Here is a 121896-nt window from a genome sequence, read left to right as displayed (position 1 = left end):
CGCCAAGACCTGTGTTTAACTCATAGAATCATCTATTGCAATGTCCTTCCTGTTGAAGACTATTTCAGCTTCAATCATAACAATACAAGAGCAAACAATAGATTTAAACTCAATGTTAACCATTTCAATCTTGACTGCAGAAAATATGACTTCGGTAACAGAGTGATTAGTGCTTGGAACACACTACCTGACTCTGTGGTCTCTTCTCAAAATCCCCAAAACTTTAACCAAAAACTCTCTACTATTGACCTCACCCCATTCCTAAGAGGTCTATAAGCCTTAAGGGGTGTGCATAAGTGCACAAATGTGCCTACTGTTCCTGTCCTATTGTTTCCTTTCATTATATCGAATTAATATAGTTATTACATACTTATGCTCATATATATGCTTATATATTATATAGTTATTTTCATGCCTATGCTTATATATACTGCTGTGACAAATAAAAATAAATTAAAATAAAGTAAATAAGTAATATTTAAAAGGTGGAATTACATGGCTTATTTACATGATGCACTAATATTTAGTGCAAATATTTATTTGGGGTTGTATTTTACACATTTATCTTTTTAGGTTCTCCTGAAAATTAAAAGCCCTTTTCCATTTTATTTTCCAAGGTGGTAATGAATTATTAAACTACCAGTATGTCATACAACTTTCAACAACTATGGGTGGCTAACAATCAAATTATTATAAAACCCATAAAACATAGAGATAAAAGCTGGCAAGCATGAAAAAGCAACGGATCTCACTCTCTTCTTTAGATCTGTTTCCAGAGAGCTGGATCTTGGCATAATGTATCCCAAGAAAGATAATTGGAGCCTGGTCATTTGTGCCTCCAGACTGGCTGAACTGTTCAACAAGTTTGTTAGGTTTGTTTTCTTGGCTGTACTTTGTAGGAAGTATATGAAGTTAGCACCCACCCGTCTGTGATTCTGTCCACCATTAAACCATCTTTCCAAGCATGTTTCCAGTGTCTTTCTCCCCACTTGGAACTGAACTCAGATGGACATTTCTTCCAACAGTACAAAATGCTACTCAGAAGTATTTCTGAGGCTTTATTCCTAGGCAAGTGTAAAATAAACATCTCCGCCTTATTATCCTTTATGTGTCTGAGGGACAACTTCCAGACTTTTAAGTAGCCTAAAAACCATTGATTGCAAATTGTAGTTCCAGTACACTTAGAAGGGAATGGATTTAGAGGTCTGATGTTTATGCTTATAACTTTAGCCAGGACACATGACTGGTGAGACATAAACTTTACTGCAATGAGCACTTCTAAACAATGTTGCAGAAAAAGGGGAGTGGGTGGGGAAATCAGGCTCCATAGACAGAGCGAGCTGGAAGGGACCTTTGAGGTCTTCTAGTCCAGCCCCCGGCTCAAGCAGGAGATCCTATACTATTTCAGATAAATGACTGTCTACTCTAGACTCTTCTTAAAAACATCCAGTGATGGAGCGTTCACAATTTCTGGAGGCAAGCTGTGCCACCGGTTAATTGTCCTCACTGTTAGGAAGTTTCTCCTTAATTCCAGGTTGCTTCTCTTTTTAATAAGTTTAACTCAGGGGTCTCCAACCTTGGCAAATTTAAGACTTGTGGACTTCAACTCCCAGAATTGAAGTCCACAAGTCTTAAAGTTGTCAAGGTTGGAGACCCCTGGTTTAACTGACACTAACTCTAAAACTATAAAGCATTTTGTTAATTTGCGGCTTCTGCCTTCGCCTTTGCCCTAAAAAAAAAAAAAGATTTGGCGTCGCCTTTAAGGGCGAAACGGAGAGAATCTAATTCTTAAGCACACACAGACTGTAGTTGCCACGATCTCGCTTAACTGCTTCGTCTCCTTTTGGCTCGGTCTCCCCTCGGTTGGGTCGAGCAGCCTTGCAATGCAGCCGCGTTTCCGGGGGAAGGAGTTCCTTGTAACGCGTCCCCCCAGGACGTTCGGAACCGCACGCGTGGAGCAATGTTTCTTCAACCGCCCTCCGTTGCCAGAGATGAACGGCTTCTTGTTCAGGCTTTTTCCGGGAAATGAACCTCTTAATCCTTTCCCTTGGTCAGCCAACGTCGGGCTTCAATGGCGGAGGCGGAGGCTGTCCCGGCCGGCTATGACCCAGTCGTCTCTTCTCGCTCCGTTTGCGTCTATACGAGCTGCTATTGGTAAGAAAGGGTTGTCCCTGTGATGAAACCCAGCGATTATAAATTCCAGAAAATCCTAACAGGGCAGCCGATGCCAGTCTATCAAAAGTTCCCCCAGCTCTCAAAATAATCCGGAAGCATTTCTGAAAGAACGTTTTGATTTATTAGGTGCTGATAAATTTGTATTTGTATTTATTTGTCAGGCATGTATTTTATGACAGATACAAGTGTAAACATAATTATAAATACATGAAAAGGATACGAATAAAAGGGGACATTAGGAGAGGGACAGTAGGCACGCTGGTGCGCTTATGCACGCCCCTTACAGACCTCTTAGGAATGGGGTGAGGTCAACAGTACAGTCTAAGGCACGGGTCTCCAACCTTGGCAACTTTCAGACTTCTGGACTCCAACTCCCAGAATTCCTCAGCCAGCTTTGCTTTGCTGGCTGAGGAACTCTGGGAGTTGAAGTCCACAAGTCTTAAAGTTGCCAAGGTTGGAGACCCCTGGTCTAAGGTTAAAGTTTTTGGAGTTTGGGGAAGAAACCACAGTCAGGTAGTGCATTCCAGGCGTTGACCACTCCGTTACTGAAGTCGTATTTTCTGCAGTCTAGTTTGGATCAGTTTACCTTGAGTTTGTATCTATTGTGTGCTCTTGTATTGTATTGGGTGAGGTCAATATTGTATTATTGACCTCATCCCATTCCTAAGAGGTCTGTAAGGGGCGTGCATAAATGCACCCGCGTGCCTACCGTCCTTGTCCTAATATTCCTTTTTTACTTACTCTTTTCATGTATCCAAATTATATTTATACTTTTACGTGTTATCTATGATTGACAAATAAATTAAATAAATAAATAAATAAATAAATAAATTGTTTTGGTTGAAGCTGAAGTATTCATTGGCTGGTAGGACATTGTAGCAGATGATTTTATGTACTATGCTTAGGTCAGACCGAAGAAGGCGAAGTTCGAAATTGTCTAGGCCCAAAATTAGACTCTGATGGCATAAGGTATTTTGTTGCGAGCAGAGGAGTGGAGGACTCTTCTTGTGAAATATCTCTGGACTCATTCGATTGTATTAATGTCCAATATGCAGTGCAGGTTTCAGACAGATGAGCTGTATTCAAGAACTGGTCTGGCAAAAGTTTTGTATGCCCTAGTTTGCAGTTCAATATTACCAGAGAAGAAACTACGGAAGATTAGGTTGACAACTCTTAATGCTTTTTTAGCAATGCTGTTACAGTAACCTCTGACACTTAGATCATTTGAATAGGTAGATGCAGTGCCGGCTTAGAATAACACAACGTATTACAATTAGTCATTGTAGTATAAAACAAGAAACCTATTTAATCAGATTGATGTTATGTCTTCAAAGCTAGCCTTCACTTTTCCTCCAGGTTTGAAGTCCTATTTATTTTTCTTAATGGGAATTTCATTTTTGGTATCTCTTGTAAAAAGGTATAGGTATACATAATGTATACATACCCTGACAGAATTAAAGCCTGATTCCAGGTAATTTATGACCATTTATACAATTATGTAGAAGAGAGAATGAATTGAATAAAATGTGGAAATGCAGGATAACCTTGACAAATTAAGATTCTAGTACCAGAAAAGCACAGAAACTTGAAAATATGTGAGCTCATGTTTTTATTGCTCTATAGTGAAGAAAATATCTGGAAACTTTGTGAACATATCCGAAGCAAGAATCAATACCCTTTAGAAGAATTTTATGCTGTTTTCATTTCCAATGACAGAAAGATGGTAAGTTGGGATGTGGCAGTAGAGCAAAACAAAAGCAACTGCCTTAAAGTGGCGGTGGCGGCGGTGGCGGCCTGGCTGGACCGGCTTGGCCAGGGCCTAGCCTGTTGGTGGTTGACTGGGTCCGGCGAACCGTGGCTTGACCCAGCAAACCCGACGGGTGAGTGGCCTATTCCAGCTGGAGGCCTGGCTTGGCGGCCACGAAGAGGCCCGATGGTCGCCTTCTTTGTCATCTTGAAGGTTGTCCACGGGTCCAGGGGACGCCCTCGCTACCATCTAGAGGACGTCTATGGACCGTCTATGGGGGCTTTTTTGAATCCTTTGCCCCCCCCCCGGATTTGGAGAGAGATGCCTCGTCGGTAGGGGATCTTTTGAAGACCTTTGGTCCCCAACAGGGGGAATTGAGGATTGTCCTGGACAATCCTAGCCTGTCTATTGTAGGACTATATCCTCTCTCCCCAGCCCATAGACCACCCCTCGGGACTGGAGATGAGGGTTGGAGCTCTGACTGAATCATGGCGGTTTGTTCATCTACCGCCCAAGACCTATATCCCGGCTGTCCTCTACTCGGAACTACTGGCGTCAATTTCCATCTTGACAGGTCCAGGATGGGTCTGTTCGCGGACTTTTATCATGCGGACATTTACAGCGGCTGACCTTCTTGCCCTCGAGACTCCCTCTCTCATGGGTCTGGCCCCCACATTATCGAGGGCCCATCTTGAGGACGGGTTTTGGAACCCCGAGAGATGGCATGCCAAAATAGGAGACTCAGGGATTTTAATTAATTATTTTAATAGGGTTTTAAGGGAATTTTAATGGGACTTTTAAGGAGGTGGGAACTGACGGGTCTGGGTTGGAGGGAGGTAGTGTTGGGTGGGGTGGAGGGTTAGGTGGGTGAGGGGTAGCCCGTCGGGAGGAAACCAGTTCCAGCGCATGCTCGTGGCGACTATCAATGGGTTCGGAGGTTATGGGGGGGGAGTGTGTTCCTTTGTGTGAGGGTGAGTCTATTTGCACGGTAAGTGGGAGGGGCAGATATGGCGGAAGGGGGGGATCGTATCGACATAGGGGGTCACGCGTTCGATGTTTGCAGGCGATCGCGTGCCCCGATCCCCCTGACTTCTCCCGTTCCCCGGATGGCCAAGACCCTCAGAGCCTGGGCCTTCGTCTGATGTTATGCAACGCACGGTCCGTGGCCAATAAGGCCCCCCTAATACATGATCTGATTCAGGGGGGTGCCGCGGATATTATAGGCGTTACGGAGACCTGGTTGGGCACTGAAGGGGGTGTGCCCCTGGTCGAGATGTGCCCACCGGGTTTCCGTGCATTCCATCAGCCGAGGGCCCAGGGTAGGGGTGGAGGGGTGGCGGTTGCTATTAAAGAGAGTCTAGAGCCGAGGAGACCACTGTACCTCAGATTGCGGGTGTGAATCCTCTTTGTGAGGTGGGGTCATAGATGTCAGATGGGCTTGCTGGTCGCGTACCTGGCTCCTTGCTGCGTGACAGCTGCCCTGCCCGAGCTCCTGGAGGTGCTTGCCGGGGTGGCAGTGGAGACCCCCAGACTTTTAGTCATGGGGGACTTTAACTTGCCATCTGCCGGCTCGTCATCGACTGTAGCTTGGGAGTTCTGGCCTCCATGACGGCCTTGGACCTGACTCAAGTAGTGGATGGCCCCACTCACATCGGGGGAGGCACACTGGACCTGATTTTTGTCTCTGGTCAGTGGTTGAGAGATCTGGACTTAAAGGAAATAGTCATTGAACCTTTGTCATGGTCAGATCACTCTCTCCTTCGCCTGGACTTTCTGACCGCTACCCAACACCGCAGGGAGACGGAACCATTACGGTGGTACCGTCCCAGGCGCCTGATGGACCCAGAGAGGTTTCGGACGGAGCTTGGGCCACTTCCTGAGGGTCTGGCTCACGGCACGGCAGAGGAACTAGCTGCAGCCTGGGAGCGGGCTGCGGCTGGGGCTTTAGACCGTGTCGTGCCTTTGCGGCCTCTGACCCGGCGCAGATCCCAACCGGCTCCTTGGTTCTCCGAGGAGCTGAGGGGGATGAAACGCCGGAGAAGACGCCTAGAGAGTTCCTGGAGGTCCAGCCGTTCAGAGGCTGATCGGACACTAGTTAGATCCTATACCAGGACCTACCTAGTGGCACTGAGGAAGCGGGCGTTCTCGCCTCCTCCCTCATTGCGCCGGCAGATAACCGCCCAGCTGCCCTGTTTGGTGACCCGCTCCCTCCTTCACCAGGGGAGCGGGATGACCCGTGCAGGGGCGATGCTGAGGAGTTTAACGGTTATCTATACGATAAAATCGTTCAGCTCAGGGACGGTCTGGACCAAAATTATGGCGATTCAGACGAGGTATCTGAGGCGGTCTTGGTGATGTTGTGTGGGATGAGTTTGACCCTGTGACTCCGAGGACATGGACAGGTTGCTGGGTAGATTGAATGCCACCACGTGTTTACTGGACCCGTGCCCCTCCTGGCTGGTGCTGGCCACTCAGGAGGTGACACGAGGCTGGCTCCAGGGATTACGGCGCTTCCTTGTTGGAGGAGTCTTTCCGGCCGCCTTGAAAGAGGCGGTGGTGAGGCCCTCCTCAAGAAGCCTTCCTGGACCCGGCTGTTTTAGGTAATTATCGTCGGTCTCCAACCTTCGCGGCGAAGGTTGTAGAGAGTATGGTGGCATATCAGTTTCCCCTGCACCTGGAGGAAACTGTCTATCTGGACCCGTTCAGTCCGGCTTCCGACCGGTTACAGCACTGAGGCGGCTTTGGTCGCGTTGGTGGATGATCTCTGGAGGGCCAGGGATAGGGGTTATTCCTCTGCCCTGGTCCTATTAGACCTCTCAGCGGATTTTAATTAATTATTTTAATAGGGTTTTAAGGGAATTTTAATGGGACTTTTAAGGAGGTGGGAACTGACGGGTCTGGGTTGGAGGGGGAGGGTAGTGTTGGGTGGGGTGGAGGGTTAGGGTGGGTGAGGGGGGTAGCCCGTCGGGAGGGAAACCAGTTCCAGCGCATGCTCGTGGCGACTATCAAATGGGTTCGGAGGTTATGGGGGGGGAGTGTGTTCCTTTGTGTGAGGGTGAGTCTATTTGCACGGTAAGTGGGAGGGGCAGATATGGCGGAAGGGGGGGATCGTATCGACATAGGGGGTCACGCGTTCGATGTTTGCAGGCGATCGCGTGCCCCGATCCCCCTGACTTCTCCCGTTCCCCGGATGGCCAAGACCCTCAGAGCCTGGGCCTTCGTCTGATGTTATGCAACGCACGGTCCGTGGCCAATAAGGCCCCCCTAATACATGATCTGATTCAGGGGGGTGCCGCGGATATTATAGGCGTTACGGAGACCTGGTTGGGCACTGAAGGGGGTGTGCCCCTGGTCGAGATGTGCCCACCGGGTTTCCGTGCATTCCATCAGCCGAGGGCCCAGGGTAGGGGTGGAGGGGTGGCGGTTGCTATTAAAGAGAGTCTAGAGCCGAGGGAGACCACTGTACCTCAGATTGCCGGGTGTGAATCCCTCTTTGTGAGGTGGGGTCATAGATGTCAGATGGGCTTGCTGGTCGCGTACCTGGCTCCTTGCTGCGTGACAGCTGCCCTGCCCGAGCTCCTGGAGGTGCTTGCCGGGGTGGCAGTGGAGACCCCCAGACTTTTAGTCATGGGGGACTTTAACTTGCCATCTGCCAGCTCGTCATCGACGGTAGCTCGGGAGTTCTTGGCCTCCATGACGGCCTTGGACCTGACTCAAGTAGTGGATGGCCCCACTCACATCGGGGAGGCACACTGACCTGATTTTTGTCTCTGGTCAGTGGTTGAGAGATCTGGACTTAAAGGAAATAGTCATTGAACCTTTGTCATGGTCAGATCACTCTCCTTCGCCTGGACTTTCTGACCGCCACCCAACACCGCAGGGAGACGGAACCATTACGGTGGTACCGCCCCAGGCGCCTGATGGACCCAGAGAGGTTTCGGACGGAGCTTGGGCCACTTCCTGAGGGTCTGGCTCACGGCACGGCAGAGGAACTAGCTGCAGCCTGGGAACGGGCTGCGGCTGGGGCTTTAGACCGTGTCGTGCCTTTGCGGCCTCTGACCCGCGCAGATCCCAACCGCCCTTGGTTCTCCGAGGAGCTGAGGGGATGAAACGCCGGAGAAGACGCCTAGAGAGTTCCTGGAGGTCCAGCCGCTCAGAGGTTGATCGGACACTAGTTAGATCCTATACCAGGACCTACCTAGTGGCACTGAGGGAAGCGAGGCGCCCACGCCTCCTCCCTCATTGCGTCGGCAGATAACCGCCCAGCTGCCCTGTTTCGGGTGACCCGCTCCCTCCTTCACCAGGGGGAGCGGGATGACCCGTTGCGGGGACGGGCTGAGGAGTTTAACGGTTATCTATACGATAAAATCGTTCAGCTTAGGGACGGTCTGGACCAAAATTGTGGCGATTCAGACGAGGTATCTGAGAGCGGTCTTGGTGATGTTGTGTGGGATGAGTTTGACCCTGTGACTCCCGAGGACATGGACAGGTTGCTGGGTAGATTGAATGCCACCACGTGTTTACTGGACCCGTGCCCCTCCTGGCTGGTGCTGGCCACTCAGGAGGTGACACGAGGCTGGCTCCAGGGGATTACGAGCGCTTCCTTGTTGGAGGGAGTCTTTCCGGCCGCCTTGAAAGAGGCGGTGGTGAGGCCCCTCCTCAAGAAGCCTTCCCTGGACCCGGCTGTTTTAGGTAATTATCGTCCGGTCTCCAACCTTCGCTTCGCGGCGAAGGTTGTAGAGAGTATGGTGGCATATCAGTTTCCCCTGCACCTGGAGGAAACTGTCTATCTGGGCCCGTTCCAGTCCGGCTTCCCACCCCGTTACAGCACTGAGACGGCTTTGGTCGCGTTGGTGGATGATCTCTGGAGGGCCAGGGATAGGGGTTATTCCTCTGCCCTGGTCCTATTAGACCTCTCAGCGGCTTTTGATACCATCGACCATGGTATCCTGCTGCGCCGGTTGGGGGGGTTGGGAGTGGGAGGCACCGTTTATCGGTGGTTCTCCTCCTATCTCTCCGACCGGTCGCAGACGGTGTTGACGGGGGGCAGAGGTCGACCCCGCGCCTCACTTGTGGGGTGCCGCGGGGATCTCTCGCCCTTCTGTTCAACATCTATATGAAGCCGCTGGGTGAGATCATCAGTGGCTTTGGTGTGAGGTACCAGCTGTACGCTGATGACACCCAGCTGTACTTTTCACACGGGCCACCCCAATGAAGCTATCAGTGCTGTCCCGGTGTTTGGAAGCCGACGGGTCTGGATGGGGAGAAACAGGCTCAAGCTCAATCCCTCCAAGACGGAGTGGCTGTGGATGCCGGCATCCCGGTACAGTCAGCTGAGTCCGCGGCTGACTGTCGGGAGCGAGTCATTGGCCCCGATGGAGAGGGTGCGTAATTTGGGCGTTCTCCTGGATGCACGGCTGTCTTTTGAAGATCATTTGGCGGCCGTCTCCAGGAGAGCTTTCCACCAGGTTCGCCTGGTGCGCCAGTTGCGCCCCTTTCTAGACCGGGATGCCTTGTGCACAGTCACTCACGCCCTTGTGACGTCTCGTCTGGACTACTGCAATGCTCTCTACATGGGGCTCCCCCTGAAGGGCATCCGGAGGCTGCAGTTGGTCCAGAATGCAGCTGCGCGGGTGATAGAGGGAGCCCCTCGTGGCTCCCGAGTGACACCTATCCTGCGCAGGCTGCACTGGCTACCTGTGGCCTTCCGGGTGCGCTTCAAGGTGTTGGTGAACGTCTTTAAAGCGCTCCATGGCATAGGGCCGGGTTACTTACGGGACCGCCTGCTGCTACCAAATACCTCTCACCGACCCGTGCGCTCTCACAGAGAGGGACTCCTCAGGGTGCCGTCGGCGCGACAATGTCGTCTGGCGACACCCAGGGGACGGGCCTTCTCTGTGGGGGCCCCCGCCCTCTGGAACGAGCTCCCCCCAGGACTTCGTCAACTTCCGGACCTCCGAACCTTTCGCCGCGAGCTCAAAACTTACTTATTTATCTGCGCTGGACTGGGTTAGTTTTTTAAGTTATGGGTTTTTAAATGGGTTTTACTTCCAAATTTTAATTATGGCCAATTTAAATAAGTTTTTTATTAGTATTTTAATTGTATGTATTGTCCATTTTACTTGGCTGTGAACCGCCCTGAGTCCTTCGGGAGAAGGGCGGTATACAAATTTAAATAATAAATAAAATAAATAAATAAATGTCAAGATCAAAAGCTGTTCTAGTTGGTTTGGGGCTTCAGATTCCCCTCATCCCATTGCTGACAATTCTAATAGCATAATAAGAGCCATTTTGGTCTAAATGTTAATGCTAGATAATCAGAGGCTATGAGTTCCAGTTCAGTTTTAGCTGTGAAAACTGAATGACGTTGCACCAGTCACATACCCTCAGCCCATCTCACCTCACAGGGTTGTTGTTGTGGGGAAAATGAGAGGAGGAAGGTGTGCTGAATATGGTCGTCACATTGAGTTATTGTAAAAAATAATAGGATACAGATGAATAAAAGAGAAAACTGCTTTGCTTAACAGCCGAATGCTGCTCCCAATTGTGGTTGTAAGTAGACTGCATATATATATGTGGTCATAAGTAAACTACACATTATATATATCTTCCTATATTTCTATTTTATCAACTGCAATGTGTTCTTAAAATTCCCACAATTTTAAAAGTGGGTTGTGGCTGAAGTACAGGTAAACAACCTACAATCCTGATCCAGAGGTAGTGATACAGTTCAGGTATTCTCTTTAACCAGCATTGTGGCATGTTGCATGAACTCACTAATCTAGTCAGAACTGAGACTGGAGAGTCACAGTTTTAACCCCAAACTGTACCTAAACAATTTGAATCAAATTACGTTTCCTGGTCTGTTGTTCACACTGGGAGACTCATTCACTCAGTCCTCCAAAGAAATGAGGTGGTGGTGTAGAACAGCCAAAAATATAATTTACTTTAATGCAAAACTCGCTACAGAGGCCTGTCAATAACATGACACAGTTCCCAAAAGCACAAGTTTTGTAGGATGCTGCTGACTTTGCCAATAGGGAAGGGTCATTGATGTAACAAAGCTTGGCAGTACTGTTTTGTGACAATAGGTCATATGTTGAGCTATTGGTGTTTCCCCAGGTGAAAGTTATTGACCCATCTAGTGTGCTTGTGTACAGCTAGAACCAATAACTCTACCTAGTTAATCATTCACTTAGCTAACTATGCAAATATAATCCAATGTAACAGAATAAATGGCTGGGGAAGGGCCAAGTCAATATCTTTGAAAGGCAAAAGAGTGCCTTTGTTATTGTTACTGTGTTATTTGAACAATGCGATCTGTTCAAACAATGCATATTTTATAAAATAGAAGCAGGCAGAGAGGAGTTGTAGAAGGAACAGTAGGGAATTGAGTGCTGGACATAAGAAAAGGATAGGCATTTATTTCGCTGTCATGTTTTTGGAGGGAGGAAACTATTGAGCTTATGATGCCAGAAAAATAATTTGTATAGTAGATGTTACAGCCACAAAAAACACCCTTGGATATTTACATGACATTTGTTGAAAATGTATTAGCTATTAGTTGATGGGAGTCTTAGGTGTTAAATTACTTTAGCTATGTTCTTTGTAACCTGCAGGTACCACTTTGGAAGCAGCAGGCAGGATGTGGAGATCAGCCTGTGATCTGGGTGAACAAATCTACATTTTCTTTGCACTATTTCCCACTGCTCCTACCATGCAATTGTTTTTTTAAATGTATCTTTGAAAACCGGATCAGTGAAATGTGCTCAGTCCAGCGTAACCCAATGTGATTTTAAAATGTTTCTTCAGCCAGTATGGTGGTTAAGTTGGTGGACCCAAGGGTAGAGATACCAAGATCTAGTCTATACTCAATCATAGAAGTTCCCTGGATGACTTTGGGCCAGTCTCAGGAGATACATCTGGTGAACTAGAGGTGGGTTTCAGCAGGTTCTGATCAGTTCTGGAAAGCTGGTAGCAGAAATTTTGAGTAGTTTGGAGAACCGGTAAATACCGCCTCTGACTGGCCCCACCCCCATCTATTCTCTGCCTCCCGAATCCCAGCTGATCGGGAGGAAATGGGGATTTTGCAGTAACCTTCCCCTGGAGTGGGGAGGGAATGGAGATTTTACAGTATCCTTCCCCTGCCACGCCCACCAGGCCACACCCACAGAACCGGTAGTAAAAAAATTTGAACAACAATGTTCAAGTTGTGATGAACAACAATGTCCTCTGGATGAGTTGAATTTGAAGTCCCATCCTTTTCAGCTGTTCTATTTGGGTGATCAGACTGTAACTTAATGTGCTGAGTTATGAATGAGTTTTTCAAATAGGAGGTCATTCCATAAACCAGCTGCATATGTTAAACTAGGAAATGTGTTTCTTGGTTTGTTTGCATTAGAAAATCACCAAAACCAAAAGACTTGCAAAACCTTGTTTTGATATTGATATAATCTTGGTTAATTCTAAAATAATTAACTGTAGTTTACCAATTTGAATGAAACAGACATTTTTGGTTTACTTGTTTTCCTGTGCAAATGGTCACATGAAATCTTAAATCTGGGGCCTCTGGTGGCTCAGACTGCTAAGACAGTCTGTTATTAACACAGCTGCTTGCAATTACTGCAGGTTCAAATCCCACCAGGCCCAAGGTTGACTCAGCCTTCCATCCTTTATAAGGTAGGTAAAATGAGGACCCAGATTGTTGGGGGCAATAAGTTGACTTTGTATATAATATACAAACGGATGAAGACTATTGCTTAACATAGTGTAAGCCGCCCTGAGTCTTCGGAGAAGGGCGGGATATAAATGCAAATAAAAAAAAAAAATCTCATACATATTTTAGCTATATTTGACTTTTAGCTTAGATCGAGGGCTGCTTTGCTCCAGGACATTGACAAAATGCTCAAATAATGCACGCTAAACTCTTTAGAATAATCCTTTCTATGATTCAATTGGCTAGAGTTCATGTATAGCAGAGCTAAGATGGAACCCAATAAGTAAAACTGAATAAATTATATAACTTATTGTTGAATTGGTTTTTACATGTAGCCTTTTTCCAGTTTCCTCTGTAATCATCACAGGTTCTCATTTTCCGTCTTCTCTTTTCAGGATTACCATGTTATTTTGTTACACGTGTCGAACGGAGACCAGAACTTTATCTATGATCTTGATACTGTCCTACCTTTTCCTTGCCCTTTTGGCACTTACATTGAAGAGGCTTTCAAATCGGACAGCATTATTAACCCTGAATTTCGAAGGTGAGGATATCAATCACAAACATTCCCAGCATAGCTTTAATAGCAGTAAAACTTGGGTGTGCCAAAGTTAGCCTGACATGTTACATAATGTTAGGTTGTTATTGCACCAGCCTGAAGAAGTGGCAAACTCTCTATGACCATAAAAATAAATTTCGGGTGCAGAGTTCTATTAATCTGTTAATGGAGTACGTGTGACACTAATGCCAAGAATGCATCCGATGAAATGAAGAGCACAATTTAAAAAACCTTCATTTTAAGTCCAGAATATAAAATGATGTAGTTTGTATCCATTTCAAAATAAGTTGTCTTCAATAGCATTTATTTACCCTTGGTTGAAATCTTACAATCTGTAAACTTAGAAGTAAGCTCCACTGTAGATGGACTTATGGATTGTATCAAGACCATTGCTTACTTAATCAGATAGTCCTTGACTTACCCTGGCCACTTAGCTACTGTTTGAAGTTAACCACAGCCTCCCCAAAATCTACTTACGACCTAGTTTCAAAGTTACAGTGGCTGCACCATCCTCGCAGTCATTTGCCATTATGACCGGCCTCAGGGATGCTGTAGTACTCACCTCCAGCAAGCAAGGAGACATCAGGCCAGCTTGCAAGCAGATACAGGATCAGCTTTCTTACAGACCCAGCCTCACAGCAAACTCATTGCCATAGGCATTCCAGGGCTCTCCCATCCCTGAAGCATCCTATGCTCCATTTAACAATCCTCATATTCATTCAACAATTTCTATCAAGGAGAGCAGAGAGTGGGATCATTAAGCAAGATATTTTCAATTCACCATAATACGCAGGCACTCCCTGTAATGTGACTGCATTAGCCACCATAAACTGTGGCTTGTGGATTGACAAAACTACTGGACCAACCAAAGCACTTTATAGCTCGGCATGGTTGGCAAATGTATCCAATGGGTTTCTTTCATATGTATAGAATTCCTTGTACTTCACTTTTGGCTTAAACTTACACTTACCTGTAAAATTTTCCTATTTAATGTAAAATGTCAACCAGTCGCAGTTAACACAAGGTAAGTCTGATACTGAACAACAATTTAATACTTGATTTAGCTGTAGTTGAAAATGCTTGTGGGAGCTCAGCCTCCTGCTTTCTGAGATAGGCAATACTGATCAATTATTGTAAATGTTCGTCTTCCTTAGGAAAGTTAGAGTAGTTCGAGCTGATATGTATCTGAAGACTTTTGCTTCTGATAGATCGCACATGAAAGACGCCAGCGGGAACTGGCTGAAATCTCCTCCCCTATATCCATGTATTGAAACTGCAGGTAAATCATACATTTTAATGTTCCACACCCAAACAACACTAGATCTCCTGTTAATACCGAGTTTAAACTTAGCAGTAAGCTGTGGTTTGTTTCTATTGAATAAGCCTTAATTGGTTGAGTTTGTACAGTGTAAAACAATAAATCTCCAAGTTGAGCTTGATTCGTAGGGACTCATGATTTTCTCCAAGACTTAGTGCAGTAAATGCTTTGTATCCAGAACTGTGTTTCTCAACTATGGCAACTTGAAGATGTGTGGGCTTCAGCTCCCAGAATTCCCCAGCCAGCCCGAGAAACACTAATCAGAATATTCCAAATTCAGAGAGTAGATATTTCATTTTCTTAGTTTAATTAATCTCATTTTTGTAGTTTCAGCAACCCAGTTCTTTACTCAACTCCTTACTTACTCTCTGCTAGAGATAAGATATGGGTCAGTCCTGAGCTATTTTCTTCCAAACTCAAAGCTCATCCCACTTCTGTTATGGTGGCTTAAAAGGCAAGAAGAGTCTAGAACCATGATGGCAAACCTATGGCATGTGTGCCAGAGGTGGCACGCAGAGCCCTCTCTGTGGGCACGTGTCCTGCCCCTGTCGGAGTCTGAATCCGAAGGGGAAGACGAACAGCTGACAGAGAACAAGAGAGTGGCTCCATTGGCTATGGAGGAAACTGGGGAAGGGCAAAGTCAGGCTGGGAAGAGCAGGGGAGAAGTAGAACAAGGGAGAGGGGGTTCAGATGAAAACCAAGGCCCAACCCCTCCTCATCACAGGCAGCTCAGGGAAGAACGGAAAAGAGAGCAATGTGGGTTGCGTGGCTTATGAGGGAGGAAATGGCCCTGATTCCCTTCACAAGGCACACCTAGGGATGGAGTTTAAAGGAGAGGCAAAAGGGAGGGGCAGTTGTCGGGAACAAACACTGAATTCCTGGCATCCTCCCAACTGGTTTGATTTACTGCCGTGCTACTTCACTTCTGGAACTCCTTATCTTGCTTGCCCTGCCGGATTAATTACCTTATCTTGCCTTATTGGATTTATAGTTGGAAGTTTTCTGCTTACAATGTTTGGGACTGAAATATTGTCAGCCAAAGACTATTACAGGTTGGTGGAAGAGCTCTCTCCAGGCCGTTGAAAGGGACATTGAGGGCACAGTTGGTGATAATAAATGGACTCATTCCAGTTCTCTAGCTATGTTGCCTTTGTGTCACGCCCTGGGTCATCACAGGCACGCACGCTGTCACCAGCTGGTCTTCACAGGCGCCGGAGCACCTGAAAACGGCTAAAAAACAGGAATGCTTGCACCAAGCCAGCTGGTCTTCAGGTTTCTGATGCTCCACCACACACAAAGACTAGCTGGCCATCGTGTATGTGCGTGCAGGAGACCCAAAGACCAGCTGGCTGGCACGCCATTACGTGCCGGCCAGCTGGTCTTCAGGTTTCCAGCGCTCCGGCGCATACACATGCACACGCATGCATGCGCATTCTGGTTTGGGCACTCAGTGCCGAAAAGGTTCACCATCACTGATGTAAAACATCTGGAGGACTGCATTCCTTCGTGGAGCAATGTTAGCTTTGTCATCTGGCAATGAGTCTTAGAAGAAGAAAATTGAAACTGAAAATAGTTGCATATCATGAAAACTTAGCATTTTTTCTCTACTCTAAAGCAGAGATCGTTTTCTCTGCTCCAAAGAACTTAAATAACTTTCATTCCTTTTTTCTTTTTCCTTTTCTTTTAAGATTACAAGATGAATCTGGCTGACTTTATTAGCATGAATCCAGATACAGGCTGGGGTTTTGTGCGGAAACTCTCTGATTTTGTGCAAGAATTCGGCAGTCAGAACTATGAAGAAGAATCGTGAAGAATTAAAGTACGTATATAGATTTGCCATGCTGCTTGTAAATTGCCGGGGTTAAAGTTGGAATAATGTTAATTGTGTTGCAGCAAATAAAAATGAACTTAGAAAATAAAACTTTACTTCTGAATATGTATGACACAAAAGAGAGCCAGTTTGGTCTAGGGGCTAGAAACCAGGAGACGATAAGTTTTAGTTCTGCCTTAGACCTGAAAGCTGGTTGGGTGACTTTGGGCCAATCACCAGGAAACAAGAGAAGAAGACGCCTAGAGAGTGCCTGGAGGTCCAGCCGCTCCGAAGCTGATCGGACACTAGTTAGGTCTTTTTCAAAGACCTACCTAGTGGCACTGAGGGTGGCGAGGCGTTCCTACGCCTCCTCCCTCATTGCGTCGGCAGATAACCGCCCGGCCGCCCTGTTTCGGGTGACCCGTTCCCTTCTCCACCAGCGGGGACGGGATGACCCCTTACAGGGACGTGCCGAGGAGTTTAGCGGTTATCTATACGATAAAATCGCTCAGCTTCGGGATAGCTTGGACCAAGATTGCGATGATCCGGATGAGATGACTGAGGCTCGTCTTGTTGATGTGGTTTGGGATGAGTTTGATTCTGTGGCTCCCGAGGACATGGACAGGTTGCTGGGGAGGCTGCATGCCACTACATGTTTACTGGACCCGTGCCCTTCCTGGCTGGTGCTGGCCACTCAGGATGTGACACGAGGCTGGCTCCGGGGTATTATAAATGCTTCTTTGATGGAGGGGGTCTTTCCCGCCGCCTTGAAAGAGGCGGTGGTGAGACCCTCCTCAAAGCCTTCCTGGACCCAGCTATTTTGGGTAATTATCGTCCAGTCTCAACCTTCGCTTTTGGCGAAGGTTGTAGAAAATGTGGTGGCACGGCAGTTCCCTCAGTACCTGGAGGAAGCTGTCTATCTAGACCCGTTCCAGTCCGGCTTCCGGCCGGGTATATACGGAGACAGCTTTGGTCGCGTTGGTGGATGACCTCTGGAGGGCCAGGGATAGGGGTTGTTCCTCTGCCCTGGTCCTGTTGGATCTCTCATCGGCTTTTGATACCATCGACCATGGTATCCTGCTGCGCCGGTTGGAGGGGTTGGGAGTGGGAGGCACCGTTTATCGGTGGTTCTCCTCCTACCTCTCCGACCGGTCGCAGACGGTGTTGACAGGGGGGCAGAGATCGGCCGCAAGGCGCCTCACTTGTGGGGGGCCGCAGGGGTCGATCCTCGCCTCTCCTGTTCAACATCTACATGAAGCCGTTGGGCGAGGTCATCAGTGGCTTTGGGGTGAGTTATCATCTGTACGCTGATGATACTCAGCTGTACTTTTCCACCCCAGGCCACCCCAGCGAAGCTGTCGAAGTGCTGTCCCGTTGTTTGGAGGCCGTACGGGTCTGGATGGGGAGAAACAGACTCAGACTCAATCCATCCAAGACAGAGTGGCTGTGGATGCCGGCATCCCGGTACAGCCAGCTGCAACCGCGGCTGACTGTTGGGGGCGAGTCACTGGCCCCAACGGAAAGGGTGCGCAACTTGGGCGTTGTCCTGGATGAACGGCTGTCGTTTGAAGATCACTTGAGGGCCGTCTCCAGGAGAGCTTTTTACCAGGTCCGCCTGGTCCGCCAGTTGCGCCCCTTTCTTGACCGGGATGCCTTATGCACGGTCACTCATGCTCTCGTCACTTCTCGACTGGATTATTGCAATGCTCTCTACATGGGGCTACCCCTGAAGTGTACCCGGAGACTGCAGTTAGTCCAGAATGCAGCTGCGCGGGTGATTGAGGGAGCACCGCGTTGCTCCTGGGTAACACCACTCCTGCGCAGTCTGCACTGGCTACCTGTGGTCTTCCGGGTGCGCTTCAAGGTTTTGGTTACCATCTTCAAAGCGCTCCATGGCTTAGGGCCCGGGTACTTACGGGACCGCCTGCTGTTTCCACATGCCTCCCACCGACCCGTACGCTCTCACAGAGAGGGTCTTCTCAGGGTGCCGTCCGCCAAGCAGTGTCGGCTGGCGGCCCCCAGGGGAAGGTCCTTCTCTGTGGGAGTACCTACTCTCTGGAACGAACTTCCCCCCGGTTTACGCCAATTGCCTGACCTTCGGACCTTCCGCCGGGAACTGAAAACTTATTTATTTATACAAGCGGGACTGGCCTGATTTTTTTAAATTCTAAATTTAAATTTTTAAACTTTTAATGGTAATTTTATTGGGTATTTTAGATGGTCAATTGACGGTTTTAATTTGGCCTTTTATTGAATAAGCTTTTTAATTGTTATTTTAATATGTATATTAACTGTTTTAAATGAAGGCTGTACACCGCCCTGAGTCCTTCGGGAGAAGGGCGGTATAGAAGTTTGATAAATAAATAAATAAATAAATAAATAAATAAGTTCTAGTCCCGCCTTAGACATAAAAGCTGGTTGGCTGACTTTGGGCCAATCAGTCACTCTCAGCCCAACTCACCTCATAGGGTTGTTGTAGGGAAAAGAGGAGGAAGGAATATTGTGTATGTTCACCACCCTAAAAAGTAATAAAAGCAGGATTAAAAATAAATTCAACCTTACTCTAAGGTTACATTCATTTTATATCATCTGCAATGTTTTCTAATCACAAAACCTATATATTATAATTTCATTTCATTTCTGTCTCACACAAAATGTCTTAAAGGGTTTCCAATCAGCATTAAAACTAATGTCTTTAATCAAAACTGTCAAATTTATCAACATTCCACCATCTTCACCATCCATTCTTCATTATGGCTATTGTCAAATCTTCCCATTATTATGCATATAAACGTTTTACTGCTGTTATACATAAAAAAAAATTCCCAGAGTTTATTTTCCAGCCTTTTCACAATCAGTCTCAAACATCTCTGGTTTCAGTTGCATATCAATATTTTCTAGATTAAGTATTTGAAACCAAAATAGTTTTTTTGAATCCACCAAGCATGATTAAAAAGTCCCCTCTTGTTCATGTTTCCAATTATGATTTTTTAATACATTTTTACATTTTATTTTAGTACAAAGAACTCATCTTCCATTAAAGGGGCCGGTTTAGCTCAGGCTGGTAAGGCCTGTTATTAAGAACACAAAGCCTGCAATTACTGCAGGTTCGAGCCCGGCCCAAGGTTGACTCAGCCTTCCATCCTTTATAAGGTAGGTAAAATGAGGACCCAGATTGTTGGGGGGGCAATAAGTTGACTTTGTAAAAATATACAAATAGAATGAGACTATTGCCTTATACACTGTAAGCCGCCCTGAGTCTTCGGAGAAGGGCGGGGTATAAATGTAAACAAAAAAAAAACAGTGTTTGTGCAAAAAGAGTTAAAATTTACAATCATATTCATAATTTAATCTATTCTTATCTTAATACCAATACATTAAATATCTAATGCTTTACATCCTCTTCTTAATTTGCTTAACTCTATTAACTATTTTTCCTCTAACCATCGATAAAATGTTTCCCATATCGTATAATAACCAGTTTCTCTTTCTCTTTCTCTTTAATTGCCAGTGTTAATCTATTCATTTCTGCAGATTCTAATATTTTCCTTTTCATATTCATGTAGGAATCTCTTCACTTTTCCAGTTTTGTGCAAATACAGTTCTAGCTGCGGTTATTAGATGAATAATCAAATATACATTTTCTTTACTATAAGTAAATTTCTGGTAAGATCCCCAACAGAAATATTTCAGGTTTCAAGTCAGTTTTGATGTTAAGATCCTGGAAACATGAGTTAGGACCAATACAATGACCTATCACTAGATGTCAGTCTTTACTTCTAGTCTGTCAGTAAAACAAAGCTGTAAGAAATTGTTGGTTTCTTTGGAATCTTTTTTCTCTTCCAGTGGATAGTTTAATGATCCACAAACCTCCTTCAGAAGATTTAATGACTTGTTTAGGTATTAGGCACCATCATATGATGTTACACAGAGTGTCGCCACAAAAACCAACATGGCTGACATATCATAAGTCTGAAAACAATTTCGCTCCCAAGAACTCATGATATTTTGAGGTTTTTGCATGACTCAAGTGAGAACTTAGGCGTAAATCATTTGCATCTCATCAGATATGGGGGAATTAATACCCACATCTACACTCATGCGTACCATTACTGGTTCTTTTGACTCTTTATCTCCTGATGAACATCATTTTAGTTGGCTGTTGGCTTAGAGTAGGGGTGTCAAACTCAATTTCATTGAGGGCCGCATCAGGGTTGTGTTTGACCTTGGGGGGGCCAGGGGGGCCATGATAAGGGTGGGTGTGGCCAGCTCAACCTCACTCTTGGGGGGGACGCGGCTGCGGAGGCCTGAGCACTCTGCCAACAAAAACGGGCTCCCGAGCTCTGTTTTTGGCTGTAACAGTTGCAACCCTCTGCCCACGGCCCTCCTGAACCCGATTTGCACTGACAGAGGCACCTTTGCTGTTTCCAGGTCGGCCCCATGGGCCAGTTCTAAGCGCCCCTGGCCTTGAGTTTGACACCCCTGGCTTAGAGTTTGGGTGGATCCCTCTGGGTGGCATGAGCTAATGGGAATTGATCTGTTGGGCTTGATGGGTTAGGTAGCAGCGTCTCACTGGCGATAAACCGAGGAAGATACAGCATGAGATTAGGAACAGCTCACTCTAGGGAAGATGATTTTAATGGGTTAGCTCTAGTCCGTGTTCCAGTTCCCAAGTTGTTGATGTTGTTATTCAATCGCTAAGTTATGTCTCAACTCTTTGCAACCCTATAGTTGACCATAGTGCACCAGGCTCCCCTGTCCTCTCTTGTCTCCCAGGTATTGCCCAAATTCATGTTCGTTGCGTCAGTGACAATATCTACCCATCTCATCCTCTGCCAAGACTTCCTTTAATCCTGGTTTACTGGACCTTCAAAGGTTTTTGGTCTCTAGCTCCTCTTATAGAATGCCTGGTCAGCTTGAAATAAGGCCTTCCCACCCATGATTTCACTGTCACATACCCTGGCAAGTGTAAATGTCATGGCACGTATAACTGAGACCTGGTTGGACATTGACCGGTGATCCAGTGCAGTGGTGGGTTTCAAATTTTTTTACTACCGGTTCTGTGGGTGTGGCTTGGTGGGCGTGGCATGGCTTGGTGGGTGTGGCAGGTGAAGGATACTGGAAATCTCCATTCCCACCCCACTCCAGGGGAAGCTTACCACAAAATCCCCATTTCCTCCCAATCAGCTGGGACTTGGGAGGGAGAGAATAGATGGGGGCGGAGCCAGTCAGAATTTTTACTACTGGTTCTCCGAACTACTCAGAATTTCTGCTATCAGTTCTGCAGAACTGGTCAGAACCTGCTAAAACCCACCTCTGATCCAGTGGTGGGCTGCAACCGGTTTAACAACCGGTTCAGCGATTGTGCGCTTTTGTGCGCACCTAATGCGCTTGCGCAAAGCATTCAAAATACAGCAATTTGAAGCTCAGCTGCTTACATTCTAAGGCAGCCCTGGTAAGTAGAATAGCAGAAGCACGGAAATCAGCTATGCCGCTCGAATCATCTGAGCCAGGAAGAAAGAAATATAGGACAGGATAGGTGAGTGGGTGGGGCCAGCTGATTGTCGGAACTACCAGTTTTCCCGAACCGGCAGCAGCCCACCACTGAGGGGATCCTCTCTCTTGCAGCTGTATCTACATTAAATTTAAATAAATTTAACTATGGCATCCGTGTTGTGACCAAGGCCCAAGTAGTGATTACCAAACACAATTCAGTCCTCAACAAATTGATTTTATTAAAACAGCTGAGAATTCATTCTCAGCTTAGTCCAAAACAAAATTCTTAATAACCAGTCCATTGCCCTTATCACCAAACTTTGATGTCTTTGGCAACCTGCCAAAGGCTTTTCTTGGCAAAAACACCACAAAGTTCAAGAGATGCTGACAAGAAGCATGGGAATCAACGTTGCTTTTCTAAAAAGAACCCAATGGCTCGTTGCTACTCTTTTAAGCCTTATGGGAGTGGCCAATCATCTTCTGGCCTTACTCCTGAGTTGTCCTTTTTTCTTCTGCTGCTCTTGCCTTCTGGCAGCTCTTTGCATGCGTGCGCTAGGAACAGGCTCCTCCTCTTCCTTTGCCTCTCTGCTGTCTGCCTCTGGGGACTCCAGAGTCCGTGCATCGCTCCCAGATGGCCTTGGCCCCATCTCTGCCTCCGACGTAGAGCCCTCGTCCGGGCCTTCCCCTGACTCCAGGACTGGCCCATTGTCCTCCCCAGCCTCCTCACTGTCTGACTCCGCTGCCAGGTCCGCAGGCTGCTGGCAGACCGCAACAAACAGTGCAGCATCAGGATAGGGCTGGAGAAGTGTGGCTATTGTCATCCAGGGACTCTTGTGGCTTTCTGGAGCACTGCATTGCTCATAACTGATAAAAGAACCTGTCATAGCTCTAGTGATCATAGGGATGGCTGCTAATATTCCAGGCTCTGTTGCATAGTGGCTTCCTTGTCATAGTCTCTAGTCACTGGGTTGGTGGTAGAGTTTCCTAGACTTAAAGATACTTGGCGTCTTCAACCTGCTTTTTCTGGTTCCTTCAACTTGCCTTTTCTGGTTGCTTAGGAGTTCATGGCCATCATGGCAACCATATGGCAACTATGGTTGTCTTGACCAAATCATTGAGGTCCTACCTAGCACATTGGTCATTCTCACATCAGAACAGAACAGAATAGCAGAGTTGGAAGGGAACTGTTGTGTCTCGTCCGATCTCACCACCACAGCCGGGGTCTGCTTATCTGCTTCCGAACACTGAAGAATGTCCTAGCATGCCTCCCGGCCCCAGCCCTGGCTCCATGCCCAGACAGGCTGAGGAGGGGGCATCTCCCAGCCCCAGCCCTGGCTCCATGCCCAGACAGGCTGAAGAATTGGTTTGCAACCAAAACAATCTGGAACTGAACACACTCAAAACCGTAGAAATGGTGGTAGACTTTAGGAAAAACCCTTCCATACTTCCACCTCTCACAATACTTGACAACACAGTATCAACAGTAGAAACCTTCAAATTTCTGGGTTCTATCATATCGCAAGATCTCAAATGGACAGCTAACATCAAAAACATCATTAAAAAAGGACAACAAAGAATGTTCTTTCTGCGTCAACTCAGTAAGCTCAACCTGCCCAAGGAGCTGCTGATCCAATTCTACAGAGGAATTATTGAGTCTGTCATTTGCACCTCTATAACTGTCTGGTTCGGTTCTGCAACCCAACAAGAAAAACACAGACTTCAGAGGATAATTAGAACTGCAGAAAAAATAATTGCTACCAACTTGCCTTCCATTGAGGACCTGTATACTGCACGAATCAAGAAGAGGGCCGTGAAAATATTTGCAGATCCCTCGCATCCTGGACATAAACTGTTTCAACTCCTACCCTCAAAACGACGCTATAGAGCACTGCACACCAGAACAACTAGACACAAGAACAGTTTTTTTCCCAAAGGCCATCACTCTGCTAAACAAATAATTCCCTCAACACTGTCAGACTATTTACTGAATCTGCACTACTATTAATCGTTTCATAGTTCCCATCACCAATCTCTTTCCACTTATGACTGTATGACTATAACTTGTTGCTGGCAATCCTTATGATTTATATTGATATATTGACCATCAATTGTGTTGTAAATGTTGTACCTTGATGAACGTATCTTTTCTTTTATGTACACTGAGAGCATATGCACCAAGACAAATTCCTTGTGTGTCCAATCACACTTGGCCAATAAAAATTCTATTCTATTCTAGAAGAGCAAGTATCTCCAGCCCCCAGCTCTGGCTCCATGCCCAGGCAAACGGAGCAACTAGACCCCTCCCCCTCCTCCACAGCATGTGAGCTTGAGGAAGGTCTATTACCAACAGCTGCCGATTGGAGTGACCCTCGCTTCAGAAGAATTGATAGGCGGCGGTGTCAGAAGGAAGGGAGGGGCAGGCCTGGATAAGTGCTGAGTCATGGAGCCACACCCCATGGCCTATATAAAGGATCTGCTTTCTGGCAGTCGCTGAGTCAGGCAAAGTCTAAACATATCTTGCTGAAGTCACTTTCTGGTCTCCTGCCTGCCCTGAGGACTTTGCTAGGACTTTGGCAGAGCTGCAGAGGCACACCTGATTCGGATTTCCCTGACCCGGCCGTCAGCGGAGGAGTGGGACACGACAGGAACTTGGAGGTCTTCCAGTCCAGACGTGTCCAAACTTGGCAATTTTAAGACTTGTGGACTTCAATTCCCAGAATTCCTCAGTCAGCCGTACTGGCTGGGGAATTCTGGGAGTTGAATTACACAAAATTACCAAGTTTGGAGAGCCCCATTCTAGTCCAAACCCCTGCTCAAACAGGAGACCCTTATCATATGTTGGGTCTGGTTTTGCCTTGGGGTAGCAGCAACATGATCTGAATATGGGAGAGATTAACATAGTCCTTTGCCATGGACATGTCATTCTGAGTCTACTTGAGTTCTCCATTTTAGAGGGTGGACCTATTCCTTCAATCTGTTTCTGACTCTTGACAGACCTAGTTGGGCTCCTGCGGGAGCCCGGAGTTATTCTTGAGGCCCTGATACATAATTTGACTCAGGCCTTACTCATCGCTTGGAATGAAAGAGTGATGATGGCTTGGGATCAGTTTCTGTGTGGCTTCTCCCTGCTCTTGGATCCACTGGTTATCCAAAGAACTTCAAGAAATGAAACAGGAGAAGAGTTGACTAGTGCATTACAGAGAAAAGATAAGTGATCAGCATGGGTAAGAGCCTTTATTAAGCACTACCTTGAGACTATAATGGGGGCAAATCATTATTTTTCTGTTCTTAGTCTGTCTGATGATTGCCAGCCAAAGGCCTTAAATCAGTGGTTCTCAACCTTTATAGTGCTGCGACCCCTTTAATACAATTCCCCACGATGTGGCGAACCCAACTGTAAAATTATTTTCGTTTTGAATTTATGGCGCCTGAAGCCCTATTGGCTAGCGATCTGAACTGCTTGCGATTGCCTTGAGGACGGAGGCATTAAAGCAGAGATTCCTCCCCTATTAAGTTTATCGTGCCTGAAGCCAGATTAGGCTAGCAATTGGGAGTGATTGCAGCTGGCTTGAGAGGGAGACATCAGAGCAAAGATTTCTCTCTTTTTTAATTCATCGCGCCTGAAGCCGAATTCGGCTAGCGATTTGAAGAGCCTGCAGCTGGCTTGTGGAGTCAACCATTGGAGCGCAATTCTTCAACTTGCAAGTACACTTCCCATATTTCCGATGGTCTTAGGCGACCCCTGGCAAACCGTCATTCGACCCCCAACGGGGTTGCGACCCACAGGTTGAGAACCGCTGCCTTAAATTAACCCTAACTCTCTTGAAAAAAGGGGTTGGAAGAATACCTACAAATACACTGCAGGGAATATTTGAAGCATTTGAGAAATAAAATTGGTTGGATCTAATCCTTGTGGACTCTAGTTGCACCAGTCTGGTGGAATTGATTGAAGCACTGTCCCACTAAGGTATTTGGGAGGAGTTTGAGCCACCGATCCCAAGTCTCAAGGACAGTTGATCGCAAACTGAAAATAGAAATCAGCAACGTTGAGGTGGCTGACAAAATGCAATTTTACGCTGCATTGATAGAACAGCTTCCAGATCTCGGAAACGACTATTTCAGTTGTAATCTGCATTATTCAGATCTGCTTTAAGTCATGTGTGTGCATTGCAGTTTAACGAAGAGTCAGGAAAAACAGACAGCTGCAGAGAAGGGCAACAAAAATATCAGGGGATTGGAAAATTTTAGGAGGAGAGACTCAGTGTGTTAATCTTGGGAAATGACAGTCAAGGGCATTTTGACCGATCAAGTTCAGTTGTTTAACAACTCAGATTCTGAGCAACTTGTTCGGGGAAAAATCCTAATGTAAGGACAAATCAACAATCGATCCAAAGAGCAAGCAAGGCTGTGAGTTGTCTGATGGATTTTTACTTATTAAGAAAATATATATGACTGCCCAACCCATGGTGACTCCAGACAGTTTACAGAAGTAAAAGGCTCAAATACAAAACCCAATAACCCACTGCACACCCCCTGGTGACAGCAGTCAAACAAACCACTTGATGGGCTCTGTATCACCCTGAGGCCCCAGGCTCACTGAAAAAAACATGTCTTCAGGGCCTTTGGAAAGAGTATCATGTTCCACAGTATTATTGTGTATTTATGTTCTATAGGAAGGGAGCCACCATAGAGAAGGCCCTTCTTGGTTACACTAAATGGAATTCCTTAAGAAAGGCGACCTCTAAAATATCTTACAACTTCCTTGGTCTGGTGTAAATTCTTCTGTAGTGAATGCTTTAATCTGGATTCCCGCCCTGGACAGAGACGTAAATGTAGCCTAAGCAGCCCTTTTCAGTTCTACAGTATAAGAGAGGCATCTATTGCATTGCAAAAATATATTTTAACGTAGCAGTTTATTTGCTCTAATCCTTGGAATTATTTAGAGAGGAATATTTAATGTGACTCTTCTTGGATCAGCATGTTGCCTGATCCAAGTCGTTTGGATTTATTTTTATTTTTGTAGCTTCTCTACAGTTCCCAAATAAATCGCAGAAGCAAATCTGAGTTTATTTTGTACATGGTTTTCTTCTCGCCAATGTCTTATGACCAAACTCAATAATGTTAAGTATTTTGATGTTAGCTGAATAATGAAACATCTCAGGAAGAATACCTAGTTCTACAAATAGTTCAACCTCGAGCTACACACATTTTTAAAACTGCATTATAGTGTTATATTCCACCTTGTTTGCACAACTCAAGGCCATGTACAGAATGTGCCCAACTCCTACAACAGCAGCCCTTTTGTGTGAGTTGGGCTGGGAATGATTGGCTCAAGGTCACCCAGCCAGCTTTCATGCCTAAGGTGAGACTAGAATTCTCAGTCTCCTGGTGATTGGCCCAAAGTTACCCAGGTGGCTTGGATGCCTAAAGTCAGACTAGAACTCACAGTCTCCTGGTAATTGGCCCAAAGTCACACAGCCAGCTTTCATGACTAAGGTAGGACTAAATTTGTGTTCTTCTGGTTTCTTGTCCAACTCCTTAACTACTAGTCTAAACTGGCTGTCAAAAATGATTTATTCGAGGAAAAAAATTATGTTTCCCTATTCCCCAAGAGGCTGAGTCAAAAATTGTGGTTTTCAAAATACAAGGCTTGTGGTAAAATAAAAATTCTGGCTGGTCATGTTGAAGTCCACAAGTCTTAAAGGGACCAAGGTTGGAGACCCCTGTGTTAAGGTTCTGCCCCAGATTTAGGGATTTTAGATCAGAGATGGGCAACTATAACTTTATGTCCTGTGGGCTTCAACTCCCAGAATACAGCAGGGCTGGCTCAGGAATTCTGCGAGTTGATGTCCACAAGACATAAAATTGCTATAGTTGCCCATCCTGGTTCAGATTGTAGTTTTGGAAGTCTTAAGCTGTTTTGAAGGGAGATATGTGACCTTTTTGCAAATGAAATAAAATAAAGATCAAGAAATTTATTGATTCAGCAAGAGTTCAGAATTCTGCCTCTCCAAATTCAGAATTCTTTATTTACTTATTCAAGATAAAATCAGATAGTGTTCAGACACAGAGAAACTATTTATTTCATTTCTGGGTAGATGGGAAAGGTTCCATCAGAACAGGATTTTTGTACTACATCCAATGTGGAATTTGTAGCTGGATATTTTTAGCAGGATAGAAGTAAGCAGTCATTCTTAATCCATGCTAAACAATCCATGCCCCGTTCATCACTGTATCAAAAATATTTCCTTATCTGAACCAAGAAACAGAATGACCAAGATATGTCGATAAAGACTCAGGCATCCTGGCCAAAAATGTCTAAAGGTTGAATCATGACAACTGGACCAAATTTGGTTAATCTGAGATGTTTTGTTGCTCATCCACCAAAATTGACTGATGAAGATGCTTGGATGAACAACGAAACGTCTCAGATTAACCAAGTTTGGTCCAGTTGCCATGATTCAACCTTTAGACAGGATGACCAAAGGTGGACAAAAAAGCAGTGGGTACCTCCAAATTCCTGCCAGCTTCCCCAATGAAATAAATTGAATAAATATAACAAAATTGATCTTTGAAGCTTGGACAACATACTCAAATTCCCAGGCAGATGTGCAAAGTCTTGGAAGTTGTATTCCATTGTATCTAAAGGCCACTAAACTGAGAAAGCTGGTGTATACACTTACAATAATCTGCATCTTCATTTCTGAAAAGTATAGTGACATATTTGGGTGCTCCTATAAAAAATAGGGAGAGAAGGCTAATGAATGCCACCTTCTGACATTTTATAAGCAGAAGAAGCTAGAGCAATAGAAATGCCAGTCTTTTATTTTATGAATATTTTATTCATAATTTCAGTGTCAAAAACAGTTTACAAAAAGGAAAGAAAATAATTGCTACTTGTAACCAAGCAGTTGTCGAATAGTTGAACATGCAAGAAAAAGAATGTGCAAAATTTATATAGAAGGATTTTCAGTAGCCTGCAAAAAGGCTGCACAAAAGGATTTTTAAAATTACATAATGAGGTGTTTTTTTAATCTCTATCACCCCTATATGTCATTTAAATTTTAAAAACTCTCTTAAACAAATATACAAATATACACAGGTATATATATATATATATAATTAATGCTAATTAAAATCTAAAATGAAAATGTGTGAAAATTATAAAAATAGAGTAAAATGTTGATTTAATGGACCATTGGGGGGAGTGTGCCTATTCAATCTGAATTTGCCTCATTTGCATTATTAAGTAGCATAATTTGCAGTAAAACCTCAATTTATTTGACATATCCTCTACTAACTGGACAAAACGGATATTAATCTGTTAAATGGGAGTGAAAGCTAATAGAAATCCAGTATTTGTGCATTGTACACAAAGTATAAACTTAAACCAAGATCCATTAAATTATGGTCTTACTGTTTTTTTGGAACTGAATTCCTGGCATTATGTACAGCAAAATTTATAATATTTGTCAAGACTGTGCGTGAGTTGAGGCTTTGTTCTAAGTTATTGTTGATTTAACCATGGTTTGTTAGCCAAGCCACAATTGGCTGATTTCATGTATCCTGATACACTATAACCTACAATTTACAACCCTTTCATGGCTGGATACTTGAAACCAAGATCACAGATTAATACAATAAGTGATATAATAGCTTAGCCTGGTGTTTCTCAACCTTTACAATTCTAAGCAGTGTGGAGTTCAGAAATGCTGGGAGTTGAAGTCCATACAGCTTAAAAGTTGCTGAGGTTCAGAAACATTGGCTTAGTCTAATGCCTGAAATTGTAGGAGCAGAAAATAAGATAGGTATAGAAGAATCTTCGTCACAAAATCTCTTCAAGAAAGAGAAATAAATTACATAATAGCGAGGATGGACCTTTTCAACAGAGTAGCCCTGTCCTATGACAGTAGGATAGTATCTCTCTCTTGCTCTTCAAGCATTGTGGATCCTATAGTATTTAAAAGATCACTGACATCAGTATTTATAATTGTGATAGGATCTAACACAAAACTCCAGAAAAGTCGTTTTAGAATAGAGTTCCTGCAGGTTTTCCCAGCTCTGATCTAACCATAATCTTTTTTTAAAAATCTCAATCTGTCAAAAAAAAAAAAGGAAGAATAAAGAATAATTTAAACAGGAGGATGGAAGAACTGAGGTAAAAAAAAATATTTCAAGGGTCTTTCTGATGTACCACAGAATACGAGTGAACATAAAATACTAACAAAACAACGAAGTGCTAAGGAGCCATTTCGGAAGACAGCTACAGATGGTCTTCAACTTGTGACCACAATTGAGCCCAAAATTTCTCTCGCTAAGTGAACCATTTGCTAAGTGAGTTTTGCCCCGTTTTACCACCTTTCTTGCCACAGCTGTTAAGTGAACCACTGCAGTTGTTAAAAGTTAGTTGAGTGAATCCAGCTTCCCCATTGTTTCTCAGACTGCTCCAGAAGGGGATCACATGACCCTGGGACACTGCAACCATCATAAATATGAGTCAGTTGCCAAGTGACTGAATTTTGATTACATGATGCTACAAAGGCCCTAAGTGAAAAACGGTCATTGGTCATTTTTTCCCTTGCCATTGTAACTTCAAACGTTCATTAAACGGACGGTTGTAAATCGAGAACTGCCTACACTAAGTTCAGCATTGTAAGATTAAATATTACAAGACTTCCAAAGTCCAAATATTTCTGGAATAAAGCTCGAATGCTAAAAATACATGCTTTTGGAGAAACTTGGGAAACAGTGACCAAATCTGTGATTCTACTTGTGGCACATTTCCACGCAAGAGGAAGCACGGCAAGATATTGTGTCAAACTGCAGAGCTGCTAAAATGAACAATTAGAGCTTTTGCCAATAAGAATATTGTAGCCATCATCTTAATGGTTGGTCTCACTAGTTCTAATGTGGCTCATTGATTTCTGGGCTTAGTTGCACTCATTTTATGTTATTTTGTATCCCGCATGGGGATGGATGGTTTATGAATATCTCCAAAGTTTTGGATTATGGAAATGGGGGAAAAAAATCTGGAATTACGACAGTTATTAACCATCAAGTGTTTGCAAAGATATATAAGATACAGAATCTACTATAGTGCAAAAGCATTTTATCTGACAATTGTTTGAATTTGCTTCCAGATTTTTTCCGGATTCCTCCTCCTTATCATCATCAAAATATTTTTATACCTCTTCTCACAAAAGATCCCAGAGAGGTTCACGAGAATATTAAACAAAATAATTACAAAACCAAAACACTCAGTTCAAAAAATAATGTGTTGATGGCGTGTTAACAGATATCTAATTTTTTTAAAAAAATAAATAAATCAGTGCAGCTAATTCTCTTTGTTTTCTGCTGACCTGGATACTTTTATGGAAAGGAAAAAGACAACTAACTAGCAGTGAAAAGGTTTGAAGCGAACAATTAAAAAATACTTTGCATCTTGTACATTATAGTAGAATTTTAGACTGCCAAATCTTAAACAGAAAGAACCATTGTAGGTGAAATAGATTGGACACTTCCAAGTCATAAACGCATCATATTGACAGCAGGGCAGCGTTTCTGCCAACAATTTAGCAAACAAGAGGAACTGTTTTCACAAACAGTTTGTGTCTAACTGCAGAGCTGCTAAAATGAACCATCAACAGGTTGCTGAGAAAAACGTATCAAATCTGTTCTCCCTTCTGTAGCGCATGAATAGAAGCCAAAGAAATATCAAAGAAATATCAAAATTTCCTAGATGCTTTACTGCACTTCAAAGATTCCAGGCCTATTTCAAAAAAGGCAAGCAGGGCGCATATCTTTGCATGTTTACTGTTGATTTGTAGGGAAGGTTACATAACTGGCGGGATGCCCTAATACTTTGGTACAAATTTGTGCAAAACCAGAGATTTTGCCAAATGGTTTCCAGGAACACATACCTCAGGATCCTAATCCAGACACAAGTTATAAGACCAGATTGTTATGGAATATGGTTTTTATCCCTGAACCTGTGCGAACACGTCGCAAAGTCCTAAATTCACTTAAAAGTTATAAAGTTAATATCCTATACAAGTGATGCAGATTATTATTATTAGCCTTCAAACAACATAGGTGCAAAGATCAGCTTTTCTACAGTGTAACGTTGACATGTTTTGTCAAATCAAAAAATTAAAAATTCACCTCCAAGCCATCAAGTGTTTCAAAGGAGTTTTCGAAAAACAGGTACCCTGTTTCCCCAAAATAAGACATCAGTGGTGGGTTTCAATTTTTTTTACTACTGGTTCTGTGGGCGTGGCTCGGTGGGCGTGGCATGGCTTGGTGGGTGTGGCAGGGGAAGGATACTGTAAAAATCTCCATTCCCACCCCACTCCAGGGGAAGGTTACTACAAAAATCCCCATTTCCTCCCAATCAGCTGGGAGTTGGGAGGCAGAGAATAGATGGGGGCGGGGGCAGTCAGAATTTTTACTACCTGTTCTCCGAAGTGCTCAAAATTTCCGCTACCGGTTCTCCAGAATTGGTCAGAACCTGCTGAAACCCACCTCTGTTAAGACATCCCCCGATAATAAGCCCAAATGGGCTTTTGAGTGCATGGCAATAAGGCCAAGTGCTTATTTCAGGGTTCAAAAAAAATGTAAGACAAAGGTCTTATTTTCGGGGAAACACGTTAGTCCTTGACTTACAACCACAATTGAGCCCAAAATTCCTGTTGCTAAGCGAGATGTTTGTGCAGTGAATTGTGCTCCATTTTACGACCTTTCTTTCCACAGTTGTTAAGTGAATCGCAGCAGTTGTTAAAAAGTTAGTAACCCGGTTGTTGAGTGACTCGGACTTCCCCATTAACTTTGCATGTCAGAAGGTCGCAAAAGTCGATTACGTGATCCCCAAGTCACTGCAACCGTCATAAATGCGAGTCAGTTGCCAAGCATCCAAATGTGCCTCACGTGACCATGGGGGGGGATGCTTGCAAGCGGTCCTAAGTGACTTTTTTTCAGGGCCGTTGTAACTTTGAACGATTACTAAGTGAACTGTTGTAAGTCGAGGACAACCCGTATGGACCATATTTCAACAGGGCCAGAAAAATAACAGATTTGCAGCCGATGCAAAGTAATTTTTTTTTTTTTTGGAAACTTGAGTGATAACAGTAAATAAAAATGGCTTCACACACATATACACACAAGCACACTTTAAAATCCCACTTCCCACAAGCATCTGCAGGAACTTGCTGTTCTTGTAAGAATAATAGAAGTTGTGTCATGCCATAAAGATTTTTGCAAACCTCTTATGAAAGGGTTGGGCCTTTGTCTCATGAGATTGCAACATTGCTTTCATCATTTTGCACCCTTCCTGCAGATGCCCAAGTGCTGAGACTTTCCGGTTCTTTTTAATTCTCATTTGCATCTGACCTCCCAATCACAAAACCTTTTCGTTAACATTTGATACTCCTTTCTTCGCCGCAACGGCGCTTTTTTTCCGACAGAGCCTGTCTATTAAATACATTCAATAAAACTAGTCACTTACAAGTAGTCCTTGTTTAACAACCACAATTAGGGTTAACAACTCGGTTAGTAAGCAAGGCAGTCACCATAAGTGAAACTAACTGTTTACAACCACAGTGAAGAGCAAAATTTCCACAGCTGGGCGGTTGGTTCAGTGCGCCATGCTTTTTTTTTTTTTGGCCGTAGTGGATAAGAAAATTGTTGGATTGTTAAGTGAATCATGTGGCTGTTAAGCGAATCTGGCTTCCCCTATTGATTTTGCTTATTGGAAACTAGCTGGGAAGGTCACAAATGGCAATCACAAGACCCCAGGATGCCACAACCAGGGGTGAAATCCAGCAGGTTCTGACAGGTTCTAGAGAACTGGTAGCGGAAATTTTGAGTAATTCGGAGAACCGGCAAATACCACCTCTGGCTGGCCCCCAGAGTGGGGAGGGAATGGGGATTTTGCAGTATCCTTCCCCTGCCATGCCCAAGCCACATCCACCAGTCCACACCACACCACGCCCACCAAGCCATGCCCACAGAAACAGTAGTAAAAAAAATTTGGATTTCACCACTGGCCACAACCATTGTAAATACATGCCGGTTGCCAGGCGCCAAAATTTTGATCATATGATCAGGAGGATATTGGGACAGTTGTAAGTGCAACAAATGGTCGCTGCTATACTTTTGTCATTAAACAGATGATTGTAAGTCAAGAACTACCTGTAGTGCAGTCTGACTTCCTATTTTCCTGACCACGTCAGTGTCTTAAACCCTCAACCCTTGATGCAAACATCATGCCCATATGGGAATTTTTCCTACTATATAGTGGGAATGCTTCAAAGAGAAAAACTGAGGTAATGTCTTGGTAATTTAGATACTCTTTCTCAGCTATAATGAAATCTGAATTTGAGACTATATGTAGCGTGCATGTACGGTATCTCTATTTTTTCTTAAAATCAGGCATGTCACCAACACTCAGGATTCAAACCCCGTGTTAGCAAATAGAAAGAGGCTTCCTAGCTGACTCATCTTTTATCCGGAGAAGGCTCTGGGTACAACCTGTGTGGCATCACCAATTTGAACATCAAATGATATGGAAACTGCCAAACTGGGTTCATGAGATCATAGGAACAGCTATTATGCCCTCTTAAGCAGAAGGTTGTTATTCCTGGGTTGCAAAGTGTGCAATGACCAGTAGATGTCAGCAAAGAGTTAGTTTAGAAACGGTGTCTATTTGCTGACATCTAGTGGCTGCTCGTATTTTGCAGCCCAAATACTGCAATCTTCATTGAGAGACGAACTTCCACATTTAAACTACACAAAGATTCTTGGGGTTTTTGTTAAGATAATGAGTAAACATCTCTGCACTGCATGCAAATCTACTCAAGTAGTTTATCCAGCTGCCTAAGTCGCACTTGCAACATAGCCAGCTTTCAATGGTATCTAAGAATGACCTAGGGAAATTTCCAAATTTCCCAGAACTCAATTACATTTAAATACCACAAAAAAGACAAGCCAGATAAATCAAAACTTAAGTGTTAACAAAAAGCAGCTCCAGGAAATCTACTATCAACAGGTTTTTTTTAAAAAAAAAAACACATCTCTTTAGATGTACAAATGCTTCATACCACACTGGTTTATTTGGAAAGCTGTTTCAGAGGTAGAAACCGGGAAATTATTTTATCTGGATTCAGTTCATTTTTTTTTAAGAATAAAGGGATATATCCTTGTAAATGTCTTTTTAAAAAACTGTTAGGTATAAATATCTTCTGCAAACGAATAAAAAAGCCAAGTTGGGAACAGTTCCAACTTTTAACCTGACAGTAGTGTGTCATTCCTCTGGCTTTGAAAATCCAGAAGACAATTCCAAATATTTGCAGGGTGACTCTTCTTTGCATTTCCTAAATTGATTGACCCCGAAAGCTTGCACACCAATTCTCACCAAGCTTAATATTTACAAAAATCTTGCCTTTTTACATATGTCCAACTGGGAGGCTATATTCTCTCAAAGAGTCCAAGACCACGAGATTATGGCTTCTTCTGCCTCCTAAAAGTCACTTGTCCTCTTTGACTCAGGAACAATCAAGCCGTATTATTTACAAACTATGATACAAACTGAGCCATTCTGCTCAGCCGTGTAAAATGTCCCATTGGAAGAATACGATAGGGAGTGAAATTATTTGGGAATTCAGAATCTGAACAAGTTGATAAAATCCTGCGGCGAAAGAGCAGTCAAGCAGCTTTCTGGATTGTTAGCCGTACAAGGGTGATCGGTGCCCTACAAAACAAGAACATCAAGATCCTTAAAAGTTGTATCTGGTAGCTCTATCAGCACAAGTAGCACACTAAATGCTCATTAACTCATTCATCGATCATATTAAGATATGCAAAGTTCGTTTAAATTCACCTCCTTTTTATTTGATTTTTTTTACCCTTTATTACTTTATAAGCAACTCAAGGCAGCAAATATATATACTCCTCCCTCCTCCTATTTTCCCCACAATAACAATCCTGAGAGAGGGATTGGGCTGAGAGTGAGTGACTGGCACAAAGTTCCCAGCCAGCTTTCACGCCTAGGGCGGGATTAGAACTCAGAGTCTCCTGGTGATTGGCCCAAAGACATCCCACCCGGCTTTCCTGCCTAAGGCGGCACTAGAACTTACGGTCTCCTGGTTTCCCTTGTTAATGGAATATTTAGAATATGTAGAGCTGAGATAAGAAACATATTGCCTTCACATACCATCTACCCACCATTATATGAAATTTAATTTTTTTTAAAAATGGCCTGAAAATCCACAAGATTGCTAAAATCAATGAATTACGTAGCCAAAACCAAATCCCCGCCTCTACAGTGTATTTCAGTGGAACAGGACAAAATGGCCACCTACCTTCCATGAAAGGATATGACAATGTCTACAAAGTTGCAAAGTATCTCCATATTGCTCTTTCCGTGGATAACATCTCACAAGCTTGAAGTACATCTTCTTCCAATCCAAATGCCCTTTATCTGACAGTATTAGCCGCTTGCGTATCTAAAACAGAGAAGGTGCCACAAAATTATAGATTTGCAAAGTACATGGTGATATGGCTAACGGTATGGTCACTTCACAAGAAGGGAACCAGGGGTAAAATGCCCCCTGTTGGGACCAGATCTCCCAATAGCGATGGCAGTGGGTGGTTCGGAGAACTGGTAGCAAAAATCCCTAGCCTCCCCCATGCCCAGCTGAGCCACGCGATCATGAGAGGTGTTTTTTTTTCTTTTAAAAGCATTTTTTCGGCTGAAGGGCCTCTTGTGGCTCAGACTGTTAAGACAGTCTGTTATTAATACAGCAGCTTGCAATTACTGCAGGTTCTAGTCCCACCAGGCCCAAGGTTGACTCAGCCTTCCATCCTTTATAAGGTAGGTAAAATGAGGACCCAGATTGTTGGGGGCAATAAGCTGACTTTGTATATAAATATACAAATAGGATGAAGACTATTGCTAACATAGTGTAAGCCGCCCTGAGTCTTCGGAGAAGGGCGGGATATAAATGTAAATTAAAAAAAAAAAGTTAAAATAAAAGCCTCTGATGATCGTGCGGTTCAGCTGGGATTGTCAGAACCCTTTAAAAGCATTTTTTCTACAACCTCTTCGGCCGAGTTTAAAAATGCTTTTAAAAGGCTCCTCTGAGTTGCCTGATTGTCAGAGGCTTTTTTTTTCTTTTAAAGGCAAAAAAATGCTTTTAAAAGAAAAGAAAAGCTTCTGATGATCAGGCAACTCAACTGGGATCGTCAGAGGAGCCTTTTAAAAGCATTTTTTTACAACCTCTTCGGCTGAAGAGGTTGTAGAAAAAATGCTTTTAAAAGAAAAAAAAAGTTGGCCAAGCCCACCCAGTCACATTCCCCTCCCCTTACCAAGCCACGCCCACAGAACCAGTAGTAACAAATTTTACATTTCACCACTGAAGAGAACCAATGAAGCAAGTATGAGAGAATGCATGCTGCCTTAATTAAAACAGTAAGTGGCAAGTCTTAAAATTAACAATAATGTCGGAACAGGATGAGCAGAAGTCAAGAACACACAAGAAATAATGACTGGAAATATCTACACGGTGTTCCTTCTCCCAAAATGGTGTCGGATTTTTTTAAAAAAAGTTTTTTATAGGCATGAAGGAAATGGAGCATTTAAAAATAAGCTGCATGCTATCATTGTTTTGTGGACAACAATATGCCCTCAAGAGAAGCTCCGAGGCAAGTTGGTGTCCATGTGTGATAGACCACCTTGGTTGAATAAGCTTCATGATTAATCAAGAATGGATGGTGGACTAAGAATGATTCCAATTCATTTTCTCTATATTTCTTTGGAGCTTCCACAATATTACTTTCCACTGCCATTTACCTGTCGGTCTGTGAAGTGGTAGTGGCAAAGTTTCTTCCAGAGGAGTCGATCTTCACTGAGCACCTGAAGACTTGGCGTCACTTGCCCAAGACTCACAATGTCTCGCCCATCTGACAGCCGTTGCATGATGTCTAGTTGTAAACACAAGGGCAGGTCTGTGAAAGTCAACCCTTTGAAATCAGGCTGGGGGAATAAAAGAGAGAAAAAGAAAATGGGTGACCACACTGAAAGATACCAAGGTTTCCATGCAACTTGTAAGAAAGTTCACCTATTGTATTAAAGTGGCCTTCAAGTTGGAGCGGATAACTTCAGGTGGTATTGAAAAGATATACCATTATGCAGTGGTGGGATTCAGCCAGTTCGCACCACTTTGGGAGAACCGGTTGTTAACTTTCTGAGCAATTTGACAAACTGGTTGTTGGGGGGCCTTCTCTGTGGGGGCTCCCACCCTCTGGAACGAACTCCCTCCAGGACTTCGCCAACTTCCGGACCTCCGAACCTTTCGTCGCGAGCTTAAAACACACTTATTTATCTGCGCGGGACTGGATTAGATTTTAAAGTTATGGGTTTTAAGGGGTTTTTATTATTTATACTATTTTAAATTTGGGGCAATAGAATAAGTTTTTTAATTGTTTTTTAATCTGTATTTATATGTATTTTAACTGCCTGTGAACTGCCCTGAGTCCTTAAGGAGATAGGGCGGTATATAAATTTGAAAAATAAATAAATAAAAAAAATAAATTAGGGGAGAGAACCGGTTGTTAAATTACTTGAATCCCATCATTGCCATTATGTGTTCTTTCCAGAATATTTTCTTTTTTTCAATTCCTCACCTAGCCTATAGCCTTAAGACTTCCTAAATGGTGCCCATTCAAGTAATAACTCTGATAACCGGGCTTAGCCTTCTACATTAACCAAGGCCAGGTCACTTAACAACCCTAATCGGGATTGGAATTTCCATTGCTAAGTGAAGTGGTCATTAGGCGAAACATCACATGACCTCATTGCTAAGCAACAACAGTTGTTGCAGTCGTTAAGTGAGGCCAGTGACATCGTTAGGGGAGGACTCACCCTTCTCTTGTGCTGCCACCCGGGAATGGGTAGGAGGCAGAGTGCAGGGCAGCCGAAAGGGAAGAGATGGGGGGAAGATAGGCAGGACGGGAGAGTTAAAAGTACACGCTACAGTCGTAAATGCGGGCGGGATGCCAAGAACTTGAATTCTGATCACGTGACCGCAGCAGCACTTAAAGCAGCTGTAACTTCAATGGCAACTTCTAATTTCCATTCTTTCACTGCTCTTGTAACTTTGAATGAATGCCGAACAAACGGTCATTAAGTGATTCCTGCAGTCACTGCCATTTATTTGGGCCCTGACCCATCTGCTAATGAATTTTGTTAAGATCTTCCTGATGAAAATTGTAAAGGTCAGCACATCTGCAGGTAGATTTAACTCTGCTTATTGGTTTTGTTGTTGAATCTTATACAGCTTTAGGAAGTAACCCAAGAGCAGCTGTTTGATCAGCTGGTCAAAAAATGTCGGTCCCTTTGCTCACCTTGGTGATTTGGATATTGTTCAGCTGCTGCTGCCAATGAAGAATCATCTCCATTCGGTAGACCCACATGTTTATGTTGCCAACCAGAACAGACTTGCCGACACTCTGGACCAAGGTGCAAAGTGACATGTACAGAGTCTGCAGCAATTCTTTTATCAGTCTGATATTCTGTTGATCCTCCAGAACTTTATGGGGGAAATGAGAGAAAAGGGACGTTCAGATACAGGCGAAGAAGAAAGAAGCCAACAAACTAAAGAAAAGTCCTTTTCTTCTGGAGAGCCACAGAGTGTTGTGGTCCGTCAGCAGCCTATGGAGCTGGCAATGGAGTCGGACAGCGATGAGGCTGAGGTGAGGCCAGGGCCATCGGGAAGTGAAGTGCGGACTCCAGAGCCTCCAGAGACTGATAGTAGTGAGGCAGAGGAAAGGAGGAGCCTGTTCCTAATGCACGCATGAGAAGAGCTGCCAGAAGGCAAGAGCAGCTCAAGCAGAAAGGACAACTCAGGAGTAGGGCCAAGAGATGATTGGCCCCTCCCATAAGGCTTAAAAACAATTTGAAATTGCCTTGCAATTATAGAAGCTTAACAATATTTAGAAATGTAGGGAACGCCATGAGCCACCGTGAAGTTGAACCAGTGCGGCTGAGCTCCACAAGACCCTAAACAAAGTTATCCTTTTATTATTATTTGGAGCCTTTCTGCCTTGAGTGATAAGCCAGATCTTCATTACCTTCTCCTATCTCAAAACCTGTCATGACTGAAGTGTGAGACACATATGTAACGTATCACTCGTGCAAAAGGCAGGCTGCTGTGACATTCACACAGGGTTGGGAAGAAGAACAAGGCAAAGCGATTTGACTCATCCATGTCATTTTGCATCCTTCTCAAACTGGGGTCTTCCATATCTAATATGTTGGATTACCACTAGTTATGCTGCTATATATAATGGAGGCCGCAAGGAGATTGGAGTCACATCTTGACATATTGACAAGAATTGTCATTACTGTATATTGCATTTTGTAGGATTTAGTTCCGCCTCTCAACTTAGCAAAAACTGGTCCAAAATCAAAGACCTAAACCCAGCCAGATTATTTGCTAAATTAATGTACTAGAGATCAGCCTGTTTCTTGGAAAGTCAAAATTCCACCTTTTCTATTTATATATACCCATACCTTTTTGCACAACTTTCTCCAAGATATTCATAAAGTTTTTCTGCGCAATTCCACTCAGTGATGTCAGCTGAGACTTTGCAATCAGCTCCAACAACTGTGAATAAAAATAAAGACATTCAACCTCTTGAGCACTTGTAAGCTGGGTTTTCTTCTCATGTGATCCAGCGAAAAGTGTTTTAGTTATTTGCTGCTCGACTTAACAAAAAAAAAGAAAAAAAGAGGATTGGAGCCAGACAGAATTATGGGAAAAGGCAGATGCAAGATTTAAAATAATTACAATCTATTGGCTTCTTCTGGTAGGTTTACTTACCAAGTCATTAAAACAGAGGGCAAAGATAAGACAGATGGTTGACATTTAATCTGTTTAGAAATATACATGAATCTACGTGATGGCAATGACAGCGCGCCAAAAATCCTCTCCCTTCTTGTTATAGAAAATATGCATATGCTTTTCAATTGTACTTTCAACAGCAGACATGGCAGCAAAGTGATATCAATGACTGGTCAACTCCTGTTTATCATTCTGCCCAATTCTTGAATGACAATGGAAGACACACGAGGCATTCTATTAATATCTTCCATAGGCACATGACTGATAATATAAACCCACGGAGCTGGGAAAACAGTCACAGCTAATTGGCTAATCCACCCAATGCCATGTAATCAACTTTATCTTTATGAATCACCAGGGACTTGACAAAAATAAAATCAAATGCTCGCACTCACAACTGTGTGCTTTCGAAGCCCCACAGGAAATCACAGTCCTGACCAAGAATGCTTTCTCATATCCATTTCTACTCAATAGAGAATAGAGTGGAGTGGAGTGGAGTGGAATAGGAATAGAACAGAACAGAACAGAACAGAACAGAATAGAATAGGATTTTTTTATTGGCCAAGTGTGTTTGGACATACAAGGAAAGTGTCTTGGGGCATATGCTCTCAGTGTACATAAAAGAAAAGATATGTTCATCAAGAATCATAAGGTACAACACTTAATGATAATCATAGGGTACAAATAAGCAATCAGGAAACAACCAATATTAATATAAATTGTAAGGATACAAGCAACAAAGTTACAGTCATACATGGAAGGAGATGGGTGATGGGAATGATGAGAAGATTAATAGTAATGTAGACTTAGTAACTAGTTTGACAGTGTTGAGAGAATTATTTGTTTAGCAGAGTGATGGTGTTCGGGAAGAAACTGTTCTTAGGTCTAGTTGTTCTAGTGTGCAGTGCTCTATAGCGTCATTTTGAGGATAGGAGTTGAAACAGTTTATGTCCACGATGTGAATGGTCTGTAAATATTTTCACAGCCCTCTTTTTGACTCAGCCAGTATACAGGTCCTCAATGGAAGGAAGGTTGGTAGCCATTGTTTTTTCTGCAGTTCTAATTATCCCCTGAAGTCTGTGTTTGTCTTGTTGGGTTGCAGAATTTATATCTAAACTGGGCACGGTCTAAGACAAGAGCACGCACAACTCAAGAACATGTTGAGTGCCATGCTCCAGGAAAGGTGGAAGAAAGCCCCATTTTGAGGTGAAGGCAGAACATACATGTTAAAGGACAAAATAGCTGCCATAGGTCTCTGTCTTGGATATGGTGGTTTAAATGCTCTGTAAGTTATTTTGAGCCATTTCAGGCAGAGTCATTTTACACTCGCCAAAAGGCAAACTACAAAATAACCTCTCCCTGAGTCTAGGAGAAGCCACATTATGACATCGTAACAACCCTGAAGTGCACACTTGGTGACATCATCCCCAAATGATGAATTGTGTAATTGCATTTTCCTTGCAGTTGATGCCAAACGGTGATGATTTCCTCAAGTAAATGATGACACTGCATTCCTGCATCACAAAACCATGACATAAAATCGTGAGATTTTATGCAAGGATGTAAACTGCAGAATCTGGATGACCTCGTCATGTTACATGTCATCATTTACCCCCATATGTCCTCCTTCCGTGGATATCCTTTTCATGTATTTGCTTTCCAGTTATGTTTTTGGGTAGCAGTCCCCCCCGCCACTCTTGCAGCCATCCTGAAGTCACCCTGTCATCTATCATTCCAAAAAATGATCTACCACAAATTAGGTAAAGGTAAAGGTTCCCCTCGCATATACGTGCTAGTTGTTCCCGACTCTAGGGGGTGCTGCTCATCTCCGTTTCAAAGCCAAAGAGCCAGCGCTGTCAGAAGACGTCTCCGTGGTCATGTGGCCGGCATGACTAAACACCAAAGGTGCACAGAATGCTGTTACTTTCCCACCAAAGGTGGTCCCTATTTTTCTACTTGCATTTTTTACGTGCTTTCGAACTGCTAGGTTGGCAGAAGCTGGGATCGGTAATGGGAGCTCACCCCGTTACGCGACACTAGGGATTCGACCTTTCGATCGACAAGCTCAGCGTCTTACCCACTAAGCCACCGTGTACCCTGTTCCACAAATTAGCTTATTGAAAATAGGACAAAGCTTTGGATTTACACAACCTGGCATTCCATCTTGGCTGCATGAAGCAATTTGGAAGTGCTTGTTTCAAGATGCATTAATTACAGCATGAGGTCCTTTTGAAACTAGGCAAGTGTGAGGCACAAAAGCTCAGGACCACACATGAAGTTCCAATTAAACTGATTTATTATTAAATGTGCTTATGCACAAGAGTCTATTCAACTGAAAGATAAGGATCAATGGAATTAAAGACAGGTTGGACTTTTAAGTCTGTTTGTGGCTATGTAGAGATTCTAGGCTGACTGCACATTTGACTCCACCTCCAGGTTCTGCCACTCCTCCTCCTACAGTATAGTAAAATTTGACAAAACTTGTACCAATTGGTCCCTCCTCCTATAAATAGTTGCAGTGAACAATTGTGATTTCCAAAGCTGTCACTAAAATTTGAAGCAGGTTGTGGATGATCCTCTAATGCTGGCTGGAGAATTCTGGGAGTTGAAGTCCACAAGTCTTAAAGCTGCCAAGTTTGAAGACCTCTGCTCTAATGTTTATTCCCTTTCTTCTTTCTTCCTACCAATTCTACTTAAAAACAAAAGTACCGATAGTAAATCGGGGTGTGTGTTTTTTTTTAAAAAAAATGTGGCTCTTCTAATTGATTTGTCTGAAATTTTAAAATTCAGTATGATGTGCCAGAATATACCATGCCAATTCTCCAGGAAATGACTTCAATAAAGGTCGACCACATTTTCTGCCTTTAGCTGTTCTTGTACAATGAGCAATTAACTCAGGTTTATTTAAATTCAAGAAGAACATCCTTTTGCACACAGACATACATTATACATCTAGGGTCTCCTGCTTGAGCAGGGGGTTGGACTAGAAGACCTCCAAGGTCCCTTCCAACTCTGTTCTGATTCTGATTCTGCTCTGAGGACATTAAGACCCTGCCAGCTTTGGCGGAAAGCAGTTCAGCACTCAAGAAGGGAGACAGGCTGAATCTACATGACTTTTTCCTGGTAAGAGCAAGGGTGTCCAACTTGGCAACTTTAAGGCTGGTGAACTACAATTCCTCAGCCAGCATGGCTGGTTAGGGAATTCTGAGAGTTGAAGTCCACCCATCTTCAGGCTGCCAAGGTTGAGAAACAGTGTATAAACCATGACATAAGGAAGGAAGGAAGGAAGGAAGGAAGGAAGGAAGGAAGGAAGGAAGGAAGGAAGGAAGGAAGGAAGATTATAATGAGAGGGAGGGAGGGTCCGAAGGAAGTCCTGCCTTAGCACTTGGTCACCACAGGTGCTCCCGACATGAGTGATGTCGATCTGGCCATGCCCACCCTAGCCACACCCACCCCACCCATGTGCACCACGCCCACCCTGGCCCCCCTGAGGTCAAACACAACCTTTATGCCGAAGGCCATCACTCTGCTAAACAAATAATTCCCTCAACACTGTCAAACTATTTACTAAATCTGCACTACTATTAATCTCCTCATCATTCCCATCACCAATCTCTTTCCACTTATGACTGTATGACTGTAACTTTGTTGCTGGCTATCCTTATGATTTATATTGATATATTGACCATCAATTGTGTTGTAATTGTTGTACCTTGATGAACGTATCTTTTCTTTTATGTACACTGAGAGCATATGCACCAAGACAAATTCCTTGTGTGTCCAATCACACTTGGCCAATAAAAAAATTCTATTCTATTCTATTCTATTAATGAAATCGAGCTTGACAACCCCTGGTCTAGCTTGAACATTTACTAAATTAAATTCTGGAGGTTTTATGGATTTATTGCAGACCATCAGCCAGGGTTTTCTAGCAATAGGTTGGGTGGACCTCACAATGAATTCAATAACCCATCGTGAAGCAAACCCTGGCTTAGAACAGTTACAGACCCATTCCGAGACAAAGGTACCAGCCTGCCTCTTCTTTCAACCAGTTTATAATCGACATGCTAGGAATTATTTTTATTTAGCTGGTTGGTATACAATTCAGAGAGAAGTCACTGTCACAACAGCCCCTGGATTGTTTTTGAATGATAAATGACAAGCAACTGAGTCTTTTGTTTGGAGTTCCTGATCTAACAACATATAACTGGCTCCCGAACTATGACCAAAAGGCTATATATCATCTCTTTGTTTGTCTGCAGTGAAGCACTTAACTTGACGGGTTCTGACAATCTGCCAGCCACAACTTTCTCCTAGAAGTGAAAAGCTGAAGCAGTCGACAACAATGACTAAGCAGGATGACAGTTATGTGTAAACAGCTTTGACCTGCCAGCTGGCTTTCCTACAACATTCAATTCAGGGAGGGAGGATGGAAACATGGGACAGCATAACAAGAAGAGGCCAGAACTAAAATTGAGACTCAAGCCAAAGGGGGCAAACAGGTGCTGGTCAGATTTAGGACCAGGAATTATTCTGGAACAGAGACTTATTGGAACCATAGCAAATGATGGTAGGTTCTTCTGTGATTCGATAAACTATTACTAAATCCAGATGCTCTTGAGCTTTCAATATTAAACCGAAGTTATCAGTAGCTTTTGAAATTTCTTTCTATAGAAGGTTTAAATTAGCCTTCCCTAGCCTTCAAATTTGCCTTCCAAATTTATTGGGATTCCCCCCACCCCCCGAATTTCCAGGAGGTTAGGCTGGATATTTTTTGTTCTTAAAAATAAAGCCTCCCACTAATTCTCTTGGGTTTTAAACTGATCACTGAAGACAGCCATTTCTACTCCACAATGCTTGCAATCAAGTCTTCACACATGCAAACAATCTCTTCAAGGTCACTTCTTTTTTTTTCCTTTTTTTTTCTTTTTTTCTTTTTTTTGCATTTATATCCCGCCCTTCTCCGAAGACTCAGGGCGGCTTACACTATGTCAAGCAATAGTCTTCATCCATTTGTATACTATATACAAAGTCAACTTATTGCCCCCCAACAATCTTGCCCCTCTTTCATGTCTAACTTCACCCAACATGTTTAACTTGTTGAACGAATCAATGATTTAGATCCAGACAAAATGTAGTACTGAACCACAAATTAAGCAACCTGGCAAACTTATTATGCTCTGTGAATGCCGGCATAAAACCTGTAATTGAGCTGCTAAAAGCAAACTGTGTGATCTTGCCCAGGGACAAGTCCATCTCTACTGCCAGGGACAGCAGAGTTGTTGTAAACAACTATCCTAGGTCATAAAATAAATGGAAATTGGATGGATGGAGGGAGAGGGAGAGAGAGAGAGAGAGAGAGAGAAGGATAACACTTGTATCAGATCTACATACACATTTTAATGACTACCCCATCTTAAAGGCTATAGCAGTGATGGCTAACCTTTTTGCCATTGTGTGCCGGCGGGCTAGGGGGGTCGCGCCCGCACAGGCCCACACCCATAATTCCATGTGCCCCGCCCTTGCGCATGCGTGCGCTATCCCCCTTCCTCGCTCCCGGCACACGGTGGCCTGGTAGGCCCGTTTTTCTCTCTCATCTGGCTCCAGAGCCTTTCTAGGAATCCGGGGCGGGGGCGGGGGGCAAAACAGCCTTCCCCACCACCCTGGAGGTCTTCTGGAGGCTGAAAATGGCCTGTTTGCCAACTTCTAGTGAGACCGGAAGACCCGTTTTTTACTATTCCCAGCCTCCAAGACCTCTCTAGGAGTCTGGGGAGGGTGAAAACAGCCTTCGCCAGCCCCACCCCCACCCCTACCCCAAGGCCAAAAACAGCCTGTGGGACCAGAAGTTGGCAATTGGATCATTTTTGGCCTCCGGAGGACCTCTGGGGGTGAGCAAGGATGTTTTTGGGGGTCCCCCACAGACTCCTAGAGTGGCTCTGGAGCCAGGTGAGAGAGAAAAATGGGCCTTCCCAACCACCCGCCCGAGGCCCTCCGGAGGCAGGAAACAGCCTGTTTCCCTACTTCTGATGGGCCCAGAAGACTCGAAAATCAGCTGGCCGGCACCCGCATGCAGGCTGGAGCTGAACTCGCGTGCCCATTGATATGGCTACGCAGGCCATAGGTTCACCATCACGGGGCTATAGTTTGCTGATTCTTTATCAGTGTATTTAATTTTACTTTACTCTGATCTGTGGGTCTTCTGGGGACAGAAACAACCACATCTGAATGAACTGCTTCAATTGAGTAAACCAACCCTTGACACTCACCCGTACAACATAGTTGAACCTTCTGGAATCCAGAATAGCATTAGAGAAATCCAGTCTATTGAAAGCTTCTCCCAGGGTGCAATAGCCATGGCGCTAAAGTAGAGAATGAAATACATGAGTGATTTCTTTCTATTCTGATTAGAACCAAAAAGGGTTGACGGTCTGGAATTAGATCTATAGAACAACTGAGCATGGTTGATTTCAAGGCTGAGAGGTCATCAGGATCTCGGCTTTCATTAAAGCTAACACTAAGAGGGGTTTTCCAATGCAGCAATCATAGGAAGGAATCTACCTTTCTACTGGAGATTTCTTGGCTTGGATCTGCTGATCACCAACCTTAGTAGGCTCATCCTTCCTTTGCGGGGCTTAGAACTGTCATGCTGCAGAAATGTTTTCATTTTATTTTATATTACACAGTCAAATGCCCATAAAAAGGGATCCTATGGGAAAGTGGATGAGTCCAAATTAAGCAAATGGACAAGACCAAGGTTTTCCGTTTTCTTGGGCTCGTGGGAGATCATTTTTAAAACATGTTTGCTATGCTTATGATGTATGTTTTCCTGCTCAGCACTGAAGGTAAATATACCATCAATTGATCTGGGGAGCTTTTAAAATAACCAAACGTTTATTCTTCCAAGCCCTTAGATGAAGTATGTCTGCTCTTTCTCAGTTCTAATTTGAACAAGTACCATCTGAAGCGATGTTTCTAAATTCTCAGCAACTTTAAGATGTGGGACTTCAACTCCCAGAATTCCCTAAGCAGTAGGAGAATTCTGGGAGTTGAAGTCCTTGAATCTTAAAGTTGCTAAGTTGGGAAACATTGGTCTAAAACAGGAGTGTCAAATCGGTGGCCTGCAGGCCGGATACATCATGCGCCGGCCCTGCCCATGTTTAGCGAATGAAGGGGAAGTCATGCTATGTCCTGTGACGACAATGTGACACCACGAGTTTGACACCCCTGGTCTAAAACAAGGATGCCCAACCTCGGCAACTTTAAGATCTGAGGATTTCAAGTCCCAGAATTACTCAGCCAGCCATGCTGGCGAGAGAATTCTGGGAGTTGAAGTCCACAAGCTTTAACGTTGAATGGTTGGGCACTGGTTTAAAGTTGAATGGTTGGACACTCCTGATCTAAAACATTATACTGGATCGTTTTACTAAATGCAAAGTGCAGCCAGTCAAAAGCCAGCACTTTTAGTAAAATATACCCGTATTACAACATTGTCAAAGTAATGTAGTCTATGTTATTAACTGCACTTGATGGAAACAACGACAGAAGAGAATTTATTATTCAAACAAAATTATTATTTGTTTAAAATAATGACGGGTACTCACTTCTTTGGTGCTTCCCTTGTGTACATAAATCCATTTTTCTTGGTGAAAATCTGTTCAAACAAAAAATACATTCTATTTAAACTCATACAGGCATTAATACTTTGTACTCAGAAATTGTTCGCCCTTCAGTCCCATCTGGATTTTTATGAACACCCCCCCCCACCCCCAACTATGGATACCCCTGTTTTTAAGAAACAAAAACGGGTATAAAAACTCCAGCTCAAACATTCAAGGTTGTAAAAAGTTGAGATCAGTTCACTGGTGGGAAAGAAAGGAGACATCTCTGCCAAATACAAATGACGACAATGTCAATGCAAAGGCATTACACACAGAGCAAAGTTTCAAATCCAAGTCATCCATCTTCACACTGCAATGAATCCAAGTTCTCTGGTTAAGGTCAAAATCCGAGTGCAAAATCTCTCCAGAAACTTCTGGGAAGAGTTGCAAAAAAAAAAACAACATTTCATGGTGTGAGAAATCTGTTCTTTTCTTAGTTCTCCCTCCAATTAAAGTTGTCTTTTGTTAATTTGATATTCTAATGTATTTCTATCGGTCATGTCTTACACTGAATCCTGGTCTTATTGTTCAGCTGGTCCTTCTTTCGTTTTTTCGCAGCCACATCGCAGTTCAGGTTGTGGAAGATGTTCTCCTTGTTGAATTCCTCTTTCCAGCAGTAACTAGAAACGACACAAGAAAAGGGGAAAAGGGGATCTTGAATCTCTTATACACTTGTCATCATTAAGACTCTTCTACCCCTTTCCTAAAAAGGAGTTGGAAGTAGAAACATAAAGAATTATGTTGATGTATGTCCCAAAACTGCACTGGATGGCAGCCTCTTCTAAAAGACCAGAGGGAATTCTTTTTCCTAGAAATAGTTGCTAACTCGCAGGAAGGTTAGTTGGGAACCATTAATAATCATGAATGGAGTCAGAAAACAGTGGTGGGTAGATGATGGCAGCCTTGCAGAATTGCCTTACTCTTCAAATGGACACCCCACAACTACAAACTTTCATCGCTGATGGCTTGTTTCCTCTAAAATGTCCTGTCCAAGGTGGTTAGGACCCCATTCTTTCTCCCACCGATTGCTCTTCTGCTCCAGGTCTGTTCCAGATCAAACTAAAGGTTTGGATCTACTCTATATTCAGTGTTCTTAGGCCGCAGTTTGGTGTAGTAATTTAAGGCACCAGACTAGAGACAGGAAGACAATCCCACCTTAGATATGAAGCCGTGAATTGAAAACGCATTTATTTATTCAAGCGGGACTGGCCTAAATCTTTTAAACTTTTTTAAATTCTAAAATAATTTTAATTGGGGTATTTTTATGAATTTTATGGGTTTTAAATTTGATGGTTTTAAATTTTCACCCATTTATGGAATATGTTATTTTAAGTCTCTGTTTTAATTTGTATATTGTATTGTTTTATAATCTGGCTGTACACCGCCCTGAGTCCTTCGGGAGAAGGGCGGTATAAAAATCTAAATAATAATAATAATAAAGCCAACTGGGTGAGTTTGGGTCATTCATCCTCTCTCACTCCTAAAAAGAATGCTACTGCCAACCGCAACTGAAAATGTTATCAAGAAATGTTGCCTGAAGTCTGCAAGGACCTGTCCAGGCAGTCTCCAGGATTGAAGACTGACTCAAAGGCATTCACACCTAAGATCCTACTGAAATCAAAGGCCATTTTTTTAATTATTATTCAAATTCCTTTATTGCATGCCAGTAGTTTTTAGTATCTTCATCAATCTGATATCCTCTAGGTGTGTGTAGGCTGAAGGTAATAGGGACAGAGGAGGTATTCAGCCAGTTCATACCAGTTCGAGTGAACCAGTAGTGGAAATCGTGGGTGGGTCTGCCCACCCGCCCCGCCCGGCTCTCTACTGTCCTATTTATGCACGTTTTTGAGGCAAGGCGCATGCGCGGAAGGTGCGCGCACGAAGCGAGTTTGCACACAGCAAACCGGTGATAAGAATATTGGAAACCCACCACAATGCATCTGGAAAAAGTCAGATAAAACATTGGTTCTAAGATTTAGTTTAAAGAGTTGTTTACATATATGCTACCTTAATCTGAAATTTTACAGTTCAGTTTTATCTTTACAGTCCCAGTTTATCGTGCCAAGATGATTAAGAAGAATTTGTTTACATCATTCCTTCTTGTTTTATGATCTCTGCTCTTTCAGGTTTTTCTTAACACGACTTTTATCGTTTCTATCTTTCTTCCCTTAAGCAAAGGAGTTTCTTCCTCAACAATTATGTGTCACATCTCTTCCTCTTCCCTTCTCTTTCCTTGAAGCCTTTCTTTTCAAGGTGGCTTACTTTCTTAATCTTCTACAATCACACCTGGCACATACCCTAACAGGATCTGCCACATTCTCTTTTCCCAAAGTTTGCTGCCCCTCCCTTCTCCCTACTTATATTTTAAATAATAAATCTTTTAACGGTGTGGAGGTTAGGTAAATTGACCCTGCACACATTGAGAACGCCACAAAAAATAGCAGAGATGGCTTAAATTGACTGCTTTGATCAATGGAAAAAAAATACAATACTTTTGTTTCTACTTGGAAACCGCTTCTGGACTTTGTGCTTGAGTTGGGGGGAAAAAATGAAACATTGATTTTGGGTTTTATCAATTAGATTTGTTGTTATAGAAATGGCTAATTTATTACGTCGAAGTCAAAAGTTGAGGTTTAATGTTACTGTTTTGTTCCACTGCACCAAAGGGAGTTAGAATTAATATTAATTAATGCCTTTTTTTCTTTTTTCCCTTCTTTTCTACACTTCTCCCTTCTCCTTTCCCTATTACTCCTACTACTTGCTTTTGTGTTTTTGTATTTTATATTGTAAACTAATAAAAACTGTTTAAAAAATTTACCAAAAAAGACCCGGATTTTCAATAAATAAATGAATATATATTGACTGCTGGACAAGAAATTATTTCTGATTATACTAAGGGGACCTTCACTGCATCCATTGATACAGAAGCATCTTTTTCTGGCTTCTATCACCCAAATACTTGGAAGAGGTTCAGGAGTAATGGCTCAGTAGTTTAGCATATGCTTTGCAACAGTGGTAAAATCTGAACTGGTTTACTACCGGTTCGCTGGCTACGGGGTGGGGGTGGGGGGTGGGGGGTGATCAGCTGTGGCACGTGAACTTTTTTTTTACTTTTAAAAGCATTTTTTTTACAACCTATTCCGCTGAAGAGGTTGTAAAAAATGTTTTAAAAAAAAAGCCTCTGACGATCAGGCAACTCAGCTGGGATCGTCAGAGCCTTTTTTTTTTACCTTTTAAAAGCATTTTTTACAACCTATTCGACCGAATAGGTTGTAAAAAAATGCTTTTAAAAGTTAAAAAAAAGGCTCTGACGATCGTGGGGCTCAGCTGAGCATGGGCAGGGGTGGAGCTCCGGAGCTTCCAGGAGGCCCCTTAACTCTCCCTTAACTCACATCCAAAACGGGCCACGTGGAGACTCCTGGGAGGGGAGGGGTGGGAGGAGTGGGGTGGGTGGGGCTAGCCAGGGGTGGGATTTGGAGGTTCTCCAAACCGGCCAAAACGTTAGCTACAGGTTCTCCCGAAACCGGGCTAACCCGTAGCAGCCCACCCTTGCCAACTGCCCTGTTGGCCTATTGGAGAATCCTTATAGGGGACCCCAGAGAAGTTCCCCATCTTTTGTCTCAATATCACAGCGCCATCATGGCAATCAGATCAAAGGTAGCCCATGCAATATATTCAATATATTCAACTTATAAAGAGGCTCAACCATTTCTTTTGCAAGGAGGTAGCAATACAAAGTCCATGTACTCTGAGCCCTGGTTTTTGCATCAACACCATTCTGTTGCAATCAGGAAGCAAAAGAAAGTTAAAAGAATTATCTAGAGTTATAAATAAGTTGAACCATAAAGCAGTTCCAGAAAATGCCGCATCTAGAGAAGGATGCTTCCTGATACAAGATCCAGCTGCCATTTTTCTCAACCAAAAAAAACCCCAAATGCTTTCTGTAATCATAACAGTCATTAAATAGCAGTTGCACCACAAGACCCATGACCTCTGGGTAATAATCTTGCCCTTCCACTAACCACTTCTTGCTCATTTGATGTCACAACTTCCTGCTTGTGTCACATCTAAGATATATTGCTGATACCTTCAGGCACGGTTACACTCATGTCTCCTATATTTACTAACTGCAATTCAGACTTTTTCAAAGGTCTAAAAATACTCGGTTGCAAGCAGGAGATTGCAAGAAGGATGACTGGGGAAAGCAATGTGAAACTAAAGCTGTCTACAAGAATGGAGATCCAGGAAGTTACATTTGATTTAGACTTCTACTTTCAACTGCGCCTTTCTACTCAGAAGCACAGAATAATAATAATAATAATAATAATAATAATAATAATAATAATAATAATAATAATAATAATAATAATAATAATAATAATAATAATAATAATATTTTAATTTGTATACCGCCCTTCTCCCGAAGGACTCAGGGCAGTGAACAGCCAAAATAAAATACAAAAGAAACAATACATACAATACTAAAAAACAACCCTTAAAAAACTTATTCAAATGGCCAAATTTAAAATGTAATAACGCCCTATAAAATTGACAGAAATTTCAAATCAAATTAAAAGTTTTAAAAATCAAGCCAGTCCAGCAAGGCGGAATAAATAGGTTTTAAGTTCGCGGCGAAAGGTCCTAAGGTCAGATAGTTGTCGAAGTCCAGGGGAAAGTTCGTTCCACAGGGTAGGAGCCCCCACAGAGAAGGCCCTCCCCCTGGGGGCCGCCAGTCGACATTGTTTGGCTGACGGCACCCTGAGGAGTCCCTCTCTGTGAGAACGCACCGGTCGTTGGGAGATAGAGGACGGCAGTAGACGGTCCCGTAAGTATCCCAGTCCTAAGCCATGGAGAGACAAAGGTAGAGGATCTATCCAGTTCATGCAAATTATGGGAGTACAAACTTAGTCCTCAACTTACGACCACAATTGAGCCCAAAATTCCCATTACTAAGCAAGGCAGTTGTTAAGTGACTTTTGCCCCATTTAATGATCTTTCCTGCCACAGTTCTTAAGCGAATTATTGCACTTGCTTAAGGTAACTTGCTTAACATGGCTTGTAAGTGAATCTGGCTTCCTCATTGACTTTGCTTGTCAAAGGTCACAAAAGGTTAACGCATGATCCCAGGACACTGCAACGGTCATAAATGCATGCCAGTTGCCAAGCGTCTGTATTTGGATCAGGTGAGCATGGGGAAGCTGCAACCATCATAAATGTGAAAAAAAATGGTCCTAAGTCACTTTTTTTCCAGCGCCACTGTAACTTCTAACGGTCACTAACCAAACAGTTGTAAATCAAGGACTATGTGTAATCTCTGGGATTGCACTAATCATCACAAAATGCAGGATTGTGCACAACTATCACTCCCGGGGTGACTTATACAATATTTCAGGGCTAAACTATATTTTATGTCAGGCTAACTTTGCAAAAATTCTATAATCGTTTAGCCCTCTGTAGCAAGCGTTCTTATTTAAATTGCAGCCTGTTTTATCTCTCCAGTTACAAAGCTGTTATCGTTGTTGTTTTTTTTAAGTGCTTCCGTAAAAGAAAACAAATAGCTCACCCATCGTTTGGGCTACACAAAGATAACATGTTCCTGCGTACATTGGTAACAAGATCCTATTCACAAATCATTCACAGGCAACTCTGTTGTTGAACCTCCTGGACAATTTATGGATTTGTATTCAATCTCATTCTTGGTTGTCTAAAGCTACGACCAAGAATAAGAAGTGGTTTGACTTGCATGGTACAGTAAACTTAGTCATGCTCTTCCCTTGTGTAGACAAACAGAACACATGACTCATGTTTATATTTAACAGATGGGAATTGGACATCATTCTTCTCAAATTCCCCAAAAGTCTTTAGGACATTGCTTCATGAAATGAAAGGGGAAGAGAATGCAAGAAGTGAGATGTTTTCTAGAAAATTGAGCCTAGGACAGTGCAACTGTGATTAAATACATCTCAGTTAAATTTTGATCATGTGACCATGGGGATGCTGCAACAGTCATAAGTGTGAAAACTAGTCATAAGTCACCTTTTTCAATGCTACTCTAACTTTGATTGGTGACTAAATGAATGGTTATAACACAAGGACTACCTGCATATTATTTTGCTCATTATAATCACTTAGAAGGTAAAAGTGTATATACATAGCAGTGAATTCTTGGATACTAATGATATCCCAAGGCAAAAATATTTGTCTCTCCTTGACCCCACCACCAATATATAATTGCCAAATTCATTTCTACGACCTTTTTTCCATCCATGACTATCTTGATTCCCAATCAAATTAGATGCCTTAATTGATTCCCAGTTCTCTGCCTCAATTAATTGTTAAAGAAAGGAACTATATAATCAAACCATGAAATATTCTTTCATGCTATTTCATGCATGAAATATTTCATGCTATTGATGTGGAGGTGGGAGTGAATTTCTATTGGCATTTTATATACATCCAATCTAAAAATCCATAATTTTCAGGAAGGACATCAACAAGTGCTTAGAGAATATAGAATATCCAGGAATATTCTGATGTATCTACACAAATTTACTTGTCCATATAATACCACATAGTAACTGATGACACAGCAATGAAAAATCACAAATGGGAGCAGCTGTAGCTTGAAATCAGGAAGAACAACACTGTCTAAATCGGTGTTTTTCAACCTTGGGAATTTTAAAGATGTATGGATTTCAACTCCTAGAATTCCCCAGCTAGCCATGCTGGCTGGGGGATTCTGGAAGTTGAAGTCCACACATTTTAAAGATCCCAAGGTTGAGAAACATTGGTCTGGATGTTATCTAAGGAGGCATCAGACTTCCCCCCAGGAACCAACTTACCGTATATACTCGAATATAAGCCGATCCGAGTATAAGCCGAGGTCCCCAATTTTACCCCAAAAACTGGGGTAAACTGGGGACTCGAGTATAAGCCGAGGGTGGGAAATGAGGCACCTACCGGTTGGGGAAACCCTCCCTCCCTCAGCTGAGAAGGCTGGCGGCTCCCCCGCCCCGCCCTCTCACTGCACCGGCAGGGCTTCCCCGCGCCCTCCGGTAAAATGTGAAAAAAAGAAAAAAAAAAAACTCGAGTATAAGCCGTATATACTCGAGTATAAGCCGAGGGGCTTAAAAAAAAAAAAAAACTCGAGTATAAGCCGTATAGACCCGAGTATAAGCCGAGGGGACGTTTTTCAGCACAAAAAACGTGCTGAAAAACTTGGCTTATACTCGAGTATATACGGTACTCCTTATTTTCAGCCGAAACTATATCTTTGTTTACTGGGCATGTTACCAGGACGTTGAAATATCACCTTCTCAGATGATTCAACAGTACTGTATTGCTCAACGTCATGTGATCGGCTCTGGAACATCTTAAAAAGATATTTTGAAATGTCACTAGCACTGATGAATTTCAGAAACTCTAAGTGAAGTCAGAAGCCATCATCACTGGGAAGGTGTTAATGAATACATTCATGCCATTCTTGCTGTTCATCTATTATACTTTCACCACCTATTTTCTGAATTCCCTGAGCAAGCAAGTAATGAAAGACCACACTTAAAATACTGCATCCAGTTTTGGTCACCGTGTTCTAAAAAATATGTTGAGACTCTGGAAAGAGTGCAGAAAAGTGCAGCAAAGATGATTAGGAGGCTAAAAGTATGAAAAATGGTTGCAGGAATTGGGTGTGTCTAATCTAGTGAAAAGAAGGACTAGGGGTGACATGATGGCAGTGTTCCAATATTAGAGAAGAGAAGAGAAGAGAAGAGAAGAGAAGAGAAGAGAAGAGAAGAGAAGAGAAGAGAAGAGAAGAGAAGGCAACCTATTTTCCAAAGCACCTGAAAGCAGGACAAAGAGCAATGGATGGAAACTAATGAAGGAGAGAAGCAACCTTGAACTAAGAAGAACTTTCCCAACTGTGAGAACAATTAATCAGTGGAACAACTTGCCTCCAGAAGTTGTGGGTGATCCATCATTGGAGGCTTTTAAGAAGAGACTGGACAGCCATTTGTCCGGTTGGGTTAGTTGACCTCCAAGGTATCTTCCAACTCTGTTATTCTGATAGGAACAATAAAGCCACTACTTATCTCTAGCCAACAAACAACTGGACTACCACTGGATGGTATTTTCCATAACTCTTTCTTTCCATGTTGTAATTGGCTGGATTTTTACAGTCAGGCAACAATCCAACTCCTTTATATTGCCTTGCTTGACAATGATAAATGTGCTCAAAATTGGGGGGGAAAAAAAACCTTACTCAGGGCATCTTGCTCCAAAATCTGGAGCTGGAACATTTATAGACAGATGTTTTATGCTAGCTGCTGAAAATCCTCAGAATTCTGTCAACCTTCCGGAGCTTATTCAGATTAGGAAGAAAGGAAAAAAGGCTGCCTTGACATATGCTTGGATTAAAATCAACTATGTTAGTATGCCTGCTAGAAAAGACCCTGACACAGCTTGAATATGTAAGATAATTTTATATAGTATTTATTCCACGGTAGGATCACTCATATAAACCAACACTAGCTGGTTTCCATGTTAGCAAAAGGGTGTATATTCTGCAATATTGGGACTGATTGCTGCATTGGAAAACCCCTCTTAGTGTTACCTTTAATGAAAGCCGAGATCCTGATTACCGCTCAGCCTTGAAATGAACCATACTCTGTTGTTCTACAGATCTAATTCCACACCAACTGTTGGTGAGTCAACAGCAGGTCAGAGGAGGAGCTGCTGCAGTTCCTCTTTAAAAATTTATTATTTAAATCGAGTTGATTTAAATCAGGCCTTTTTATTAGTGATTTCAATCATGATTTCAATCGTGGTTTAAATCACCTTGATTTAAATCAAATCTACCTTGGTGCAAACTGGTAATCTCAGAATTTGATTTAATAATCTATTCCAAATGGATGGATCAGCGATAATGCATAAATTTAAAATATCATCTGGGGCTGTATTGACCAAATGCTGATTTAAAGGATGAGAACTTTTATATGAACTATCTACCAATAAATGTTCTCAGGGTCTGTTATAGCTATCCACAAGCCCTAACCTCAAAAAAGTTGCAATTAATTTTGCTATTTCGGTTTGAAAGCATTCTGCTTCCTCCGAAGTGGTGGTGGCAAAATAATGCAAGATTTATAAAATTACCATTCCCAAACAAAAATATTTGGGGCTAATCCTTTAAAAGAACTTTGTCGATTCCACTAGGTAACCCACACAAAATCACTCCGTCCCATTTTTCATTTTGTTCTGAAGAGCTCTGCATCAAAGCAAAACAAAGAGGAAAAACTCTGGGGAAAGTAACTAGTCCTCTATGAAAGCTTTGTTTTCTTCTAGTTTTCATTTTATTGGACCGACGTGGATGCAAAATCTTTCTTTCCGATGCAACAATCACCGCAGGGCACAAAGAATCCTGGAGCTAGATTGGTCAGTGCTAAATAATTTTATTGTCGTTATGCAGAGGAGTGTTTTAATTCGCAAACAGAGATTACTGTTTAACTGGCCAACGCTGGGTCACATGCCAAGCAAAACAAACCTTAATGACCTGCCATAATACCCAACAGAGACTTTTGTTAACCAAACATATTAAAGCAACAGAGCTCTCAAGAGTTTAAAAATAGATTCAGGCCATTTTGTTTAGTTCAACTTTTCAATAAGGAAGCCCTGAAACCACTTAACTGTCAGGATCAATTGCTTGTAACTAAACAGATAACACAACTAAGCAAAAATTCAACTATTGGGGACGTTCTGTCTCTTTTTTTATATATAGATGGATATTTCACCACAATAGGCACCCGCTGATTATGATGCAAAGCTAACCCGGAGTTTATTTAAACTGGCATTTTCCTGGAAAATAAGAACAGGAGGCGCATAAATGAAGCCTTGAAAAACTGACCACAATAAAGTTTCAATCGGCAGCCTGGTTTCTGCCTCTTGCAGACAATTTATTTATTGTGTAAAGAAGTCAACGTCATCACATTTAATGAACTTTGTTTCGAAGATGTAAGCTAAGACTTTGGCAGTTCACTTGTATGCCTGCTAACTCTGAAACAAACTGTACTGTGCTCAGATGGATTTAGTGAAAAGCTAAGTCAGGATTTGGTCCAACATCTGTTTAAATCCAAAATATTTTTGCCCAAACTGGATTACAAACCAGGTTATTGGTATATTGTTGTTATTGTTCACATGCTATAGCAATGTTTCTCAACTTCAGCCAATTTGTGAGGTGTGGACTTCAACTCCCAGAATTCCCCAGCCAGCCATACTGACTGGGGAATTCTGGGAGTTGAAGTCCTCATGTCTTGAAGTGGCCAAAGTTGAGAAACAGTGTTCTACAGCCTTCCCTAGTCTACAGCTGCCCATGATTTATCGGCCTACAACCAGCAGCATCCACAGCTAGATGAGGCCTAGATGTAAAGGATGAGATCTGTAGTTCTGCTGACTTTGTCAGCCCTTTAAAGCAGGGGTCCCTAACCTTGGCAACTTTAAGCCTGGTGGACTTCAACTCCCAGAATTCCCCAGCAAGCAAAGCTGGCTGGGGTATTCTTGGAGTTGAAGTCCTCCAGCTTAAAGTTGCCAAGGTTGGAGACCCCTGCTTTAAAGTAGACCAGGCTAGGACACCAGAGTTATGCTCATGCTACTTTTATTATAAAGTTACCATGGCAGAATCTTGTAGGTCTGCAACTTCCTCCTCTCTCCCTTTATCTTCAAGAGAACTAGGAGCTTTCTCAACTTACATTTCTGCCCCAGGCTCAAATTTCTTTTTATCTGTTGTTTTGGTTGTGGCTCTTGTCTCTGGAGATTCTCAGTTATCCAGGTCAGGGTTGTCCCAAAGGTGCTTTTTTAAAGGGCAACTGGACTTTTGTTTTCCCCTGAAGACGTTTTGCTTCTCATCCAAGAAGCTTCTTCAGTTCTGGAGAAGTGAACTGAAGAGAACTGAAGAAACTTCTTGGATGAGAAGCAAAATGTCTTCAAGGGAGAACAATGCCCAGTTGCCTTTTGAAAAAGGCACCTTTGGGTTGTGGCTCTTCTCCCTCCCAGATTATTTCTTTTGCCCACTGTATCTTTCAACTGTCTTACCAATGGAACCAACCAGTGCCTTGTCTTTAAACCACATGCTGACAACTCTTCATTTTCTTCAGTCTTTGGGAGATCCTCGCTGATTAAACATGACCCTTTTTAGGGAGTCTTGGACTACAATTCCCACTACCTCCAGCTGATTATGGGAGTTGTAGCTGAAGATGATGCCTCTCAAGCACACTGGCAGGCTGCCCTTCCACGAGGGAGAGAGTCATGTTTTTAAGGGGTGGAGCTCACTTATAACAACAAAGAGAACATTGCACATGTCTTCACAGCACACTCGCTTCCTGGGAACTTATGAGTGGAACACCAAACTCACATTCCTTGCGACAGAGCTGTCATGCAATAGAGATGGCTCAGTCCATGTTTTTCTTGCTGGTACTGGGTCTTAGACTTCAGACCATTAATCAGGAGGATCAGATTTACACGGAACCACTCAATTTTAGGCAGGTGTCATAAGAGCAATGGAAGGGGACAGGAGGTGACAGGAAGGAGGACACATTTTAACTTCTTTTGGCTGATAGGCATTATCTGATATTTGACAGCACATTCTGGGCACCATGACTTTCAAGAATGACTTTCAATTGTGGCATGGCTAATTAAACAGCCACATGGTCAAGGGCATCTGAAGCTTAGAGAATACAGGAGAAACACTGGAATTGACTATGATTGAAGTCCATGAAAATTTAGAATTAAATGCATAATCTGATGTTTTCCAGTCCACCAAAGAATTTTGCAGACACCCCTAAGCTTCAGATATTCTGACCATCCCATTCTTTCCTTTATTACTTCATTACTGCTCTCATTCTCCAAATGTTGACTCAAGAGGGTACACGAGTAAAGCAGCAATACAAACTGAGTTAAAGCTTAGTAACATTACAGAATCATTGCATCTGGAGATTCAGCTACTAGAAGCTCGCATCACCTTAAGCATTTTAGAATGATCCTCCTCTCCTGAACCAGCTGCAGAGAAGTTACAGTTCTCACAATTTCCAATCCATAAAAATTAAACCCAGGCCCAGGAAGAGGATGGTAGTTGCTATTCTAGTCTCCAAATATCCGGACAACCTATACCAGATAAGAGGAGGTCAGTTGGGACTGGCATCTTGAAGCCAAAGGTAAAATGTTATCAACTACGGTAGGGATGAATGAAGCCAACAAATAGTTTTGTGCGGGGCGCAGCAAGGCTGGTTGGTTCGCCCTTCCCCTGCCGGTTATTTGGCTAAATTCAGCTTGCAAGATCTCCTGCCCGCGATGACGCCACAAGCCAGGAACAAAAACAAAAAGGCATAGCAGCCCAGGCGCAAACAGACGTGCGTTGGGGACAAAAAAAAAAGCATCCTTTTTTTATTTATTTCGTCAAGCATGTATTTTATGACAGATACAAATGTCAACATAATTATAAACACATGCAAAGGGTACGAATAAAAGAAAACATTAGGACAGGGACGGTTAGGCCCGCTGGTGCGCTTCTGCACGCCCCTTATCCTGCATTGTTGCTGGTGGCACGGTTGCTTTTGTGTTTTGTTTTCCAAAGATGTGCTTGCTCAATTGCTCCTGCCCTTAGTGTCCACCCCTCCCTCCAGGGCTCCCACTCCGAGGCTACCTTAAGCCTTTTGGGACTTTTCGCAACCTCCCCCTCCATCAGCACCACTAGCGCGCATCTCACCTGTTCCTCTCGTTGTCGCAGCCGCCGTGCTCCTTCCCGTCCAGGAACCTGGTCCAGCCATCCGCCGTCTTCACCCAGTTCTGGCCCGGCGATCGCCAGTCCTGCCCCAGAAAAGGCATTGTGGGAAACCGAAAGAGGCGGGGTGGGAAACGGACGCCGATTAAATAAAATAAAATAAAATAAAATATAAAATAAAATAAAATAAAATAAAAGGCGCAAGAGAGAGCGAGAGAGAGAGCGCGCGCGCCCTGGGCTGCCCCCAAAGCAGAAGCTCTCTTAACGATGCTCGGTAGCCAAAAGGAAACCCGGAGATGCCGCCCGAGCTGGACGGTTTCGTGTTTTTAGGACGCCGCGCTTTCTACCTCCAACCCCCCGTTGACGACGATCAGGCCGCTCGATCGCTTCTCTGCCTGGGCTCCCGCCGCGTCTCTATTTATCCGGGCCAGCTGGTGGCTCTTTGTTGCCGGAAGAAGCGCGCAAACTCCGCCCCGCGCCCGGGGAGGGGAGCGGAGGGGAGGGAGGACACGTGGCTTTGTTTATGGCCGCTTCTCCGGAGCCGAGAGCGCTAGCCTGTCCTAGGGGGGTAGGGGTGGGGGTGGCAAAGAAGGGGGGGAGGGGTTGTTGCTTTGGCCACGGTTGCTTATTGCACAATCCTGGAAATGGAAACTTGGCCTGGCTCAGCTGCCCTGTCTCGGTATTTTAAGACACCCCCTCCCCAAAAGCAAAGTTTTGAAAAAAACAACAACAAAGGGAGGTTACTCTTAAGAGTAGTGCACCTATGGTCTTGTTATTATTGTGATTAGTAGGATTTATCAGAGATCAACCCGGCTGCTCTTTGGAAGGCCAGATCCTGAAGAGGAAACTCAAAATATTTTGGCCACCTAATGAGAAGGAAGGACTCCCTGGAGAAGAGCCTAATGCTGGGAAAGATTGAGGGCAAAAGAAGAAAAGGACGACAGAGAATGAGGTGGCTGGATGGAGTCACTGAAGCAGTCGCCATGAGCTTAAATGGACTCCAGAGGATGATAGAGGACAGGAAGACCTGGAGGAACGTTGTCCATGGGGTCACGATGGGTCGGACACGACTTTGCAACTACTTTGCAACTACTTTGCAACTAACAACAACAACAACAAAAGTAGGAGTTGACCAATGGAGTTGACCGATGGAGATTCTCGGTCCTCCAGCTGCTGTGGGAAGCCCACCCCCCCACCCCTAGAAGAATAAAATATTTTGGGAAATATTTTAAAAAAGAAAAAGGCAGAATATTACATTATTCCCCCAAAGGGAGAAATGGAGAAACATGCTCTTAAAGACAAAAAGCAGCCCCCAGTCTTTCTTAATAGCCCACAGCAGTGGCCAGCACTTAAGGAGATAAAAGAGCTTATTGAAAAAAGCCAACTATCTAGATGGTTCTATTCAGAAGCAAAGCAAATACTGCCTGCAGAAGCCCATTCAAGACGGGATGTTTCAAAACTCCTTTGACAGCTAACAAAGGCAGAATGGTAGGATTAGAAAGCAGCCCTTCACCCAAGATCCAACACAGGACGAAAACCATTAGCTACAGTAGGAATTTTAGGTTACATGAACTGGGCATGGCTAGTCTAGTGAAGAGAAGGACCAGGGGAGACATGATAGCCGTCTTCCAATACTTGAGGGGCTGCCACAGAGAGGAAGGGGTCAAGCTGTTTTCCAAAGCACCTGAAGGCCAGACAAGGAATAATGGATAGAAACTGACCAAGGAGAGATTCAACCTAGAAATAAGGAGGAACTTTATGAGAGTGAGAACAATCAACCAATGGAACAGAAGTTGCCTTTGGAAGTTGTGGGAGCTTCATCACTTGAGACTTTCATGAAAAGATTGGATTGCCATTTGTCAGACATGATATAGGGTCTCCTGCTTGAGCAGTGAGTTGGACTAGATGACCTATTAGATCCCTTCCAATTCTGTTAATCTGTAATCTGAATTGCCCAACATCCTTTCAGAAAACAAGCCCCTTCATTGCAGCACCCCCAGAACAGTTCAAACATAGAAACCTATAAAGATCCATCCATTCATTCAACCATTTGGTCAGCGCAGCTGCCCCAGAACCTTGGTGGTTCTGCTTCATCAATAAACCATTTTTCCCCAGTCAGCCTCCATGTTGTTTCCAGTCTCTTTCTCCCAGCTTGGAACTGAACCAGATGGATTTTCCTTCCAACAGTGCTGTTTCAATAGGCAACTGGACTTTCTTGATTTTTCTTAGAAGATGGTTTCGCTTCTTATTCTTCAGCTTCTGAAGAGCTGAAGAAGCTTCTTGGATAAGAAGTGAAATGTCCTTCAAAGAAAAAACAGAAAGTCCAGCTGCCTCTTGAAAAAGCACCTTTAGGAGCTAATGTAGTTATTAAAGATAAACTCTTCTTTGGGTTGAGTCCATTCTGGATGATTTTCGGAACGGAATTTTCCTGACAAGAGCCCCTAAGTAAATTTGTTGCTGGTTTCTTCCAGTTTGTTGTCTGTTTTTCTCCCAGTTTCCCAGGCCACTTCGTAATTGGGAGATTTCTTGGTGGTCTCCATCATCCAAATATTAACAGAATAACATGGTTGGAAAGGACCTTGGAGGTCTTCTAGTCCAACCCTCTGCTAAAGCAGAAGACCTTATATCGTTAAGGACAAATAGCTGTCCAATCTCTTCTTAAAAACCTTCAATGTTGGAGCACCAACAATTTCTGGAGGCAAGTTCTTCCACTGATTAATTGTTCTAGCTGTCAGGAAATTTCTCCTTAGTTCTAGTTTGCTTCTCTTCTTGATTAGTTTCCATTCACTGTTGCTTCTTCTGCCTTCAGGTCAGGGGTGAAATATAAAATTTGTTACTACCGGTTCTATGGGCGTAGCTTGGTGGGGTGTGTGTGTAATGTGACTGGGTGGGCATGGGCAACTATTTTTTTAACTTTTAAAAGCATTTTTTTCTACAACCTCTTTGGCCGAAGAGGTTGTAAAAAAATGCTTTTAAAAGCCTGTGTTGATCAGACAACTCAGCTGGGATCGCCAGAGGGAAAAAAGCTTTTAAAGGGTTCTGACGATCCCAGCTGAGTTGCCTGATCGCCAGAACCTTTTAAAAGCATTTTTACAACCTCTTCAGCCGAAGAGGTTGTAAAAAAATGCTTTTAAAGGGTTCTGACGATCCCAGATGAGCCACACAATCCTCAGAGGCTTTTTTTCAACTTTTAAAAGCATTTTTTTCAGCTGAAGAAAAAATGCTTTTAAAAGTAAAAAAAACCAACAACCTCTGATGATTGCGCGGCTCAGCTGGGACGCGGAGGGGGGCAGGAATTTTTTGCTACCGGTTCTCTGAACCACCTGCCGCCATCGCTACCCAATCGAGTGATCTGGTCCGAACCGGGAACATTTCACCCCTGCTTCAGGTGCTTTGGAGAATAGGTTGACCCCCTATTCTTTATGGCAGCCCCTTAGACATTGTAACACCACTACTCCAAATCGCAACCTTACAAGAAAGTTTGACTAACTCTTGCCACCCAGCTAGGCAGAGAGCCTTTATCAGCGCTGATCAAAAGGTTACACTAGTGTGAGAGAATTTGGGCGTTATCTGGAGTTCTTCATTTTTGCAACAATGTATGGAAAATGCAGTTTTATAACACATAAATTTCCCAACTGATATTCATCTGACAATAATCCCAAAGGTCCAGAGAATGTTTTACTTGAAATTATCTTATATAGGAACTTGGAGTGCCTTTTAAGAGTGACTTTTTAGGGAGGGTGTCAAAAACTAAAATGGATTTAATTTATCTTTATGTTTATATTAAACTATGGGTGATAAGATTTATTCCTTCTATTTATTAATTTTCTCAACCTTGAGAAGGTGAAAATATTTAGACTTCAGCTCCCAGAATTTCCCAACCAGCATGGCTGTTCGGGGAATTCTGGGTGCTTAAATTCACAGATATTAAAATTCAGATTCAGAAAGACTAAAAGCAAGAATGAAACCTTTGGTGGTGGGCAGTGGGGAGGCCCCTTTGGCATCAGATTGGGAGGATAATCTTTCAGAGGTGGGTTTCAGCAGGTTACGACCAGTTCTGGAGAACCGGTAGCGGAAAATTTGAGTAGTTTGGAGAACCGGTAAATACCACCTCTGACTGGCCCCGCCCACATCTAGTCTCTGCCTCCTGAGTCCCAGCTGATCAGGAGGAAATGTAGATTTTGCAATATCCTTCCCCTGGAGTGGGGTGGGAATGGAGATTTTACAGTATCTTTCCCCTGGAGTGGGGTGAGAATGGAGATTTTACAATATCCTTCTGCTGCCGCGCCCACCAAGCCATGCCACGCCCACCAAGCCATGCCACGCCCACCAAGCCACACCCACAGAACCGGTAGTAAAAAAAATTGAAACTCACCACTGTAATCTTTCTGCTTATTGTTAACTGTTCTGTCTACAAGGAAGACAGTGAAACTTTCACCACACTTTCAAGATTAGTAAAAGATGGTGCTTTCTAACATATAGTCACTCTCATCCGTGCCACAGTAGTTTCAAGATGTCACAAAAGTGTTCCTTGTTGCATCATCGCAGGAGAGGAAAAATACGTTCCTCCCACTGGGAAGAAAGTATTTGTTTAATGGACTTCTTTTATGTAGCAATAAATTGAATAAATGTGCAAAGGTCACGTGTAGAGTTCCTTTTCCATAAAATTAGCATTATGCCAGAGTGCCTGTGCAAGGGAAGGGAGTGATATGTTTGAAAAGTGATGTCTGAGTTTGGACATGTAGATATGTTCCTAACTATCTGAGGCTTGTTTGTAGATAAGTTGTTCTCTGATTGAGCAACAGATGAAGGGGTGTGTTGACCCTCCCCTGTTATTGTTGAGTGGGCAGAACCATTCACACACCATGACATTCTGTCCTGTTTTTCTACAGGAATACAGAATAACAGAGTTGGAAGGGACCTCATAGGTCATCTAGTCCAACCCTCCCCCTGCCCCGCCCAAGCAGGAGACCCTACCCCATTTCTGACAGATGGCAGTCCAGTCTCCTCTTGAAAGCTTCCAGTGATGAAGATCCCACAACTTCTGAAGGCACCTTCTGTTCCATTGGTTCAGGGCTCTGCAAACTTGGCTCGTTTGCTTTGCTGGCTGAGGAACTTTGGGAGTTGAAGTCCACAAGTCTTAAAAGAGCCAAGTTTGCAGACCCCTGCATTGGTTGACTGTTCTCACTGTCAGAACATTTTTTCTTGTTTCTAGATTGAATCTCTCTTTGATCAGTTTCCATCCATCATTCCTTGTCTGGCCTTCAGATGCTTTGGAAAATAGCTTGACCCTCTCCTCTCTCTGGCAGCCCCTGAAATATTGGAACACAACTATTATGTCTCTCCTGGTCCTTCTCTTTACTATACTAGCCATGCCCAGTTCCTGCAATCGTTCATTTTATGTTTTAGCCTCCAGTCCCCTAATCATCCTGGTTGCTCTTCTCTGCACTTTTTCCAGAGTCTCAACATCTTTTTTATAATGTGGTGACCAAAACTGGATGCAGTATTCTAGGTGTGGTCTTACTAAGGCTTTATAGAGTGGTATTATTATCTCAGATGATCATGATTGAATCTCTCTGTTAACGCAATTTAGGATTGCATTGGCTTTTTTGTTTACTGCCACCCACTGTTGGCTCATATTTAATTGGTTGCCTACTAAGACTCCAAGATCCCTTTCACAGTTACCGCTACTAACCCTGATGGATGCAGACTGATGGATACCATCAGTAGTGAAATCTGAACTGGTTTGCTACTGGTTCGCTGGCCGCGCATGCGCAGTATGCGCAGTATGCGCAGTATGCGCCAAAAGGAGGCTTTTAAGGTAAGTAGAACAGCGAGGGGAGGGAATCAGCTGTCATGTAGCAAAACTACACCGTGTGGTACAGCTGATTGTTGGAAATACTGGTTCGCCCGAACCAATAGTTTTTTTCACTACCGGTTCACTCAAACTGGAGCAAACCGGTAGCGTTTCACCCCTGGATACTGTCCACCACAGACAACTAAACTCAATATGATTTGCATATAATTTCTCCTGGAATGAAAAATAATGAATTCAAATGTCCTTGGAATGCTGGAGATTGTTGGCTGTCTCCCAACTTCACTTCCACTTTTGAATCATGGGCTAATGAATGGACACTTTACTTTTTATACTTAATTCTGGTTGATTAGAGAAGTCATCTGCATAGCTGTGAGTCACACATGGCCAGATTTCTTCCACCATGGAATTTAGTATCTGGGGAAAATATCCAAGAATCTTGTGAGCAACCTAGGGAGACAGATGTTGATCAATTAAATGATGTTGATCAATTAAGACCCAGTTTGAAGTCCATCTACTGTTGGTTGTGGAAATAATTAGAGAAAGAAGTACTACATACAACATCCTGAACTTCTGGAGGATAGATGGAATACAGATCTTACCAAGAAATAAAATAAAATATATTTATAAAATATAAATGAGTATTTGAGGAGCTGAGCCCATGCTTCTTTGGTCTCCCCAACAACAACCGTGTGAGGTAAGTTAGAGGGGGGGGAAGCTCCCCCCGGCAACTCAGAGCTGATGATGGTTTTCCTGGGTAGCCATTTGTCCACAATTGTATAGGATCCCTTGTTTGGGTAGGAGGTTGGACTAGAAGACCTCCAAGGTCCCTTCCAACTCTGTTATTATTCTGTGATTATTCTATTCTAAAATAAATGAAGTAGGGAGATGTCCCATTCAGAATGCTTGTAATTAATGAATCAATTAATCAACATTCATAAATGAAAAACTCAATAATAATATACCTAAAACTGATAAAGTAAATAGGAGTTGATTAAAAATAGATGCAAGAGACATAGAGGAGAAGGAAGAGAATGGTTAGATTTCATAAACCAAGGTAGGAAATGGAGTAATCTTGTTAGACCTGACATCTTCTGGATTACAGGTAATCACTTAATAGGAAAAGCGCAATTTGTGATGGGATCAGAATGAGCTCCTGCTGATAATAGGGGAGATTAGCATACGTTCCAGGAAAGATATGGGGACAGCTCAGGGAAACGTGCGGTAGATGCCATCTTTGTGCCTGAAGGTATGCAGAAGTGTTCTTGGTAATGAGTGTTGATCAATCTCCCTTCCATTACTTTTGGTGGTTGGGCATCAAGATCTTGCCAAAGGCCCTTTCAGTAATAAGTGACTGGTTTAACTTAACAGAGGAAAGAATTTTGAATATAGAAGGTTATGACTTGTTATATGGATGGCATGCGTACTTATTTTATGGAAAAAAAGTGGATAGGGCTTTTAAGAATCATGTGTTGAGAAGTGCTCTTTATGGTCTGGAATACATATTCCTATAAATTAGATTACAAGATTCCTATATGGGCGAGCCCTAGACATGCAATAGAGAATATAAATATAGAACAGAAACAGGAAATGATTACATATAAAGAACTTTTGTATGCTGAAGGAGGTAGATTGCAATTAAAATCATTACAGGTATTAAATGAAGAAGGGAGGAATTATACTTGGTTTCAATATGGGCAAATAAGTGCTAGATGGAAAGAAGATCAAAAATTGGTATAATGCAAAGGAGGAAAATTTAATAAAGCAAATTAGAAATCAGACCCAGGAGCATATAAAGAGATTGTATAATGTGTTGCTTGAAATAGATTCGAAAAGGATTTGGTAAAGGATTGTATGATAAAATGGGCACAGAATATTCAGGAACCAATAATGTTGGAAACATGGGAGAAAATTTGGGTTAGAAATGTTAAGTTTACACAAGCACAGAATTTAAGGAAAATTTTTATAAGATGTTTTATAGATGGCATTTACATCCCAAAAAATTATCATGTATGTATCCTAATATCCAAGCGAAATGTTGGAGGTGTGATTGTGATGATGCTACATATTTTCATATTTGGTGGACTTGCAAGAAAATTAAGGTCTTTTGGATAAGAATTTGGTGGATTATTCAAAATGTACTGAAGAAGAAGATAAAGTTCCTGCCACAATTTTTCCTTTTGGGAATTATAACGGATTGTACAGGGATTGAGACTAAATTGATTCTGAATTTAATAACAGCAGCAAGACTCTTGATTGGACAATACTGGAAGAAAGAAGAGATACCTACAATAGAAGAATGGATATTGAAAGTTATCAACTTGGCTGAGATGGCAAAAATCTCAGCCTTTTCGAAAGACAACACGCAGGAAAGATATTTAATTGAATGGAAAAATGGATTGATTATCTACAAAACAGATATCAGATTAAGAAATATCAGATTGCCTTTGAATAATTAGAAAGTTATTTTATGTAATGGGAGGGGTTGGGAGATGAAAAGCTTTGGATGTGGTTATTTGGATTGAAGGAAAATTTTATTCTATGTTTGGTTTATGTATAACTTTACCTTGTGATTGACCGGGAAGCCGGGGTGGGGAGGAGGGGTGTTTTGGTTTTTTTTGGGAGGGAGGGGGAAAAAAGGGGGAAAAATGTTTTTGTTTTTTTTAAAACTCTTTCAATAAAATAAAAAAAAAAAGATCTTGCCAAAGGAAGTACCTTATGTGTGGCTCTGAAGCTCAGCAGTGGTGTGGTAAAGTAAGTACAGCCTGTGTGCCCTTTGCACAAATGGAGCAGTATGGCATGTGCACACTCCCTCCCCTCCCTCCCACTGGACCGGAAAGTTTCCCCCGCCCCATCCACCGGACCGGAAATGTTGGGAAACTCTGTCTTAGATTAAAAAACGGGCCATTTTGATTGCCCTGTTCTGACCACCATCTTGATTTCTTGGCTCATATCTTGCAGACACATTAGTTACAGTGGTGAGATCCTCCCGGCTTAACAACTGGTTCGGTGATCGTGCATGCGCAGTTTGAACAAATCTTCACTTCAAGGTTTCTTCGGAGGAGTAACACAGCTGATTTGCGCAGCAATTGGTTCTGCCGCACGAATCAGCTGAGGAGATAAAGGTAGGGAAATAGCGTGGGCAGGTGAGCCCATCTGATCGTCGGGGCGAACCGGTTCGCTCCCAGCTGATTGTCGGAGATACCAGATCACCCAAACTGGTCTGAACTGGTAGAATCCCACCACTGATTAGTTACATCTCCTGCATTGTTTCTTATGTCGTGTAGCATGGACAGTGCCCCAAATGTGCACTCTATGATACTGTATGTTCCAACATTCCCTGCTAAGCACAGAGAATCTGTGACAGATGCACAAGATTCTTGGCCAGCTGGCCAACCCATGTGGAAAGCATTTCTTGAAGGTAGACATCTTGACAATCACCCTCCAAGGACAAAGGATCGTGTTGCAAAACCTTCTGCTTCATCTAATTTCCCAGGGCTGCAGAGGAGGTTAGATGAGGTAAAGCTGTTAGATCGTTTTGTACATGTAACAATAACACACAATCATAACTTCTAAACCAGAGGTCTTCAAACTTGGCAGCTTTAAGACTTGTGGACTTCAACTTGGAATTTCAACTTGGAGTTTTCATATCAAATGATCTAAGTGCCAAAGCCCACTGCAATTACATAGCAAAAAAGGCTCCAAGAGTTGTAAACTTAATTTTGCGTAGCTTCTTTTCCAAAAACTCTACACTACTAACCAGAGCATACAAAACATTTGCTAGACCTATTCTTGAATACTGTCAAGCTGTCTGGAACCCATACCACATCTCTGACATTAATACAATTGAACGCGTCCAGAAATATTTTACAAGAAGAGTTCTCCGCTCCTCTGAAAACAACAAAATACCTTATACCATCAGACTTGAAATCCTGGGATTAGAAAACTTAGAACTCTGCCGACTCCAACAAGACCTGTGTTTAACACACAGAATCATCTATTGCAATGTCCTTCCTGTTAAAGACTACTTCAGCTTCAATTGCAATAATACAAGAGCAAACAATAGATTCAAACTTAATGTTAACCGCTTCAATCTTGATTGCAGAAAATATGACTTTTGTAACAGAGTTGTTAATGCTTGGAACAAACTACCTGACTCTGTGGTCTCTTCTCAAACTCCCAAAAGCTTTAATCAAGAACTGTCTACCATTAACCTCACCTCATTCCTAAGAGGACTATAAGGGGCGTGCATAAGAGCACAAAAGTGCCTACCTTTCCTGTCCTATTGTTTCCTTTCTTTATAAATACACTTATATGTTGTATGGTTGTTTCATGCTTATGCTTATATATACTGTTGTGACAAAATAAAATATAATAATAATAATTAAAAAAACTCCCAGAATTCTGGGAGTTGAAGTCTACAAGTCTTAAAGCTGCCAATTTCAAAGACCTCTGTTCTAAACTATCTCATTATATTTATTGCTTTCCTGAAGAAATCTTTGCTTTTTTTTAATGTTCCATTTCTTGTGGTTCAGTTTCAAGCATGCACATAAGGATCTGTTTGATATGAGTCCTTCGGGAGAAGGGCGGTATAAAAATCAAATAAATAGTAAATAATAATAATAATATGCTTCCCTTATTTCAAAGTTTATGCAAGACACCTTTATTTCCACCATTTCTAATGAGGTCAGTCAGTTAGCCGTGATTTTGCTCTCAAAAAATAAGAATTTGATCTTGCATGTGAAGTGCAGACTCTGGATTTTTAACCTGTCATAGTTGAATTGAATTGTACATATACTTAATAGCAATAGCATTTAGCTTTATATACCCCTCCACAGTGCTTTTACAGCCCTTTCTAAGTGGTTTACAGAGTCAGCATCTTGCTGCCAACAATATGGGCTCTCATTTTACCAACCTCGGAAAGATGGAAGGCTGAGTCAACCTTGAGCCTGGTGAGATTCTAACTGCCAAATTGCAGGCAGCCAGCAGTCAGCAGAAGTAGCCTGCAGTAGGGGTGAAATCCAGCAGGTTCTGACAGGTTCTAGAGAACCAGTAATGGAAATTTTGAGTAGTTTGGAGAACCAGCAAATACCACCTCTGGCTGGCCCCAGAGTGAGGAGGGAATGGGGATTTTGCAATATCCTTCCTCTGGAGTGCAGTGGGAATAGAGATTTTGCAGTATCCTTCCCCTGCCACGCCCACCAAGCCACACCCACAGAACCAGTAGTAAAAAAATTTGGATTTCACCATTGGCCTGCAGTACTGCATTCTAACCACTGCACCACCATGGCTCAGTTAAGGAACAATATCCTAACACACGGGTGTCAAACTCGCGGCCCGCGGGCCAGATACATCCCGCGCTGACCACCCCCACCCCCATTTTAGCGAAGAGGAAAAAAGTTGCGATACGTCACGTGACGACAACGTGCTGTCATGAGTTTGACACCCCTGTCCTAACAGCTATTTGAAAAAGTGATTGAAATGAAGTGGCACGGATGATGATTTTATATAGAGTAATTACATAAGAGAGTAATTACATAACAGAGGAATTATTGAGTCTGTCATTTGCACCTCTATAACTGTCTGGTTCGGTTCTGCAACCCAACAAGAAAAACACAGACTTCAGAGGATAATTAGAACTGCAGAAAAAATAATTGCTACCAACCTGCCTTCCATTGAGGACCTGTATACTGCACAAATCATGAAGAGGGCCGTGAAAATATTTGCAGATCACTCGCATCCAGGACATAAACAGTTTCAACTCCTACCCTCAAAACGACGCTATAGAGCACTGCACACCAGAACAACTAGACACAAGAACAGTTTTTTCCCGAAGGCCATCACTCTGCTAAACAAATAATTCCATCAACACTGTCAGACTATTTACTGAATCTGCACTACTATTAATCGTTTCATAGTTCCCATCACCAATCTCTTTCCACTTATGACTGTATGACTATAACTTGTTGCTGGCAATCCTTATGATTTATATTGATATATTGACCATCAATTGTGTTGTAAATGTTGTACCTTGATGAACGTATCTTTTCTTTTATGTACACTGAGAGCATATGTACCAAGACAAATTCCTTGTGTGTCCAATCACACTTGGCCAATAAAATTCTATTCTATTCTATTCTATTCTATTCTATTCTATTCTATTCTATTCTATTCTAATTACTCTTCATTACATAATTTATTAAATTAATTTATTAAACAATTCCTAGGATGCTGAACATCAGATTAAAATGCTGAGTGCATGCACATGGGAAGATATTAGTCAAAAAAAACCTGGAATGATGCAGGGAGTTGAAGTCTACATACCTGCAGAACTTCAGTGCTAAAAAGACCAATTGTCTGGTTCAGAATTCAACTTCCTGTGTTACTGCTTTGCATATATACCGGTAGATGGTCCTCCATTTACAACCACAACTGGGCCTGGAATTTTGATTGTAAGTCTGCATGGTTGTTAAGTGGACCATCGTGTGACCTGGTTTGATTTTACAACCGTTTGTATGATGGTTGCAAAAGTAGTCACTGCAGTTGTTTAGCGAACCATGCGGTTGTTAAACAAACCATGAATCCAGCATATCCAATGGGTATTTGTTGGTATTCTGCCAGAAAATGGCAAAAAACCCACATAGCAAATTATGGTCATACTGCAACTGGTCATAAAAACAAGCTGGTGGCCAAGCATATGAAATGCAGTCATGTAATGACGGGGGTGGGTGGGTGCATAACTTTTGTGATAACTTCAGTCACCTGCTTGCACCCACAATGTTGATGTTTCCAACCATTTCCTGTAGATGTCCCTGCTTACAATGTTTGCTGGGTTCACCATTTGTACCATATGCTTTATTTCAGGGGTCACCAAACTTTCAGACCTCAGGGACCACTAAATTCATAATTTTAAATCCTGTGGACCACTAATATGATCTGCTAATGACTGGCTGGGTGGGCATGGCTAGGTGGTCATGTGCCTGGGTGGGCGTGGCCAACTTGATGTCACTCACATCGAGGGGCACCTCGCCGGCCTCTATTCACCCCTCCCCTCCCAGCCACTCCTCGCCTGCTTGCCTGGGCTCCTTAGGGCCCCAACAGGAAGCAGTTGTTGGAGCTAAGCAGCCACCATGAGAAACAGTTGGCAAAACAGCTGGCTCAGTTCAAATTGGATCTAACCAAGAAGGAGGCTCAGCAGAAGCACCTTACTGAGGACTATGAGCATAGGTTTTCCAAGCAGAAGGAAGACCTATGGGAGTGCAGGTACTGGCGCCTGGAGGCTCAGCAGGCTGAGATGGTCAGCCAGTTCCAGGCCATGATGGAGTCCCATTGGAATAAGGCCCTCTGGCCCTTCGCCACCAGTGGCACTTCCCTCCAGCCTTCACCTAAAGCCCCGCACCAGGAGGTTGAAACACCCCAAATCGGAATTTCTGCCCCCCCTCCATGACCCGCACAAAAAGACTCCGAAGAGGGAGACTCTCTGCAGTAACCCAAGCGTTCATTGCATGTATCCGGCCCAGGGGCCGTAGTTTGAGGACCCTTGCAATATAAAAAATACAAATAATTTTTCTGCCAACCATCAAAATTTTCTCATGGACCACCAGTGGTCCATGGACCACCAGTTGGTGACCACTGCTTTATTTGGTCAGAATAATCCAGGCACAATGCTTTATCAACGTGTGGTTCATGGTGTCCTGTGTTAGATGAACTCATTCAGTTTGGGGTAATTAACACTCATGAGCTACCATAGCCAGTGGTGGGATTCAGCCAATTCGCACCACTTCGGGAGAACCGGTTGTTAACTGTCTGAGCAGTTTCGCAAACTGGTTGTTGGAAGAAATCATTAGGGCAGAGAACCGGTTGTTAAATTACTTGAATCCCACCACTGACCATAGCTATGTAAATCCAGCTTCTTACAGGTTTTATATATGTAAAAATGGGGTCTATTCCCTAGGGTGCTTCCTCTTCTGAAAGGAAAATATGATATGGCAACAAAAGATGAATGAATGCTTGAATATTCAGGGACCTTGACTATCAACTAGTAACAGACATATACATTTGATAAACTAGCAAGAAAGGCAGACAGGTCCTTGAATAATGCCTAAAGGTTTACTTGTTGCTCTAGTTATTTTTTAAAAAAATTCTGAAATTATATGTTCAAGCTGATCATTCCTCAAGGCCCTTAAGAAAAGGCAAATTATTTACTGGATAAGGTCAAGACTGATGAGAATGGATTTATGTTGGCACAAGAGCCAATTTGGTCTAGTGGTTAAGTCACATCAGGCTAGAAAACAGGAAGTTCTGAGTTCCAATTCTTCCTTAGCCATGAAAGCCCGTTGAGTGACCATGAATCTGTCATTCTCTCTCAGCCCAATTCACCTCACAGAGTGGATGTTGTGGGGAAAATAGGAGGAGGAAGATGTGTTGGATATGCTCTCCACCTTGAGTGATTTCTATAAATAATAAAGATAAATAAATAAATAAATAAATAATATCCTTTCAGCAGTGTACCTCCACATTGCCAAATACAGCCTCAACATCATACTGCTGTTCACATTTGTCTCAACGATGCTATTGGTAGTTAAAAAGTGGTCCAAACAGAGATGTTTGCAAAAAGCTTTGCAATTACACAGCAAGAAAAGATAGAATAGAATAGAATAGAATAGAATAGAATAGAATAGAATAGAATAGAATAGAATAGAATAGAATAGAATAGAATAGAATTTTTTATTGGCCAAGTGTGATTGGACACTCAAGGAATTTGTCTTGGTGCATATGCTCTCAGTGTACATAAAAGAAAAGATACCTTCATCAAGGTACAACACTTACAATACTTAATGATAGTCAGAGGTTCAGATGTAACACTTAATGATACAACACTTAATGATAGTCATAGGCTACGATTAAGCAATCAGGAAACAATCAATATCAGTATAAATCATAAGGATACAAGCAACAAAGTTACAGTCATACAGTCATAAGTGGAAGGAGATGGGTGATGGGAACGATGAGAAGATTAATAATAGTGCAGACTTAGTAAATAGTTTGACAGTGTTGAGGGAATTATTTGTTTAGCAGAGTGATGGCATTTGGGAAAAAACTGTTCTTGTGTCTAGTTTTTCTGGTGTGCAGTGCTCTATAGTGTCATTTTGAGGGTAGGAGTTGAAACAGTTTATGTCCAGGATGTGAGGGATCTGTAAATATTTTCACAGCCCTCTTTTTGATTCGTGCAGTATACAGGTCCTCAATGGAAGGCAGGTTGGTAGCCATTGTTTTTTCTGCAGTTCTAATTATCCTCTGAATATATAAGATGGCTGCTTATATAAGACTGCTTGAAAGATAAACACCTTCTCCGCCCACCCCACCCCACCCTGGAGGTCTAGCTGTCATAATTCAAGTCACACCGTCCCTCTCTCTCACCCTGATCCAGATTTGATTGATCTGCTGACTGGCAGAGTTACAGCAACAGCTGGCAGGCACACTGTGGCCAAAGTGTTATGTTCTCCTCCAAGCAATATGCTCAAGGTTGTAAACATAAAACTCTGGATTGTGTCATCTTATTTAGGGTTGGGAGAAGCAAGGTGCAATTGAATACCTGAGGGAAGTGCAGAATGTTTGAAAGCTAACCAATGTTCAATTTTTCAGATTATTAGCAAGAGAAGTTGCTGTATTTTTGGAGAAAAAAACCAATCATCCAAGTGTCCCCCAAGGTGCTTTTTTTCCAAAAGGCAACTGGGACTTTCTTGTTTGGTTTTGTTTTTCCTCTTTGAAAACATTTCGCTTGTCATCCAAGAAGCTTCTTCAGTTCTAACTCAATAAGAACTTGGATGAGAAGCGAAATGTTTTCAAAGAGAAAAAAAAAAAAAACAACCAAGAAAGTCCAGTTACCTTTTGGAAAAAGCACCTCTGGAATAGAAGAAATAATGGTTTTTGAAAGAAGAGTCGTAAGGCAGCAGGATCCTGGGTGAGGGAGTTGAAGTGTCCAAAAAAAAAAAAAAAATGGCAGCCACAATTATGTGAATGCCCCATCACTGGAGGTTTTTAACAAGAGATTTAACAGCCATTTCTCTGGAATCACGGGGTCTCCTACTTAAGCAGGCAGTTGGATTAGAAGACTTCCAAGGTCCCTTCCAACTCTGTTATTCTGTATTCTGTAATTATCTTTATCTGCCTTCCTACCAGGCTTTTCTTTCTAGCCCAGGCACCGTATTATGAAAGGTTGAATTATTTAGGTAGCTTAATTATTTGCTGCATAATAAATAAATTTGTGTCCACCCCCCCATCCCCCCCCCCAACCTCAGGAAGATTATGAAGCTGCTGGAAAGAGAACAGAAATCAGAATTAAATGTAGAAGTGACGTGTAAAATCCACGTCAATGAAAAACAGACTCAAAAAGGACTTGGTTAAGCTCATCCATTAGCTTGGAATTTTACTGGTTCACTTCAGCTGTCGTCTGATAACACAAACCCCATCAGTATCACTTACTCACTGGTTTCAAGTGGTGTTTCCAGCAGCCCTTTGACTGACCTCATCACATGACAATTGTTCTCCCCTCCTGTTGCAAGTTACTGTGGAAAAAATAGGCTTTTTGAGTGAGTCATCAGGTGATGAAGGCTTCAGGCGACTTGTTTATCATGTGACAATTAGCATAGAGGTGTTGTATGAGAGAAAGTCTACTGTGGTGGTGGCATAGCATCTGGTCGTCTATGGGGAAGGAAGGAAGGAAGGAAGGAAGGAAGGAAGGAAGGAAGGAAGGAAGGAAGGAAGGAAGGAAGGAAGGAAAGAAACAATTTGCAGGCAGATATCTTCAGCTGAACATTTGAAGGAGAAGAGACTGGTTGAATAAATGGATGCTAGAGATAATTTGCAAAAATGCAGTAAATAGGTCATCCCAAAGGTGTTTTTTCAAAAGGCAACTAGATTTTCTTGTTTTTCCTGGAAGGTGTTTCGCTTCTCATCTAAAAAGCTTCTTCAGTTCTTGAAGAAGTGAATTGAAATTGAAGAAGCTTCTTGGATGAGAAGCGAAACGCCTTCCAGGAAAAACAAGAAAATCCAGTTGCCTTTTGAAAAAGCACCTTTGGGACAACCATGACCTGGATGACCAAGGATCTCCTTAGACATGCAGCAAATAATGTTCTTAAGTATCACTTTGCTGTCATGAAGTGAACTTGTGGAGCTGTTCAGGGCAGCTCAGTTACCACTTCTGGGTTGCAAAACTCCTGAAGATCAACAGAGAGCAGCAAAGAGATATATAAGCTCCATTTCTTTGCTGCCATCCCGATGTTTGCAGTTCTAAGAAATCCTCCAAACTCTCTAAACTTTGTTCATCTTCTTAGCATCGAAAGTGCTTGATTGCAAGGCCTACATGTTTGCATTAATTAGCTAGTTCACACAGCAAGTTCATCAAGGCATGATATAACCACAAGACATTGATTTTGGCCTGACAACCCCAAAGATACCCAGTGAGCTATCATGCAGAAAGGAGGGCTAGAATCCACGTCTTTTCACTCCTTGTCCATCTCCTAATCCATTATACCAATCTAAGTTCTCTTTGAGTGACCTTTTCTTGCCATAAAAGAGTTAAACTAACTTGTTAGTCTGATAAAAATTCTCTTCCGCCTTTTACTGTTCCAGGAGCCAATGTTGCAAAACAAGGTAATAGCTTTTTATTATATTCCTTATCAAGGTTTACCTTTCATGACACATAAAAAGACATTCTGTAAATATCTGCCTGTAAAGACATGCGAAATAATGTAAAGACATGTAAAGTAATGGGGTGAGTTCCCATTATTTGCCCCAACTGCAACCTAGCAGTTCAAAAGCATGTAAAAAATGCAAGTAGAAAAATAGGGACCACCTTTGATGGGAAGGTAACAGCGTTCCGTGAGTCTTTGGTGTTTGCTGGCCACATGACCGTGGAGACGTCTTCAGACAGCGCTGGATCTTTGGCTTTGAAACGGAGAGGAGCACCGCCTCCTAGAGTCAGGAATAACTAGCACATATATGCGAGGGGAACCTTTACCTTTACTTTTAAAGACATGCAGTGTAAAATTTTCCTTCCTTCCTTCCTTCCTTCCTTCCTTCCTTCCTTCCTTCCTTCCTTCCTTCCTTCCTTCCTTCCTTCCTTCCTTCCTTCGCCTATTAACTGGGAGCATGTGAGAAAATATGAAATACTCATAATATTTGTGCTCCTTGAAAAGAGCTATTGGATCACTTGCAATAAGGAAATGTTTTTGATCTTTATTATTCATTTACTGAATTTGACAGCAGTCCAGAGGACTGAAGCACAGTTAAGACCAATGGACGAGAATATATGTCGCTTAAGGTTGAACTATGGAGTTTTAGACTTAGGTGTTTATGAAATTACCTTTCCCAACACTAGAAACACTGGTTTTTAATTTAGGGATGTGCTAGAGACCTTAGGACACAAAAGACTTCAGCATGCAACCGATTAACGTCTTGTCAATTTCAGGCCTGTGGGAGAATACAATCAACCAATTAAGGTCAGAGAAGATCTTGTTAACTTTTCGTTATTAGAGAAGGGCTTGGAGAAAAGCTGCTAAGGAAGAGATACCTTAAGGACAGTCAAAATGCCGGACGTTATCTGAATTTAAGACTATTTTTGCCAGACAGAGCACATGAGGACAAAAAGGGGGGGCATGCCCTCTTGTGGGGTATTAGAATAGAATAGAGTAGAGTAGAGTAGAGTAGAGTAGAGTAGATGGAATGGAATGGAATGGAATGGAATAGAATAGAATAGAATAGAATAGAATAGAATAGAATAGAATAGAATTTTTTTATTGCCCAAGTGTGATTGGACACACAAGGAATTTGTCTTGGTGCATTAGTGGCAACTCTAAACTAGGGGTGTCCCGAAGATGCTTTTTCAAGAGGTAATGGGACTTTCTAGTTTTTGACTGAGAAGCAAAACATCTTCAAAGAAAAACCAAAAAGCTCAGTTGGCTCTTGAAAAAGCATCTTTGGGACAATCATGACCTGGATGACTGAGAATCTCCATAGACATCTAAACTACGGGTGGGCAACTATGGCCCCCTTACGACCTGTGAACTTCAACTCCCAGAATTCCTGAGCCAGCCAGTCTGGGAGTTGAAGTCCACAGACTGTAAAAGGGCCATAGTTGCTCACCCCTGCTCTAAACATTGCCTAATTTTGCCAACATTGCTGGTAAGATCTCTCCAGAGATGAAATCCCTCCACTGTGTCTGAAAATTTGGACGTTCTGCAGGTGCACCACATTTTCTATATTGCCCAATAAGCTACAGGTACAGTGATGGGATTCAAAATTTATTACTACTAGTTCTGTGGGTGTGGCTTAGTGGGCGTGGCATGGCTTGGTGAGCATGGCAGGGGAAGGATACTGTAAAATTTCCATTCCCTCCCCACTCCAGGGGAAGGATACTATAAAATCTCCATTCCCATCCCACTCCAGGGGAAGGTTACTCCAAGATCCCCATTTCCTCCTGATCAGCTGGGACTCAGGAGGCAGAGAATAGATGGGGGCGGGACCAGTCAGAGGTGGTATATTTACCGGTTCTCCAAACTCAAAATTTCCGCTACTGGTTCTCCAGAACTGGTCAGAACCTGCTGAAACCCACCTCTGTACAGGTGGTCTTCAAACTACAACTGGTTGCTTAGACACCTTTTGAAGTTACAATGGAACCTCCAAAAGGTGCTTATGATCCAATTCCAAAGTTATAATAGCTTCCCACATACAAACACTTTATTCACCAACCACATTTTGAGTGCTTGGCAATTGACTCATCTTTATAGCCGTTCGCAGCATCCCATGGGCACAGGATCATGATTTTATTTATTTATTTTTTTGCTGGTTTCCAGTGTTTACTTCATTTCCAATTTAAAAAAAAACAGATTATAGATTTGCTTAACGACTGTGGTGTTTGCTTAATGACCATTGCAAAAAATGTTTTAAAGTCAGCTCCGATCATCTGCTTAATGACTGCAATGATTTGCAATTCATTACAGTCATTACAGGCTCAATTACAGTCATAAGGTGAGGACCATCTGTATAGACTCTGAAAATGGTCACAAACATAACGTGCTCAGTGATCATGTATATTTTCTGCATTTCCACATCTGTATATTTATAATTTTATGTGGAACATCCTGTTTCCCAGTTTTTGAGGAACAGCTTTCCTTGTATGATGTCCCCAGCAAACAGGAAAATTTAGGGTGTACTTGTGATCCCCATTAGAAAGATCAAAGATTCTTCTGGGGTGAAACATTAACCATCATTTGTAGAAGCAGCAGTGGAATTTCTGAAGGGAGAAATACTAAGCTAGCGTTCAAAGCTCACTTCATTATTTTAAAGCTAACAATTTTTGCATTGCACAATTGTTTTATATTGTATAAATGTTCTTGGAATTTCCTGGAATTGCAGGTTTGGAGTTTACGTCTATGTTTAATTAAAAAAAAACCCACACCACTTAGCTCTGAAAGAATCAGAGAACATGTTTACCATTTGCAATAGCTGTTATCACTTTGCGGTACGGCCAGCTGACGTACCAAGATAAATACGCCTGAGAAATATTGACAAATCGGTATCCTAAAACCATTCTTTCTTTTAAAAGGATAAACCCAGAACCCAGATAATATCTTTCTATAAATATTAGGCTATAATTCTCAAGGGCTGAAATGCAAGAAAACTGTGCCCTAAACAATAGCTTGATATAAACAATGACATGGCAATGAAGATGATAGACAGATAGACAGACAGACATCCAGTGATGGGTTTCAAAAAAATTTACTACCAGTTCGGTGGGTGTGGCTTGGTGGGCATGGCTTGGTGGGCATGGCAGGGGAAGACTACTGTAAAATCTCCATTCCCTCCCCACTCCGGGGGAAGGATACTGCAAAATTCCCATTCCCTCCCGATCAGCTGGGACTCCGGAGGCAGAGAATAGATGGGGGCAGGGCCACTCAGAATTTTTACTATTGGTTCTCCGAACTACTCAAAATTTCCGCTACCGGTTCTCCAGAACTGGTCAGAACTTGCTAAAACCCACCTCTGCAGATATATGATATGATAGAGACAGACTGATGATAGAGAGAAGGCAGAAATGATAGATAGGTAGGTAGATTAGATAGATAGATAGATGATAGACAGACAGATTGATAGATAGATAGCAATAGCATTTAGATTTATATGCTGCTTCACATAGCAATAGTACTTATATACTGCTTCACAGTCCTTTTACAGTCCTCTCTAAGCGATTTACGGAGTCCGCTAATTGCCACCAACAATCTGGGTCTTCATTTTACTGAACTCGGAAGGATGGAAGGCTGAGCCAACCTTGAGCCTGGTGAGATTTGAACTGTCAAATTGCAGGCAGCCAGCAGGCAGCAGAAGTAGCCTGCAGTACTGCATTCTAACCACTGTGCCACTGCAGCTCATATAGATGATAGGTAGGTAGGTAGGTAGGTAGGTTGGTAGGTAGGTAGGTAGATGATAGATAGATAGATAGATAGATATTTATTTATTTATTTATTTATTTATTTGATTTGATTTTTATACCGCCCTTCTCCCGAAGGACTCAGGGCGGTGTACAGGCATAATAAAACCGACAATACAATATACAAGTTTAAAATACGATTTAAAAAACTTATTTTAAATTAGCCCAATGATTAAAATTTACCATACTAAAAAACCCCGTTTAAAATTAATAAATTTAAACATTAAAATCCCAATTTAAGCCAGCCCCGCGCGGATAAAAAGATGAGTCTTGAGTTCGCGACGAAATGTCCGAAGGTCGGGTATTTGGCGTAAACCCGGGGGAAGCTCGTTCCAGAGTGGGAGCCCCACAGAAGGCCCTTCCTGGGGGCCGCCAGCCGACATTGTTTGGCGGACGGCACCCTGAGAAGTCCCTCTCTATGGGAGCGTACGGGTCGGTGGGAGGCATGTGGTAACAGCAGGCGGTCCCGTAAGTACCCAGGTCCTAAGCCATGGAGCGATTTAAAGGTCATAACCAACACCTTAAAGTGCACCCGGAAGGCCACAGGCAGCCAGTGCAGTCTGCGCAGGAGCGGTGTTACATGGGAGCTACGCGTAGCTCCCTCTATAACCCGCGCAGCTGCATTCTGGACTAACTGAAGCCTCCGAGCGCACTTCAAGGGGAGCCCCATGTAGAGAGCATTACAGTAATCCAAGCGAGAGGTAACGAGATAGATAGATAGATAGATAGATAGATAGATAGATAGATAGATAGATAGATAGATAGATAGATAGATAGATAGATATAGGCAGGCTGGCAGATAGGCTGAAAAGTATTAGACAGAAATGCTTCTGATTTATGTCTAAGGGCAGCTCAAGAAATGACTAACCACCCTGAATGCTTCTTTGAAAGAAAAATCAAGATCCAAATGTAAAGGAAAAACAAATCCCTGGCTTTTTTTTTTTTTAATGCCACTGGATCTAGCATTAAAGCAACAGAATGGTAGGTTTTGCACAGCCCTAGTGTCTTATGGAAGTTGGCTGTTAGGGCTGAAGAGACCATTTAAACCAGTGGTTCTCAACCTTTATAGTGCTGCAACCCCTTTAATACAATTCCCCACGATGTGGCGACCCCTTTAATACAATTCCCCATGATGTGGCGACCCCAACCGTAAAATTATTTTCATTTTGAATTTATCGCGCCTGAAGCCATATTGGCTAGCGATCTGAACTGCTTGCGATTGCCTTGAGGACGGAGGCATTAAAGCGGAGACTCCTCCCCTATTAAGTTTATCGCGCCTGAAGCCAGATTAGGCTAGCGATTGGGAGTGATTGCAGCTGGCTTGAGAGGGAGACATCAGAGCAAAGATTTCTCTCTTTTTTAATTCATTGCACCTGAAGCCGAATTCGGCTAGCAATTTGAAGAGCCTGCAGCTGGCTTGTGGAGTCAACCATTGGAGCACGATTCTTCGACTTGCAAGTATACTTTCCATATTTCCGATGGTCTTAGGCGACCCCTGGCAAATCGTCATTCGACCCCCAACGGGGTCGCGACCCACAGGTTGAGAACCGCTGACTTAAACTATGGAGTCTAACTTGTTGCTCAGTGCAGGAATGCAAATGACAGCATCTATTTATTTATTTATTTTATTTATTTATTTTGTCATAACAATATATGTAGGTATCATACAAAAAGATTATATAATATATAAACACATATATGACTAAATATAAGGAGGTATAAGCATATATGTATATAGGAAGAAGAAAAGAAAAAACAATAAGACAGGAACGGTAGGCACTTTTGTGCGCTTATGCACGCCCCTCATGGTCCTCTTAGGAATGGGGTGAGGTCAATAGTAGAGAGTTTTTGGTTAAAGGTTTTAGGATTATGGGAAGAGACCACAGAGTCAGGTAGTGTGTTCCAAGTATTAACAACTCTGTTACAGAAGTCATATTTTCTGCAATCTAGATTAAAGCAGTTGACATTAAGTTTAAATCTATTGGTTGCTCTAGTATTATTGCAATTGAAGCTGAAGTAGTCTTTAACAGGAAGGACATTACAATAGATGATTCTGTGAGTTAAACTTAGGTCTTGTCGAAGGTGACGGAGTTCCAAGTTTTCTAAGCTATCCAGGAGTTTTCACAAATATTTAAATATTCAGTTATTTAATTTGAATCCATTATCCCAAGTCCTGCAACTTTGGGATACTAAAGAATGCATCGTAACTTTTAGGTACTTGAAAAGTGCCAAGCATAGTCAGTTCTCTCAGTCTTTCTTAGGAATAGTTTAATAAAACTCTCCATCACAGCATTGTCACGTACCATTTTCTCCTTGCCTGTTTTCATTTTTCTGAATATTTCTTTATAATAGAGCTTCCAGAAACTAGACTCACAACTGTAGTCAAGGCAGCTCTGAACCATCATAAAAATGCAGCAACCAAACCAGTGGTGAAATCAAAAAATTTTTTTACTACCTGTTCTGTGGGTTTGGCTTTGTGGGCGTGGTGTGGCTTTGTGGGCGTGGCTTGATGGGCACAGCAGGGGAAGGACACTGCAAAATCTCCATTCCTACCCCACTCTGGGGCCAGCCAGAGGTGGTATTTTCCTGTTCTCCGAACTACTCAAAATTTCTGCTACCGGTTCTCCAGAACCTGTCAGAACCTGCTGGATTTCACCCATGAACCAAACTTTTATTACTCCTCCTCCTCCTCCTCCTCCTCATGCCCCTCCCCCCTCCCCCCCCCCTCTTCTCCTTGTTGCCTTCCTGGAATACACCAAAGCAAATGTAAGTATGAATTTTCCATGGCAGAGTAATCTGATCCTGACACCTTTTTGCCCCAAAACATTTTTCTTCCTTGCCAGCTGGGTGAGATTACTATCTACTTTGGATCCAATTGCTTATCGGGTCATGCAATAACAACGACATTGTTATAACTATGTTTAGAAGCATGCAGGCAAACCTGCCCAGGCAGAATTGCAAGTCTACACCTGAGGTTGAGGCACTACAACCTTGCAGATGGATGAAGTCATCTTATTCTTCACATTGCTCCAGTGAACAACAACCGTTGGGCCATAACACACGTCACTGTGGTCAGTTAAAGGGGAAGAGGAAGCACTTTTTCAACCCACTCCAGAAAAAATATCCTCATAGAATAGAATAGAATAGAATAGAATAGAATAGAATAGAATAGAATAGAATAGAATAGAATAGAATAGAATAGAATTTTTTATTGGCCAAATGTGATTGGACACACAAGTCTTGGTGCATATGCTCTCAGTGTACATAAAAGAAAATAAAAGTTAACAGGAGGTGGTTACTTATAAAGAGCTTCTTTTTATGGAAGAGGGTAAATTACAATTGAAATCTTTAAAGGTAATGAATGAAGTGAGGATAAACCGTGTTTCGGTGGTTCTCATCCTATCTCTCCGACCAATCGCAGACGGTGTTGGCAGGGGGGCAGAGGTCGACCTCGAGGTGCCTCCTTTGTGAGGTGCCACAGGGGTCGGTTCTCTCGCCTCTCCTGTTCAACATCTATACGAAGCCGCTGGGCGAGGTCATCAGTGGTTTTGGGGTGAGTTATCAACTGTACGCGGATGACACCCAGCTGTACATTTCCATCCCTGACCACCCCAATGTAGCTGTTGAAGTGTTGTCTCGGTGTGTGGAGGCTGTACGGGTCTGGATGGGGAGAAACAGGCTCAAGCTCAACCCCTCCAAGACTGAGTGGCTGTGGATGCCGGCATCCCGGTACAGTCAGCTGCAACCGCGGCTGACTGTTGGGGGCGAATCATTGGCCCCAATGGAGAGGGTGTGCAATTTGGGGGTTCTCCTGGATGGACGGTTGTCTTTTGAAGATCACTTGGCGACCGTCTCCAGGAGAGCTTTTTACCAGGTTCGCCTGGTCCGCCAGTTGCGCCCCTTTCTAGTCCGGGATGCCTTATGCACGGTCACTCACGCCCTCATCACTTCTCGCCTGGACTACTGTAACGCTCTCTACATGGGGCTCCCCTTGAGGTGCACCCGGAGACTTCAGTTAGTTCAGAATGCAGCCGCGCGGGTGATAGAGGGAGCCACTCGTGGCTCCCATATAACACCGATCCTGCGCAGGCTGCACTGGCTACCTGTGGTTTTCCGAGTGCACTTCAAGGTGTTGGTTACCACCTTTAAAGCGCTCCATGGCATAGGACCGGGATATCTTCGGGACCGCCTTCTGTTACCACATGCCTCCCACCGGCCGGTACGCTCTCATAGAGAGGGCCTCCTCAGGGTGCCGTCAGCCAAACAGTGCAGGCTGGCGACCCCCAGGGGGAGAGCCTTCTCTGTGGGGGCACCTACCCTCTGGAATGAGCTTCCCCCAGGACTTCGACAACTTCCAGACCTCCGGACCTTTCGCATGAGCTTAAAACATATCTATTCTTTCGAGCAGGACTGGCTTAATAGGGTTTTAAATATGGATTTTATTGGGGTTTATTTTATATTTTGTATTGTATTTTAAATTTAGGCTATTGGAATAAGTTTTTTAAATATTGTTTTTATTGAAATGTATCGTTTTTATTTTATCTGCCTGTTCACCGCCCTGAGTCCTTCGGGAGAAGGGCGGTATACAAATTTTAATTATTATTATTATTATTATTATTATTATTAAATTATACCTGGTTTCAGTATGGACAGCTGCAAGCTAGATGGAGAGAAGACCAGAAAATTGGTATTATGCAAAATGAGGAGAACTTGGTAAAACAAATTAGAGATCAAAGTCAATCGCATATCAAAAGGTTATATAATGCACTGATAGAAATAGATTCTGAAAGGGAATTAGTTAAGGATTGTATGATAAAATGGGCACAAAATATTCAGCAACCTATAATTTTATTTTATTTTTTTTTGTTTTACATTTATATCCCGCCCTTCTCCGAAGACTCAGGGCGGCTTACAGTGTATAAGGCAATAGTCTCATTCTATTTGTATATTTTTTTACAAAGTCAACTTATTGCCCCCCCAACAATCTGGGTCTCATTTTACCTACCTTATAAAGGATGGAAGGCTGAGTCAACCTTGGGCCGGGCTTGAACCTGCAGTAATTGCAGGCTACTGTGTTCTAATAACAGGCTCTAACAGCCTGAGCTATTACGGCCCATAATGATGGAAACGTGGGAAAAAAATGGGTTACAAATGTTAAATTTACTCAAGCACAAAATTTAAGAGAAAATTTTTATAAAATGTTTTATAGATGGCATTTAGATCCAAAAAAATTGGTGTGTATATATCTGAATTTGCAAGCTAAATGTTGGAGATGTGATTGTGATGATGCTACTTATTATCATATATGGTGGACTTGTAAAAAAATCAAAGCATTTTGGATAAGGATTTGGTGGATTATGCAAAATATTTTGAAAAAGAAGATAAAGTTTACCCCGCAACTGTTTCTTTTGGGTATAATTATGGACTGTACGTCAATAGAGACTAAATTAATTTTAAATTTAATATCAGCAGCCAGACTATTGGTGGTGCAATATTGGAAGAAGGAACATTTGCCTACTATTGAAGAATGGACATTAAAAGTAATGAACTTACCGGAAATGGCAAAAATTTCAGCGTACTTGAAAGATCATTCACAATAAAGATATATATTGGAATGGGGAAGGTGGATTGATTATGTTCAAAATAAATATCTGACTAAAAAGTATCAAATAGCTTATGAATGAATAGAAAGTAATAATTGTATCTGTATATATTTTTCTTTTGTGCATGGGAAAAGGGATTTATGGTTCTATGGGAGGGATTGGTTTATAAATAGTTAGCATAATTTAGCTTATGATTGTTAGATGTTATACCCTGTATTTTGCTCTGGGAAGTCTGGGGTGGGGGGGTGAAAGGGGGGTGGAGGGGAGAGGGTGGGGGGTGAAGGAGGAGGAGGGCATGTATTTGTTAAAAATTTTTTGTAAAACTTTTTATTAAAAAAAAACCAAAATATAAGTTCATCAAGAATTCTAAGGTACAACACTTAATGATAATCATAGGGTACAAATAAGCAATCAGGAAACAATCAATATCAATATAAATCGTAAGGATACAAGCAACAAAGTTACAGTCATAAGTGGAAGGAGATGGGTGATGGGAACGAAGAGAAGATTAATAGTAGTACAGATTTAGTAAATAGTTTGACAGTGTTGAGGGAATTATTTGTTTAGCAGAGTGATGGCCTTCGGGAAAAAACTGTTCTTGTGCCTAGTTGTTCTGGTGTATGGGGCTCTGTAGCGTCGTTTTGAGGGTAGGAGTTGATACAGTTTATGTCCAGGATGTGAGGGATCTGTAAATATTTTCACAGCCCTCTTTTTGACTCCTGCAGTATACATACAGGTCCTTCCTCTTTATATCGTAGGAGTGAGCCACACTATTGAGGCTGAAAGCTGTCATAAGTCTTTGATGTGCTATGAACTTCAGAAGTCATATTAGGTCAGGATCTAAAATTGGCTGAGAAAACACACGCACACATGGTATCATTTCATTTTTCTTCTAATTAATTTAAAATGAAATGGATGTACTTAGTTACCGTTTCCGCTCATTTAATTATTTTTGCATTAAAGGTGAAAGTGGTAACTGTTCTACATGGAGGTAATCATGTGGTAACAGTACATGGAGGGGCTTTGGAGACTCCAGGATTTCAAGGAGTTGCAATGTCTACTTAAATTACAATGGTTGAGGCAGTGGTGAAATCCAAATTTTTATACTACCGGTTCTGTGGGCGTGGCTTGGTGGGTGTGGTGTGGCTTGGTGGGCATGGCAAGGGAAGGATACTGCAAAATCTCCATTCCCACCACACTCATATCACAACAACCGGTTCACTCTCATATCAAGATTTCCACTACTGGCTCTCCCGAACTGGGGAGAACCGGTAGCAACCCACCACTGCCTTGAGCTCCTGTTTATGATCTGTCCTTAGGTATTAGTAGGCTACTATAAGAGTACAAGGGTAGATACACACTATGACAATATAGCTGGGTGAATGCCAAGAATTGCAGAAGTATAGAAAACTAAATACACTAACACACACCTGCTACACAATAGGGATTACAGATGCCGTACATGCGTCAGCATGCTCACTGAATGTTGAGTGAGAAGAACAGAAAACAGAATCACAGAAGGAACTTATCAGAGTTCTTGGCTGCTTATACCAGGCTTTTTCAACCTCACATCCTCACATTTTAAATCAGGGGTCTCCAACTTTAAGACTTGTGGACTTCAACTCCCAGAGTTCTGGGAGTTGAAGTCCACAAGTCTTAAAGTTGCCAAGGTTGGAGATGCCTGTTTTAAATCATTCCCTGAGGGAGGAGAATGGTCGTTGCTACAATACTGCAGCCTGTTGCATTTTCTTTAAGCATTTAGGTGCATTTTTTAAAAAGGAATCAGAATTGGCCAGTTTATTATCTCAAACTTTAACAGCCTTGAAGAACTAAAACTTTTTGCATTGTATTTTACAGCATCGCATATCACTCAATTTTTCTTTGCTTTTGGCACTCTTTTTTTTTGGAATTTTTTTTTATTTTTTAAAACAAACCACATACAAAATATCTTTTTTTAAACAAAATATCACCCAGATATATAATCACATCAAATTCAGTTTTCCCCCACCCTCTTATATATTTTATCAATATATTCCCCTTCCTCTCTTTTTAATTTCCCTATTTGAGTTGCTCTTTAAAAAAAAAAGAAATTCTAGTCTAACCCTCCGTCCCAAATTTAAATCTAATTATCCCTCTTTTTAATTCCCCTCTTTTATCTCTTCCCATTTATGTTAAAACTCTATATTCCCATTTACAAATTTCTTTCTTTTCAATCTCAATAGCATCAACACCAATCATCGCTATTCCAAAGAGGAAGCCTACAGAAAAGGTGATAAAATGCTGTACAATCAGGCCAGAAATGCACTAACAAGGGAGATCAGAGCAGCAAAAAGAAGCTACTCTGAAAAGCTAAAGAATCAGTTTTCAGCAAAAGAACAAGCAAACATGTGGAAAACTCTTAAAAATATCACCGGCTATGGCAAACCTCCTTCCCAGGCTGAAGGTAATCAACAACTGGCAGATGACCTGAATGAGTTTTACTGCAGGTTTGAAAGGAAACTACAGCCACCTATCTCCACAACCCCCATCTTAGACACACCAACAACAGCCAAGCCTCCTACAACTGACCCCATTTCATTGGGTTCACAACCCCTAGTGATCACAGAAAAGGAAGTGCAGGACCTATTTCACAGACAAAAGCCAGGAAAAGCTCCAGGCCCAGACAAGATAACTCCTTCTTGCTTAAAAGTCTGTGCTGACCAATTGGCCCCCATCTTCACCCCTATTTTCAATAAATCACTAGAGATGTGTTATGTTCCTTCTTGCTTCAAACGCTCTACCATCATCCCAGTGCCGAAGAAGCCCATCATCAAGGAACTGAATGACTGAATGACCAGTTGCTTTAACATCTGTAGTCATGAAAACCTTTGAAAGGCTAGTGCTTTCCTACTTGGAAACCATCACGGATCCGCTGTTAGACCCCGTGCAATTTGCATACCGAGCAAATAGATCAACAGATGATGCTGTTAAAATGGCTCTGCACTACATCCTACAACATCTTGAGTCTCCAAAGACCTATGCAAGGGTCCTTTTTGTAGACTTTAGTTCAGCATTCAATACCATCATTCCAGACATTCTTCTAACTAAGCTAAACCAGCTACAGGTACCGGAACAGACTTGTAAGTGGATCACAAGCTTCCTAACAAACAGGAAGCAGCAGGTGAAGCTAAGCAAGATCACATCAAATACCTGTACAATTAGCACAGGGGCCCCCCAAGGCTGTGTGCTCTCCCCACTCCTCTTCTCTCTGTATACCAATGACTGCATCTCCAACGATCCATCTGTTAAGCTACTGAAGTTCCCAGATGACACACCAGAACAACTAGACACAAGAACAGTTTTTTTCCTGAAGGCCATCACTCTGCTAAACAAATAATTCCCTCAACACTGTCAAACTATTTACTAAATCTGCACTACTATTAATCCTCTCATAGTTCCCATCACCAATCTCTTTCCACTTATGACTGTTTGACTGTAACTTCGTTGCTGGCAATCCTTATGATTTATATTGATATATTGACCATCAATTGTGTTGTAAATGTTGTACCTTGATGAACGTATCTTTTCTTTTATGTACACTGAGAGCATATGCACCAAGACAAATTCCTTGTGTATCCAATCACACTTGGCCAATAAAAAAAAAATCTATCTCTTTACATTTCAATAGACATTTTTAAGGTTATTATTCTTAATCTTATTAAAAAAGTAGAAAACAAGCTAACATTCATTATTTCAGAAAATCTCATCTTTATATACTCTCATTTTTTTTTCTTTGCTTTTGGCACTCTTGTTGTTAGTTGCGAACTCGTGTCCGACCCATCGTGACCCCATGGGTGCTCCGCCTTCTTTATGGTTTTGGCACTCTACCTGTCGCTAAAGAAAACTAAGCGGAGCTAGTTGGTTAAATATCCCTGTGGCAAATGTACTCCCTGGGAATAATATAGAAAGTCCTTGACGTATGACCACGATCGAGCCCTAAATTTCTCTTGCTAAGCAAGAGAACAGTTGTAAAGTGAGCTTTGCCCTGTTATATGACCTTACTTGCTACAGTTGTTAAGTGAATCAGTGCAGTTGTTAAATTAGTGACCCGGTTATTAAGTGAATCTGGCTTCCCCATTGACTTTGCTTGGCAAAAGTTGATCACATGACCCCAGGATCCTGCAACCGTCATAAGTACATGCCAGTTGCCAAGTGTCTGCATTTTTGATCATGTGACCATGGGGATGCTGCAGCGAACTTAAGTGTGAAAAAATAGTTACAAGTCACTTTTTTCAGTGCTGTTGTAACTTTGAACTGCCACGAAATGAACTGTCGTAAGTCGAGGACTACCTGTATCAAGGAATCCTTAACTGATGTCAGTGAAGGGATGATAAAATGCCAAGATGGCGGTCATGACCACGCGATTGGCCCCTTATCCTTTTGTGATAGTTCTGTGAAGGGGAAAGAGATGATTTCAACCGCTTTTCAAACTCATCATAAACTTCAATCATGCTGAGGTGGAAAGTACAGGTAATCCTCAATTTACAACCAGTAAGTTATGACATAAGTTGTGAGAGCCTCTCCCGAAAGAGATATATGACTCAGCTTTGAAGTTCCAACCCCCCCCAGGTCATGTGACTGCACCTTGGGTGTTCGGTAACCGCTGGATTTGCAGCAGTTTGTACATGTCACCATGGGGTCATGTGACTGATATGAGACGCAACCTAGAACTAAGGAGACATTTCCTGACAATGAGAACAATTAATCAGTGGAACGACTTGCCTCCAGAAGTTGTAAATGCTCCAACACTGGAAGTTTTTAAGAAGATGTTGGATAACCATTTTTCTGAAGTGGTGTAGGGTTTCCTGCCTGGGCAGGGGGTTGGACTAGAAGGCCTCCAAGGTCCCTTCCAACTCTGTTCTTCTATTCTATTCTATTCTATTCTATTCTATTCTATTCTATTCTATTCTATTCTATTCTATTCTATTCTATTCTTGATGGTTTTGCTAGACACACTTCTACGGCTCATATCAAGCAATAGTTTTGTTTAATGACTGGGGTATTTGCTTAACAACTTCTGCATTTACTTTATGACTATTACAAAAAGACTGTAAAGATATATCTGGTCATGTGATGATCCACTTTATGATCATCATCATCGTGGTGGTGCAATGGTTAAAAAGTAGTATTGCAGGCTAACTCTGCTGACTGTTAGCAGTTCAATCCTAACTGGCTCAAGGCTGACTCAGCCTTTCATCCTACTGAAGTCAGTAAAATGAGGACCCATATTGTTGGGGATAATATGCTGACTCTGTAAACTGCTTAGAGCAGGGGTCTCCAACCTTGGCAACTTTATGCCTGGCGGACTTCAACTCCCAGAATCCCCTAGCCAGCAAAGCTGGCTGGGGGATTCTGGGAGTTGAAGTCCGCCAGGCTTAAAGTTGCCAAGGTTGGAGACCCTGGCTTAGAGAGGGCTGTAAATCACTATGAAGTAGTATATAAGTCCAAGTGCTATTATCACAATATACGAGTGCAATTGCCAAGTTATGGTTGTAAGTTGAGGACTACGTATAATATATATCAGCTCTCTTAAAAGTGGCTTAAATTTAGGAAGAGATATTCTCATTTTGATAATTGGATGGCAGGAGTTTTGTCCCTGGAATGAATGTAAAACATTCTACCCTTGTCAACTAATTTGTGTTGGTAAGTTCCGATTCTCAAAAGTGCTAGAAATGCTTTGGCATCTGCAAATATTTTCAGCCAGACTACATTCCTAAAATAGACATTCTTTGCTGCATTACTCACAAAAAGCTGCCAGGAATGTGACATCAAAGTAAGTTTATGAGGCTGTTCTTTAACCAGCTGCAGCCTGCCGAGTTTGCAATCAAGCAAAAGAACGTTAGTTAAAGTTTTTCTCTGCCCTTGCATTCTTGAACACGTTTACTCTATGTTCCAAATATCTCTATTGTTGAAATTTTGATTTTTATTCTTTCAGTCCTATAAAAAAATAAAGATTGTCCCTAGACGTGAGGATCTGTGAAGAATATAATGGTTTATTGGTGCCTATTTTAATAATATGGCTTGTTATACTGTCATACTCATATCCATATAAATAGTAAAAACACACTATTCCATTTTGCAATGTAAGTGCTGTCTTATCTACTGTTGGAAATCCAGCTATCTGTTTTAACTTTGCTTTACTCAAGTTCTCCTGCGAGATACTATAAGGATATTATCCAGGGGTGAAATCCAGCAGGTTCTGGAGAACTGGTAGCAGAAATTTTGAGCAGTTTGGAGAATCGGTAGTGGAAATTTTGAGTAGTTCAGAGAACTGGCAAATACCTCCTCTGGCTGGCCCCGGAGTGGGGTGGGAATGGAGATTTTGTAATATCCCTCCCCCAGGAGTGGGGAGGGAATGGGTATTTTGCAGTATTCTTCCCCTGGAGTGGGGTCAGAATGGGTATTTTGCCGTATCCTTCCCCCAGGAGTGGGGAGGGAATGGAGATTTTGCAGTATCCTTCCCCCGGAGTGGGGAGAGAAAGGGGATTTTGCAGTATTTTTCCCCCAGGAGTGGGAAGGGAATGGAGATTTTGCAGTATCCTTCCCCTGCCATGCCCACAAGCTACACCCGCCAAGCCACACCACGCCCACCAAGCCACGCCCACAGAACCAGTAGTAAAAAAATTGATTTCACCACTGAAATCAAGGGATCTACATTCCTGTTGAGTTTCCTTAATCAGGTTTATCATATTACAGTGTATTCTGTATTATTGTTGCAATGAATAAAATGTTTCTTTTATTTACAATATTATTTTTCTTCAATTTTATTTATTTATTTATTTATTTTATTTGCATTTATATCCCGCCCTTCTCCAAAGACTCAGGGCGGCTTACACTATGTCAAGCAATAGTCTTCATCCATTTGTATATTATATACAAAGTCAACTTATTGCCCCCAACAATCTGGGTCCTCATTTTACCTACCTTATAAAGGATGGAAGGCTGAGTCAACCTTGGGCCTAGTGGGGCTTGAACCTGCAGTAATTGCAAGCAGCTGCTGTTAATAACAGACTGTCTTACCAGTCTGAGCCACAGAGGCCCTCCACAAAATTTATTTGTGTCCTCCTTCTCATTGTAAAAAAGTTGGTCACCTTATTTAAAGAAGACTGGCAAAGCACTGAAATTACATAGGAAAAAGAAGAAACCATTGTAGCTGACCAAAATGGTTTGATAAAACTTGTTCGATGTGATGTAAAGCTCAGGAGAGCCTAACCTCAGCTAACATCCCACAAAATAGAAAGAATCTGAGCAGTTGGCCTTCAAAATCATGATGCTATTACCCTGCTGGGTGAAGGACCTGCTAGAAGAGCTGAAGCCATATGAAAAGGAGTGATCTGGAACTTCAGACTGCCACAAGCTCTGTGAGGTAGTGGCAGCCTTTCAAAACACTGCAGTAGGAAATAGTAGATTTGCCCTGGTTTTGGCAACACTGCTGATGAGCCAGAAATAAATTGGCTGAGTTTTCTAACCATGACAACATTCTGGGATTAGAGCAGGGGTCTCCAACCTTAGTAACTTTAAGACTTGTGGACTTCAACTCCCAGAATTCCTCAGCCAGCTTTGCTGGCTGAGGGATTCTGGGAGTTGAAGTCCACAAGTCTTAAAGTTTCCAAGGTTGGAGACCCTTGGATTAGAGAACTCCAGGGCTGCTTCTAACTGAGAAAAATAATTCTCACCCAGAGATCTCTTTTTACTGGTTTTGAAATTGGATATGGTGGGATAGGACAGATTTGTTATGTGGCGGCGGGAGTAATAATAATAATAATAATTTCAGAATTGGAAGGGACCTTGGAGGTCTTCTAGTCCAACCCCCTGCTTAGGCAGGAAACCCTGTACCATTTCAGACAAATAGTTGTCCAATCTCTCCTTAAAAAACTTCCAGTGTTGGAGCATTCACAACTTCTGGAAGCAAGTTGTTCCACTGATTAATTGTTCTAACTGTCAGGAAATTTCTCCTTAGTTCTAGGTTGCTTCTCTCCGTGATTAGTTTCCACCCGTTGCTTCTTGTTCTACCCTCAGGTGCTTTGGAGAATAGTTTAACTCCCTCTTCTTTGTGGCAACCCCTGAGATATTGGAACACTGCTATCATGTCTCCCCTAGTCCTTCTTTTCATTAAACTAGACATATCCAGTTCCTGCAACCGTTCTTCATATGTTTTAGCCTCCAGTCCCCTAATCATCTTTGTTGCTCTTCTCTGCACTCTTTCTAGAGTCTCAACATCCTTTTTACATCGTGGCGACCAAAACTGAATGCAATATTCCAAGTGTGGCCTTACCAAGGCATTATAAAGTGGTATTAACACTTCACGTGATCTTGATTCTATCCCTCTGTTTATGCAGCCCAGAACTGTGTTGGCTTTTTTGGCAGCTGCTGCACACTGCTGGCTCATATCTAAATGGTTGTCCACTAGGACTCCAAGATCCCTCTCACAGTTACTACTATTGAGCAAGGTACCACATATACGGTACCTGTGCATTTTGTTTTTTTGGCCTAAATGTAGAACCTTACTTTTTTCACTGTTGAATTTCATTTTGTTAGATAGTGCCCAATGTTCAAGTCTGTCAAGATCTTTCTGTATCTTGAGCCTATCTTCTGGAGTGTTGGCTATTCCTGCCAGCTTGGTATCATCTGCAAATTTGATGAGTTCCGCATCTATGTAATGGCAGAAACAGAATTGAAAATAGTGGTTGAAGTTTATGAAAAATGTATCGTTTCTCCTGAGCTTGTTCAAGTTCTATTTAGGCTGAAATTGTATTTAATTTGCTTTTCTACTTATGGTTTCTGATGCAATCCATAAGGTGCATATTTGTTCTAAGAAAGCTTGTGCTTCATTGTAATATTGCTTAGTACTAATAATAGTGGATTTTGGACTCGATTCATTTTGAAAATATAGCCTTCCAGAAATGATTGAAACATGTAATCCATCTCATACGTGTCCACCTTGGAGTGGGAGTTAGAACACGGGAGGGCAAGTGTCAGGTCCCAGTCCCAGAAATGACACAATGAGATCCATTCAATTCCAGATCTTTAATTGCTTACACCTAATAGACAGAATCTTGCCAGATTACAGTTATAACCTTCTAACCTAACAGATATAAGATGCAGAGAAAAAAATTGAATATTCTCTTTCCCACCCCAATGATAGTGCTGCCCTCTCTTCAGAATTAATTATTTTATTTATTTATTAAATTTATGTGTTGACCATCTCATTTCAAAATGGCTACCGATAGTTCTCAAGTTACAACAGTTCACTTAGTCACCATTTGAGGTTACAATGGTCCAAGCAAGAGATAGAGATAAGGAGAGAGATGGAAGGGAGAAAGAGGGAGAGAGAAAGAAGAAAGGGAAGAGGAGGGGAGGTAAGGTGAGGGAGAGAAGTGTAGGAGAGAAGGTTAGATAGGGAGGAAGTAGGGTGGAGGAGAAGAAGGGAAAGGGAAGTAGGGAAGGAATAGGAGAGGAGGGGAAAAGAAAGTAGGAATGAAGAAAGGAGGGAATGAAAGGTGTGTAAGAAAAGGTTGCTGTGAAAAGCAAATGAAGAAACGACAACCCCGAAAATATACAAAGAATAAAAATTGAACTAATAAAAAAAAAGAAAAGGAATGAAAGGGAATGAATATGAATAAAAATGGAGAAATTAGAAAACAAATTTATTTTTATTTTATTTATTTACATTTATATCCCGCCCTTCTCCGAAGACTCAGGGCGGCTTACAGTGTATAAGGCAATAGTCTCATTCTATTTGTATATTTACAAAGTCAACTTATTGCCCCCCCCCCCAACAATCTGGGTCCTCATTTTACCTACCTTATGAAGGATGGAAGGCTGAGTCAACCTTGGGCCGGGCTTGAACCTGCAGTAATTGCAGGCTGCTGTGTTCTAATAACAGGCTTCTTTACAGCCTGAGAAGGAAAGGAATAAAAAGTGTGTGTGTGGGGGGGAATATTTTGGCAAAATTTGTAATTAAGAAAAATATATTTGAATAGTTTGAACGGTATAAGATAAGGTCACTACTTTGTTTATGAATTGTGTTTGTGTGGAGGGGGGAAATTAAAAATCAATAAAAACTTGTATAAAAAAGAAAGAAGTTACAATGGTCCTGAAAAAGTGATTTACAGTATGACAGTTTTTCACACAACTGTTGCAGCATCCCATTGTCATATGATCAACATTCAGAAGCTTGGCAACTGATCATCATGTTTCGCAATGTCCCAGGGTCATGTAACCTCCTTTTGCAACTTTCTGACAAGCGAAGTCAATGGGGAAGCCAGATCCACTTAACAACCGTGTCACTAACCTAACAAGCAGTGGTGGGATTCGGCCAGTTCGCACCACTTTGGGAGAAACCGGTTGTTAACTTTCTGAGCAATTTGGTGAATCGGTTTTTGGAAGAAATAATTAAGGCAGAGAACCGGTGGTTAAATTATTTGAATTCCCAACACTGCTAACAAGCACTGCGACTCTGTGGCAAGAAAGTTCGTAAGATGGGGCAAAACTCGCTTAACAAATGTCTCACTTAGCAGCATAAATTTGGGGCTCAATTGTGGTCGTCAGTTGAGGATTACCTGTAATGTGAACCATTCTTTTTTTTTAATTTTTAATTTTATTTTATACACAAACAAACACATAATACATCAGTCATCCCTTCCATGTGACATCTGGGTGTTTTCTCCCTATCTTCGTCTTTTTGTTGTTTCTTCTGTCTTCATTCACAGTTAATCGATTACAACATTTCTCCAAAAATACACTATTCTAATTATACCATTCTCTTATATAACTATTAATTAGTTTTTCTATATCTCTTTTCCAGCCAATGGTAAAATTGATCCCATATCTTAAAATATTCTGAATCTTTCTTTAATTATCAAAGTTAAATCTATTCACTTCTGCACATTCTAAAATTTTTTTTAATTACTTCTTCTTCTAAAGGTATTTTCTCTGCTTTCCAATTTTGCGCAAAAACAATCCTTGCAGCTGTTATTACATGTATAATCAAATAGATATTTTCTTTGCTATTTTTTTCTGGAAGGATAGCCAATTAGGAACAGCTCCGGTTTTAAATCAATATGTTATTCCCATTCTATGGGAACGAGAAGAAGAAGCAGTTGTCTTGGTCGCAACGTGTATGCAGCGAGGGTCAGCACCCTTCACTATAAGCCTGCCATCTGGGGTTCATAGAAGGAGAAGTTTCAAAAATATTTAGGGGACATAAGTTGCTGAACCTGTTAACTTACGGGTTCTAAATATAGATTTCCTGGGAAAGTTGTTTAGCAATGTACTAATTACAATGGTGGATTGCTACTGGTTCGCCCCGGTTTGGGGGAACCGGTAGCAGTGGGAGGCTCCGCCCACCCGCCCGGACGTCTCTGTGCTTGCGCAGAAGCTTCTGCGTGAGCGAACCAGTAGCGACTGAAATTGAAACCCACTACTGACTAATAAATGTTGCAAAAATCACTCCTCAACCGGTAGAAGCTTGGATATTTGAGATCCTTATTGCCCAAACCTACCAGGGAATTTCACATTCCCCTTGATGATGTGGCAAGAACATGTGGACATGTGTTTTGCAGAAGAGCATCTGTAAACCTTGTGAACCGCTCAGGAAAAAATAATGAGCTTCAGATCAAGAGAGTTCATCTTCTGTGAAACTGGCAAGGAAGAACCAGGAGGAATATCTCTTCCAGGAAATCTAACTCAATCCAGTGGGGGTGATAGTGTCAATCACAGCAGGCCTAAATGAAGACCCAGCACATGTGGCTGGAGAAAATAACTTCTGACCAAGGCAACATATGAGAATGATGAAATTGCAAATAGATCGCAGCTGAGTGAACAGCTGAATTGTTAAGCTCATGGTAACCTCAAACTAGAATCACAACACAGCAATATGTCTTACTGTGCTCTTGTCGTCCTCTGGTTGTTACTTCTATTTTTTCTCAAAGTGCTTGACAGAGAAAGAGACATGTTATGCTATCTGTTCAAAACACACACCAGGCAGTGTTTTGATTTCTGGAGAAATCATTATTATCTTCTTCAGTTTGGTCTGCTCTGAGCACATAAACCATCAAGATGCTCCTGGAGATTTCCATTGTTATATGCCTGGTTCCCAGTAGATTTTTAAAAATATTTAAATTATTAGTATAATGGATACCAAAGATGCAGAGAGCATTGGGTTCAATCCTAAAAAAGAGTTTTGGATAGTGCAAGGCAGCATCCATCTCTCTACAGAATGGCCACGTAATGTGACCAATAAGGTCATGAAAACAGCCATAACAGTACGACCAGTTCCACCCACTTTTAAGGCAGATAAAAGTGGGCATAGTTTGGTCCCACTATTGTGATAGCCATTTTGGTGTGTGAAGGCACAGTAGTTAGAATGCAGTTTTGCAGGCCCACAGCCAGGAGTTCGATCCTGACCTCCTCAAGGTTGACTCCAGAGGTGGTTTTCAGTAGGTTCTGACCATTTTGAGTAATTTGGAGAACCGATAAATACCACCTCTGACTGGCCCCACCTCCATCTATTCTCTGCCTCCCGAGTCCCATCTAATTGAGAGGAAATGGGGATTTTGCAGTAACCTTTCCTTGCCACGCCCACCAAACCACACCATACCCACCAAGCCATGCCCACAGAACCGACAGTAAAAAAATTTGAATCCCACCACCAGTTCACTCAGCCTTCCAACTTTCTAAGTTTGGTAAAATGAGAACCCATATTGTTGGGGCAATAGGCTGACTCTAGAAACTGCTTAGACAAGGGTGTAAAACACTGTGAAGTGATATATAAGGCTATTCCTATTGCGATCTTGGGTGTTTGGTTTTTTTAACCGTGGCTTCTAGACTCCCTTGCTGTTATGACCTAGGCCTCCTGAGTCAGTAAAACACACGAGTAGTCCCAAAAACCTCTTTTATTGCAACAGCTGTGAATTCTGTTCATTCACAGTTGAGTCCCAAATAGTTGTAAAGAGTCCTTCAGGATAAGGCTGATAAGCACCCACCTTTATCTCCCTTGACACGCTGGCAAAGACTTAATTGGCAAAGCCACACGAGTCCAGAATCAAACAGACTTTAAACTGCACAGAATTAACAACGTTGCTTCCTGCAAAGGCCCACGTGTCTTTGCTCCTCTTTTAGGTTCCTCTTATGGGAGGAGCCAATCATCTCCAAGCCCTACTCCTGAGTCATCCCTTTTGTTTTAACTATTCTTGCCTTCTGGCAGCTCTGCGCATGCGCGCACCAGGAACAGGCTCCCCCTGTTCCTCTGCCTCGCTGATGTCCGACTCAGGAGGCTCCAGAGTCATCATGTACCTCCCAGATGGCCCTTTCTCTTCCTCCGACGCAGAGCCCTCGTCTGAGCCTTCCCCGGACTCCAGGACTGGCTTATGTTCCTCCCCAACCTCCTCACTGTCCGACTCTGCCGACAGCTCCACAGGCTGCTGGCGGACCACAACACTTGCAAATCTTTAACAACTTGCTTTCTCTGCTCAAGTCTATGCACTCTCTGCTTTACTGTATGGTCTTGAAAACTGGAGAAGCTTCTTGGATGAGAAGCGAAACGTCTTCAAGGAAAAACAAAGACAGTCCAGTTGAAGAAGCTCCTTGGATGAGACGTCAAAAGGTCTCCAAGGAAAAACAAAGTCCACTTGCCTTTTGAAAAAAAACACAACTGGGACAACCATGACCTGGATGATTGAGAGTCTCCATAGATACCTGCTTTAAAGTGTTACAGGGAGCAGGGGGTATTTGCATTTTGCAACGCACTTTTGGAAAATCCACTCCAAGGTGTCAGCATTCCTTTTATTACTAAGCAAGTCCCTTGTTTCCAAAAGAGGATCTATCAACTCTCTTAAATGATAAAAAACAAAACCAAAAAGAAACCCGAAGCCCAGTGTTGAAATAGATAGGAAACATCCTTTCCAATATTTTTTTAAAAAAAGCAGAATTAGAAGGAAATGCCCTGTGTTGGTGAAAAAGGAATTCCAGGTAACGTTTTGGGAAATCGGAGCCTTGTAACTACTACTTCTTGTTGCTATTAATTGCATGTACATGTCTCCCAACAACTATTTTATGAATGGGAAGCTGTCCTCAACAGCAACAAAACCTTGCAGGAGGATATATAACACGGTGGCGCAGTGGGTAGAGTGCAGTACTGCAGGCTACTTCTGCTGCCTGCTGACTGCCTGCAATTTGGCAGTTCGAATCTCACCAGGCTCAAGGTTGACTCAGCCTTCCATCCTTCCGAGGTAGGTAAAATGAGGACCCAGATTGTTGGGGGCCATAGGCTGACTCTGTAAACCGCTTAGAGAGGGCTGTAAAGCACTGTAAAACAGTACATAAGTCTAAGTGCTATTGCTATTCAACGGCCATCCAGAATTGGGGACCTCTGTAAAGGAGCCCCCCCAAATGAATCGATTTATCAGGTAGCCCACCTTTCTGTAAACAAGCTGACCAAATTTCTTGAAATGAATTGCCCTTAATATCTTAACATGTAGAGAAAAACCACAGCCCATATGCTTTTCCCTCAGTCTTTTTTATTTTTATTTTTTGCAAGCTTCAGCTCTCCCTAAGATTGCTGAACTTTGTTGACAGTCATCTGAATAAAGTCATGAAATAATGACTTTTAAAAAATTAAAATGTTTAAACATTTAAAAAGCAACAATAGCAGTAACAATCAGCTTCAAATGGATTGAACCCGAGCATACCTTTTTGATTAAAAACAAACAAGCTCAAGCTTAAGACTCCATCCATATTTCCTCCAAGGAAGTTCTCACAACTGGTTGGGCTTCCTGCAACCAGAAATAAGGGTGGCTGAAATAAAAGTTACCCTCATCCACCTGCCTGCAAAAATGTTGCCTTCCTCTATTTGAAAAGATAGCTCTTGGTAGATTGGTAAATCCAATGTTTTGCATTTCAGAGGTCATACAGTTTCACTTCCTGGTGTCTTTTGCTTGGAGTGGTGTGAGAAGGCCTCCTATCAGGGGTGAAATGTAAAATTTGTTACTACCGGTTCTGTGGGCATGGCTTGGTAGTGGTAGGGTAATGTGAATGGGTGGGTCTGGCCAGCTGATGATCAGGCAACTCAGCTGGGATCGCCAGAGAAGCCTTTTAAAAGCATTTTTTACAGCCTCTGAAGAGGCTGTAGAAAAAATGCTTTGAAAGGGTTCTGTTGTGTCTTGTCCGCTCTCACAGCAGCCGGGGCCTTCTTATCTGCTCCCAAACACGGAGGAATGTATGCCTCCCGGCCCCAGTCCTGGCTCCATGCCCAGACAAGCTGAAGAGGAGGGGGCACCTCCCGGTCCCAGCCCTGGCTCCATGCCCAAGCAGGCTACAGAGGAGGGAGCATCCCCCGGCCCCAGCCCTGGCTCCATGCCCAGGCAAACAGAGCAGCTAGATCCCTCCCCCTCCTCCACAGCATGTGAGCCTGAGGAAAGTTTATTTCCAACAGCTGCTGATTGGAGTGACCCTCGCATCAGAAGACTGGATAGGCGGAGGCAACAGAAGGAAGGGAGGGGCAGGCCTTAATGAGTGCTGAGTCATGGAGCCACACCCCATGGCCTATATAAAGGATCTGCTTTCTGGCAGTCTCTGAGTCAGGCAAAGTCGAACTTATCTTGCTGAAGTCACTTTCTGGTCTCCTGCCTGCTCTGAGGACTTTGCTAGGACTTTGGGCAGAGCTGCAGAGGCAAGCCTGATTCGGATTTCCCTGACCTGGCCGTCAGCGGAGGAGTGGGACACGACAGGTTCTGACGAATCCCAGCTGAGTTGCCTGATCGCCAGAACCCTTTAAAAGCTTTTTTTACAGCCTCTTTGGCCGAAGAGGTTGTAGAAAAAATGCTTCTAAAGGGTTCTGGCGATCCCAGCTGAGCCGCACGATCATCAGAGCCTTTTTTTGTTTTTACTTTTAAAAGCATTTTTTCGGCCGAAGAAAAAATGCTTTTAAAAGTTGAAAAAAAAATCCTCTGATGATCACATGGTTCAGCTGGGCATGTGGGGGGGAGGCAGAGATTTTTGCTACCGGTTCTCCGAACCACCTGCCACCATTGCTACCAGATCGGGTAATCCGGTCCGAACCAGGAGCATTTCACCCCTGCCTCCTATCTGCAGTGTTGGACAGTGGCTGTGATATGGTATCCCGGTTGTGAGTTAGGTGGATCACATCCCCACCTGATGTAGGTTTCCAATATTCTTACTACCGGTTGGCTGTACGTGTGCATGTTTGCTTCGCGTGCATGCACGCCATCTGTGCACACACCCGGCATTCCATGCAGGTGCTTTGCTTGCACGCGTGCCTTCTGCAGCCTCAAAAATGTGGCGAAATAGGATGGCATTACAGCTAAATGGGCCCACCTACAGGTGCCGCTACCAGTTCCCTTGAATCGGTACAAACCAGCTGAGTATCACTTCTGATCTCGACAGTGTATAAGGCAGCTTCCCAAATTCTTATCTTGAGAATAGTATTTTTCTGAAGGAGAATGTCTGAGTGAACCTCTTAACCTTATCAAAGTGCTGGTGAGGGCATCCAACTAGGGTAGACTCAGAACCCATTGACCATTCTCTCAAACAGTTTGATTATGTTGTTTAAGGAACCAGAATTCTTTTACTGACATGGTGAAACTGTCTAAAAAACAATTGAAGGTGACAAAATTCCACCTAGTGCACAAAACTCCACCTAGTCTTATCGTGCAAGCTTTCCCCATAATGGTTTTGGGCTAGACTGATCTTCCCCAGGGACTGATATTTTCAAATGAGAAGTTAGCTTTTTTATGTTTGTGAGAAGCTACGGCTGACATAAACTGTTACGGAAATCCATCTCCAGCAGCTTGGAGGGTTATGTGAAATTTCAAAGTTCAGGATCCTGCATATTCTGAAAATCCAAAATAAGGATGAGCGGGGAAAATTGTTTTTAAGATGTGCAAAATCCTTGCAAGATGCTGTTTTCTTAGATGATTCAAATGGTGGATTGAGAATATAATAGGGATTCAATTTTGAATGATTTGCAGCATAATGATTGAGTTTTATAGAGTGGGGAGAACAGCAATAGCAACAGCACCTAGACTTATATACCGCTTTGTCAAGGTTCCAGAAAAACCTCCTCTGCATAAAAAAAACTCAGAAGCCATTGTCTTTCAGAGTTCTTTACTAGCATAAGGAAACTGGCACACGATGAGTGAAATTCCAAAACTGAACTTCCAGATTTTTTTCCCCAGTTATACAAACTCAAGAGTCCCACCCCCCTAACCCCTTTGATGGTCCAACGTCTTTCCACTTTATTCGAAACCTCTTCTTGCCCTCCTTCTGCAGATGTGAACACAATCCAACCTTGACCGCTTGAAGAATGTTACCATACCCCTCAACCCCCCTTCTTTTCCTCAGGGGAAAAATGTGGCAGCGTCTGGAAACCTAAGGCCTAGTATGGTTTCCAGGCCTGACACACTTCACAGTGCTTTACAGCCCTCTCTAAGTGGTTTACGGAATCAGTGTTTTACCCCCAATAGTCTGGGTCTCTATTTTACTGACCTCGGAATGATGGCAGGGTGAATCAACCTTGAGCTGGTCAGGATCAAACTCCTGACTGTGGGCAGAGTTAACCTGCAATAGTGCATTCTAACCACTGGGCCACCAGGGCTTTTCAATGCTGTAAATTTGTGTCTATGAACTATTTGCTCCTATCTGAAACATACTTTAGAAAGTACTTTGTGATTCCTAGCAGTAATCATCCTCTTGCTTTACAGCAAGAAAGTGAGAATTAAATAGGAATGTATGGGAATTATTCCTACATAGTATCTATATAAAGGCAGTTTAAAATTAAATAATAGTGCCCTATATGAAACTTCTTCCTGTATAGTATTACTGCTAACTGTTCTTTTTTCTGGCAAGTTTGGCAGAAGGCAGAAAACAGTCTTGGAATATTTTCTCACCAAGTCAGACAAGCATGTTTTGCAATGTGGTTTTGGATCATAGGATGCCGTACCGACAATTTATTGTCTGCATCTAGGCATATACAAGAATTCTGTGCATGTGGATTCAGAAATAAGTCCAAATGAATTCAACGTGACTACTCTTTGGAAAGTTTAAAATCGTTTCACTATTTCCCGTTCAAGAGCACAATTGACTGATGATGTGCCATCAAACCAGCATTGATACAGAGATTAATTGATCATGTCTATAGACAGGATGTACTGTCCGACAAAGCACCCATCACCACTGCAACTGAGTCCATGCCATTTGCTGTTGGCCAGTCTTTTTTTTTTTTTTTTGTCTTTCCTTTTCTAGCATTATGGGCTTCTCGAGAGAGTTGAGTCTTATAATTTGTTCAAAATGTAATTTAAGTCTGGTCATATTCCTTTGACGGCACGGTGGCTCAGCGGTTAGGATGCTGGGCTTGTTGGATGGAAAGTCAACAGCCCAGCTTCAAGACCCAAATTCCATGTGACAGGATGAGCTGCCATCCTGCCAAGATGACCTCACTCCATTCCTAAGAGGTCTGGAAGGGGTGTGCATAAGTACACCTGCGTGCCTACCGTCCCTGTCCTAATATTCCTTTTTTACTTACTCTTTTCATGTATCCAAATTATGTTTATACTTTTACCTGTCATCTTATATATGTCTGACAAATAAATAAATAAATAAATAAATAAATAAATAAATAAATAAAATAAACCCTTGCCCCAGCTCCTGCCACCCTAGCAGTTCGAAGGCATGCAAATGTGAGTAGATAAATAGGGACCACTTCGGTGGGAAGATAACAGCATTCTCCTCCACATATAATCATGCCGGCTACATGACTATATAAGTATCTTTGGACAATGCTGGCTCCCTCATCTAGGAAATGGAGATGAGCCCCTTAAAACTGGACACAACAGAGCAAGGGAAACCTTTACCTTTACATTACCATATTACTTTAAATGAGACCTTAGAATTGATTTTTCTGTGATCCATTTTTTTGTTGCCTTGGCTTTCCATGATATCTCAGGAGTCTTCTCTGAGGATCAATTCTCTTCTTATCCTGCTTCTTCAATGTCCACTAAGAGCACAAACAACAGATCTGACTCATTGGTGCGACGACATGGTTTAAATGAGCAATAAATATGGCTTAATGCTATTGGTCTTTCATAGCATGAATAATAGCTATCACTGTTGTGGACAGCCTGTAGAGCTGTCAATGAAGTCAGACAGCAATGAGGCTGAGGAAAAACATGGGTCAGTCCTGGAGGCTGGGGAAGGCCTGGATGAGAGGCAGAGGTGGGGCCAGGGCCATCTGGGAGAGATGTGTGGACTCCAGAGCCTCCAGAGGCTGACAGTAGTGAGGCAGAGGAACAGGAGGAGCCTGTTCCTAATGCACGCATGAGAAGAGCTGCCAGAAGGCAAGAGCAGCTCAAGCAAAGAGGACGACTTGGGAGTAGGGCCAAGAGATGATTAGCCCCTCCCATAAGGCTTAAATGACCAGCACCGGCGTTTGGACTCTTTGCTGGAAAACAACGTTGATAGCTTCATCTTGTTGCATTTAATTTTGTATCGGTGTCTTCTGAACTTTTGCCAAGAAAGGCCTTTGGCAGTTTGCCTAATTGGACCAAGGTTGGTGATAGGACTGAGGAATTGTGTTGGGAGGAATTTGCTTTAATTTTGTTGAGAATGAGTTAATTCTCAGCTGTTATAATAAAGTTTGTTTGTTTTTACACTGACTGAGTTTCCTACTACCTACTTGGGCCTGCGTCACAACAATCACATACCTCCTGCTGGCTCCAAACCAAAATACGAGGTTTTTTTTTTCCTGGAGAGTGAATAATCACAAATATTTACACTATTTGGCGAAGGTGCTACCATGAACACACTGCCAAATGTAAACATGTGTTATCCAACTCATGGTGGACCGGTCATTGTTGAAGCTACAGGATTAGGAGAAGATTATAATCTTGTTTTCTTAAAGGCTGTTCTTCTAGAACGGAGTTTCTTCTGCTGTCTCTGCTTGGGTAAGTTGCTTCCACAGCCCACACACCAAGAGTACAGTTGTTTGGCTTTGGGGGCAATGCTGAGGACACAGAAAACCGTTTGAAAAATGGCAAAGAAAGACAGAATGCTAAAGGCAGCTGCTGTTGCTTTGTGCATCTCCTGTTGTGGTTCTCCAGAATTGTGCAAGAACAGCTTGTTCCAGACCCAAAGAAGGCACCTGGCACATTTTTCTTGGAGGAAGATAAGAAGAGTCCATTGCAATTAATATGAAGATCAAGCATCAAAGCAAACATCTGAGCTGAATTGTCCCCAAATGTCAGGGCTATTTGGATGAAGGGGCTGATTCTAAATGTTGTGTCTTTCTTCTGCCCAACCTATCCCAGGTCCAAAGAATTGGAAGAGCATCTGACGGCAAATATTTGATTAATACCCTGTTAGTAAACAAAAATATGGGAAATGAGAATGTCTGGCCCCAGTGCAAATTCAGAGACAGTTGCTTCATTGCTTTTGCACAAAGGAAAGCAATAATCAAAACACAATAAATATTTTTGTTCTTACAAGTTAAAGCACACCATTCATGTTATGGTGGACTGGCGATTCCCTGGACTGACATATAAGATGCAGGGGTGGGCTGCTATGGGCTTGCCCGGGTTCGGGAGAACCCATAGCTAATGTTACGGCCGGTTTGGAGAACCTCCAAATCCCACCCTGGCTGGCCCCTCCCTCCCCACCCCTCTCCTCCCAGGAGTCTCCACGCGGCCTGTTTTGGATGTGAGGTAAGTGCAGGGCTCACGCGGAGGCTCGGGGAGGGGGGAAAATGGGCCTCCCAGAAGTTCTGGAGGGCCTCCAGTGCCTGGGGAAGGCAGTTTTTGCCCTCCCAGAGGCTCGAGGAAAGTCTCCAGAGCCTTGGGAAGGCGAAAATCTCCAAGTGGCCTCATCAACACTCAGAAAGAGGGCTAATGACCAGGTGACTGCAAGGAATATAAATCCTTCCATTACCAACCAGAACTATATGTCAAGGAAAAACAAAGAAAAGTCCAGTTGCTTCTTGAAAAAGCACCTTTGGGATTATATGTCTATTTATGTACCTTGACTGGATGGCAACTCCTACTGATCCCTCTAGCCAGTGTTGCTCAACCTGAGCAACTTGGAGAGGTGTAGACTTCAACTCCCAGAATTACTAGCTGACTGGCTGGGGAATTCTGGGAGTTGAAGTCTATACAAAGTTCCCAAGGTTGAGAACCACTGCATTAGACATTGCACTCAAATAAGTAATTTTTGAAGAATTTTTCTGAAAAGCAACAAAACACCCAGGAATTTGTAATGAAACAAATAAATGTAATTTAATGAGAAAGGTGCATTTTTGTGGATTTACCTCAGCAGTGTTGGACCTGATTAAAACTTCCCCTCACCGTATATTAAATGGAGTTAAAATAGAATGTCACTGATTTTTAAGTTTGTTTTACATTTTTTTTCCCCCAAGCACCTTAAAGTGATGTATATCATGCCGCAACAATCATTTTTATTCTCTTAACAGCTACTTTTTACAAGGTTAAGCTGCATCTGCTTAGTTAGGCTTTCCTATTGTAGCCCAGGCCTTGACTGAAACCATGATATTGGCAGGGTGGGGTGGGAGATTCCTTAACCATGTTCTGGCGCTGAGTCAGAAGACTGGAACCAACACTGTGTTAAGTCATCCGGTGGCTTGTCTTGCTTTAGTGTTATCTGTTCTAGAAACTCAGTCCTTGTGGTTTGCAGAACATAGTTAATAGCTGAGCACATTGGAGCCAGTCATGGTTAATTCGGTGAGTTATGTACTCTAGGTTTCTCTCCATTGCAATTTATGGCAATCAATCAATCAATCATTCAATCAACCAAGGAAGGAAGGAAGGAAGGAATGAAGGAAAAGAAAGAAAGAAAGAAAGAAAGAAAGAAAGAAAGAAAGAAAGAAAGAAAGAAAGAAAGAAAAGAAAGAAAGAAAGAAAGAAAGATTTATGGGTTTGAAGATTAAGAGAGATATGGACTAAATGAGGGCCTGAAGGAATTTATATAATATCTAAGAAGGTGGCGGGATTATAAAATTATAACTTTCTGTTGAAAAGAAGATCAGAAATCATTATATTTCTTTATTTTCTTTTCATTGCACTTTTTCTCCTTTTCTTTCTTTCGATTTGTCTTTTATTGTATGGAAACATTCTTAATAAATATAAATAAAGTCAATATTTTTCTGAGGAAAAAAAAAAGAGCGGCAGGTTGTGGAAAGAAACTCAACGTGTCATAGCAGACACTGCGTTCTAAGGTTATTGAGTCTTGATAGCTTCCCCTCTCACAGATGCGATATAAAGTTTGTCGATTACTTTGGCCATAACGATAGTCCAAAAAGTTCATGTATCTTTATAGTACAGGTAGTCCTTGACTTACAACCACAAGCGAGCCCCACATTTACATAGCTAAACAAGACACTGGTTAAGTGAGTTTTGCCCTTTAACTTTTTTTGCCAGAGCTGCTAAGTGAATCACTGCAATTGTTAAGTTAGTAACACGGTTGTTAAGTCAGCCTGGCTTCCCCATGGACTTTGCTCGGCAGAAGGTTGCAAAAATGATTTCATGACCCTGGGACAATTCAACTGTCATAACTATGAATCAGTTGCCCAGTCTGAATTTTGATCACATGATCACAGGGTCCTGTAATAAGTGTGAAAACCATTCATAAGACACCATTTTCATTGCTGTTGTAACTTGCAATGTTGCAAGTTGCTGTTGTAACTAAATGAATGGTTGTAAGTTGAGGACTGCTTGAATGCCAGCATATGCTGCCTTGTTCTCGTTGAACATTCCTCTTCTGCCTACCTGGAAAGCCAGGGATTGGGGTCATTCTTACTGTGGAAACCATGTAGTAGGGGTGTATTGCTATTATCCTTCTCATCTTTTCATTTCTCATCTTATCATGTTTCCTGCTATGTTCTCCTATTGGTATCTTATGACTTATCACTTGTTGTTTTTATCTCATGATTAATGATTGTAACTATGATTTATGATCTATGACCTATCATTTGTTGTTTGTATGTACACTGAGAGTATATGCACCGGAGACAAATTTCTTGTGTGTCCAATCACACTTGGCCAATAAAGAATTGAATTGAATTGAATTGAATTGAATTGAATTCTATTCTATTCTATTCTATTCTATTCTACTCTACTCTACTCTACCCTACCCTATCCTATCCTATTCTATTCTATTCTGCTCCATCCCGTCCCGTCCCGTCCCGTCCCATCCCATCCCATCCCATCTGATTTGATTCAATTCCATTCCATTCCACTCCACTCCACTCCACTCTACCCTATTCTATTCTCTATTCTGCTCCATCCCATCCCATCCCATCCCATCCCATCCCATCCCATCCCATCCCATCCCATCCCATCCCATCCCATCCCATCCCATCCCATCCCATTCCATTCTATTCTATTCTATTCTTTCAATGTTCCTGCCTTTGCTCCGCTTCTCAGACAATCACCAATTGCTGTCTTGATATGTGATGGGGTGAAGACAAGCAAAGGTAAGCAGGGGCAGGGACTGGCTGGTTCATCTACCTTGTCCCTCTATAGATCACAGGCACCTGCCACCCGTCATTTAGACGTCTTTGAGCATGTGTCTGTTCTGGAAGAGCGTTAAGCCTGGGTTCAAAAATAACTTGCCTGACAGACTGAAAGGGCGCAATAAATCACAAGGTCTTGATTCATATTGCAAGAATGGTAGCCAATCACCAGCAGCGCACAGAAGTAGCAAACGGAGGAAGGAAATTTGTGCTCCCTACCCAAACTAATAAAAACTAGGAATAAAGTAACATGAAACCGTTTGTTAGCAAAAGCATTGGAAAATCAGTAATGCACTCATTGGTAACAGAAGCACAACACACAGCTGGCACAACCAAGCTTTAATTTCCAGGCTAAAGCACTGGTCTGTCAAAGAGAACGCTAATCTCAATTTTTAAAAGACCAATGTACAGGGGTGGGCTGCTGGGGGTTCGGGAGAACCTCTAGCTAAGATTCTGTGCAGTTCGGAAAACCCCCAAATTCCACTCCTGGCTGATCCCACTCACCCCGCCCCTCCCCTCCCAGGAGTCCCCTCGCGGGCTGCTTTGGATGCCAGGAAGTGCAGGGCGCGTGTAGAGGCTCGAGGAGGGTGAAAAACGGGCCTACCAGAAGTTTGGGAAGGGCGGAAATGAGCCCGTTTCTGGCCTCCAGAGCCTGGGGAGGTCGTTTTCACTCTCCCAGAGGCTCAAGGAAAGCCTCTGGAGCCCAGGAAGGGCAAAAACACTCCCCTCTGCCATGGTGTAGGAGGCCGACTGGGCCATGCCCACCATGGCCATGCCCAGCCAGCAACTGGACAGAGAACCCCTTGCTAAAATTTTCGAAGCCCACCCCTGCCAATGTAGTATTTTTTCAAAGGAGAACTAAACCCCTCTACTGCTCTATCATAAAAGCTTTAAACCAGGGCTCCCCAACCTTGGCAGCTTTAAGCCTGGCGGACTTTAACTCCCAGAATTCCCCAGCCAGCTTTGCTGGCTGGGGTATTCTGGGAATTGAAGTCCACCAGGCTTAAAGCTGCCAAGGTTGGAGAGCCCTGTTCTAAACCAACACACTTATGTAAGAAGCCAGTATAAACTTTGATAAATCTTCTAGAATACTGCAAAGGCAGTATGCATGTAGTCCTCAACTTATGACCACAAATGAGCCCAAAATTTCCATTGCTAAGCAAGGCAGTTGTTAGGTGAGTTCCGCCCCCATTTTACAACCTTTCTTGCCACGTTGTTAAGGGAATCACTGCAGGTGTAAAGTTAATAATACGGTGGTTGTGAATTTGTTTTCCCCATTGACTTTGCTTGTCAGAAGGTCGCAAAAGGAGGATCACGTGACCCTTGGACACTGCAACTGTTATAAATACATGCCAGTGGCCAAGTTTCTGAACTTTGATCACGTGGCTACTGGGATGCTGCAACGGTTGTAAGCAGTGGTGGGATTCAAGTAATTTAACAACTGGTTCTCTGCCCTAATGATTTCTTCCTGTAGGAATTTAGCACCCACCCCCCTCCTAGAAGAATGAAATATTTTAGAAAATATTTAAAAGGCAGAATATATTTCCCTGGATGAGAAATGGAGAAACATGTTTTAAAGACAAAGCAGCTCCCTGACTCCCCCCCACCTTTGTCAATGGGCCATTAAAGCCTCAGCTAAGCTCACTCATTTCCCCCCACCTTTGTCAACCATCATCTGCATCATAATAGAACCCATCTAGAACAGAAACTCACCACATGGCAAGGCTCAGGCAAGCTTGAGGGACAACCTACAATGTTACCTAAGACCCCTAGACCACCTGGGAGTCTGACAACCAATCAGGATACTCTTCCTGTGCCCCAGAAAGTTCAAAGCTCAGAAAAAGCATAAAGCCAGGGAGCACACAGGATCTCATCCCTTTTCTGTTCAGGAACTCATGTGATCCTGACCACCATTAAACCATCTTTCCAAGCAGCCTCCATGTTTCCAGTGTCTTTGTCCCCATTTGGAACTGAACCCAGATGGATATTTCTTCCAACATTCCAACAACCAGCTTGCCAAACTGTTCAGAAAGTTAACAACCGGTTCTCCCAAGTGGTGCAAACTGGCCAAATCCCACCACTGGTTGTAAGTATGGAAAACGGTCACTTTTTTCCAGTGCTGGTGAAACGTAGAATGGTCCGTAAATGAATGGTTATGTGGGAAGCCACACACACCTCACCCCACAAGAATGAAATATTTTGGGAAATATTAAAAAGGCAGGATAGAATATTTCCCCTAAATGAGAAATGGGAAAAAATCTGAGGGGAGGCAGACACCAGCCCCAGTTTCCCTGCCCCAAGCAGAAACTTAGGAGGCCATCTTTTAGAAATGCAGATTTGGTAATCCCTTCAGAAAGACTGGGTCAAGACAGAAACTCCAGATAAGCAACAAACAAAAGGTTGACAAGATTAGCTCAGACGAGCACCTAGGATTTGCATTTCCCCTTTTGCCTACAGAGCCAGCTATGACCCCTACATGACCCCATAGGAATCCGACAACAGCCAATAGAATATTAAAGGATCGGTTCTTGCACAGGAACAGGAAACTTAAAGAAGGTATAAAAACCCACCCAGTCTAAACTCCATTTTGTCAGCTGCCCAGAATCATGTGGTTGGTGATTCTGCTTCATCACTAAACCTTTTTTTCCCCAATCACCCTCCATGTTTCCAGTGTCTTTCTCCCAGCTTATAACTTCCAACAGTTATAAGTCAAGGACTACCTCGATTCGGTCTCTCCTGTAACCCAGAGCCAAATGCCATGGAAGGCCCTGTTTAGCAACTGGAAGGGAAATCATGTCTCCAACAGTTAAATTGGCTGGTTAAAAACTAGGCAGACGCCCAGCACCAGATGGTATCATCAACCACATCATTATTGAAGTGTGTTGAATCATACTTAAGGCAACAATTATGCCTGGAAAAGAGGGGGGAGGGGGAACCTCTCCTTTAAAAGTGGAACTGCTAAGACAATGTGAAACTGTTCACGAGATGAAGGCTACGTCACGAAGATGCTTAAAACTTGTTCCTGGGATGCGTTCCTGCCACGGTTCGAGGGATATGAGCTATTCTAAGTCACTGGTGAGAAACTAAAGTCAGTCGGTTTTCTCTGGGCCTAATCCTAGCGTCACGCCAGACATCTGAAAAGGCCTGAATCTCAACCATTGCCAGATGCTGGAAAGGAGCGTCCTCCCTTCTGTGGTCAATCATGCTTCCTAACCAAAACAAAAGAAAAACGTGGGGTTTTTCCTAAAGTGATTTCTTTCTTTCTTTCTTTCTTTCTTTCTTTCTTTCTTTCTTTCTTTCTTTCTTTCTTTCTCTCTGTCTCTTTTTTTCTCTTTCTTTCTTCCTCTCTGTCTCTCTCTTTTTCTTTCTTTCTTTCTTTCTTTCTTTCTTTCTTTCTTTCTTCCTCTCTGTCTCATTTTTCTCTTTCTTTCTTCCTCTCTGTCTCTCTCTTTTTCTTTCTTTCTTCCTTCCTCTCTGTCTCTCTCTTTTTCTTTCTTCGTTCCTCTCTCTCTCTCTTTTTTCTTTCTTCCTTCCTTCCTTCCTCTCTTTCTTTCTTTCTTTCTTTCTTTCTTTCTTTCTTTCTTTCTTTCTTTCTTTCTTTCTCTCTCTCTCTCTCTCTCTCTCTCTCTCGTTCTTTCTCCCTCCCTCCCTCCCTCTCTCTGTCTCTCTTTTTCTTTCTTTCTTTGCAGAGCTCAGTTCTTCTTCTCTATTTTCCTCCCTGAGAAAAGTCTCCGCCTGGGAGCACAGCAAAACTTTGTAATGTATGCCAAGGGTGATTGCTCAAAATAGAAAACCGAATGAGAAATTGGAGACTTGTTTGCTTGCTTCTGCTGGACTCCTCTGTGCCAAGGAATCATCTGCGTGAAAAAAAAAACCCAAAACAAAATATATTCCCCCCCCCTCTTCATTTTCCATTTAAATCTTTTTCAGACTGGGATGCTGGATAGTAGACTCACAGCTCTGATCCTCTGAGATCCTGGATTGGTGTGCAATCTTAAACAAATTAGAGGATTGTGGGAAGCCCGCCCTCCTAGAAGAATGAAATATTTTGGGAAATATTAAAAAGAAAAAGGCAGAATATTATAATTGCCTGAAGGAGAAATGGAGAAACATGTTTTTAGAAGCAGGAAGCAGTCTTTCTTAACAGCCCACAGCAAATGCCAACATTTAAGAGATAAAGAGCTTATTGAAAGAGGAAGGCAAGTAATTAGATAGCCCTATTCATAAGCAAAGCAAATACTGCAGGCAGAAATTCATTCAAGACCCCATTTTCCATTTCTTATGACTGAGGCCTTCTCGCCATCATCTCCCAGCCAAAAGCATGCTGCATTTGTTATGGAGGGACAACAGAGAGATTGCAGAATTAAAACTAAGGAGAAATTTTCTGACGGTGACAACGATTAATCAGCGGAATGGCTTGCCTTCAGAAGTGGTGGATGCTCCATCAATGGAAGCTTTTAAGAAGAGACCAGACAGCCATTTCTCCAAAATTGTACAGGTAGTCCTCAACTTACAACAGTTCATTTAGTGACCATTCAAAATTACAACGGCACTGAAAAAAAGTGACTTATGACCACTTGTCACACTTAGTAGACTATCATGGTCTCTCCATAGTCATATGATCAAAATTCAGATGCTCTGGCAAGTGACTCATATTGATGACGGTTGTGATGTCCTGGGGCCGTGTGATCGCTTTTTGAGGCCTTCTGACAAGCAAAGCCAATGGGGAAGCCAGATTCGCTTAATATCCTTGTTACTAAATTAACAATTGCAGTTGTCAGGGTTCCGACCGATGCCCTCATAAAAGCAGGAGCTTCAAGCCAGTTTTCAAGAAAAAACTAGTTATTTATTAGGAGCATTATGTTGGCACGGACCTAGTGAAACCAGCTCTGACCCCACTCAGTTTGCACCTTGTCTCTGACCCTGTTTCTCCCTCCTCCCAAGGTGTGTCATCAGTCACATTCCCCAACGACGCAATTTCATGGGTCGTAGAAATCACTCCCTCCAGCCATTACTGGTTTCTGCGGAGATGGCCTTTACTTTGGCTGGCTAGGATATGTGTTGTTTTGACTGAGGTGCAAATTCCTTGATGCAGCTGTGAGGCTCGGTTACCCATCCCCCTGCCTATGGGGTGGGGGATGACTCGGGAGCAGATTAGGGAAGCTTCGGGAATTGACACAGTGATTCATTTAACAAATGTTGCAAGGAAGGTTGTAAAATGGGGGAAAACTCAACAAATGTTTCATTTAAAAACAGAAAATTTGGGTTCAATTGTGGTTGTAAGTTGAGGATTACCTGTATACATGCTCTATCAGAGTGTTACAGACTTAGCCATAATCCTAACAAACGTCCCACTTAGAAACAGAACTTTTAGGCTCCATTCTGGTCATAAGTCGAGGACAACCTGTATAAGGTCTCCTGCTTGAACAAGGGTTGGACTAGAAGACCTCCAAGATACCTTCCAACCCTTTTAGTCTATGCTCTATAAACCTTCAAAAGAAATAATGAACTATCATCAATAGTGATTGGAGAACTGGATTCAGATTCAAATCTTTATTGAGCCGTGAAATTCCTTAGATGAGTTTGTAAGTATCATTATATTTCAGATGATCTGTTTCAGAAATTCTTGCAATGTTGAGGAATAAGGAGAGAACAATATGTACCACTTTGTGTTCCTAAAAGAAAAAAAAACAATCCAGAACATCATTCTTAGAAATACTGTCTAGTCAGCTAATAATAGTTCAGTGATGGCTGACCGTTTTTTCCTGAAAAAAGGTTAGATCTCATTGTGCCATGTAGGAATTTAGCACCCACCCCCCTCCTAGAAGAATGAAATATTTTAGAAAATACTTAAAAGGCAGAATATATTTCCCTGGATGAGAAATGGAGAAACATGTTTTAAAGACAAAGCAGCTTCCTGACTCCACCCCACCTTTATCAATGGGCCATTAAAGCCTCAGCTAAGCTCACTCATTTCCCCCCACCTTTGTCAACCATCATCTGCATCATAATAGAACCCATCTAGAACAGAAACTCACCACATGGCAAGGCTCAGGCAAGCTTGAGGGACAACCTACAATGTTACCTAAGACCCCTAGACCACCTGGGAGTCTGACAACCAATCAGGATACTCTTCCTGTGCCCCAGAAAGTTCAAAGCTCAGAAAAAGCATAAAGCCAGGGAGCACACAGGATCTCATCCCTTTTCTGTTCAGGAACTCAAGCCATGTGATCCTGACCACCATTAAACCATCTTTCCAAGCAGTCTCCGTGTTTCCAGTGTCTTTGTCCCCACTTGGAACTGAACCCAGATGGATATTTCTTCCAACAGCCAAAAGCACACAAGCGCGTGTGACAGCCTTCATGCGTGTGCCCACACCCATAATGCAATGCCCCCCACACTCCCACACCCCCCCACCAATGCACATGCGACCGCCTGTGGCCTGTTTTTGGTCCCAGGAGGCTTCAGGGAGGTACCATTTTGGGCCTAGCAGGTCTCCCTGAAACCTCCTGGGAGACAAAAATGGGCCATGGGGGGGCATGCCTCCCCTCGCACATGCATGCGCGCCCCCCTGCCCCCCATGGATGCACATGCGACCCCCCAACACCCCCGCCCATGCATGCGCATCTCCCACATCTACAGCTGAGACCCAAAAATCAGCTGGCCAGCGGGAAACGTGCGCACATGTGCAGTGGAGCTGATCTAGGGTGACGGCTCGCATGCCTGCAGACATGGCTCTGCGTGCCACCTGTGACACACGTACCAAAGGTTCTCCATTCAGAAATAAGTTTTCTGTTCTTCGGTGGCTCGTATTCCTTATTAACCTAATTAATTTTGTTATGCTTGTTTATATGGAAGGAAGTTCCACTAAATTTAATGTGGCTTACTTTTAAGACGAACCAGCACATGGTTGTGTCATGAATAATTTTAAATAATTGTATTTACATATTTATTCAATTTATATAGCTGTCCATCTCACCAGAAGTGTCTCTGGGCAGCATACAACAATTAAATTATGTACTGCAACCCTGCAATTAAACTGTAATTCTGAAAGACCCATTTAAATGCTGCTTATTTTTAGGTCGCATTAATCTAAACTAAGTGTAAAGTTACAACATTAAGCATTAACTTTTTCCTAGGACAAGTTTTGACTGGGAGGGGTGAGAAGATGTTCCTGAACAGTGTAACTGGTTTTAATTTGTTTTAATTATGATGCCATAGTTCACCAATATGTTATCATTGTTGGCTCTTAGAGTGCCATACTGAGAAGAAAGGTAGAATATTAAAAGGTCGTAATTAAAGTGGCTACACATTTTCTGAAACAAAGCTCCTTTTGACCATCATATTGGGGAACATTCTACACTTTAGTAACTTTAATAATAAGAGCTGAAGAAGCTTCTTGGATGAGAAGCGAAATGTCTTCAAAGGAAAAGCCAGAAAGTCCAGTTGCCTCTTGAAAAAAGAACCTTTGGGATTCCTAACACTGAGAAAAATTTACAGATGTAGAAATTCAACATTCATCAGCCTGATGGACCACACGCCAAGAGAATATACTTGCATTTTTTTTTCCAATCTCAGTCACCTAAGGTGGCCCCCTCAATTTATAACCATTCGTTTAGCGACCGTTCAAAGTGATAATGGCATTGAAAAATATGACTTACGAATGATCCTCCCACTTACAACCATCACAGCATTCCTCCCCTACTGTCAGGTGATCAGAATTCGGATACTTGGCAACCAGCATGTTCTTGTGATGGTTGCAGTGTCAGCATGATTGACTTAAATAATTGACTTAAATAATAAAGAATAATTGACTTAATTATTAATAATTGACTTAAATAATATAATAATAATAATAATATTAATAATTGACTTAAATAATAAAGAAAAAATAATTGCTACCAACCTGCCTTCCATTGAGGACCTGTATACTGCACGAATCGAGAAGAGGGCCGTGAAAATATTTGCAGATCCCTTGCATCCTGGACATAAACTGTTTCAACTCCTACCCTCAAAACGACGCTATAGAGCACTGCACACCAGAACAACTAGACACAAGAACAGTTTTTTCCCGAAGGCCATCACTCTGCTAAACAAATAATTCCCTCAACACTGTCAGACTATTTACTGAATCTGCACTACTATTAATCGTTTCATAGTTCCCATCACCCATCTCTTTCCACTTATGACTGTATGACTATAACTTGTTGCTGGCAATCCTTATGATTTATATTGATATATTGATCATCAATTGTGTTGTAAATGTTGTACCTTGATGAAGGTATCTTTTCTTTTATGTACACTGAGAGCATATGCACCAAGACAAATTCCTTGTGTGTCCAATCACACTTGGCCAATAAAAAATTCTATTCTATTCTATTCTATTAACAACTGCTATGATTCACTTAACAATTTAACAACTAAAAAAGCTCATAACATCAGACATGCTTAGAAGAGGAGAGGAGAGGAGAGGAGAGGAGAGGAGAGGAGAGGAGAGGAGAGGAGAGGAGAGGAGAGGAGAGGATAGAATTCTTATTGGTCAGGTATGATTGGCCACACAAGGAATTTGTCTTTGGTGCATAAGCTGTGGGTGTACATAAAAGTTATAAGTGATAAATCATGATCTTAGTCATCATAAAAATACATTCATAGTAGACATAAGATATAACACTTAGTGATAGTCATAGGATACTAAATAAGCAATCAACATAAAACATACTAGGATACTAAACAAATTAGTATCAGACATTCTTCAATTATAGTCATAAGTTGAGGACTATCTGTACATATCTTATTCGTAGAGGAAGATTCATGGAGGTTTCAGATTGCATGGCAAAGTAGCCACAAACTTTGGAAACAAACCCAAATCCTTGAAATTCTGCTTTCACCAGCAGAAGCAGCTTCTGCAATTGGATCTAGATTTTCAGCTGAATCTCTGAGACTCCTCCATGATAAGATTCTGGACAGTTTTCATTCCAGGTTTGATTTTATGGAAATAGCAATGCGTGAAATTATTTTTGCACTTTGTGCTAATAATAGCTCGGTGTTTTTCACATTCCACAAGGGAGATGAACTCAACCTCTCTCTTCTAATATTGAATGCAGGATTAATTTTTTTAAAAGATATGCTAACATTAAAGCTTCCCCAGTTTTATAAAACAAATTAGGGTGGTTTTTTTTGGTCACTTTTTTTTTAGTCAATGATGCCAGTTTACGGGTAGTGAACTTTAATGGCCACATAGACTAAAAACTAAATTGCTTTACGGATATTTGAATTATGGGGCAAGTAGCAGCTTCAAAAGTGACTCAGCTTGACTCCAAAGTACAGTCTAGAGGTGTACAATCAAGACCAGTAGTGATTTTCACTTACCTTCGCTACCGGTTCGGAACTGTAAGCGCGTGCATGCGGTGCTTCTGTGCATGTGCAGACTCTTCTGCGCATGCGCAGAGCGTCCATGATGAGATCCGGGTGGAGCCTCCCACTACCGCCACTACCGGTTGACCCGAACTGGTGCGAACCAATAGAAACCCACTACTGACCGAGACCCCAGGGCTTTTTCAGTCACCTAAAGCCTTGGATATAGTTCCTGGAGATCACTGAAAGTTAAAGAATATTTAACTGAATTTTACTGGAAATGAAATGAGATCAAATCAAGGTTTATCCTGACTCCACTTATTGTTTTTAGAGCCTTTAAAACATCGTGCAAAAGCCAAGTAAAGCTCTGGGTCAAAGTTGAAAACTCCTGGAATGGGCAAGTTAGCTCCCTAGCGCCATCCAAGAAGACTAGTTGAAAACCAGAGCACATGAGTTGGACGCAGGACAAGTAAGACTCAATAGCTCATATTTCTAGATGTTAACAGAATAGGTGGCAACAGGTGATACAAACAACCTTCTTACTAGGTGCTGGAAAATAGCTGTCAGACAGTTAGAAAGGGTCAGCTTTCTCCAAACCAGGGGTGAAATCCAGCAGGTTCTGACAGGATCTGGAGAACCAGTAGCGGAAATTTTGAGTAGTGTGGAGAACCGGCAAATGCCACTTCTGGCTGGCCCCAGGTGGGAATGGAGAATTTGCAATATCCTTCCCCTGAAGTGGGGTGGGAATGGGGATTTTGCAATATCCTTCCCCCAGGAGTGGGGAGGGAATGGGGATTTTGCAATATCCTTCCCCCAGGAGTGGGGAGGGAATGGGGATTTTGCAATATCATTCCCCCAGGAGTAGGGAGGGAATGGGGATTTTGCAATATCCTTCCCCCAGGAGTGGGGTGGGAATGGAGATTT

General features: G+C 42.5%; 2 protein-coding genes and 1 long non-coding RNA gene across 8 annotated transcripts in view; 1 reads left to right on the top strand and 2 right to left on the bottom strand.

Annotated features, from left to right (window-relative positions):
• The first annotated feature begins 1901 nt into the window (after positions 1–1901).
• Positions 1902–41834, top strand: NTAQ1 (N-terminal glutamine amidase 1). 5 transcript variants are annotated; one of them, XM_058175994.1, is made up of 7 exons: positions 1902–2154; positions 3799–3898; positions 11542–11592; positions 13034–13182; positions 14352–14476; positions 16204–16334; positions 41820–41834. In XM_058175994.1, exons 1-6 carry the CDS (start codon positions 2072–2074, stop codon positions 16323–16325), a joined length of 630 nt encoding a protein of 209 aa, XP_058031977.1. In that variant the 5' UTR covers positions 1902–2071; the 3' UTR covers positions 16326–16334; positions 41820–41834. The 5 variants fall into 5 exon arrangements, with proteins under 5 accessions (XP_058031977.1, XP_058031976.1, XP_058031975.1 ...); XM_058175993.1 differs by lacking the exon at positions 41820–41834 and adding an exon at positions 39152–39290; XM_058175992.1 differs by lacking the exon at positions 41820–41834 and adding an exon at positions 30962–31150.
• On the bottom strand, positions 34876–61571 carry FBXO32 (F-box protein 32). Its single transcript, XM_058175984.1, has 9 exons — positions 61124–61571; positions 48883–48995; positions 48319–48368; positions 46984–47076; positions 40387–40480; positions 39219–39403; positions 37666–37848; positions 36176–36319; positions 34876–35565 (listed from the first exon to the last, which is right to left on the bottom strand). The coding sequence occupies exons 1-9, from the start codon at positions 61240–61242 to the stop codon at positions 35476–35478; spliced, it is 1071 nt and encodes a 356-aa protein (XP_058031967.1). The 5' UTR covers positions 61243–61571; the 3' UTR covers positions 34876–35475.
• Positions 61572–116851: 55280 nt separating this feature from the next.
• The window catches only part of LOC131196295 (uncharacterized), a 6022-nt gene continuing 977 nt past the window's right edge, over positions 116852–121896 (bottom strand). For both annotated transcript variants that reach the window (XR_009154689.1, XR_009154690.1), the window contains exons 2-3: positions 120988–121214; positions 116852–117293 (exon numbers count right to left, since the gene is read on the bottom strand). This is a non-coding gene — a long non-coding RNA (uncharacterized LOC131196295). The remainder of the gene's footprint in view (positions 117294–120987; positions 121215–121896) is intronic.

The sequence above is a fragment of the Ahaetulla prasina genome, chromosome 3 (assembly GCF_028640845.1).
Source record: "Ahaetulla prasina isolate Xishuangbanna chromosome 3, ASM2864084v1, whole genome shotgun sequence".
Classification (NCBI taxonomy): Eukaryota; Metazoa; Chordata; class Lepidosauria; order Squamata; family Colubridae; genus Ahaetulla; species Ahaetulla prasina.
This window is presented reverse-complemented; position numbering and strand designations above follow the sequence as displayed.

Coding starts and splice junctions, on each gene's coding strand:
- FBXO32 (XM_058175984.1), bottom strand. CDS start 61,242: ATGCCTTTTCTGGGGCAGGACTGGCGATCGCCGGGCCAGAACTGGGTG. Junction 47,077..48,318: donor ACAAGGGAAGCACCAAAGAA/GTGAGTACCCGT, acceptor TCTCTACTTTAG/CGCCATGGCTATTGCACCCT. Junction 37,849..39,218: donor ACAATATCCAAATCACCAAG/GTGAGCAAAGGG, acceptor TTATTCCCCCAG/CCTGATTTCAAAGGGTTGAC.
- NTAQ1 (XM_058175994.1), top strand. CDS start 2,072: ATGGCGGAGGCGGAGGCTGTCCCGGCCGGCTATGACCCAGTCGTCTCT. Junction 11,593..13,033: donor GAGATCAGCCTGTGATCTGG/GTGAACAAATCT, acceptor TTCTCTTTTCAG/GATTACCATGTTATTTTGTT. Junction 13,183..14,351: donor ATTAACCCTGAATTTCGAAG/GTGAGGATATCA, acceptor CGTCTTCCTTAG/GAAAGTTAGAGTAGTTCGAG.